The following is a 112,297-nucleotide window of genomic DNA, read 5'->3' on the forward strand; positions in this document are numbered from 1 at the left end:
ATTCTGATTCTCGTTGGTCACTAAGGAGAAAAAATATCCCCAGGAGAGTCAGTGTCCTTGAGCATTAGTTAGGTTTGCCTTCACTTCTCCTCTTAAATGGCCTGGGTGAGGCCCATGGCTCATTGAAATAGGTAACACTTGAATGCTTTCCTGCTTCCAATAGCCTTGCATAAATTAATGCCACAAACACCGAGAGCAATTCTTAACGATTATGGTTTTCCATATCACCTCCAAATGCTAAACTCTGTTCTCAAAATTTATCCACATGCTTCTGAGTATTCAAAATATATATGATTATTCTGAATATATCATTCCATTCTCTACTATTGGGTGAAATGCTTATTTAAATGTTTTAATAATAAATTAATTTTAAATTAACCAGATTCTTCCAAATCCGAACTCAGGATAAATTCCTATTTTTAAAATATTTTATGCATGAATGGAACACTCAACTCAAGTGCTACAAAATAAGGTAAGAGTATCTGAAGAAAAAGAATCAATAAAATTATAGCAGAAATTAATAAATTATAATGTAGGAGGACAGAAGCCAGCTGCTACAAAGTTAATCAAGAAATAGAGGAAATGCTAATGTATTAATAGTGAGAAATGGAAAATAACCAATACAGAAGTAATATTTTTAATAAGAAAACTATTTCATTTTATGCTAATAAACTGAATATCTACATAAAATGAGAACATATGGTGGAGATAAAAATTACTCAAAATAACGCTCAAAGAGGTAAAAAAAAAACAAAACAAAAAACAAACTTGAGAAGACCAGTAAACATTGGAAGAAAATTGAGAAAGGCATCAAAGAATTCACCACTTTCATCAACCCGATAGAAGGCACCACTCAGAAAGCTTAATTCTTTCAACCATTCAAATAAAAATGTTAGTATAAGCTTTTTCTATTGGGGGGGGGGGGGCGGATGCATGGTTCAGGAATTGAACCTGCATCTCCCACATGGAAGGCAGTCATTCTAACCACTGAACTACCTGTGCACCCTGATGAGCTTTTAAATTGTAACAGAGCATAGACTAAAATGGAAAAATCCAATTCCTTTTACAAAATAAGTATTTCACACTTACAAAAAATTAACAAAGAGCACATACACTACAATAGGTCCATCATACACACAAACACACACGTATATATATATATAGATCTATAGATCTATGTACATATGTGTCAGCTATGTATGCACACACATAAATTCCTAGCTGAGCAGGATATTTAAAATATTCAGGGATGATAATAAACAAGTAGGGAAATACAAAGTTGTTTTTGATATTAGTATGTTTAGTATACAATTCAATATATTTTTCTAAAGAGAAAATATGATCTTTTCGGTAGTGAAAAAAGCCATTTAACACAATTTAACATTAATTTCCTATAAAGTTCTTGCAAAATTTAACGCAATTTTATTATTTAAATTAATTATATATATATTTTTATTAATTAAAAAAATTAACTAACACAACATTTAGAAATCATTCCATTCTACATATACAATCAGTAATTCTTAATATCATCACATAGATGTAAAAATGTAAAAAAATTATATTTTTTAATGTAAAAATGTCTGTTCCACACCAATATCCAGCTGTGTTTAATAGTTAATCGTTAGAGCCATTCCCTCTAACAATTCAGTACCAAGGTAAATAGCCTTTACGTCTATTCTATAACATTGTTCAGGAAATGCTAGCCGATAAAATTTGTCAAGAAAACTATATATAAAGTCAGACATAATAAAAAGAGGAAACACATCATTTGCAGACAATAGGATCATCAGCCTGAAAAAACAATTGGGGCATCCAGTATCTTTATTCCCTTCCTGAAAATCCCCAATTTCCATTTAAAGAATTGCCTCTTTCCTCCTGGATGTAGCCTGTGCACTGCACTAGCAGTCTTTCCCTCCCCTGCCCTCCCTTGGTCCAGGCGCTGGGATGTAATATAAGGTAGGCCTGGCTGGACTCTGAATCTTGAGCAGCAAATCAGAGACCAAAATTTGTTAGAATCCATTCATTTCTAGAGTGACATTCTGGTCAGATTGTTTCTGCTAAGAGAGAATTCCTATAATACCTGCTTCCCAGCTCAGTCCCTGTTTATTTCCAAGACTAATTTCTCAACTTTCTAGTTAATTTTTTGAACTCTAAATTTCCTTGCAATTAATCCTCTTTTGTTCGAGTTCACCAGGGTAAGATTCTGCCAGCACAACCAAGAATCCTAACTGATGCACCAAGTGCTATACTTAAAAGTTTGTAAGGAGAAATAGGAATAGAGTATGGTGTAAAATTTTAAATAAACACACAAAAATTAATAATTTTCCTATGTAGCAATAATAATCAGTTAAAGAATACCATGGGGGAAATATTCCACTCATCCTGTCCATCAAAATATAAAATAAATGGGTAGAAGCACTCATGAAATGGTTAGGAAGAACACGAAGAAAGCTAAAATTTAACTTGGATATTTAAGAGTTGTGACTAAAGAGAGAAACAAACTAAATATTTGTCGAGAATTTTCAAATTATTTTAATATAAATGCAATGCCTATACACATTCCATTTTCTCAGAATTTTATAAAATGGCACAGAGAGAAATAAAAATATATCTTGTGCCTCCTAAAAGTATAAATTCCAGATTATTTTCCATTTTCATTGTATAGAATTAAGCCATTAGAACACTGGGAAAAAACGTAGGCATATATTAAAGAAATCCAAATGTGGGGAACAAAATTCTAAACCAGCTATCAAAGTCAGGAATCACAAAGTAAAAGACTGCAATACATTTAAAATTATGCAAACTAAAATAAGTATATAAATGAATAAATAAGCAGATGAATTAAAAGGAGAATTGATCAAACTTTGCAGCACACCTGAAGAAGTGATAACAGAAAAAAATACTATGGCTGAAGTTTCTTTTCTTCTAAAATATATGCCAAAATGATCACCCCTCTATTTTCTCATCAAAATAATTTTCTGCACTTCCTCACCCTTGTCTAATCTTCCACTCCTTCTGCTTCTCCTAAACATCTTTATATTCTCTGGAGCAGAGCTCTTCAACCTTCAGTGTGCATACACATAGCCTGGGGGTGGGTCTTAAAATACCTACTCTGGTTCAGCAGGTCTGCCGAGAGTCTGTATTCTGACGCATTCACAGGTGAGGCCGATGCTGCTACTAATCTAGACTTCATGTTTTACAAACCAGCACGTTCAGTCATCTCTTTCACTTCTTCATTGAACTCATTGAACTGTTCACTTTGTATAACTTGAGTACGTCAGGATGGGCGCAGGGGTCACCACGTCCTTCTCATTCCCCAAGGCTGCTTCCAGACAGGTCACGTTGCCTCCTCCCATCAAAAACTTCCAATCCTTCCCGGTTGCTGTCATCTCCTGGCCTCCAGAACATGCTTCTTGGTGCTCCTAAGTCACTGAAGACCCTGGGTGCTGGCTCTCAGGCTTCCATGCCACCTTAAGGCAAGCCAGCACCCTGCAGCCCCTTCCATAGCCCACGTGGCTTGCCCCAGCAGCACTCTCTTCACAAACCCTTGGCTGCTTCCTGTCCAGAGTCCTTGCTCTTCTTGCTACCTGAACCACCAACTTTCCTTATAGCTTAGAATCTGAAAGGGCTCCACCTCTCAAAAGTCGCTTTTATTCAGCTATTCTGCTCTATGAGCCTGACCACCACCTCCTATCATCCTAGCTTGACTGAACTTCTCCAGGTCAGCTTCATGGGCATGGACCCTGTGTAGAGAAGGGCACTGAGCTTGGTTTACTGCTCTTCTGTTGCTGCCCTGAAATTCTTAATTTTTGAACAAAGGGCCCTAAATTTCTATTTTGCACAACTATGTTCCATATATTATATTAGCCGGTCCTGCTTCTGTATGATATGCATGTTAAAATTATTTGTTCATTTTAAAGTAAAACAACGTACATACATTTTAAACTGAACAAAATATAAATACATAGCATGTGAAATAAAATGTACCCCCACCAATTCCATTCTCTAAAGGTAAACACCATTAATATGTTCTATATCAATCAGGACAGGGTGTGTCTGGGTTCAAGTTCATATTTTTAGTATACTTAATTCTTAAGTAATTAACACGAAACATTTTTTCTATAATTTGCTGTTTTTACATACAATATTCTAGACATCTCAACATATTTCTACCCTTATTCTACCCCTACACCATAAATTGTTTGCACTGCTTGGAAGGTGTTAGGGTCAGGTAAAGAAATAGAACAGAGCCTAAGATAATTTTGGCTCTCCATAATGGATCAGGAAGGGAAAGCAAGAAAAAAAAACTCCACCCAGCATAAAATATAATATGTTTTTATCCCCAGTATAAACACTGTTGCTATTACAGTGAGTCTACAACCTGCCAGCCTGCTCTCTGTCTAAACATATTAAAGAGACCCCAGCAAGTCAACACTGTACACAGCCCATATTCATCCCTGTGCTTCATAGAACTACAAAATGCAGAGAAAACCCATACCAGTTAATCACACCAATCCACCTGGTCCTATAATTATATGTTTGACTTATTGGGGGAGAGGTTCAGATAACGTTTCTGTTTATTTCCCAGATCTTCATAGAGAGAAACTCTACTTGAGAAGCCCTTGAGATACCACACCTGAGGAGCCTCCCCCACATCTGGCGCTAAGGATGATTAGATGCCGCACTTTGAGCTGATCTAATAAAGGGACAAGACCTTGCAGAACATGGAGAGGGAATGAGTGAGTCTTCTACGTGGGAGGAACATGAATCATTGGGGCACAGGGGGCATATTGCAACAGCCAGTCTCCTAATTGGCAACAAGTGACCCTTGCCTCCTGATATTCATTAACTTGGTCTCCTTTGAACTCATTGAATCAGAGCTAGCCTGTGTGATACAGCATGACTTCTAAGGCTAGGCTGTAAAAGAAAAGACCTTGCTATTTTGCCTTGATCTTTTGTGTTGCTTGCTTCAGAGGAAGTCGGCTGTGATGTGGTGAGGATATTCAAGCAACCTCTGGAGGGGAACATGTTGGGAGGAACTGAGGTCTCCCATCAATGGCCATGGATCCTCGAGCTCCAGTCAAGCCTTGGGATGAACCCAGCTCCAGCCAATATCTGATTGAACTTTCATAAGAAACGCCAAAGCAGTACCACTCAGGAGGACTTCTCTGGAATTCCTTATCCACAGAAAAAGTGAGAAAATAAACGTTTATGTTATTTCAAACCACTGAATTTGGGGGTTAATTTGTTGCACAGGAATAGATAACTAATAAACCATTTATTCAATGAAAGGATAGTCAGACTGTCAATTAAAAAAATGTGAAAGACTGATAGCAATTGGTGAAGATATCTATAAGAAAGTATTCTTTGCACGGTGGGACTATCAACCGATAAGAGTATTTGAGTGCATTTTGGTATTAGCTACCAAAACCAAAAATTTAAATGCGCATTCCCTATGATCCAGAAAAACAAAAAATTAGGAAGAACCCTAATGTTCATCAAGAGTAAACACTATTTACTAGTCAGGATCAGCTTGGTTATGTTGCAGTAACAAATGAATCACAAAATCTCACTGCAAACAGAGCAAGTGTTTATTTCTTGTTCATGCTAAACACTCAGGATGAGATGGCAGGGTTTTTGCTCTACAGAATCACTGGGCTTCCAGGCTGATGAACACACTTCACTCTCTTTTGATGCTGCCATCTCTATGCTTGGCTTTCGGGAAACGAAGACGTGGAGAGTTGTATGGGGGATTTTCACTTCCTCAGCCTGGTAATGACACATGCCCCATCCACTCACAGTCCACTGGGCATGGTGAGTCACATGGGCCTGCTTAACTGGGAGCTGTAGTTTTCCAAGCATCCAGGAAGTACAGGAGAACAGGATATTGATGAGTTATAATAATCTGTATCTCAACCACACAGAGAGGTAGATACATACTTACAAACATTATAGAGAGAGCTATAATATATTAGCAAATAAAAAGCCAGACACATTATATATAGGTAATCTTCTTTCATTGTAAAGAAACATCACCACATGTTTCTAGACAATATTTTTAGACATTAAATTATACTCTTTTGCTTCTCTCTGCTTTCTCCCTTTACTTTCATTCTGTTCAAGCAGATCGAAGTCTCTGTGCTTTCCATCCTGGGAAGGAGAGTGACAGGATGGTGGCAGAAGAAATCTGACTCTAAATCTCCATCTTCAATTCAGTGATATATCCTGAGCTTCATGACTCTGGACGGTTCAAATTTTACTCATTATCTTTGCCCATAAGCCTGTTCTTAGTCCTACACTCCTTATCTCAACCTAACATATCCCCATTAGTCCAGTGGCCAGGGTCAGAATATGGGTGAACCTCCCTGTCCCAACAAATGACCAGGGCCCAACTCTACCCAAACCCATCTCTGCCTCTGCACTCCATTGCCACCTTCATCTTTCACCTCCACTTACGTCACAGACTTTGTCTTTCTTTTTAAATGCAATTTTGTTGTCAACTTTATCTACAGTATTACAAATACTGTAATACACAGCTATATATTTTTTAAATGTCAGTGACTATATATACCATTGGAACGCTAATGTCTTGTTTCATGGATTCTTGAGAGTTTGAAGGCAACTGGACTTTAGCTAAAGAGAAAATGTTATTGATTACAACTGAGAATTCAATTCTATGAAAAGAAATAATGAGTATAATATTTACCTGTTTGAAGACCTTTGCCAATTTCAAAAAATGTTTTACTTAAAGTATATCACATGAGTTACCTTTTAACCTATAAAACCCCAAACAATCTCTCTTTAAAAAGCTATTTAACTCCTGTCTTAATTCATTTATTGTTCCTAACTACTTTCTGTTTTGATGTTTTCTTTATTCTGAATCAGTAATGAATGCCAGGTTTCTGGTCTCAGTCTTTGAAGAAGAATGTATGTAAACATTTCCCTGCAAATTTTTGCTTTTAAGAAAAAGATCATACCATTTAGAAGAGAATATAATTCTTCATTTTCTCTTCAAAATGGTTCCTCTACTAGTATTAGCCATATGTTGGATTAGCCCAAATGAGGAAAAACTTCTTTGCACACCTTTGATCTAGACTTGTGACTACTATTTGTCATGGATGTGTGGCTTTGTGTTTGAGAGACTTGACATTATGCCCTCCCCCAAATCCTTCAACTCATTGGATTTAGAAGTCAGACTTATTATGTGGTTGCTTCAAAGGCGGGTGCACAAACGGGGCTGTTGAGGACAGCAGAAGTCAGGTTCAAAAGGAATACTAAGGGCAAAGACATCAGGCTGCTACTGCTACAGCCCTTGATCTTGACTTTTGCCTCTAGTCTTGCTTCTCTTAATTTATTCTGAAGGGTAAACCAGACTGTGCCACCCATCTGCTTAAATCTTTTAACTGATTCCCCATAATTCTCAGGATAAAATGCCTTTCAAAATCGCTTCAGACAGGAAAGATAGACGATAAAGACTCAGATGGTATAATCTAGGAATGCCTGAAGTGTACAATGATAGTGACTAAATGTACAAATTAAAAAATGTTTTTGCATGAGGAAGAATAAAGGAATGTCAATATTGCAATATTCAATACCAATATTGAAAATAGATGGTAATTCATATTTTAAAACTTTAACTTATGTGTGAGACTAAAGCAAAAAATGTTTATTTGGTACAAAATTTTTATTTTGACTAGTACATTTCCTAATATAACTTCTGTGGACAGCTTAATTGAACACCATAAGTATACGGAACCTGGAGTAGGGCATAAGATTTTGTAGGTTTGTCAAGAGTGATGCCCTCATAAATCCCAGAGTGATTTGAACAGTGAATAAAAAAGTATTTACAAAGTCCCCTTGGGGGAATGGCGAGATAGGAGGAAAATTCAACTTTCCCAAGTGGAGAATTCCTGATATTCTCATAAGCAGTGGGGACAACTAAAGCAACAGGCTGAGCCCTCGATCTTGGGGGTTGTTCATATGAAACAATCCCGCCAAGGATAGGTCAAGCCTACCTAAAATTAGGCCTAAGAGTCACCCTGGAGAACCTCTTTTGTTGCTCAGATGTAGCCTCTCTCTCTCTCAGCTAACATGACAAGCAAACTCACTGCCCTCCCCCTCTCTACGTGTGACATGACTCCCAGGGGTGTAAACCTTCCTGGCAAGGTGGGACAGAAATCCTAGGACTCAGCATCAAGAGATGGAGAAAACCTTCTTGACCAACAGGGGGAAGCGCAAGATGAGACAAAATAAAGTGTCAATACTGAGAGATTCCAAACAGAGTCAAGAGGTTATCCTGGAGGTTATTCTTACACATTATATTGATATCACCCTTTTAGTTAAGATGTAATGGAGAAGCTGGAGGGAACTGCCTGAAAACATTAAGGTATGTTCCAGTAGCCATGTTTTTTGAAGATGATTTTATAATGATATAGCTTTCGCAATGCAATGTGTGATTGTGAAAACCTTGGGTCTGATACTCCTTATGGACAGATGAGTAAAACATATTGATTAAAAATAAATAATAGGGGGAACAAATGTTGAAATAAACTTAGTAGATTGAAATGCTGGTGATCGGTGAGGGGAGAGGGAGGGATATGGTATGTATGGATTTTTTTTTTCTTTTTATTTTTCTGGATTGATGCGAATGTTCTGAGAGGTGATCATGGTGATGAAATACAACCATGTGAAGATATTGTGAGTTATTGTTTATATACCAAGAATGGAATGATCACATGGTAAGAATGTTCGTGTTTGTATGTTGTTATGTTTAAAAAAAAATTTTTTTTTTAAAAATCACTTGAGGCCTCATACCTGCCTGAAGCACTCAAGCCTCATTCTCACAGTCTACACTTTCTCAAATAGGTGCTTGCTCTTGCCCCAAGCACCTCACATCTGCAATTCCTATTCACCTGTGCTAGATACATGCCCTTTTTTCTAATGGGTTGTTTTGATGTGCACTGATTACAGGCTTAATTAAAGCCATAACTCTGTGCAATTCAGGCCCCAGGTGAGGGTCCGTTCCAGCTACTAAGGTGGAGCTTTCCTAGATGGTGTCTTCACTCCCACTACATTCTAAGCTCCCCAGAGAATAAAGATCCTGATTATCATTTACAGCAGCATCCTACCAGCCTAGTAGATAGAGGTCCCTCAAAAATTATTTGTGAATGAATAAATTAAAGGGTGAATGACAGTGATAACAATAACTATTACTTCTAAGTATGACCAATTAAGAACTATGTAGTAAATGGCATCATATTTACACACATTGTCACATGGAGACTAAATCGCATCCCACAGACAACTCCAAATCCTGTGAGGGCTTGGCATCAGGTAATGCTCACTTAATTTTTAAAAATAAGTAATTAGTGTCAAAAGGTCTTCTCATAAAAATGTTCTGCTTAATTTGGTATCAGAAGGAACCCATTAGATGTGTTTCTATAGTGTTTGTCAAGCAGGAAAGGGGATGGGCTTGCATTAGTTTCCCCTCAGGGAAGGATTTTTCTCTAGAGTTTTCAGAAGGAGTATGGCCATGCTGGGATGTTAATTTCCGACCTCTTGCCTCCACAACTTGAGAGAACAAATTTTTGTTGTTTTAAGCCACCAACGTTGTGGTACTTTGTTATAGCAGCTCTAGGAAACCAATATAGCCACATATGAAAAAGAGCATCTTTGGTGTATAACTGGAAATTAAGATCCCTTTTATCTTGTTAGTTATAAAAGCTATAAGCATAAAGACTGCTGGGACTTTATAAACGCCTAGTCAGAGTTTTTCATGAAGATGTCATACTGTTTTTTTGTAAAATCAATTGGTCAAAAAAACTCACCCTGACAATTTTTCCTCTTGAAGTACTGTCCTAAGACATTCTTCTTCCTTTTATGGAAAGAAACCAACATTTCTTGAGCATTGAAATGACATTTTCTCAGGTTGAAAAATACAGTTCTCAGAGTTCAGGACTTCAGGAGCCCCTTGTGGCAAGGAAATAAAGGAGGTCACAGAGGGAAGGGAGCCTACAAGGCAACACAAGAAGCATCACTGACTAGAACCACACGTTACCAAATAGTGATTGAGAGTGATTTATTAAGGTCCAATTAGTATGTCTTTAATTTCAAATAATCCATATTTCCTTCAGAATAAATGCACATGACTAGAAACCCACATTCTTTTTTTCTTTCCTTTTCACTTCCTATATAGAATGCTCTAACTTTTGTATAGAGTCACCATTCTGCTAACTGGTGAGTGCTCTGTCCACATGCTTATCATGGTGCCCACTTTGTAAGTGTGCCCACTGCTCAGACACCAGCTGTGCACTCACTCACTCCCTTCCTAAACAGCCAGTCTTCTGGACACCTTCCTCTTACACCTACTTCTGACTTCCCATTCCTATGTCTTGACTGTGTTATTATTTACAAAAAAAAAAGCCCCAAATGGCTGCATTTATTGGTTTACCTGGACAATGTATTAAACAGGCACCACCTAACACAGAGGCAGTCTATGAAGTAGGATTCCTGGAGAATACACGGTACCGAGTCACATACCAGCATACTCAGCCCACCTAATACAGACTGGCCCCAAGCTATTTCATGTGAAGATCTTTTATTCACTTGGCACATTTGATTTCTTTGTATTTCATTCAACTCTGCATTACAGTTGTGATTACCAAGGGCAGGGTAACTGGAACTTGAAATTGCTAGACATATTAAGATATCCTGATAACTGGTAATAGTGGACTATTTCTAGTCCATCTTCTTATATAAAAAGAGCTACTCTTGACTAAAGTAAACACTGCATTTCTCCTGCAGAAAAAAAGATAAATTCTCTGGCTTTCCTCACAATTGCCATCCAGATATTCAAAAGCTGTGAATTCCTTTTTATAAAAGGTAAAACCATAAAACACATTTCACATTTAAAAAAAGTCCTTCATGGGAATATGTCCTAAGTAAACAATCAATTATATGGACAAAGTTTTATGTACATGAAATGTCTGCAACATTATTTATAGTAATGCAAAACGGTAAATAACCCAAATAGTCAACAATTTGGGAACAGTTAAATAAACGGAACTGCATCCATTAAATGGAATATTATCTAACCACTAAAATTGTGTTTCTGTAAAATGTTTAATGCCATAGGAAAATGTGGCAATTCTGAAGTAGAAAAAAATCTGGTTACAAAACTGCTTACAGTATGATCCCAATTACGTAAAACAAAAAGTATATAATATACATATAGGTATACACAGAGAAAAAACCTATTAATGGTAGTTACTTCTGGGCTGTGAGATTATCAATAATTATTTTTTCTTTTTTATACATTTCTACATTTTTCCTGTTTTCTACAATGAGTACGTGTTATTTTATAATTCAGAAAAACACAGGCTACTTAAAAATTCTTCTCATGTTCTTTGTAATTAGAATGCACTTGTGTATCATAAATATGTGAACACAATATTACCACACTTTAACTTCAAGGATTTTTGATAATAAGCATACATCCCCTGTTTGTTTTATACTTGATACAACACTTTAATAAAAACCTTTTATTGAGATTAGGGCATTGTTTGTTTCGTAACCTAAACAAATTCTGGCTTTTACCTGTAGGTCCTTCCATTTTCTAAAAGATTTTACAATTAGTATTATCTTTTAAAGTAGGGTATAATGCATACATACATTACATGCATGCTTTTAAAGAGAATAATTCTAATTTACAGTTTTCCTACACAAGGAAAAAAATGGAGTTATGGTGGTTAAAAAAAAAAAGGCTTTTGTCTCGTCCATCACAAACATGCTGATAGGCATAAACAAACACGTTTATTACATGAAATGTATCCTTTAAAAATAAAAAAAAGGGAAGCCTGTATGTAAATGAAGTTGTGGGTTCAATTAGTCAGAATTTCTCCTAACTGGCACCAAACCACGCAAAATCTTTTAAAGTCTAGTTAGTGTGAGCTAAACGGACACTTGCAGAGTTTGTTCGTGAGTTCCACTCCAAGGACTCCACCTTCTACTTTCAAAAAGAACAGGAATCAGGAGGAGGCTTGTCACGTAAGCTAATGTGCGGAATGCATCGAGTCCTGCGGGGTCCAGGGACAAATACTGCCATCGGTTAGTGTTTGAGTACATGAGTTAATTCTTCTCTTCTCTCTTACACCCCCCACCTTGCCCTTGCAATTTGGTAGGGGGAGGCTGTTCATCTCTCAGGGGGTCATGGCTGGCTCTGCGCCTTCGGCTCCCCTTCTAAACCACTGAGTGGTCATTGCTGTGAACTCCAGCCAAGATGGTGTGGTTGAGGGAGGACGCCGAGCGGTCTGAGCCTTCCATGGGGCCGCTGGGGTTCTCACTGCGCTGGCAACACAGGATCTGTCTGAAGGTGGCACTCATCTCCTTGTCACGGTAGGAGTAGATGATGGGGTTCATGGCAGAGTTGAATTCAGCGAGGAGAAGGAAAAACTTCTCATAGGCCAGAACGTCACACTGGGGACAACACACGTCCAGAAGCAACAAGACCAATCCAGGAGTCCAGCAGATGATAAAGGCACCTACAGTGGCAGGAGAAGGAGAGGGAGGATTTCAAAAAGAAAGAAGAAAGAAAACATATAAGTATAAAACAAGCAACTAGGAAGTGAAGGGATTTCCGTTGTTGATCTAAATATAAACATGCTGCGATTTGGAGCACTAAACCATCGTTTCAAATGAAATGCCCATTTTCTGAAATGATCAGAGTAAGTTTGATGACAACAAAACAATTTAATAAAATCTTGTTAATTCAGATTTTACCAAAATTGAATATCTATGAAATTGATGATTATTAGTTTGAACAAAGGAGAATTTGATAAGCCAATGAGTTATGAAAACTGCACTGAAGAGACATACTTCATTGTTTATAAAAACATGGTTTTTAATAGCGTAAGATTGTTTTTAGGCAAAAGATAAGTATTAATGACCAATGTTCTCTGGCATTTACTTAAAGCACAGCTTTTGAACTCAGATTTTTCTGGACTCAAATTCTTGCTTTGCCACTTAACAAACTGTGTGAGGCTGGGAAAATTACTTCTCTTACCTACCTGAAAAACAGATGATTATATTTACCTTGGTAATTTGTTTTAAGGATTAAATGAATACTAAGGAAGTAATCACAACAATAATTATTATCTGCTCAGTAGCATGGACCTGATTGGACCATTTCCAATGATAAAATGTTTTACTTTTATTCAGCAATTACTGACATACTACTTTTTAACGTGCTTTATAAATATGAACTCATTTAATCTATATAATAACTATGAGATCAAAACTATTATTCCATCATACAGATGAAGAAATTGAGATCCAGAAAGGTTAAATAACTGGCTCAAGGTCATAGTCCTGGAAAGTGGCAGACAGGAGGCAAATCCCAGAGTTTCTGCTCTTGGAGGCTGGCTTTTAGTTCTGGGCTCTAGGAAACACTGCATTGTACTTCCACTTCTTGAAACTAAAAAAATTAATTATTTTAGATGTTTTTACTAACATACCACCTATGTTCTTTCTTCCAATTACTCTGAGTTATTAAGATATCATTGTAACTGTAAGAAAAATGGAACTATAGGCTTTGCTCTCAGTTCTATTGTATGTAGTTGCTGAAATCACTCATAACTTGCCTCCCAGGAAAATGCAGGATGTGAAATGGCATTAAGACCTACCATAATGTTATCCCAGGATCTGCTGGGGATCCTTGCCTGGAAAGACATGTGCCAAAAGGACCCACGGGCACCGTCATGTTCCATTACCTCTCCCTTAATGGGCACCATATGTATAATCAGGCTACGTGATGAGCAGATGGGGAGCAGAAGAGCCCAGAAGGGCATTTGAATCTTTGGATTTCAACAAAGGCTGGCCTAGGTGGGTGCAGCTTTGGACTAAGGTCGTGGATTTGGACTAACCTCAAGGAATGAGTTTCACAAAATGTAAACAAAAGAGATTTAGTCTCTGAACAGCCCAGTTTTGAATGTGAGCTTTCTTTTTTGAACTTTTTCAGCAGGGAAATGAAAATAAAGAAAGAAGGAAAGTCTCCCCATAAAGCTTTTTGTTCTGCCACACAAATGTATTGGTTTTAAACTGCTGTTCACTTTGAAGACTGTCCAAGGTGCTTCATTTTCTAATAAATACAATACCATAGACTCTCCTTAGAGAGAGGAAAAAAAACATTTCAAATATCAGGAGATAATAGCCAAGAACCTATTTGAACCACCAGTAAAAATGTTAATAAAGCACTCATTCCAAGTCCTTGAATTTCCTTGCTTGAAAATCACTCAGAAAACTAAACATAAAGGAAAATCAAAGGAATGCCTCTTGGGTTTCAGAAATAATGCATTATTCATTGAAAAGCCAGGAAGGGAATTATTCTCATGGTGGAAAATGCTTAGATGGAAAATACATGGTTCTATTATTCCACTTGGAACTAAAAACACACAGTCCCTTCATGAATGGGAGAGAATTCTTTCAATTTTCCTTTTCCCTTTTATCAAAGACCTAATTGAGCTCAAGTTCAGAGCTTGATTAGATACCAGCAACATGTATCGCAACAGATTTATTTTAAATGAAATGATCATTTTCTCCTTTCAAGAGGCAAAAAAGAACAACCTCATTCTCACACACTCGGTCAAGCTGCTTAACTTTGTTCAAAAGTCCCAGACGTCATATACAGCTACTTGTTTCATAATTTCTTCTCATTTTAAAATTCAAAAACTCTTAAAAAGGCAAGAGCTTTCCAAAAAGAGTCATGGTCTCAGAAAGTAGCCCATGGGCCTTATTGTAGACCAAAAAAATACAAGGAGATCAGACTGGCTGATGGGAGACATTAAATGGGAAACACCAGTCCTTGACACCCAAGCTGAGTATATATAGTCAGCTCACTGAAGAACTCAGAATCCTCTCCCTCCTTCTTCACTGAAAGAAACTGTTTTCTTTACTATGGTTAGGTTTAACCACACTCTGCATTTGGGTCTTCAAGACTCAATCAAACAATTTAAGGGATTTAACTACATAGGCCTCAGAAATCAACATCTATGGAGAGTTCCCATTTTCTCTCCTTTCTTCTCTTTCACAGTGCCAACGATTAAACAGACCAAAAGACAAAAATGCACAAAAGAAGGGGGGAAATGGGGCCTGGAAAATTGCAGGGTGATTAGGCTTCAAAAAATTGTGAGTGAATACTCTGAAATCAAGTTTGCTCAAATTATGGGTTTCCCCCCCTCCATGCTTCTGAAAGCAAAAACAAGCTGCACCCAAGCCCCTTTAGTAATAAGTAGTCAAACATCATTCTAGTGGATTTGAGGTATGCATCATTGACCCTATCAGCACATAACCTACAGAGAGCCAACTGTGCACAAATGTAAAGCAGACTGACCAGAGTGAAAGCAGCCTCCATCTCCGTTAACTGTAAAATGGAGAAGTACTGGCTCCCTGCTTACTTTACGATGCCATCATGATGATCAAACTAAGACGCGATATGTAAAAGCCCTCTATAAACTGTGAATCTACCTCACCATCAGTACCCATTGTCACTGTGGGTGGCACAGATGCTTGAGGGGTTGCACAGCACAGTCATGGGGCACATGCACCCAGGGAAGACCATGAAAGTATGTTCTGGACCACAGAGATGTAGTATTGTAAAAAGCTCTAAGATGTTATCACCCTGGTTATAAGAGATTCCTAGGACTTGAAGTTGGGTGAAAGGAGCATGACAAAGAAGAAGAGAAAGATAACAGAGAAGCATGGTAGATTCAAATCATTTTGGATTTTTAGGGGGTCAACTCAATACCTACCAGGGGGTTCTTGGCCATTTTACTGGTACTCAATAGGTAGCATGTATATTTCTAGAACATTTCCAACAAAGGAAGCTCCATCGGCCAAGGTACAAAAACCATGGAATGGGATGCAATGGTATGAAAGTAAGGGAAAATACAAGTAGTTTACGATTATTTATTGTAAAACTGGAAGCAGAAGTGGCAGAAGATAATGTGCTCAAAATCATGAAGGCCTTGTATATTGGGTAAGATATTTGAGAATTTTGGTTCTCCATATTGGTTCTCAACCCCAGCTACACAAATAAAGCCTACAGAGCTTATAAAAAAAAAATAATTTTTACAAACACCCAACCACTCATGAGATCTTGATTTCAGTGGCCTCTTTTGTTCAGATTTTCATTTATGATACAAATTTCATGACAGAGTGGAGGAAGAAAATGACCTACGTAAAGATAAAAGCAAAAATATCAGTTTCTTTTATAACTCCAAAGGAGAAACAATGAAAGCCTGAAGCAGGTCAGTGGCAATGGAAAAGAGGTGGAAAAATTGGAAATGTATTGAGGAGAAAGTCTGCAAGAGAAGGATAAGAAAGACGAAAGGGTTTAGGAAGACTCCCAGATTCAATTTGGAAGAAGAAAGGATGATGGTACCTTTTAGAGGGAGGAGATACAAGAAAGGGAATTGGTTGGGTGTTGAGTGATGGAGGAGATAGAAGTGATGATCTCAGATTTATGTATATTTAGTTGGAGGTATCTGCAAGACATCAGATGGAGCATGCCCTAAAGACATTAGGACAGACTCATGGTTATTGGAGGCCTGGGAAACTGTCTCTCAGTGTGCAGAAGAACAGATAAGTTCTGCATGATTTGCCTATATTACAAGTAACATTGTGAAGGGGATATTCAAAAAATATCCACAGGTTGGAATAAATAGCAGAATTTGCTCTTCTTAAAGCAAGCTTCATTACTGCCTTATAAATCTGTCAAATCAATCTGTGGAGGTCCTGATGCCCACAAAGAGGGAAGGAGAGGTGCTGGAATGTCGCCGCAAAAGGCAGAGAGGAAGAAGGCTGTTTTTGAACAACAGGTCACAGCTGCAGAACAAGATCACATTACCACACCTTCCCTCCAATCTACACAATCCCATCAGCCGAATAATGCCAACCATCTGGTTTCACAATTAGAGCCTTTTCTTCTAGAGTGACTTTTTCCCTAACTAGTTGAACTTTGCTTATAAATGGGACATAAGAACAAATTTAAAGGGAAAAAAAAAGTTCTTGACAGAGAGGACCTCTAGAGAGAGTCCATGCTTTTCTGATAAAAAAAAAAAAAAACCCACAGAAAACATTTCCAGTCTGGCTGGCAAATTTTATGTTTTTATAAAAATCAGACATCCCACAGATCCAAAACAAGTCAAGGTAAATCAATTATACACCAGTGCTGTGTCCAAGTTAACCTCTCATTAGCCTAATTCTTCTCCTCAGGAACAGCCATACCTGTCGCACAGGCCTGTGGTGGGATCCAGTGGGGAAAATAAAGGTTTAAACTCAAAGTACTTTTTCTATTACCAATAAATCATGTTTTCCTTCAGGGCAGACATCTTGGTATCCCAGAATCCAATCCAATTTTAGTGCATTGCTATAGTTACACTGTGATATCTTTCAGGAACCCACATAGAAACAGTCAACTAGGAAATCCTCCTATATTCTGTATCTTAAGAGACAATGTTAGGTAATAGTCCACACATACAAATCTTAGTCCTCAGTCTAGTAGCTAAGGGATCACTGGAAGAGTGATGGATGTGGATGGCCCTTTGAAATTAGACTTTTTTCTAAAAGTGGAACCTAGACTGGGTTTAAGATCCATTTCTCAGAACACTGATAATTAATGCAACTGAGATCGCTCTACAATATGTTGTTTCCGTCTTGACACCCATTTTACTTCATCTAGGTTTGTGCCCAACACTTCTATTTCTTCTTAGCCATTGTAAATGCCATATACAACTAAAGTCTGGAAAATTTTATTTCATTCACTGTGTGATGGTGCTCTAGTTTTTCTCACATTTTCCTTTAGAGAAGTGCATTAACTGCACATAGATCTCTGAAAAAGAGTAGAATACTCATTATGTTCTCTTTTTAACACACTGGGTGAAAGTTTCAGCCCCATAATATAGTCCTGATCAATACATGGCCGGCTTTCCTACACACAGTGGCATGCCAGCACTGCCTTGCTTCTGGCACTTTATGGTCTCCTTAGCATTAAGCAGTGAATATCATACACAAACTTGCTCCGTGTCCTAGAGCCTGAGAGTCTAACTCTTGTCCTGCACTTTTACATTGGAAGCAAGTGGCTGAGTGACATGCCTGCTAATACCATAGCCTTCCAAAGACCATTCTGTGCTTGAGAAAAGCCTGTCAGAACCACTTCTTCACTGCTGTAATCCCAGCCAAGTGAGCAAAGCCTCTTATCTGCCTATTGCAATGGGAGAAAGAGTTGGTTGGTGTTTTGTGAGGGGAGATAGGGGAGTAAGAGTGATGAACTTTGAATCGGCCCCTCTTCCTTCACTCTTGCCCCCTCCAGTCCAGCTTCCACACAGAAGAACCATGTTTTAAGTGCATAAATCAATTCAGACTTGATAACTTTCCTGTTTAATATCTTTCAAAGGCTTCCTCATTGAAATCCACACCGAGGCTCCTGATTCCCTACCGGTCTCTCAGACCTCATCTCTCTTCACACAGTTCCTTATTTGCCAGATTCCAGCCACACTGCTTAAGCTCCTTTCTCTTGCAGGGCCTTTGCATTTATGCTTCCTTCTGCTGGGATATTCTTTCCTATAGATCTTCACTGTTGACTCACTTACCATTGAATGTCACTTACTCAAAAAGGTTGCTGTCCCCAGATATACTAACGAAAGAAGCAACCCACCACCACCACATTATCCCACTTCATCATCTTCATATCCTTTATCTAAACCCCAAATTATCTTTCTTTTTTTTCCACATGGGCAGCCACTGGGAATTGAACCCGGGTCTCTGGTATGGCAGGCGAGAACTCTGCCTGCTGAACCACCATGGCCTACCCACCCCAAATTATCTTATGTATTGGTTTATGTGTTTATTGCCTATCTTCCCTTAACTTCACGGAGTGAAGGAAGAGCACCAGGCCTTTCATTTCTGTATCTCTGGCATCTAGAACAGTGGCTAGATAGTCAATAAAATGCTACTGCTGAATTAATAAGCAAGTCACAGCTAACTGCCTAATAAGCATATCTAAAACAAGAAAAATTAATTAGGAAAGTCATTAAATTCTGTTTAGAAACTAAATATTAATACCCAGTTTGCAACATCTTTGAATGGGTGAACAGGGCATTCTAAGACTCAAGGCAAATTCTATATGCAAAAGCCTCATTACTTAGTAAGGAAAATAACATGAGAACATTTAGTACAATAATGTAGCAGAATGGATTAGTACCATGAGAGAATTTCATAAAAGCCCTGCAAAACTTTAGAAAAGAGTGAGCACAGAAAAATAGTGGAGGGAGTTATGAAATTCTTCATGGAAAAGGGAGTATTTAACAAGGGCTTAGAAAGACAGATGGAATTTTAAAAGTAAAAGACGAGGGAAGTGCAACTGCAGCAGAGGGAATGCATTACCAAATCCAGAAATCAGTATATGTTTGTGAAACATAATTCAGCCTAATTTTCCTAGAATAGTTACATGAGAAAATGGTGAGAGATAACTCAGGAAAGAAAGAGTTTAGTTACTACCTTTGGTCTAATCTTACCACATTTTTTAAGTTAAGCAGAAGTGGGTTTATTGGAAAATGTGGCAGGCATTTATTATTTACTGAATATCTATGCCCTCATCCCCTGCATCTCCCAGTGCTCTTAGAGTTAGACGGAGCCACGTGATTAGTTCTGAACAACAGGCTGCAGATGAAAATGACATGCACCAATTTGGGCTAAAGCATTTAAGATGTCATGCACAACCCTCCAACACTCTCATTCTCTACTGTGACAATCTAGGAAGCCCTGGATGCAAGGCGGTGCTGCCACAGGATGGAGCCTACAGCAGCCTCGATCCCTGAGTCACTGCTTAGAATAGAAGGGAGCAACTCTGGAGAGACTTCAGACCTGCAGTAAATTTTGCAGGACTGGGAAATAAACTCGTATTGTGTTAAGGCACAAACATTTCTGGTGAATGTTACCGCAGCATAAACTAATCAGTTATTACTAATTCTGAAGGGTGTCAGATTATCTATGGACTCTACGAAGAACCAGGTTAAGTCAGGAACCAAGGATGACATGACACAGCCAAGGTTCTGCTACAGGAATGGCCAAAATAGGATGAAGCTGTCACCAAAAACATTTCTACAAGCAGGACTATACTGCCCTAAAGACACTCACTGCTGCACTCTCGGTTCCTAAATTCTGTAGTAGCTGCCTGAATGTCCCCAGACAACTTCGGGTTACTCCCACAAGATTCAAAGTTCCGTTGGGGTCTATTTGATAGGCTATGCTTAAGATGCACATCTATGTCCCAGCTGTCAGGGGGTGGGGAGAGGGAAAATATCCTGACCCCCCTTATTTTCTTAGCATTTTTTAATATAAAGTATAGTTGTAATTCTTTATTGGCATAATCAGTGCTCATCCATAAAAAGTTTAATATTCTCAAGTTTTTTTTTTCCTAAGGATCATACTTGCATTTTACTACAGGACTCAAATCACTGAGTTGTTTCCATACATTCATATCCTGATAATCTGTAATACAGTTTACCATATTGCACTTGTAATTTATGAGAGGGTAATAAAGATCGATCTAATCAACCTAATTTTTCTTTCTAGCATTGTGTACTAGCTGATTTGCTTTCAATAGGTAATGTCTAAAAGATGGCAGGAAGCGAATACGTTCCTTGAGTTATTCAAATATTGACTGGTTATCTCATAGTCTGCTAACTACTCATGTCCTTCACCCATCTTTCCTGTTTGGTGTTCATGTTTTACTAAAATGTTAACTCCTTTTATGTTTAAGATAATCTACCATAACTGGTCTTATTAACTGCATGTATTTTTTCACGTTTTTAAAAAAACTACTTATTTTTTTTGACAGTTAAAATTTGTATTAAAAAAAATCCTTTGTGATTACTTCCAAAAGTTTTTTTCTTTATGTTTGTAAAGCCATTTTCTATCCAAGAAATATAAACATATTTATTCATATTTGCTTCTAGTTGTTAATGATTCCATGTTTTACTTTGTCTTCTTGGAGTCTTTGGAAATTCTCTTGGTGAATATTTTAAATAGCTAATTTTTTCAGCACTATTTGTCAGTGATTTCACATTTATGTGAATATGTGCAATATACACACCTATATCCATATTTTATACTCACACCAGTGTCCTTTGCACAATGCCAAGTGCTTTATGTTCAATCTTGAATGGCAAGCATTGCCCTCTTCACATAAAATAAAAATTCTAAAAGGAGATAACAGAAAGATAGAAGGAAGGATATAACCAAAGAAACAAAAGAGAAACACCTCTTGGGGAAAATGCTTGGGTTTTCAGATTGAAGAAGGTCAGAAGGTCACTTAGTGCTGAACAGAGGAAAAGGATAAACATATAAACATATTTCCTAATGAACTATCTGAAGTCTAAATATAAAGAGAAAATCCTAACAGCTTCAGGGAAGACAGGGCAGATAAACTACCTACATAGGAATAAAAATAAAAATTGAATCACACCACTCATCTCCAACACTAAGTTCTGGAATAATGGAAAAAGTTCTAAAAAAATTTGAAGGTCAAGAAGTTTTAGCCTACTATTCTTAAACCATAATACTCAGCCAAATTGCCTACAAGTGTGAGGTTTTTTTTAAACGGGTGCATAGATATGTGGTAAAAATACAAAAACATACATAAGAATGATTAGCAGCAACTGCAAAACAAGTTCTAAAAAGGGAGGCAGGAGTAAGGGATGGAGGTAGGGTTTTGGTTATATACATAATTGTTTTAAGAGATCGGAAGTAAGACAAAAATGTTAGCATCTGTTTGATTTTACTCCAGTTAGAGGTTTGTTATTTTATGTGTTTTTGTATATTTGAATATTTCATAATCAGAAGTTTGGCTTATTTTGGGGGAGTGCACGCACTGGAAATTGAACCCGCGTGCTCCACATGCCAGGGGGGGCTTCTCTACCACTGAACCACTCATGCACCCAATCCGAAGCTTTTAAATAAAACAAAACAAAACATGAAACTAAAATTTCCAATTTTTCTTTTTTTCAATAAGAAATAAGGAGAGCATGTAGAATAGTAGAAAGCATGCTTGGTCTTGTCTTGTTCGGATGGTATCACTGATACTGATTAAATACGGAATTTAAAAGAAGTTTATTCTTTTTTAACTTAGGGTTAGCCACTAGTAAAAATAGATTTCAGATGTACAACACAAACTTCTAAAGGAACAATGAAATAAAAAAAAGAAGGAAGGAAGGAAGGATGGAAATAGGGGAAAGAAAACTCTTCAATTTCAAAAGGCAGGAAAATGAAAGAAAAACAGATAAAACACAAGAACAAACAAACAAAAAAATGGTAAACAGGATATCAAGAATAAGCCCAAACATATTACTCACAGTAAATGTGAATGAACGTAATTTCCTTATTAAAAAAAAAAGAGATTCTCTGATTAAATAAAAGCAATTCTCTCTTTCCCAAAAGAAACATAAACTGTGTTATTTAATAAAGACATGCCTAAAACAAAATGGGACATCACCAATAAAACCAGCGAAGAGAATTCAAGAAGAAACATGAAATGGAAAAGGGGAATATTTTAAATTGATAGAAAACACATAGCATCTGCTACGAACCTAACATTAACCTTTAGAGGCTGATAACCATAGTAGTGAATTATCTAAGGCAATACTGTTATAAATAAAAAGGTTGATTTTTTCTTTTATTATTATTATTTTTAACTAATGGCTAACCCTAAGCTAAAAAAAAAACTTCTTTTAAAATTCAGTATTTAATCAATATCAATGATATCATCCAAACAAGACAAGACTGAGTATCTTTTCTATTCTACATGCTCTCCTCATTTCTTATTGAAGAAATAGAAAAATTGCAAAATTTTATGAGTTTAAATAACTCAGTTAACAAACTTAATTTCTATCTGTTATTTTATACCTCCTGAAAAAAAAAGGATAATAACTACTTTTCTGATTCCCTCATCTCAAGTTACTCGCCAACAGCGCTACAGCGATACTGGCTCCTTCTTGGCTTGTGAACACTTACCCCAAGCTCTTTCTTGCCCTAGCAACTTCATGCATGAATATTCTTAACCCCCTCGCATTGCCTGCTGCTCCTCATCCTTAAGCCTCGGCATCATAAAGAATCTTTGCTCATCCCATTTAGAGAATGAGCCTCCCTTAAATCCTCCATCGCAGCATCTGTGCACTTCACAACCCTCTTCTAAATTTGTAACAACTTATTCATTTTTTGGTTTGTAATTATATATTTATTGCTCTGTGCTTTAGTTTTCTAGGTGCTAAACAATACCACACAAAGGGTTGGCTTAAACAACAGGAATTTATTGGCTCACAGTTTTGAGGCTAGGAGAAGTCCAAAATTGAGGCGTCAGCAAGGCGATGCTTTCTCTCCAAAGAGAGTGGAGCTCTGGAGCTGGTGACAGGTGATCCTGTCCCACGGCAATGCATATGGCAGTATCTTCTTTCTCTTCCAGGTTCTGCTGACTTCCAGCCCCTGGTTGCTCTCCCTGTCTTCCAGGAACAGGATTAAGATCCAGCCTGATTCAGGTGGGTCACACCTCAACTGAAGCACCTTTATCAAAAGGCCCTATTTACTATGAATTCCAATATCAACAGGAATGGGTTAAGAGTAAGAATATATTTTTCTGGGGTATATAAATCCAAGCCATCACACACTGTTTCTGATGTCCCCCCACCCCCACCCTACAACTATATTGCAAACTTGATCGAGAGCACGGAATGTATCTGTTGCCCTCACTTCTAGAGACAGAAAGAACCTGGTATATGGTGGGTACTTTAATATTTACTAATTAGTGGTTATATATTATGATATAAAAAGCTGATTGTGTATTAGGATATAAATAAAATCTCATGTTCAGAAAGGAAGAAACTAAAAAGATCAGTTTTTTAGGCCAGAATCCATTACAACCTTGAAATTTACAAGAAGAAGATAACATAGAAGTATGATTGGACATATTAACACAAACTTCAAAATAACCCTGATTAAAGAAACTAGTCTTATACAAATGAATGACAATAAGAATTCTACACATTAAAACCTACAGGGTGAAGCCAAGTGAGAATGCATTCTTAACTGTATACACACACACACACACATACACACACAGCACAGCACAGCTCAAATCTTGAAGATGAATGCTTTGGTGGTGTTCGATAAAGAAAAACTGCAAAAAAAAAATGCTTTAAAATTTCTGGTGAGATGTTTAACAAAGCTTGGAGAAAGCCATAAAAAAAGCTAGAGCATTTTTGCTCTGAAGGAAAATATAAAGAAACACAAAAAGCACAAATTCTACTGTCACATGATTCGGTAAGGAAAACTAATAGAGAAAAAGAGCTGATTTGTAAAAAAAAAAGGAAAAGAAAATTATACAACAGATTCTGGGTTAATAATAATAGTTATGCCTACTATAAATGGATCTGTTAATTCTACGTGAACTACTCTACTACTAGAGCATCTTTATAAATATATATCAATTGCTCAGAATCAAGCCACATGTTATTTGGTATTTATTCCACAACTTTTGAACAGCTTTTTGTTTCCCCTTGAATCTTGAATTACTTTTCCTTTTCTTTCCCTTTTTTGTCATGGATTGAAGAAACACATGGTTTACTTCATCAGAAACATGTTATAGGTGTACTTCCAAGATTTTAATTATAAAATTTCTTCTTGGAGACATTTTATGCTGGCTTTCTGCTTTCTGGGCAGAGGAGCTTGTCAGTTTCTTTCAGTCCATTACAGTCCCCCTTACATAAAGATTTGCACATGTTGTTCTCTCTTCCTGGGGTGGTACTCACTCTACCCTTACCTCCTTACCCACCCACCCCCATCACAATCTAATTAATTTCTACTTATTCTTCAGATATCACTACTTCTGGGATGTCTTCCCCAATTCAGTCAACCCCCCCTTGCTATATAATATATACCCCTCCATGGTAGAAGTTATCAGAGTTTGTGTTTTATTGATTACTAAATTTCTCTGTCTCAGACTATTTTTGCTTGGCACTATGTCTGTATTTTTGGCAAAGTTTTTTTCCCATATAGTAGGTGTCCAAAAAATATCTGTTGAATAATTTTAAAAATGAGTGAAAGGAAGAATAATGATCTGGCTAAATAACTAGCTCATTAACCAAACTTTTTTCTCACCCTATAGAATCTGTGAAAATATTTCCTTTACCTTTGGGAGATCACAAATGTCACTAGAATATATGTACTTTGATGTACTATCTTTGTTAATTATTCCTGTTTGGCCCTTGATGAACAATTTCATATAAAATCTCATGGTCTTCTTTAGATTAGGGAAATATTCTTTTATTTTTTTGAGTGTTTTTCATGTCATTCTTTCTTCCAGGACTCCTGTTACACTGGATATTGGACATTTTAGAACCTCCATCTAAAGTTTGGGTTTTTCTTTGAAGTCTTTAATTTTTCTTTTGTTCTTCCACTCCTTGTTGTTCATTTGGTGTCCCAGCAGATTTTCCAGACTTATTTTCCAAGTCAAATATTTGGTCTTTTAGCTATGCCCATTTGCTATTTCATCGTTCTTTTTGTTTGTTTCTTAGGATGAGGAAAGGAGGGCAGGCTAAGAGTTTTTATTTTCAGGAACACTTTCTTGTTCTCTGATTGATGTTTTTATATACCATTCTGTCCTAATTTCATCAATACAATATTCTCTTGAATATGTAAGGATATTAATTAGAATTTATTTAAAACTATTTTTTAACTTCTATACTAATTCTGTTTCCATGTAAAATACTGACTACATACAAATGCACTGGGAGGCATCATGCTTCTGGGAATGCCTGCCCATTATGCATGTGGCTTATTTGAATAGGGTCCCCCCCATTCTTTGGGAAGACAGCATAATGAATGCCACCAAAGCCAGCTTTTCCCTATCCTGAAATCATCCAGTGGATGCCATTAATGAGTAGGCAAAAATGCTATTTTAGGCAATCACACGGAGAGAGGTGTGTTCCTCTGAGTGGTATGACCTATGAATAGAAAAAGATGAAGTCTAAATATTGCTCAAATAATAGTGAATAAGAAACACAGCCATCAAATTATCTTCAAATTCTGAGAAATCAAGAGATAGCTGGAAAACTAAACAAAAGATGCACTTGCACATACACACACACACACACACACAGCACACACACCACTTCTCAAGGTAGCTAATGTTCTCCCAGAGTATATGACCCTTGAACTCTCTAGGCATGTTAAGCATACAAAATAGGAAATGCTTAAGTTTACTTTCAACAAAACCAGTCCCTAACCATGTTAAGACAGGTCACTGTCTCTCCCCTCCCTCCCTAAACATGTCTTTTGATTTGCACTGAGCTGTGCCTTGGAAGGAAGTAGCTGAGGTTAAGACCAGGTTACCTGTGCATTATTACCCACCAAAAACCAAGACACAACGCTATTCCAAAGGCTTACCAAAGGATTTTCTCATAAGCCACCTCCCCCATTTCAAACAATGCGGGTTTAAACTTGCTAACAAAATACACACATACAAACACAGACATTCAGGACAGCCCTGCATTTTAACCTCTTGAAAAGAACCATGAAATGCATTTTATTTTGCATACAGTAAACTGACACAAGCAAAAAAGATGGTGCTACATCACATAGAAAATAATTCACCATTCTCAAAATGGTTAAATCTGTTTTGCTTCCTAAACCTAGTACACAGTTTTTAAAAAGCAAATTATTTCCCCTTATCTTAAAAATAGTAAATCTTGGGCGGTGCAACAGTGGCTCAGTGGCAAGAATTCTCGCCTGCCGAGCTAGAGACCCAGGTTCGAGTCCCAGCAACTGCCCATTCCTCCCCAAAAATAGCAAATTGTAAACACTGTGGAAAATTAATGTTGTCAACTCCAGACCAACACCATCTAACTTGGAAAGTTGTATTAAACTTACTGCATGATTACTTGGTAACAGTGGTCCAGCTGTTACCAAGGTGATCTGAATAATATTTATCCCTTTAAAAGAATGAATGAGATCCCACTCCCCCCCCACCACTGAGAATCTCTCCCTAGCAAAAGTTCAACATAAACAGGAAGTTTATAGTTGGCTTTATAACATATTAAATTTTTCTGCTATGAATTAATATTCACCCCAAGTGATACAAGTCTAAATGAGTGAAATCTGGCTGAAAAAAATGTTCATGGAATATAGCCGGTGACAGAATCCAGTGGATTTTGTTCTTTGCAGTTCATGAACTATTGGCATGGATCAGCAAGATATGTATTACTTAAGAGATAAACTTTAAGGACAGAGAACTGTAATGGAAATTTCATTTATAGTTAATTTCCTTACTATCAAGAGGGGGTTAGCTTAATCCAAGAGAAAACTCAGAAAAATTTAGTAAAATATTTTCGTAACCTGAAAACATTAATATATATATATATATATACACATACATACACACACACATATATCTGACAGTTGAAAAACATGGAAAGAAAAATGGCAGAAATTGTAAATGTGGTCATTGTTTTTGAAATTGGTTATGTTTCCCATAATCGCCAAATGTCCTGAACTTATATTTACGAAGCACAAATTCTTGGCACAGGAAGGAGCTATGATCTGTTCTGGTATAATACGATAGCTGTGTGCCTAAGATACCTCCCATTATCAAAAATTCTGTTATAAAAACAATTATTCCATTGGGAAATGGGCATCAGTCTATAGAGTTCCAGATTCATAATCTGGAATTTTTACCCATATGACTTTCAATTCTTTTAACTAGCTGGTAAAGGTAAAAAGTTAGACAATCAAAACTTGCAAACCAAGTCTAAACATCACAAAGCAAATTCTGACTTGCACGTAAATCCTTACCAAAAGTCAATGAGTCCTCAAACCATTCAAATAAAATGCAACATTACTTCTAAGATTTTATCCTATAGATAGTCACACCCAATACAATTATGCATTTGCAAGGAATTCTTGGCAATGCTGTTTATTTTTTAAAAATTAGAACTAATCTAGATAATTATAAATTGAGAAGGGGAATATATGGCATGTATAAAGTGTAATTCTAATTTGGACTTTAAAGGTTATTAGGATATTCTGTTTTTATTGGTCCAGAATGATCTCCTGTATATATCGTTAAGTAAGAAGAACAAGTACAGAACAATATGTATAACATGTTGCCAATTATGCTTTAACAACAACCACAACAAAACAGGAGCAGGGTGCACACGTACAAATGCCCTATAACAAGCTCCAATTTGGGCTCATAGTCAATTAACTAAAAAATATTTTTAAAATGAGATCATACAAGTAATACCTTAAACTCTTCATATGAACTTAAAAAATAAATTTTTATGCATTTGGCAATCCTTTGTTACAGAGCCAAGACTTCAAATGTGTGTCTGCTGACGGGAGTTCTGTATTATAGTTCAAGCAACAGCCACACCCAGGAAACATCACATTCTACTTCCAACTTGGCCTTTTCAAAGCAGAGTCAGAACTTCAGACTTCTGCAGAGCAATTTGAATGTAAAAACCTTGTAGATTTTTCATAGGTTTCTCTGAACTTTGACACTTGTTTTTACCAGCAATTCTAAAGCAATTTCTTTTTGCAACTTGCCTTCATTGAATATTCATCTTAGTTTTCACAGAAGCAATGTTTCCTTTTTGCATTCACTTTCACTAGATAATATAATTACATATCACATTATATATAATAATATGATATATAATATATGTTATATAATACAATATTTAACTAGCTATAATCATAATAACCTGGAATAAAGAGCTTTAGGAGCAAAAAATATCTGATTCTTGTTAACTGCAAGGAGCTTAATCACTTAGCCTTATGGCTGATATGTACTACATTACAGGATTTTTTATTTATCCAAATATGTAAGTGTCTACTATATTTCAGGTACTATGGTAGTTACCAGGGATATAGCAGTGAATCACATGGAGAATATCTCTGCCTTGGCTGAGCTTAGATTCTGGGAGAAAGTAGGAAGACAACTACCAAAATAAATAAATAAAATATCTTTTAGATGGGAGGTAGGAACTTGGAGACTAGGGGGACAGCAAGTGTACAAGCCAGGAGAGAAATTGGAAGGCTCTCATAGTAATCTAGCAAGAATAGTGATGGCTTTGAATGCAGAAAGGAGGTGATTACAGCTATATTTTGGTGATCGAGCTGATATGATCTGCTAATACACCAGATATATGGCAGAAAAAGAGGAGTCAAGGACACTTAAGCAACTGAAATAATGGGTTTAGCCACAAGGAAGTCATTGATAAGAATTTCAGTGGAGTGTTGAGGATAGAAGCTTGATTGGAGTAAGTTCAACTGAGAACAAGAAGAGAGAAAAATCAGATCCTGCAAGTATAGACAACTCTTGTTCTGCTGTGAAAGGGAGAGGCCATGGCACTAGTTATTATATTTTACAGAGTTTTGATCAACACATCAAATTAGCTAAGAGATAGTCAATTAAAAAAAGGTCTCCACTCTGCCTATGTATGAATGTCCCCAATACGTAAATACATACATGCCACATACATAAATGCTTGTCTATACAGATAATTGTTGGGAATGCCACATCAAAACTCAGTTATTGGGCGGGCCATGGTGGCTCAGCAGGCAGAGATCTCGTCTACCATGCCGAGGACCCAAGTTGGATTTCCGGTGCCTGCCCACGCAAAAAAATAAATCAGTTATTGTCAATAGCTGAGGGTCAGGATGAGAGAAAGTGTCTTTCTTGTATTATTTTTTTACTATTAGGATTTTTCAATAGTAAAATTGAAAATAGTAGTAAAATAGTAAAATTTTTCAATTGAAAAATTGATTTTTCAATCAATCATTTCAAAAGTTAATTAATTTTTAAAATTGCAACTGAGTTCAAAACTGCCTACATTAAACTAAACAAAAGGATGCTAACAGAGCTGCCAGAAATCCAAAACAGCTATATATTCCTTTTCACACCAACATAGCATTCTACTGTGATTTTGACATAATCAGTGGCGGTTCTTATAATGCTAATCCTACACCCTAAATAAGTGATTACCTTATATCCAGATCAAATTATGAAAACTCAGCCAACAGGAAGAATATCTAGGGAAATCCTTTAAATCAATCCCCTTAACTCAATCTCAGTTTTGCCTACTATTTGACCTATGTATTCGATTGACTACAACACACATAGAAAGTGATCCTTTGAAGGGGTCAGAGTACTATGTTATCTATTAGTAGATATAATTTGTAAAACTGTGGAACTGTCTAAGAATGGCTAAAAATGTAGAAAAAACAGAGCAGATCAATATGGTATAGTACAATAGTATAACAGATGAACGGAAGACCAATAATAATTGAAATGTCAGAAAGATTTAAATCTCTGGATCAAAAGGGGCCTAGTGAGTGCTGATCAGACAAAATTTTATATGCATTTCAAATTTCAGAGATAAAGAAAGATTTCCCCATTCCAAAGAGGGGGAAATTAAAAATTTATTAAATGAAACCTATCACAAAACTGATTTCAGGCAACTTTCCATTCAGAGGCTGAAATAGTCACGAGTGAATAAAAATGAGAAAAATGAATTACATATTCACAGCAAATGTCGTATTAAAAGGAGCAAAAATGGCGGAGAAGATGGCGGCTTAGTAAGACGCGCGGGTCTTAGTTCCTCCTCCAGAAAAGCAACTAAAGAAACAGAAACAATACAAAACAGCTCCCGGAGTCACGACAGAGACCAAAAAAGACAGCGTACCCCATTCTGGAACGGCTGAACGGGTAGGGAGAATCCACTGCTGTGAGATACCCGAGGGGTGCACGTTTTCCCGGCTGGGGTGGCTGGCGTCTGGGGTCCCCTCCACGCACGTGGCTCCCCGGTCTGACTGGGAACATTGGATAGCGGGGGCCCTCCCGTCACGCTTGGCGTCTCGGGCCAGCTGGGCAATTTGGACCGGCACTCCCCCAAGCCACGGCCAGCAACCCCCGCCTCCACGCGCGGTTTCCCGGGCCGACTGCCCCGCAGACAAACGACCGCCACGAGCGCCACCTACTGGGCAGGAAAAGAAAAACAGAGCCCAGAGATTCCACAGAAAAACCTTTCAACCAGCTGGGTCCCACACCCAGGGAGATCTGATCAAATGCCCAGACACCAGCAGAAAATAATGGATGACGCTCGGAAAATTGAAGATATGGCCCAATCAAAGGAACAAACCAATAGTTCAAATGAGATACAGGAGCTGAGACAACTAATGCTGAATATACGAACAGAAATGGAAAAACTCTTCAAAAACCAAATCAATAAATTGAGGGAGGACATGAAGAAGATATGGGCTGAACAAAAAGAAGAAATAGAAAATCTGAAAAAACAAATCACAGAACTTGTGGGAGTGAAGGACAAAGAAGAAAAAATGGAAAAAACAGTGGATACCTACAATGGTAGATCTAAAGAGACAGAAGCTACAATTAGTGAACTGGAGGATGGAACAACTGAATTCCAAAAAGAAACAGAAACTATAGGGAAAAGAATGGAAAAACTTGAGCAGGGGATCAGGGAACTGAATGACAATATGAAGCGCACAAATATACGTGTTGTGGGTGTCCCAGAAGGAGAAGAGAAGGGAAAAGGAGGAGAAAAACTAATGGAAGAAATTATCACTGAAAATTTCCCAACTCTTATGAAAGACCTAAATATACAGATCCAAGAAGTGCAGCGCACCCCAAAGAGAATAGACCCAAATAGGCGTTCTCCAAGACATTTACTAGTTAGAATGTCAGAGGTCAAAGAGAAAGAGAGGATCTTGAAAGCAGCAAGAGAAAAACAATCTGTCACATACAAGGGAAACCCAATAAGACTATGTGTAGATTTCTCAGCAGAAACCATGGAAGCTAGAAGACAGTGGGATGATATATTTAAATCACTAAAAGAGAAAAACTGCCAACCAAGACTCCTATATCCAGCAAAATTGTCCTTCAAAAATGAAGGAGAAATTAAAACATTTATAGACAAAAAGTCACTGAGAGAATTTGTGACCAAGAGACCAGCTCTGCAAGAAATACTAAAGGGAGCACTAGAGTCAGATACGAAAAGACAGAAGAGAGAGGTATGGAGTAAAGTGTAGAAAGAAGGAAAATCAGATATGATATATATAATACAAAAGCCAAAATGGTAGAGGAAAATATTATCCAAACAGTAATAACACTAAAAGTTAATGGACTGAATTTCCCAATCAAAAGACATAGAATGGCAGAATGGATTCAGCTTTAAGACAAGATAAACTTATGAACCATGTAATAACATGGATGGACCTAGAGAATATTATGCTGAGTGAATCCAGCCAAAAACTAAAGGACAAATACTGTATGGTCCCACTGATGTGAACGGACATTCGAGAATAAACTTGAAATATGTCATTGGTAACAGAGTTCAGCAGGAGTTAGAAACAGGGTAAGACAATGGGTAATTGAAGCTGAAGGGATACAGACTGTGCAACAGGACTAGATACAAAAACTCAAAATGGACAGCACAATAATACCTAATTGTAAAGTAATCATGTTAAAACACTGAATGAAGCTGCATCTGAGCTATAGGTTTTTGTTTTGTTTTGTTTTGATTTTACTATTATTACTTTTATTTTTTTCTCTATATTAACATTCTATATCTTTTTCGGTTATGTTGCTAGTTCTTCTAAACCAATGCAAATGTACTAAGAAATGATGATCATGCATCTATGTGATGATGTTAAGAATTAATGATTGCATGTGTAGAATGGTATGATCTCTAAATGTTGGGTTAATTTCTTTTTTTCCGTTAATTAAAAAAAAAAAAAAAAGAGAAGGGATAATTGGAGATGAAGGGATACAGACTGTACAACGGGACTGGATATAAAAACTCAGAAATGGACAGCACAATACTACCCAATTGTAATGCAATTATATTAAAACACTGAATGAAGCTGCATGTGAGGTATAGGTTTTTTGTTTTTGTTTTTTTTGTTTTTTTTCTTTCTATTATTGTTTTAATTCTTATTCTGTTGTCTTTTTATTTCTTTTTCTAAATTGATGCAAATGTACTAAGAAATGATGAATATGCAACTATGTGATGTTATTAAGAATTACTGATTGTACATGTAGATTGGAATGATTTCTAATTGTTTTGTTAATTCTTTTTTTAATTAATAAAAAAAAAAATAAAAAAAAGGAGCAAAAATTACAGTAGAAAGAATTTAAACCATAAAACTTAATGAAATAGAAAATAATAAATAAGAAACTTGATCCCAAAATAAAGTTGTTATTTAAACAAACAAATAAGAAGTAAAAATTTTCTTATAAATATGATCGAGGAAATAAATGCCCTCCAATCTGCGTGAATTCTTTCATTATCTATGATTATCACTTCTTTCTAACTTCTTTTCTATATTTATTTCCTTGATCATTTCCAATGTCCTAGGGGGGCAAGGAGGGAAAGCACTGCCCACCCCCCTTCAGAACCACTATATAGATCAGTCTATATAGATATAACTGAATCCCGCAGTCGTATCTATGCTATGATATAACCAAACAAGGGTTTAACATTAGGAAATCTATTAATACAATTCACTATATAATTAAGTTAAGCAGTGGAAAATTATGATCACTTTTAGCTCCAGTAAACCACATGATAAAATTCAACACCTACTCGACTTTTTAAAAAGAAAACACCACCACCACGATAAAATTAAAATACAACACTTAGTAATCTGATAATATGGGAAGACATTTGAGAATTTATTAGGAACCAGGAGAAATCTTAATTAACAGCCACATACTAGAAGTAATTCCATTAAACTCAAATCCACAAACTCAGCTGTTATGGACATTCTAGCCAATTCATTGAAGAAAAAAAATGCCAGAAAAGAAAAATGAGAGTTACAAATATTGGAAAGAGAATAAATTCTCTTCAGATGATCTACTTAATAGAAAAGCTAAATACCTCATAATCATCCAATGAATAGTTGGAAATAATACTTAAAACTCATTTAGGCAAGTATATGCAAATTAAAATACCAAACTCAATAGGTTTCTTACAGTGAATAAATAGCTTTCTTATAATGAAAATTCAGGTCCATTCAAGTCAATAATAACTTAGCAAAAAAAAATGTTATCCTTGTGTATTAGTTAGGGTTCTCTAGAGAAACAGGATCAACAGGGAACACTCGCAAATATAAAATTTATAAAAGTGTCTCACATAACCGTGGGAACACAGAGTCCAAAATCCACAGGGCAGGCTGTGAAGCTGACAATTCCGATGGAGGGTCTGGACAAACTCCACAGGAGAGGCTTGCAGGTTGAAGCAGGAAGAGAGCCTATCTCTTCTGAATCCTTCTTAAAAGACTTCTGGTGATTAGATAAGCATCACTCATTGCAGAAGGCACTCCCCTTGGCCAATTACAAATGGAATCAGCTATGAATGAAGCTGACGTGGTCATGATTTAATTCTATGAAATGTCCTCATTGCAACAGACAGGCCAGCACTTGCCCAACCAGACAACAGGCACTACCATTTGGCCAAGTTGACATATGAACCTGACCATAATACCTTGAATAAAGAAATATACATAACTTTTATAAAATAATTAAGATAGAGCCTAAATAAGTAGCCAACATACCATAGTCTTAGATGGGAAGACAATAATCTTCAAATGACAACTCTTTCCAAATTAATTTGTAAGTTAAGTATATTTGGGAGACCACACTAGCAAAGGGGACTTGCCTCATATGAAATACACTGTAAAGCCACAGTCATTAAATTAGTTTAGTAGTGTAAAGGAAGGCAATTAATCAGTGATCAGTAGAATATAACAGTCTAGAAATAGGTTCTTGAATATAATAAAATATAATATATAATTTAAAATGTGGGGAATAGATGAATTGTTTAATAAATTGTCTTGAGATAACTGACTTTTGGGTAAAAACAAAGTTATAAATCAAATACATTAATAAGCCCCTTCTCCCCGGCGGTTAGTGCTGAGAGTGCGGAGTGTGTGCTCCGGGCTCGGAACACACATTTATTATTAAAAAATCCAAAAAAAATCTAAAAAAATCTTTTAAAAAACCCAAAAAAAATTTACAAAAAATCCGCGTCTCCCCCGCCGGAGACTTTTATTTTTTTTCCTTCCTCTTTTATAAAATAACCCGGTGAAGCAGCCGAGACCGACCCGCCCGCCCGCGGCCCCGCAGCAGCTCCAAGAAGGAAACAGGAGACTGAGGCCTTCCCGCTGCCCGACCCGACACCGCCACCCGGGCTTCCTAGCCAGCAGCCAGCGGCAGGGGATCGACCCCGTTCTGCGTCCGTTGAGTAGTTTTCGATTCCGGTTGATTTTTGTCCCTCTGCGCTTGCCCCCGCTCCCCTCCCCCCGGCTCCGGCCCCTGGCCCCGGCCCCGGCCCCTGGCCCCAGCACTCGCTCTCCTCTCACGGAAAGGTCGCGGCCTCTGGCCCTGCGGGCAGCCGTGCCGAGATGAACCCCAGCGCCCCCAGCTACCCCATGGCCTCGCTCTACGTGGGGGACCTACACCCCGACGTGACCGAGGCGATGCTCTACGAGAAGTTCAGCCCGGCCGGGCCCATCCTCTCCATCCGGGTCTGCAGGGACATGATCACCCGCCGCTCCTTGGGCTACGCGTATGTGAACTTCCAGCAGCCGGCAGACGCGGAACGTGCTTTGGACACCATGAATTTTTATGTTATAAAGGGCAAGCCAGTACGCATCATGTGGTCTCAGCGTGATCCATCGCTTCGCAAAAGTGGAGTGGGCAACATATTCATTAAAAATTTGGACAAATCTATTGATAATAAAGCACTGTATGATACATTTTCTGCTTTTGGTAACATCCTTTCATGTAAGGTGGTTTGTGATGAAAATGGTTCCAAGGGCTATGGATTTGTACATTTTGAGACACAGGAAGCAGCTGAAAGAGCTATTGAAAAAATGAATGGGATGCTTCTAAATGATCGCAAAGTATTTGTTGGACGATTTAAGTCTCATAAAGAACGAGAAGCCGAACTTGGAGCTAGGGCTAAAGAGTTCACCAATGTTTACATCAAGAATTTTGGAGAAGACATGGATGATGAGCGCCTTAAGGATCTCTTTGGCAAGTTTGGACCTGCCTTAAGTGTGAAAGTAATGACTGATGAAAGTGGAAAATCCAAAGGTTTTGGATTTGTGAGCTTCGAAAGGCATGAAGATGCACAGAAAGCTGTGGATGAGATGAATGGAAAGGAGCTCAATGGAAAACAAATTTATGTTGGTAGAGCTCAGAAAAAGGTGGAACGACAGACAGAACTTAAGCGCAAATTTGAACAGATGAAGCAAGATCGGATCACCAGATACCAGGGTGTTAACCTTTATGTGAAAAACCTTGATGATGGTATTGATGATGAGCGTCTTCGGAAAGAGTTTTCTCCATTTGGTACAATCACTAGTGCAAAGGTTATGATGGAGGGTGGTCGCAGCAAAGGGTTTGGTTTTGTATGTTTCTCCTCCCCAGAAGAAGCCACTAAAGCAGTTACCGAAATGAATGGTAGAATTGTGGCCACCAAGCCATTGTATGTAGCTTTAGCTCAGCGCAAAGAAGAGCGCCAGGCTCACCTCACTAACCAGTATATGCAGAGAATGGCAAGTGTAAGAGCTGTGCCGAACCCTGTAATCAACCCCTACCAGCCAGCCCCTCCTTCAGGTTACTTCATGGCAGCTATCCCACAGACTCAGAACCGTGCTGCATACTATCCTCCTAGCCAAATTGCTCAACTAAGACCAAGTCCTCGCTGGACTGCTCAGGGTGCCAGACCTCATCCATTCCAGAATATGCCCGGTGCTATCCGCCCAGCCGCTCCTAGACCACCATTTAGTACTATGCGACCAGCTTCTTCACAGGTTCCACGAGTCATGTCAACACAACGTGTTGCTAATACATCAACACAGACAATGGGTCCACGTCCTGCAGCTGCTGCTGCTGCAGCTACTCCTGCTGTCCGCACTGTTCCACAGTATAAATATGCTGCAGGAGTTCGCAATCCACAACAACATCTTAATGCACAGCCACAAGTTACCATGCAGCAGCCCGCTGTTCATGTACAAGGTCAGGAACCTTTGACTGCTTCCATGTTGGCATCTGCCCCTCCTCAAGAGCAAAAGCAGATGTTGGGTGAACGGCTCTTTCCCCTTATTCAAGCCATGCACCCTACCCTTGCTGGTAAAATCACTGGCATGTTGTTGGAGATTGATAATTCGGAACTTCTTCATATGCTTGAGTCTCCAGAGTCACTCCGTTCTAAGGTTGACGAAGCTGTAGCTGTATTACAAGCCCACCAAGCTAAAGAGGCTGCCCAGAAAGCAGTTAACAGTGCCACTGGTGTTCCAACTGTTTAAAATTGATCAGGGACCACGAAAAGAAACTTGTGCTTCACCGGAGAAAAATATCTAAACATCGAAAAACTTAAATATTGTGGAAAAAAACATTGCAAAATATAAAATAAATAAAAAAAGGAAAGGAAACTTTGAACCTTATGTACCGAGCAAATGCCAGGTCTAGCAAATATGCTAGTCCTAGATTACTTATTGATTTAAAAACAACAAAAAAACCCACAAAAAAATAGTAAAATATAAAAACAAATTAATGTTTTATAGACCCTGGGATAAAGAATTTTCAGCAAAGTACAAAAATTTAAAGCATTCCTTTCTTTAATTTTGTAATTCTTTACTGTGGAATAGCTCAGAATGTCACTTCTGTTTAAGATAACAGAATTGACAACTGAGCAAGGAAACGTGATTTGGATTATAAAATTCTTGCTTTAATAAAAATTCCTTAAACAGTGAAAAAAAAAATACATTAATAAAACACATCTTCCAATTAAAATGGTAAAACATCTGGATAGACATTGGTGTTGGTTTGAAAGGATGTATGTCCCCTAGAAAAGCCATGTTTTAACCTAAATCCTATTTCGTAAAGGCAGAATAATCCCGATTCAATACTGTATGTTTGAAACTGTAATCAGATCATCTCCCTGGATGACACGATTTAATCAAGAGTGGCTGTTAAACTCGATTAGATGACGACATGTCTCCACCCATTTCGGTGGGTCTTGAGAAGTTTCTGGAGTTCTATAAAAGAGGAGACATTTTGGAGAATGAGAGAGATTCAGAGAGCAGAGCAGAATGACATAGCCATGAGAAGCAGAGTCCATCAACCAGTGATCTTTGGAGATGAAGAAGGAAAATGTCTCCCAGGGAGCTTCGTGAAACAGGAAGCCAGGAGATGAAGCTAGCAGATGATGCCATGTTCGCCATGTGCCCTTCCAGATGAGAGAGAAACCCTGACCGTGTTCACCATGTGCCTTTCCAGGTGAGAGAGAAACTCGGACTGTGTTCACCATGTGCCTTTCCAGATGAGAAAGAAACTCTGACTGTGTTCACCATGTGCTTTCTCGCTTGAGAGAGAAAACCTGAACTTCATCGGCTTCTTGAACCAAGGTATCTTTCCCAGGATGCCTTAGATTGGACATTTCCATAGACTTGTTTTAATTGGGACATTTTCTCAGCCTTGGAACTGTAAACTAGTATCTGATTAAGTTCTCCTTTTTAAAAAGCCATTCTGTTTCTGGTATATTGCATTCTGGCAGCTAGCAAACTAGAACAACATTTCTCAAAAAATATATATGGATGGCTGCTGAGTATGGATAGATGCCTATGAGAAGCATCAACATCACTAGGTAACTGGGAAATGCAAATTAAAATGATGAGATACTACTGTGTACCCACTAGAATGACTAAGATTTTAAAAACTGACCCTAGAAAGTATTGTCATGGATGTGGAAAATTTGCTAATTTCATTTTTGCTGGTGGGAAAGCAGTACGGCACAACCACCTTAGAAAACAGCGTAGTTTTCTTAAAACAAACACTCACCTACTTTATGACTCAGCCATTTCACTCCTAGCGACTTACCCAAGAGAAAGGTAAACATGTGCACACAAAGACTTATACATGAATGCTTTTAGCAGCTTTATTTGTAATAACCAATAACTGGGAACACCCCAGCTGGCCATCAGCAGGTGACTGGATAAACATACAATGAGTACTGTTCAGCAATAAAAAGGGATAGACTATGAATACATGTAGTAACATGTATGACCACAAAATAATTTTCGTAAGTGAAAAAAGGTATGGTATGTATATTGTATTTTTATAAAATCCTGGAAAATACAAAGTAAACTACAGTGACAAAAAGCAGCTCACTGGTTGTCTAGGGCACAAGCAAAGAGAGGAATTAATTATAAAGCGGTACAAGGAAACTTTTGGTGGGGATGGAAATGTTACTTATCTTGATTGCAGTAATGGCTCACAGGCATATACATAAGTCAAAACTCATCAAGTTGAATTCAAGTATGTGTAGTAGGTTATAGGTTAACTATGCATCATTAAAGTGGGGAGAGGGGGAGAGGACGGGGGAAGAGGAAAGGGGAGGGATGGGGAGGAGGAACGGAGGAAGAGAGAGACAGACAATAGACCCGACTGAGACCGGAAGAGCCAGCACCAACCGTCTTCAGTTTTTTCTTTCCTTCTGTTGGGAGGAAGCATACCTCACGGCCCGTTCAAACTCATGCAGTTAGCCTAGTAGTGCCTGGTAGGGGAGGCCCGTGGCTGTTCAGCCATGTCTATGGCTGGCTGGGTGGGTATATGATGATCCAGGGGTGAAATGCCAGCAAGCCGTGTGGGCTGCAAAACTAAAGGTTATCAGTATTAAAGCTGATAGTCCCATCTTAAAAAAAAAAAAAAAAAAAAGCTAGTAATTGGAGAGGATTTAAAATGTTCCTATGAATGATCTAGAGAGTAATAAATAAATAGGCACACTCATATGGTGTTGATAGAAGAGTCTTCTGGCAATCTTTTTAGAGGACAACTCAGTAATATCTTATCTAATTTAAAATGTCTTCTTTTATCAAGGAGTTCCACTGCTAGAAATTTATCATCAGAAACACAGGAGGAAACTGTTAAAATATGAATACAGCATGCTCATTGAGGTAATATGTGTAAGCAATCTACATGACCATCATTATTATAAATAAGTGGAGTGGTAAGCAGCCATCATACAGATTGACCTTGCTCTCCTATAGTCACCCACATGGAAAGAAAAACATAACATATTGAGCCTAAGTTATACTATGTACAATATATCTTTTATTATAAAAGTGTAGTAAGTACTTATATGCATCTACATTTCTCATTAAAAAAGAGTCTACAAGGATGCATGTGAATTTGTTAACCATAGTTATTGTGCCGGTTTGAATCTGTTGTGTACCCCAGAAAAGCCATGTCTTTTAATTCTCATTCAATATTGCTTGGTGGAATCTTTTTGATTATGCCTATGGAGATGGAACCATCCAATTGTGGGTGGTAACTTTTAATTGGATGGCTTCCATGGAGATATGAAGCAATGTGGGGTTGCTTACTGGAGCCCTTCAAGAGAGAATCATTTTGGAAAAGCTTTAGAGCAACCAGAGCCCCCAGAACCTTCAGAGCCCATGCAGCCAGGGACCTTTGGAGATGAAGAAGGAAAATGCCCCTAGGGGGAGCTTCATAAAACAAGAAGCCAGGAGAGAAAGCTAGCAGATGTCACCAAGTGCCCTTCTAGCTGAGAGAGAAACCCCAAACTTCATCGGCCTTTCTTGAGTAAAGGTAACCTCTTAAGGCATAAACTTCTTGTTGGTTCTTTAAATTGGACATCTTCACAGCCTTAGAACTGTAAACGTGCAACTTAACAAACTCTCCTTTTTAAACGCCCTTCTGTTTCTGGTATGTCGCATTCCAGTAGCTAGCAAACTAGAACAGTTACCTTGAGGGACCAGGGGTGCTAGTATAGACTTTAAATTTGATGTTAGCATTCTTGTTACAACTTTTTTTTAACATAAAAACCATAATTATCCTTAATAAACTAAGGAAATGGATGGCAGTAGTCAGAGATTATTTGCCTGGGTTCTCAGGAGGCTAGTGAGTGGGGATGAAAACTGATTGAGGTTCCTTGAGAACAAAATCTCCATTACCTGCCCAAGCTGGGTGACTTGGAGAACTTGAAGGGTATGTATTCATATTTTATAGGGGGAAACAGAGACTGAGAGACCTGAGGACAAATACTGTTTCTTTTCCTTAGTGGTTGTATGACCTTAGACAAATGAATCAATGTTGCAGAACCTCCATTCTCTAAGCTGTCAAATGAGGATACATCAACTTTCACACTCCTGCGAGGATTAAATGACACACCTCGGAGAGAATGCAAAGCACAGAGCTGCCTAACAGGCTTCCTTCCTTCCCCCACTCCCTCCATTTTCAGGGAATACCCAAGGAATAAACCCACAAGAAACAGGGATACTTGGAGTGGACTGTTTGCTAGTCCTCGCAACCCAGAGATAGCAAATGGGAGAGATGCCTTCCCTGCCAGACTTGTCACTCTAGCCAAAGAGTGAGTTTCTAATGTCAGGTCATCGTCCCAGTTTTTGAAAATTCTGAATCAATGCTCCAGCATTTCATTTTGAGCTTTCAAGTTTCAAAGTCAGCATTCTTTCTGCTTAAAGCTGAACACAAAATGAATATTTTCTTCTATTAATTTTAGACCCCACCTTATTTGAAAAAAAGGACTTGAGGTAAGCAAAGCATAAAAACTGTAAATGGTCCTTTACTTTAGTATGCTTCAGGAAGAGGGCAACAATTTCTAAAGCCTTATGGCTTACTTCACCCTGCTATGATACTCCAGTGTTCTTTTCCAGGGAAAGCGGCTGGCCTTAGCCACACTCCTAAATTCACAACACCTCGATCTATCTGAAAAAGAACAGCCTCAAGGAAAAGGATGAAATTATTCTGGCTTTGGTGGGTCTGGGAACACAGTATGGTGGATGCTTCACCGAGCATGCTCAGAGCTGTGCCAGCCCAGACAGGGGAGTGTGTGGACAGCTGGGTCCCAGCTGTCCTCTCAGGGGCAGAGGCTGGGGCCTGGCCACTTGGCAACGTGCACCCTCCCCATCAAGAAAGGCAGAACTGGACCCCCCAGTCAGTGCCTAACAGAGGCCAGATTCTCCTAGCTAGGAAACAAGATGAGACTGAGATGGTGGAGAAAAACAGATAAGGCAGGGAGGGAACTTCAGGGCCTCCTATTTCTGTTTCTTGGAGGTTACAATTGGTCAGGGGCAGGGGTGGGGGCTTGGGCAATATAAGGATAGGTGACTATTGGATGCATTCTAGCCACCTCCATAGGATTGGACCCCACTCTTCAGAAATAATTGGGCTGCTGGATAAGGACCGGCAGTGAAAGAATTCCATGCAGATCAGCTTTGGCAAAAGAAATAATTTTCCTACGAAACAGAATAAAGAGGCAAAAGAAGTTCAGAGGGGCTTTGTTTGCCTTGCAAGGGATAGGAAGGGAAACTTTGGATCACACTGGGCATTTCTTTTGTTTCTCATGCCATTTTTTTTTTTTTTTTTTTTTTTTGCATGGGCAGGCACCAGGACTTGAACCTGAGTCTCTGGAATAGCAGGTAAGAACTCTGCCACTGAGCCACCATGGCTCGCCCTCTCCGGTCACATTTACATGCTCACTTTGCAGACATTTCTGAACCAAAGGCCTATATCAGATCAGGCTTGAAGAGAGAAGAACTTTATTAGGGAAGATGTGAGCTGGGTCAGTTCATTTGCCTATCTTTAGCTCCAAGCTGTTAATAAAGCTTCTATTTCAATTTAGTTGGGACATGGAAAACAGAATTTTTAGATTTAATCCAGGTTTATGTTTCTAATGACTGAAGAACTTATAACCACTCTTTTCACCACCAAGGATGTTAATCTCTGTGAATACTTTTTGGAGTCCTTAGTATTACAGTTTCCTGTAAATCATTCTTTATCTCCAAACATCTTCTATTTATTTAGATCTTTTGTGGCTCTCTGGTTTTCAACTATGCAAAGTTTTAAGTACATCTTTATATTATGGTCGTAATGCTTAGTTTTACTTATCAGGGGCAACCTGCTCTTGGGACATTTACAAGACATCTTAGAATGGGAAATTTAGTCCCTCAGTCTCGTTACTAAATTATCATTTATTTTGTACTTAAGTATTTCAATTTTTATTCCTCACTGGGTTCCACTGTACAGCTTAAAAAGTTAACATAAATAGGTCAAATAAAAGGATCCTAAAATAAAAGGACCAGCAAGAACAGTAAAAAAGATGGAACCCAGAGTAAGGTTATGAAATTAAACACCTCTCAAGAGTGAAGTACTATGTGGATATTTCACAAGATAATAAACATATCTATATGCACATGATAGGAGATCTCTGATTATGGCAGGCAGGAATACCCTTGTCTATAGTAGTATTTGATAGATTGGTTACATTTAGTTGAACAGAGATACTGTTTAATCTACTTTGACTATGCCAAGTAGAATCATAGGGCTTTTGAGCTGGAAGAGTAAATGGCAATTGAGATGTTCCACCACTGATACTGCTCTCTGCTAGGAGAAACTGGCTTTTAAGAAGCTGAGCTTCTCCTCCCCAAAGGTATTTGAGCCGAATTGCACAACCATACGCTGTCTCATAATCATAAAATTATAGGGGACACGGTATCACCGTAGTTAAGAGGGGGGACTGTTGCACTACACAGCCTGAGGACCGAATCCTAGCTTTGCATTGACTAGTTGAAGAGATAGTGAGTTAGTTTCCTAGGGTGTTCAAGAAAATACCATGCTACGGGCTGGCTTAAACAAGGGTAATTTATAAGCTCGTGGTTTGGAGGCTAAGAGAGAGTCATCCAGGCAATGCTCTCTTTCCAAAGACTATGTCCTGGGCCTGGCTGCCAGCAATCCTCAACCCTTGGCTCCACCACACACGAAGCCTCTCCTGGTCTTTCCCTTCTCTTCAGGGTTTGTTGATTCCAGCTTCTGGCTGCTCCCTCTGTGGCTTTCTCTCTATCTGGCTGAGTTTCCTTGTGCTTATAAAGGACTCCAATAATAGAATTAAGACCCATCCAGGGCCACACCTTAACTGAAGTAACCACATCAAAAGGTCCTACTTATGATGGGTTCATACCCGCAGGAATGGCTTACCTTTAAGAACATGTTTTTCTGGGATACATGTATCTCCAAGCCACCAAAGTGAGCAAGTTAAACGGCTTTTCTGAATCTCTATTTTCTTATTTGTAACAGGAGAATCATACTGCCTAACTCACAGTATGGCTAAGGAAAGGAAGAGATAAATATAAAGAGCATAGCTCAAAATAATCACCTAATACCTCTTGCTATTAGTGTTATTTAAAATTTATAATATAACAATTTGGTTGTGACAGAAAGTTATCTTTCATGTTTCAATTGAGTTGCCTAGCCACAGTAGGTCTGAGGCACTATGTGAACTTTGAGAGAGATTATCCATTGTCCAAGGAAGTAGGTTGAAGAGACTTATACACTCTGAAAGCCCAATGCCCATGTCAAGGGTACAAAAAGGTTGAGTTTGGAATTAAATATTGTAAAGAGGTTTCTTTGAAGTGAGCATCTGGTGTACTCAAATCCCATTCTTCCTCAGAAGGGAGACGGTGGGGGACACCCTTCTGTTCACCCCAAACTTAAAAAGCATGCCATGTGCTCCCTGCAGTCATGGGGCAAAGCGGACTGAGGTTTTGCTCCTGCCTGGGAACTCTAGGACCAACAGACTGCCAGCTGCTATTACGGAAGAGTGAAGAAGAACTGCCCCTGTGCTGAAATTAGTATGCATTTCCAAATTTCTCAGGGCAATAGGTGCAGGGATGCTTCTGACAGACCAGGTGCTCATGGCAAGAGGGGAGAAAGCCAGTATGAAGCCATTTTTCATCCTGCCTAAGAGGTCTGCTTGGAAGAGTGTTGGGTCCAACAGAGAGTGTGTGGGGTATACTGCTGGAAACCCATGGCACTGAAGAGACAGGGGGAAGCTGAAAGAAGAGAAGGTGTTATCTGTATCACAGGAGTAGCAACTGAGGGAGAAGAGAATCCTCTGGAGAAACTTACATGAGTACTTACAAGGTAAGAGTCAGCTGTAAGCATCTGATGTAAACAGAGTGGGATCTGATTCTCTCAGCCAAGTACAAGAAATTCCCTGTACACCTTAGCATTCCTCGCTCCCAGAATCATTTCATGCAGGGAAAAAAAAAAAAATCCATAGTTAGCAAACTGTTGGAAGAGAAGAAATGCCAGATGGAGATAAAAGTTAGCCAGCTCTACTTGAGGGAGAAGTGAAAGAGAAAAAAGAATAAAATATTAATATGTTGAATTGAACTCTGTGAATTACCCAAGTTGACTCTATTTCCAACTTAGTGACTTCAGGAATTTGTTTATTACAGACTGATCAGAAAAGTCATGGGATCTTCTCCATTTCCTATCCTTGTGGCAAGGGAAGGACTAATTCCACTGAACAGATTTAAAGTGATAGGGAGAGAAAAATAAAATTGCTTTTATGATTATCTTAAACATTTCTGCTTTTCAATTGTACAGACATGAAATATAAACCTATTACTGTTCATATCAATTGATAATATTGAATGTTTATTATCAAATGTTTTTGATAAACATTTTCAATACCTTTGGATATTCCACATACAGAAATATATTTGAATTAAACAAAACAAGGATTTTGGCCCAAACTCATATTCTTCATATATTGATTTTATCTGCTCCATTATTTATTGCTTTTTCAACTGTTTCACATTAGGATAATCAGATTTAAATTTACATCTGCCACAATGATTTTCCAACCCATAAAACTGAGTTATACTGAGCTCATAATTCTGCCAACTGCAGCATGGCTTAAAAGTTGGGAAGTAGCCAGGAACTCATATATGAATACATAAATGTCTAATGAACTTTTTAATTAGAGAATTTTTTCCCCTGCATCCTGTTTCCCACCCTCACTGCACCTATCCCCACTGTCCCTCCCGTAGGACACATGTAATGGACCTAAGGATCAGAATTACACATAGACTGTATAGGGAGAAAAGAGAGCTTTGCATTGGCACCATGTGCTTACCTGAGAATGACTGTCATTTAGCCTTCTCTTGAAAACATTCTAGACATTTATGTTTTTTGAAATGAGACCACAGGAGAAGAAGACATAAGGTAGGAGAAAAAGGTTAACTGAAGAGTCAATTCTAAAAGATAGGGAGAAATACAGGAGATAAGTAGAAAGAGGAAGAACTGGATATTGACTGAAATCAGCCCTTTGAATTTTTTTTAACCAAGCAGATACCCACACTTCTCTTATCATGATTATTATATCTACATCACTGTTGCTGACTTCATCAGTTAATTCTGATTTATGCTGTAAGCAGCAAGAATCATGAAAACAGGCATTTCATGTCATGTGCATATCTTTAACCCTAAAAAAAATTCGATGAATGTTTTCATTACATTAGTGCGAAGGAAGAACAAGTTATTCCCTGCAATTGTAGCTATCAAATAAAGTAAGAGATTTTAGTAGGTATCAAATACCTGGTAATATTCTTAGGTGTCTCAGACAAGCAACAGGTTGTTGGTATTGTGTGTGTGTGGCAAGGGGGGTGGTATATGTTCCATGAGAACAAATAACGATTCTGAAGATGCTTGTGGCTGATGTTATGAATGAAAAGTTTTATCATATTTTGTAAAATACAGAGAAGAATATGAGTATAGCATATGCTTTTGATGCATTTTCTTCACATTGTAAAATCATTAATCAATTCACAACTTCGAAATATTTTCAAACATTTCAAAACGTCGGGTTTCTCAAATTGAAATTCTAGGAAATGCCCAAATTAAACTGTACAGTCAAAAAATGAAGACAGCCATCCTTTCGGTTAAAAGGGAAATGACTCACAATAAGAATATTCAGATGTTAATTCAATAAAAGCCAAGCAAGAAACAATACTGAGCACGCTATGTTGTGGGAGGAAATGTGTTGCGTCTCTGGGAGACACAGAGATGAAATAGGACATAGACATGGCTTGAGGATACTAGAAACTGGAGTTGGGAAGAAAGGCATTTATGTAGCTAAGAGGAAGATCTGGAGAAAGCAGCAGCAGAAGGAAGGAACGACAGAGGAGAGAAAGTAGCCATGAGAAAGTCACCTACACAGGACTTCTTAATTCTAGACTGTGCAAAGGAATCACCTTAGGGGTTTTATTGAAATTCAGATTCTGATTTAGTAGGTCTGGGATGGGCTTAAGAGTCTGCATTTCTAACAGGCTTCCAGACGACGCTACCTAATGCTACGCAGCCATGTACACCAGTTTGAGTAGCAAGTGCCTAGAAGATCAGCACTACCCAACTGAGCTTTCTGCAGTGATGGAGCCATTCTATCTTGGTGCTATGCAATGTAGGACAGCACTAGCCACATGCGGCTGGTGGGCACATTAAGCATGACTAGTGAGACTGAGGAATTGAATTTTAAATTTATTTAATTTTAACTACCTTAAATTTGAATAGGCACCTTTGTCTAACTAAGGGTTACCCCAATGGCTAGCGCACATCTAGACTATTTAGAGCAAAAAACTTGATGGGCCGTGGATTTTCTGCATGCTTTGAGTATACACATTTTTCAGCCTCAGCACTACTGACATTTTGTTGGATAGATCTTTGTTTGGGGTGACTTCTTCCACTGGAGGATATGCAGCAGCATCCCTGAATTCTGCCTGCTGGATTAACCGCTAGTCGTTAAAATAAATGCCTCCATGTATTTCGAAAACTGTTGGTTGAGAACTACTGATCTAGATAATGCTTTTAACCAGAAAGGTATACAAAGTGAACAGCGACAACCTTAAAAATAACTTGGGTATCTATATTAGTTTTCTTTGCTGTCATAACAAAATTACCACGTATCTGGTGGCTTAAAACAAAACAAATGTATAATCTAATAGGTCTAAAGGTGAGAAGCTCAAACATGGGTCTTGTTGGGCTAAAATCAAGGTGACAAAAGGTTTGTGTTTCTTTCTGGGGGTTCCTTTCTGGGGCACAGGGCCCCCTCCCACCATCTTCCAAGCCAGCACTGTTCTCTCTCTCTGACCATCCTTCTGTAATCACATTTCCTCCTACTCCAATTTTAAGGATCCATGTGATTACACCATTGGACCCACCCAGAAAATCCAATATAATCTTACCATTTCAAGGACCTAATTTTATCACACCTGCTAAGTCCCTTTTGTCACACAGGTGACACATTCATGAGTTCTAGGGATTTGGACATTGGCATCTTTTGGGGAGGAGGGTGGCTATTTTTCTGCCTATCATAGTATTAAAGTGAAAATTCAAAGCAGCAAATAATTTCCCACCTCAAATAGTTTAAGATAATTTTCCCCAAAGTCCCAGAAAAGTGTGACTTTAATTCTGTGTTGCAAGTACTTTCGTATCTGGGAACACTTTAAAACATTTTATTTGCCTAAGAAGATTCACTTTTCTACTTTTAATGTTAGAGAATGTAGCAATTCTCACTCACTGACTGCCCCATCACTCCCCAACTCTATTGAGGTCACTAGTACAAAATCACATTTTCAACATCCAACAAATGAGAATAATCATTCATTTCTGAATCTTTGGGTGTTTCCTGGAACTTAAGAACTCCATTTTCTAAATGCATAGTTACAATTTACTACTTCTTTAAATTCCCTTTATCTCTCCTGCTATTTCCTTTAGAGTGAGAAGGGTATTTGTTTATCTGGGTCCTAATTCAAAAGCATTATCAGCAAATTTCCTGTATTTTTTAGATTTTTGCTCATATGTGCCAAGGACTAGGGTACCTTAAATACAGAACAATTAGTGACAAAGTTAATTGAATATGATAGAAAAAAATTAAATAAATCTTCTCTTCAATCTGTTCCTATAAATTGCTGTGCCGAGTAAAAGACCGCATCTGCTCAATTGTTTTGGAAAGAGATGGTAGACGATGAGTAAATAAAGCTGGATGGCATTCACACTTGAGGTTTCTTTTCCTTTTCAAGTGTGATGTACATGATTTGACTAACTATACTTAAAAGATCATTTCCCCAGCCATGGGATGTTAAGATTAGAGAAGCTGACAAGAGGCAATTTTGGAGGAAGAAAGGAGAAGTGGCGGCCCAAGGACAGAATATTTGATGGCTCATTTTCCTACCACAAAAAGTGGCAAACAGAAACTGAAGCTTTAATTTAGTCCTTCTTCCACACTCCCAGAGATACAAGGACCTCCACTGATAGAAGCTTGATTACCGAGTTGAGGGGAAGGAGAGGGAAGAAAAAGAGAAGGTAAATATCATTTTGATTTAATTTACAGGGAAAAACGGGGGGCAGAAAATGTAAAGAAACACAGTAACTTCTAATACAAAGCTGCTGATTGAATTCATTTTTTCTATCACAGGTAGTCTTATGATTATTTTTCCCCTTTGGAAGTCCCCAAATACAACTTGCAGGCTGGACAAGATAGTGTAGACCAATTCCTCCCTGTCCCTCCCTGCTAAGGACGACTATATAGCCCAGAAATAACAAGGGAGGCACCCAAGGGAACTGTGGAAGGGAGACACAGGAAGGCGAACTGGTCAGGGGCACCAGGCACATTACAGCCGCTTACCTAACCAAACAGCATCACCCCGGCCCAGGGTTTCTGGATCCTCAACCCAACAACAATGCCAGGTAAGCCCGGTAACGCCAGCAAGGGAGACAGTCCAGCAGCCCTGTTGACAATAAGTGCCCAGGGGAAGAACTTCCCCCCTCACTAGGACCGGATCCCCTTCCCGCACTGAGAGGTCCAGGTGACAGCAGCACCAGCAAAGGGAATCCTGCCAAACCAGAGGCCCACCTGGAGAGAACTCTCTTTCCCTGATAAGGGGGTGGGGGGCAGTGGGGAGGGTAGCATTGACACAGGGGATCCCACCACAGATGCCAATCTCAAGGAAACCTTTTGTCCCCACTGGCCGAAGAACCCTACCCCCAACCAGAAGCACCTGGCAGCCCACTCAGGGGGAACTCCTTCTTCCCCTTTACAGCACCAGCAGGGGCCAGTGGGTACCCCAGTAGCATCAGAGAAACCATGCGGACCAAAACAGCACACACAAAGTCCCTGAAAGTTTACTTGTCATTGGAACGACACCCCACAAAATCAGGTCAGGACCTGAATGCTAAACCTAAATGGGATGATGTCCTGTAAAAATAAAATGTTTAAATAGGGCCTAGGGAATGCTAACATAATAGACAGTATGTCCAGGGTACAATAAAAATCATCCATTATACCGAGAACCAGGAAAATCACAACGTGAATGAGAAAAGACACCAACACTTTGATGAGTCAGCCACTGACATGATCTGATAAGGATTTTAAAGCAGCCATTATAAAAATGCTTCACGAAACAATTGAAAATTCTCTTGAAACAAATGAAAATATAGAAAATCTAAGCAAAGAAATAGAAGCTATATAAGAGATGCAAATGGAAATTATAAAACTAAAAAAATAATGAAAATTTAATTGCTGCTAGGTGGGTTTAATAGAGTGGAGGTGACAGAGGATGAATCAGTAACTTGACGACAGATTAATAAAATTTAGCCAATCTGAGTAGCAGAGAAAAAATGGACAAAAAAAAAAAAGAGAATGAACACACTTGTTCAATAAAACAATGAGACAATAAAAAGCTTCAACAGTCATATCATCAGAGTCTTAGAAGGAGAGGAGAAAGAAAGTGGGGTCGAAAGAGTGTTAGAAGACATAATGACTGAAAACACCCCAAATTTGGAAAAGATATAAACCTACAGATTCAAGAAGCTGAATGAACCCCAAAAAGGACAAACCCAAAGAAATGCATGCCAAGACATATCATAATTAAAGTTCAGAAAAATGAAGCCAAAAAAAAAGTCTGAAAAGCAGTTAAAAAGAAACAACAAGTCACCCACAAAGCGCAATTCAAATAACAGCAACTTTCTCATCTGACACCATGGAGGCCAAGAGGAAATGGCATCATGTTTTCCAAATGCTGAAAGAAATGAATTGTCAACCACAAATTCTATAACTAGCAAAGCTGTTTTTCAGGAATGAAGGGAAAATAAAAACATTCTCAGATGAATGAAAACTAAAACTTGTTGCTAGAAGACCTATGCTTAAAGAATGAAAACAGCATGTTTCTCAAACAGAAAGGAAATGATAAAAGAAGGAATCTTGGAGCACCAGAAAAGAAGGATGACAAAAGGAGCAGAAACACAGGTATGGGCAACAGATTATCCTCCTGAGTTTTATAACACATATTAGATGATTGAAACACAAATTATACCACCACCTGATACTTATGACAATGACCTTCAAAAGTGTGGAATGTAAAAGGACCTAAGTGCAAGTATGGTTCCACACTTCACTCAAAGTGGTAAAATGATATCAGCAGATGGTAGAGTCACATACATACACTACAATATCAAGAGCAGCCAATAAGAAAACTATACAAAAATATGCATTCAAAACCACTATCAAAAGAATTAAGATGCAATCCTAAAAGCCCCTGAATATCTGTTTGGGATTCTGCATATCAGATGGCTAAATTTATATAAAAGTATAAAGTCATTGAGGAAAATGTCTTGGAATGGATCTAGACTACAGCAAGATCTGACTCTAACTAGGAATGCAGATTGCCAGAACTTTCTGGGCTTCAGTTTCACATCTTTAAAATAGGAATTGTTGGAAAGATAGGTCTGTAAAATAATTAAGGCCATTTCCAGAGCTGAAATTTGACTATTCAATAAGTTGTTATGGCTTTCCACTCTTCTCATATATCTTGTGTTATTACTTATGATTCAGATATCTGCAAAAGTGCTCTACAAACTATGAAATAGTCCACAAATCAAAGAGCATATTTGTATGACACAGTCAAAGCTCTCAATCATTCCAAAGAAGAGAGGAGAAGAAGTGGGGGAACTCAAATGTAACATAGGGCCATTAGAGTGCAGAGGAATTTTTCATTTCTTTCCCACCACTAGTAGTAGGGATTGGATGTAAGAAATGCAGAGTCAATTATCTATTGCTATTCATTTACCATTCCCATCAGATCAACTTACATCAATCTCTGAAACTAAAGAAACTGTATGAAAATTGTATGCTACCAATCATGGTATACTAACACAAAATGCCTCTTCAGCTCACCATACTACCCTATTCCAGGTCTGCAGAAGTGGTCCAAAAAATAATTTATCTTTGGGAACTGCTAGATCATCTATGGAGGGTTTGGCTCATTAGATGAAGGAATGCATTTAAATTTAATAATGTGCATTAACTGTATCATTATCGAGTATATACTCCATAATTTTACAGTAAGGTAAAAAGCCTCCCATTTTCTTATCAGTGATATGTAGGGATTAAAAAGACTGGTTCCCACCAAAGGAAGAGAAAATTAAATAATAATAGTAATAATATGTGAATAAATAAGGTTGAATAATAAAATGTATATATAAGAGATAAATAATTATCAATAATATATAAACTATATATAAAGATAAAAATAATACTACTAATAAAAATATATATACAGAAAAATCTATTTTAAAAAAATAAGGGAAAAAGAAAAAATAACAGGAAAAAATGGAAACCTAAGCAGATGAGGAGTTAGCCTGCCAGCGCTTGCCCCTTCTCACCAGCAGGTGATGACCCTGAGGCACCTTCTCCCCTCAGGCTCCCCCCTCCCTGACTGCAGCATCCAGTCCGCACCTACCGCTTCCCACCAGTAGGTGGCACTCCTGAGGCACCTCCTCCTCCTTCAGGCTCACCCCTGAACAGCAGTGGCTGGAAAACAGCGTGCACAGCAGGGGGCTGCTCCCGGCTGCCGTGACAGGGGAGCCAAGAAGCACCCGTGGGATCAGCTGACCTACAACGCCTGGCACTCGGTGGGCCTGCCAGACACTGCGCCCACCAGGCTGCCTATTCCTGGCACCCAGGCAGGTAATTGTTCCCAGCGCCCGGGGGCGTGGCTTTCGTGGTGGATGTATTGTATATATTAATGGCCAACTCAAGGATAAAGGGAGTTTCTAAAAATTATGATATGAAGAAATCCTTCTTTGATGCAAAATGGATTCAGCTTAATTTTGTAATTTCAAAAAACTAAAATTAAGAACAGAACTTCTATTACTGTCTACACAGCTTCTGGGATTACAATTTAGCTACTTAATCATAAAAGCTAATGTGTTTGAAAATGTTAAAAATGTATTGATCACATCAAACTCAGAGAATGATCTGATGCTCCAAGTAGCTAAAACATCTTGAAAAAGAAAACAAAGTTTTCTTACCAATACAATTTACTACAAAGCTACAATAACCAAAACAGTGTGATACTGGTATAAGGCAGAAAAATAGACTGATGGATTAGAGTTGAGAGTTCAGAAATAAACCCTCACATCTATTTTCAATAAGGGAGGCCAAGTCCACTCAAAAGGGAAAGAATAATCTTTTCAAAAAATGGTACTGGGGCAGAGAGAGTTCAAATAGAGTCGAGAGGCTACTCTGCAGGTTGCTCTTACACAAGCTTCAGGTAGACCTTGCTACCTATCATAACCTGCCAACCCCCAACCAGGACCACTCCAGCCAATTCTAAAGAACACCTAGGGCAATTTATAAGATTCCACAAGGTTTCCATGCACTGGAGCAAATTTCCAGAAACCTACAAGCTCCAGATGGGTCCCTGGTTCAGATAAGTCCTGAAACACAGCCCAGCCTCTCCAGAACATCAGATAGTTCCATCTCCTTACCCCATGTTAGTGATAGACCTTTCAATATCAAAAGTTTAGAATTGCCATAGCCCAAACAACCCCAATGAGAGGGATGGAAAAATCAAAGGTGATGGTGGAATTATACATAGAAGACAGGATTTAACAAATGAATATGATGCTGAATCTTTAAATTTATATCTCTTTTAGTCTCCAGTATTTTAAAGCAGCTAGAAGTAAAAACCTAAAATTGTGGAATTGTAATCCATGTCAAAGCCTGAAATATGTTCTACAACTAATTGTGGTGCTGTGCTTGGAAATTTATAGCTTTTTTGTATGTATGTTATTGTTCACAAAAAAAAGAAGGGAAAAAAGTCGATTGTGATGATTAAAAAGTATTTAAGTCCTCTAGCCTCGTGTATTCTGGAGCAGCTAGAAGGAAAAATATGAGAGGAGCGTATGGTAGCCCATGACAAATTCTAGGATCTGTCCTGTAACCACTTTTTGAAGAGTGCTTTGAAAACTATTGTTTTTTTATCTCTTTGCTTTGTATATATGTTATACTATACAATAAAAAAAGTTTTAAAAAAAGGTACTGGGATAATTGGATATCTACATTCAAAAAAATGAAATTGTACCTCTACCTCACACTATATACAAAAATTAATTCAAAATGGATCACCAATACAAATTTAAGAGCTAAAACACTAAAACTCTAGAAGAAAAAATAGGGAAAAATCTTATATTGGTCAATAAATTCTCAGATATAAATAACACCAAAAGCATGAGCAATAAAAGAATTAGGTAAATTGGACTTCATCAAAATTAAAAATTTGTATATTGAAGGATATTATCAAGAAAGTGAAAAGACAACTTTCAGAATGGGAAAAAATATTTGGAAATCACAGATATGTCAAGGGTTTAATATTCAGAATGTATAAAGAACTAAAACACAACAACAAAAAAGACAAACAACCCAATTAAAAAATGGGCCAAGGACTTGAACAAACATTTTTCCAAAGAAGACATACAAATGGTCAATAAACATGGAAGTACAAATCAAAACCACAAGGAGATACCACTTCACACTCACTAGGATAGCTATTATTTTTTAAAAATGAGAATTAATGTGTTGGCAAAAATGAGGAATAATAGAAACCCTCACACATAGTTGGAGGGACTAGTTGGTTTCACCACGGTGGAAAACAGTTCAGTGGTTCATCAGATAGCATATTACCTGGCAACTCTATTTCTAGGTATTGAGTGAATGAAAGCAGGGACTCAGACTAATGTTGGTATACCAATGTTTACAGCAGGATTATTCACAATGGCCAAAAGATGGAAGCAACCTATGACCACCAAAAGATAAATGGGTAAATAAAATGTGGTATATACCAAAAGGGGATATTATTCAGCCAAGAAAAAGAAGGAAGTTCTGAAACATGCTACAACATGTCTCGATGAATTATAAGGACATTATGGTGAGTAAAATAAGCCAGATACAAAAGAACAAATATTGTATGATTTTGCTTACATGAAATATCTAGAATAATAAAATTCACAGAGATAGAAAGTAGATTACAGGTTACCAGGGGGTGGGGGGGGGGGAATGGAGCGTTAATGTTTAATGGGTAAAAAGTATTGCCTGAGGTAATAAAAAGTTTTGATAAATGATGATAGCAATGGTGGCGCAGTATTGTAAATGTGATTGATATAACTGAAGTCTACATAAGTAGGTGGTTAAAGTGGAAAAACTTGCTCTGCATATATGTTATCACAAAAAAAACACACATAGGTAAGGAAAATGCACTGATCACATCACTTGAACACTGGAGAGGAAAGAATAACATCATATCGAAGAGATTACATCTTATTTAATAATTTCATGGTGTACCTGTTTGAATCTCTGGTAGCCCCCAGAAAAGCCATGTCCTTTAATCCTCATTTAATATTATTGGCTTGGTGGTAACTTTTTATTAGATGATTTCCATGGAGATGTGTCTCTACCCATTGAAGGTGGGGTTGCTTACTGGAATCCTTTTAAAGAAGAAACATTTTGGAGGGAGTCCCTTTTTAGAGCCACAGGAAAGCCACAGAAAGCCACAGCAGAGCCACAAGGCCGAGAGCCCACGCCACCTGTGTTAGTTAGATTCAGTTGTCAACTTGGCCAGGTGAGCATACCTCGTTTTGTTGCTGTAGACATAAGCCAATGGTACGTGAACCTCATCTGTTGCTAATTACATCTGCAGTCAGCTAGGAGGCCTGTCTGCTGTTTTGGAGTAAGTTTGCTATTCTTTCTCTAGTTCTTCCAGGTGAACAGTTAATTCCTATATTTTTACTTTCTTCTTTATTATAGGCCTTTAAGGCAATAAAGTTCCCTCTCAGCACCACCTTTGCTTCATATCATAAATTTTGATATGTTGAGTTTTCATTTTTATTTGCCTTGAGATGTTTACTTATTTCCCTTGTACTTTCTTCCTTGACCCACTGATTAAGAGTTTGTTGTTTAGCCTCCATATATTTGTGAATTTTCTTGTCCTCTGACTGTTACTGATTTCCAACTTCATTCCATTATGAGCTGAGAAAGTGTCTTGTATGATTTTAATCTTTTTAAATTTATTGAGACTTGCTTTGTGACCCAGCATATGGTTTATCCTAGAGAATGATCCATGAGACTTGAGGAAAATGTGTATCCTGCTGTTGTGGGGTGTAATGTTCTACAAATGCCTATTAAGTCTAGTTCATTTACAGTATTATTCAAAATCTGTTTCCTTATTGATCTTCTGTCTAGGTATTTTATCCATTGATGAGCACATGGAATTTAAGTCTCCAACTATTAAGGCAGATGTGTCTATTTCTCTTTTCAGTGTTTGCCTTATGTATTTTGAAGAACACTGGTTTGGTGCATAAATATTTATGATTGTTATATCTTCTTGTCGAATTGTTCCTTTTATTACTACGTATGTTCTTCTTTGCCTTTTTAAATTGTTTTACATTTGAAGTCTAATCTGTCAGTATAGCTACCCTATTTTCTGATTGTTTGCATGAAATGCATTTTTCCAACATTTCACTTTCAACCTGGTTTTTCCTTAGTCTAAAAGGAGTCTCCTGTAGGCAGCATATAATGGGTCCTGTTTTTCAGTCCATTCTGCCAATCTATGTCTTTTGATTGGGGAGTTTAAATCCATTAACATTTAATGTTATTACTGTAAAGGTAATACTATCTTCTACAATTTTGTCTTCTGGATTTTATATGCCATATCTATTATTTTTCTTTTTACCTTTACTGATACTCTTTATTTCTACACTCCTCTCCAGACCCCTCTCTTCTGTCCTTTCCTATCTCCCTGTAGTGATCCCTTTAGTATTTCTTGTAAAGCCAGTCTCTTAGTCACAATTATCTCAGTAATGATCTGAAAATATTTTAATCTCCCCTTCATTTTTGAAGGAAAGTTTTGCTGGGTATAGAATTCTTCATTGGCAGTTTTTCTCTTTCAGAACCTTAAATTTATCATACCACTGCCTTCTCACTCCCATTATTTCTACTGAGAAATCCACACAGTCTTAATCAAGCTTCCCTTGTATATGATGGGTTGCTTTTCTCTTGCTGCTTTCAAATCCTCTTTGACATTTGACAATCTGATAAGTAATTGTTCTTGAAGTAGGTCTGTTCAGATCTATTCTCTTTGGGGTAGGCTGCACTTCTTGGATCTGTAATCTTATGTCTTTCATAAGAGATGTGAAATTTTCAGTGATTATTTCCTCTATTAGTCTTTCTGCTCCTTTTACCTTCTCTTCTTCTGGGACACCTATAACTTGGATATTCATGCACTTCATATTGTTATTCAATTCCCTGAGACCCTGCTCATATTTTTCCATTTTTTTCTCTATGTTTTCTTTTGATGTGTCAGATTTTGGATGCTCTATCCTCTAGTTCACAGATCCTTTCTTCTACCTCTTCAAACCTACTTTTGTAGGTCTCCATTGTTTTTTCATCTCTTCTATAGTGCCTTTCGAATGAAAGTTCTGCAGAAGTTCTGCAATTTGCTTTTTTCAAACTTGCAATTTCTTCTTTATGTTCACCCAATGTTTTCATTATACCCTCCCTCAGCTCATTGATTTGATTTTTGATGAGACTTTCCATGTCTGTTCAGACATCTTGAATTAGTTGTTTCAATTCCTGTATCTCACTTGAAGTGTTGGTTTGTTCCTTTAACTGGGCTATCTATTCGATTTTCCTAGTATGACTCTTTATTTTTTGCTGGCATCTAGGCACTTGATTACCTTAATCAGTTTATTCTGGAGGTTGTTTTTACCTAGAATTTTCTCATTGGATGACTTGGTTCTCTATCTGTTCTTTGCAATTCAGTTTGACTTATTCTATATCTCTAGCATAGGTTCTGTTTAACTGACCAGAATTTTTCAGTTCTTTCTGTTTCTTGCCCTGCCTATACAGAGCCCTTTTTTTTTGTGATGGTCTCTTCATATATGATCAACCCCAGTCAGATTTTCACAGTCCTGACAGTCTCCTGTCTCAGGAGGAGAGAGTAGCCAGTATCAAGTTTCCCTGAGGGTGAGACCCAGCAGGTTCTCAGACTTTTCTATGATCCCTCTAGATTCTGTGCTTTTTCTATCCTGCCCAGCATGTGGAACTTGTCTGCCTGCAGCTTCCCACCAGCTTCAAGTGATGTGGTACCTTCAATTTCAGCAGACTTTCCCTGCCAGTGTTGTGAGACCAACAATGTCATGCATCCCTTCCAGCCTTGTTGAGACCAAGGCTGAGGCAGTGGGTGAGCTTTGTTTGATTTTGTTTTTCTGCCCCTGGGGCCTAAAGTCCCTGAAGGAGGGCCTCCACTTGAACTGGGCTCCACCCCCCTTTTCTTGGAGAAGATATGCCCTTTAGGGAATCAACCCCTTTCTCCTGACTAATTAGTTGTCTCTCTGACATGACTTAATTACAACCTTGTCTGGGGCAGTGCTGGAGCCCCAGAGTGTTTGCAGTTCTATCTAATGAGCTGTTAAGAAGTTGAAAAAAAAGAGCCTTTTCAAAGCAGGACCCTGCTCCCTGGGTTTGCCAAACAAGAGCTGGAGTTTCCAGTATTTTGTGCTGTTCCACTCAAAAGGCTGTTTTTTCCCATTAGCCTCCCCACCCTGAGGTGAAAACTCCTGGTTCCTTTAGTGCTTACTCCAGGTGTATCTGTGCTTGAGGCCTGATTTCAGTAGTCAAAATTAGTTAATTAATTCTGCAACTGGTACTTGGCTTAGCTAACTTCTTGCTACCAAAGTCTGTTTCTTACCCCTTCAGGGAACCAGCCTGCTGTGCCCATGGCGGGGGTTGGGGGGCACTGGCATCTGCAGCTTGGGAGACTTACAGTTCTGTGTGGGGTCTCAGCCATTCCACCTGTTCTAGACTGGTATATGCTGTGTGTCTAATTACTGAAGTTCCCCCAGCGGTAGTTCTGTGTAGTTCCTGGCTATTTGCTAGCTGCTCTGGAGTTTGAATTAAATTCCACACCTACCTATGCCACCATCTTGCCCCACCACCTCCTTATTAACTCTTAAGAACACCTAGGACTCAAACTGAGACTCTATAGTTTCATGCACAAAGTTTGCTTTTCTGGAAGCTATAATTTCCAGAGGTTTCCTAGGCCAGATAAATCCAGATAGGGATATATCCCCCTATCCTTTAGTATGGACACTCCTTCTCAACATGAAAAAATCAGAATGGGCATTGCATAAACATCCCTACAGATTGGGAGAGAGATCAAAGGAGAAGGAGGAGTCATAACAGAAAACAGGGTTTAACAAACAAGTATGACTGTAGAATGACTATACTGATATTTCTTCTAGCACCCAGTGTTTCGCAGTAGCTAGAAGGAAAAATCTGAAATAGGGGAATGGTAACTCATATCAGACTCTGAAATCTGTTCTGTAACTACTTCTTGAAGTGTACCTTAAAATTATTGCTTTATCTTTATTTTCTTTGTATATATGTTATATTTCACAATTTAAAAAATTACCAAAAAATCAGGGTCCATAAAGAATTTGCAGGAAATGTTTTGATCCTTCTATAATCTCTCCTTTCAGTCACAGATCGGACTTATCAGATAATGAATTTCAAATAAATTGTCTCTGTGGAATGGGACTACTGGGGACTTTATTCTTTCTTTGATTCTACATTTCCCAGTTTATCTATGCTGATCATATATCACCTTTATAACAGAAGAAAATGAACATTATTAATAATAATTTAGAGATTAAAATAATGAAAAAGCAAGAACTACAAGGAGCAGGATGGTTTGCTACTGAAAAATATTTGAGATTTCTGATTTCTATATCAGTTGAATTGTCCTAAAATTTTTATTGAAAAACAAAATAAAAAATACTTATCCTAAGCAAAATACACATGCACACAATCAGAGCTCTTCTGATTTCAGGGCAAGCTAAAATTTTAGGAATCATAAGAAAATTATACTACAGAGGATAAAGGGCTCTTCTCCAAACCAAATAAATTTGTTCTCCCTTCAATTGCTCCTTGTTTACTTGTTCTTGCGAAGTAACTAATCAGTATGTTTTTCATTTTCTCTTTCTTTAAGCACATTTTAAGAACATTTTCCATTTAAACTAGGAATCAAATTATTAATTTTAAAGATTTCTTATTTAATAAGCTATTTTAAAATATTTTATGACAGTATTTTAAATAATTTTACAATTTATTAACAACTAATACAATGCTAAATTCTTTTTTTTTATTCATTTATTGAGACAAGTGGATGTATGAAAAAGTGAAGATGCTAAATTCTTATTAGATGGTTGATGTCACATTAAAATTTAAATACATTATGTTAAAAATGTGATTTAATTATTAATCAAAATAGAAAATTCTTAAAGTAATGCCTTTTCACATAAAACCTTTGAAAGAAGGCTAAAAGGAAATATAAAGAATATTAACCTAAGAGAATAAACATATTTTAGTAAATGCATTGAATAGAACATTCTAGTCTCTAAGAGAGAGATTTCATTAGGTATTAGTGTTGACGATACACTGTGAAGAAATGTCTTTTCCTCTGTGGACCAGAAACTCCCTGCCATGAGTGCAACTTGCTAGAAGACTTGTAAATACAGAGGGACAAATAGCTTCTGTAGTCCATGGGATTTTAGGGATTTCAGGGGCTGAGAAGAACCAGGCTGAAGGAAAGGGCAGGTGTGCCCAGTGTCGTCTCAGGAGAATCGATGAGCTTCACACATGGGACTAAAGCAGAGAGCAGCTGCTCAGTGTGACTTTTAGTTTCCATTTCAGAAGGGACAAAAGAACTACAGACCAGAACACCAGGGTACAGTCCTGACAACTATCTGAACCTTCCCCACAGTCCTATTACCTTCTGTTTCTCAACTGAGATTGGAACTAAACACTTTCCAAACATTCGAAGTCTGGGTGTTTAAGGGACATTGACAAAGCAGAAAGGCTGGGGAGCCAGGTTCTCAGGCTAAAGCAAATCTTACAGATAGGAAAACCTAAGATAGAGGCAGAGGCCCTCTCAATGAAAAGCAATCTGGATCACTGAGAACCGTGGAGGGGAGAAAAGGAAAGGAGAAGAGCCATGCAGAAACAAAGTCATTAAATCACAGGTTTTGAATACTTAGCAATAGAAAATGGAAAGAAAAACACAACTTATTTCCAAACACACCCGCTTTCAGGCCACCCACAGGGCTGAGCCTCTCCACCATGACCTTCTCCCTGATAAAGGTGACCTGCAGATCTCAGAACTGGACTTTGGGGACTTAAAGAGCTGCCAGGAATCTCCACTCCTCACAGGCAATTCTGACTTCTTTATAGAAGCAACTGTCTGATCCCAGGCCCAGAGATAGAATACAAAACTTTGAAAAAGAGGAAACTCTGGTCTTTTCATGACAGAAAAAAGAGAATTACTAAGGGTCAAAGCCTTTTTTGCTGACTTCAGAGTTCTCATTTAATTATTTTTACTTCTAAAAGCAAAGAAGAAAGGGGATTAAATAAGTTTTAAAGGTTTCCTGACATTCGTCATTCAGAGTACTGAAATTTTAATAATGGAGCTAGTGTTTGGGGTATTTAGGCTTTCATTGATTACAGAAACTGACATAGTCTAAATTTGAACCAACTATTAAAATATAGCCATATGTCTCTTATTAAAGACAATGTCTCAATATCACAGTTTTTTCATTACTCAGAAACCATCCAAGAAGAAGGACTACAGATTCTACATGTGACCAGGACACTTTCCCTCCTTCCCCATCCTTCAAGTAGAAGACCTCCTTTCAGTTTATGGGGTACAAATCTTGTCTCTTTTAGGAATGTCCCAAGGAGTAAAAGGGGCTGACCTCGACTGGACTGAGAAACTGGACAAACCTGGGGAGATCAGACTTTCGGCCTTGGGAAGGCCTGGCAAAGGAATAAGGCAAGGAGACTAATGGGCTCTGAGCAAGGACTCTGCAGCAGACATTTTACATTTATTCTTCACCATGGCTTATGAAGTGGGACCGCTTGTCCTATTTTATGAATTAGGAACCTGAAGTTGAATTCGAATGACTTGCTATGGGTTGAATTGCGCCTCCCAAAAAGACAGATTGAAGTCTGTTCTAGCTTGCTAGCTGCTGGAATGTAACACACCAGAGACGGACTGGCTTTTAATAAAAGGGGATTTATTTCATTAGTTCTTCAGAGGAAAGGCAGCTAACTTTCAACTGAGGTTCTTTCTTACATGAGAAGGCAAAGGGCGGTCTCTGCTGGCCTTCTCTCCAGGTTTCTGAGTTCCAACAACTTTCCCCAGAGTGCTTTCTTTCTGCATCTCCAAAGGCCTGGGCTGAGCTGCAAGTGTTGAGATGAGGTGTGCTGAGCTGCTTGGGCTGTGCTACATTGAGTCTCTCATTCAAGCACCAGCCAATTAAATCAAACATCATTCATTGCAGCAGGCACACCTCCTAGCCGACTGCAGATGTAATCAGCAACAGATGAGGTTCACGTACCATTGGTTATGGCCACAGCAACAGAACTAGGTGCCTTCACCTGGCCAAGTTGACAACTGAATCTAACTACCACAAAAGTCCAAACTCCAAGAACCTCAGAAGGTGGCCTTATTTGGAAATTGCAGATATAATTAGTTAAATTAAGAGGAGATCGTACTGGAGTAAGATAGGGCCCTAATTCAGTATGTTCAGTTTCCTTCCACAAAGAGAAAAAGCAAAAAAGAGATGAAACAGACAAGAGAGGAGATGACTAGGTGACAACAGAGGCACAGACTCAAGTGTTACAGCTGTAACCAAGGATTGCTGACAAACTGTCATAAGCTAGAAGAGGCAAGGAAGGATTCTTCCCTACACATGTCAGAGGGAACATGGCCCTGCAGATACCTTGATCTCATACTTCTAGCTGCCAGAACTCTGAGATAATAAATTTCTGTTGTTTAAGCCACCCAATTTGTGATACCTTTCTTATGGCCACACCAGGAAACTGAGATGCTTGTCAAGCTGGCATTCAAACTGAAGTCTGTGTTCAAATCCAGACCTTCTGTTGTATTCCCAGACCTAGAAAAGTATCTGGCATACAATGGGGGCTTGATAGATACAGATGGAACTAAAATGTTGAGCTGTTTATGGAACTAAAGTGTCGAACTCTCTGACTTCAAAGGCATTTTTCCATTAGACTATCTATACGGAAGACTTTTAGAGTAGCTTTTAGATTAAGTACAGGTTTCTAAAGGTAGAATTTATTACTATTACAAGTCAGTAACAGAGCCAAATCAAGGAGGTCTGTTCACCTACGAGAAATGAAACTCCGCACCAACTCATCATTATACACACACACATAAATACACACACAGACACTTAATTCTCAAAGTTTTGCAAAAGTTCTGATGAAAGGTATTATATTAAATAGATTCAGCATCATTTAAATAAGTATATCCATTTTTAACTTTAGATAGTACAAATATATGTGATAACTAAACCAGTAGATACAATTCAGTCTGTGAAATAAAAATGGTGACATGGATGATGCATATCTGAATTTACAGTAAATGGTTCTAGGTTTCTACCAAGTAGTTAGCCCTCAGAATTTGATTTCTCACCCATCTCGGGCATTCTAGGTAATAAGGAAGACCATGGGAAAGGATAAGGAGACTGTGGAACCCTGTGAGTTAATAGGAAAACAGCATGAGCTTTTGACTGGGCAATATTAGACTCAATCACGATCTCTGCTTACTACATTGAGCAAGCAGTTACTATCTCTGAGCATCAGATTCCTCATTTATAACGTCAGGATCATAATTCCCTATATACCAGGTGTTTTGGTTTGTTAAAGTTGCTGGGATACAATATACCAGAAATGTATTGGATTTTTTAAAGAATCCAATTTGAAATTGAATCCCATTTGGAATTTATTAAGTTACAAGTTTTCAGTTCTAAGGCCAAAAAAAAAATGTCCAAACTAAGACATCCAGGGAAAGATACCTTCACTCAAGAAAGGACTGATGATGGTTGGGGTTTCTCTATCAGCTGGGAAGGTATAGCATTATCTGTCACCTTTCTCTCCTGGTTTCAAAAGGCTTTCCCGAGGGCATTTTCCTTCACATCTCCAAAGGTCTCTTGTCTGTGTCAGCTCTGAAGCTTTTTCCAAAATGGTCCCCTCTTAAAGGACTCCAGTAAGAGACCCACCTTGAATAGGTGGAGACATATCTCCATGGAAACCACCTAATCAAAAGGTCTCACCCACAACCGGGTGGGTCACATCAACATGGAAACAATTTAAAAAGATCCCTCCCAACAATATTTAGTCAGGATTAAAGAACATGGCTTTTCTGGGGTACACAATAATTTCAAACTGACATACCAGGGTTATGGCAAAGAGATAAGAATGATGAAGTCAGTAAATGAGTTGCTTTCTTCTCTCTGGCCTTCAATGGGCAAAGCGCATAGAATGTCCTGTGGGATTTTAGGAATGAAATCATTCTAAATGCAGTGGTCAGAAAAGGCTTCATGGGGTGGGAGAGCAAAGTGGAAGATATTTGAGTAGTACTGAGAGGGATGCAACTTCAAAATGTCACTGAAGAATATTTAACAGGAACTGGAATATTTAACAGAGAAAGTGGCATGTGCAAAGTAGGGCACTTAAATAGTATACTTCTTATTAAAAGGTAAAAATGCTGAGAGAAGGACATTAAGAAAATGTGAACAAATGCACAGAAACAAGAAAGCACATGATACATATGCCCAAGGAATAGTGAGCCCATTTTTGGAGGGAACAAAGTAAGTGAAGGGGAATTGTGAGAAGAAAGACTGAAGGACAGACTGCCATATGATGGTGGAGGTGAGAGTATTAGGGGAAGAGGTTTCAGCCTTTGCAGTGGCATGCCACTTAAATTATTGATTAGGAAAATCAACATGACTATTTTATAGGATGTAGAGTCCTGAAAGTAGAGAGAATGGCTAGGAAACTCAACTGAGTACTGTTCTAGTTTGCTAGCTGCCGGAATGCAACACACCAGAGACGGATTGGCTTTTAATAAAAGGGGATTTATTTTGTTGGTTCTTCAGAGGAAAGGCAGCTAACTTTCCACTGAGGTTCTTTCTTACGTGGAAGGCACAGGATGGTCTCTGCTGGTCTTCTCTCCAGGCCCCTGGGTTCCAACAGCTTTCCCCGGGGTGATTTCTTTCTCCATCTCCAAGGGCCCGGGCTGAGCTGCAAGTGCTGAGATGAGGAATGCCAAGCTGCTAGACTGTGCTACATTGCGTTCTCTCATTTAAGCACAAGCCAATTAAGTTAAACGTCACTCATTGCAGCAGACACGCCTCCTAGCCGACTGCGGATGTAATTAGCAACAGATGAGATTCACCTACCATTGGCTCATGTCCACAGCAACAGAACTAGGTGCTTTCACCTGGCCAAGTTGACAACTGAATCTAAATACCACAAGTACCTTCTCTATTCCTCCAGAGACAGGCTTGTGGTGTTTAGATTGTATTAGAGATGTGCAAGCGTGACAGGTATCACTGCCCTTTATCTTTGGCAGGTGGTAAGGAATAAAAAGGAATAGTTTCTCATTGCTCTTTTCCCTCGGTTCCCGTCCACAAAGGATGCCATCATCTCAAAAAGAGCCTCTTCCCCAGACAAAACAAGCTCTTGCTTGATTCTAATTATGCTTCCCTTTGTCATCTTACGTACCTGTCTCCTTAACTTTGAAAACTGTCTTTTCATTGAAGAAACAAACAATTTAATGACTGTTTCTACCAAACTTCTAGAATAATCCTGGTTGTAAGGATAGCTCATGTTTTGCTTCTTTCTCAGACTAACAATTTTCTTATCAAGGCAGGCAGAATGTTGATATTTCCATGGAAGATAGCTTAATAAAATATGATAGAAGACTTCTCTTTATTTCCTCCCTACTTCATGAGAGAATAAACTTCCACCATCAAAAACTTCACTGACTACAAATATTCTATACTAGAAACAAAAAATAACAGGGTCCTAATGTCAAGAAATATCATCTGAAACTCATTGTAGATCAGTACTTGGAAAAAAAGAACTAAACTACAATATACATGGTGAATTGTATAATTCATTCTTCTAGATAAGCGAAAATAAAGATTTTCAAAGGTTGTTGAAAGAGGATATAGTGGAATATTTAGTATTGTGGCATGTGTTCATTTTCAATACTCTAACAACTTCATAATTGGAAAATGAACACCTTCCTTTCAAAATAGAATCTAAGGGATGGAAAATGAAATTTTAAAATGTTCTTTACTGTTGGAGAGCAGGGCAATATGTTTAAAAAAGACTAAGAAACACTAGGTAAAACTTGATTCTACACTGAGTCAACCAATATATTAGGAAGGCAAGTAACCGAACTGTACCTTTGAAACACCATAGAAATTATTTTATTGCACTGCACTTTGTACTTTGGCAGCTGGTCACCAGCCTTTACTGGGGAACATTATAAGAAACAACTTTATGGGACCTCGTCCTGCATATGCTGTAAGGAATGTTGTGAGTTGTCCAGCATATCCTACCATGGCCGATGTACCCATCACAGGTAAAGATCCACAGAAGAAATGTCTCCTTGGGCTCAGTACTTAACAAGAGTTGTTTCTTGTGATTTTACTTGATGTTAGCCAAATCATGAGCCTAATTATGTTTGCATCTGCATTAACTGCTGGAAAGTATGTTCTTACCTGACTCCATGTTATTTTCTTACATTTACTTTCCCTTTCCCTCTTTTTTCTTGCTTATTTTAAATCTGACTTTGTCCTTCTGAACTGTATACATCTTTTTAAGTTGCCTTAAATCCTTTCATTTCACAAGGTGAAGCTGAAATAAACACAGGTACATACTCTGCATATATCTGTAAGACTGTTTATGTATTACTGCTATTGAACTTATAAACCGCCCCACATGAGCCTCACTCTCTAAGCCCAACTCTGAAAGTGAAATCATTGCCCTCCCCCCTTCATGGGACATGATATCCAGGGGTGAAAGTCTCCCTGGTGACGTGGGAGATGACTCTCAGGGATGAACCAGCCCTGGTACCATGGGATCAACAATTCCATCTTGATCTAAAGGGGGATAAGAAATGTAACAAAGTATCAGTGGCAGACAGAGTCCAAACAGAGTCAAGAGGCTACTCTGGAGGTTGCCCTTACACAAGCTTCAATTAGACCTTACTACCTATCATAACCTGCCAAACCACAACCAGTACCATTTCAGCCAATCCTAAAGAACACCTAGGGCAATATATAAGATTCCACAGGGGTTCCATGTACTAGAATAACTTTCCAGAAACCTACAACCTCCAGATGGGTGCCTGGTCCAGATAAGTCATGAAACATAGAGGGCCCAGCCTCTCCAGAACATCAAATAGTTCCATCTTCCTACCTCAGATTAGTGACGGACGCTTTCAATATGAAAAATTTAGCATGGTCATAGCCCAAACACCTCTAAAGAGAGGGATGGAAAGATCAAAGATGATGGTGGAGCTGTATAGACAAGATGGGGTTTAACAGATGAGTATGAATGCTGAATCATTAAATTGATACCTCTTTTAGTCTCCAGTATCTTAGAGCAGCTAGAAGTAAAACCCTAAAATTGAGGAACTGTGACCCATGTCAAACTCTGAAATATGTTCTACAACTGATTGTGGTGCTGTGCTTTGAAATTTATTGCTTTTTTTTTTGTATATATGTTATTTTTCACAAAAAAAAAGAAGGAAAAAATTGATTGTGATGATAAAAAATATTTAAGCCTTCTAGCTTCCTATATCCTGGAGCAGCTAGAAGGAAAAATCTGAGAGGATTGCTTGCCCATGACAAACTCTGGGATCTGTCCTGTAATTGCTTGTTGACAAGTGCTTTGAAAATGACTGCTTTTTTCTTTCTTTGCTTTGCATATGTGTTATACTATACAATAAAAAAGTTAAAAAAAAAAAAAAAGAAGGAAAAGAAAAACCCACCCAACATGAATAGAACCAGCATGTCTCTTACAGACCAAAAAGAAGAAAACAAATTTTCATTCGTATTTGGACAGTGTCATCCATAGGCCATTCTGCAGACATGCAGATTACAATCTGACCCCCAACAACACTGTTGCAAGATCACAATTATACCACAATGACGTATTTCCTTGCTGCTGGATTTAACCCATCTATGAGGTGGGTGCAGACAAAGGGAACCGTCAAGTTAGAGATGTGACATTTCAAAAACAAACAAATGGAGTGGATGAAGGAAGGGCAAATGAAGGAAACAGAATCAGTCAAGAAACAGGAGAATCAGAAAAGTGTCTCAGCAGGCAAACGAAGAGAAAATTTCAAAGGTAAAGTGATAATTGCCATACTCTTTAAAGGAAGACAAATATTTTGCATGCAAATTTTTTTTTAGAAAATGAATGTAGATTTAAATATATAGAACGTCATCCTTTAGTCCTCAATCTGATAACATTAATTTCTTCAAAATGACATTTTTAAAAGCTAATTTTTCTTCCAATGATACTCAGAGTAAAACTCATGGTACATCTATTGCAGATACACGCTAGGGTGGCCACCAATAAGTCACATCCTTGTTAAATCACTTTCCCTTGAGTGTGGACAGAACCCATAGCTTGCTTCCAACAAACAGAACATGGTAAAGGTTAGGAGATTAAATTGACTTTCAGTAAATCAAAAGAGAAATCATCCTGGGTAAGCCTGACCTAATCAAGTAAGCTCTTTAAAGAACAATCTAAAGACCAGAAACTGGAAGCAGCAGAGACTCTCTCCTTCTCCATTGCTGACTTTGAAGAAGCAAGTGAACTTTATAGCCTCAGGAAATTAAGTCTGACAGTAACTTGAGGGCTCTTGGAAGCAGATTCTTCCCCAGGCAAGCCTCTAGACGTGGGTATAGCCTGGCACTCTTTCAGCCTTGTGAGACCCTGGGCAGAGAACCCAGCTAAGGTGGGTGTGGACTTTTGCCTATAGAAACTGTGAGATAATAAACACGTGTATAAAATACTAAGTTGGTGGTAATTTGTTACGCACCATGGAACACTAAATACAACTCTGAAAGTGTCTGTCCATTTGCATGGGTATTTTAACTAAACTGAAAAAAGTTTTTATATTTTAGTATTTTATAGTTTAACTAAATTGAAAAAAAAAATGCAGTGGAAAATTCAGACCCATTTGCTAACTTCCCACATTAGACTTAACCAAGCCTTTCCCATAATAAACCAGGAAACTTTTATCCTGGCCTAGTCTATGGCTTCTAGAATTTTCTAGTCAGGCAACATTAGATTGTTACAGTGACTCAGCATACTCATGTCAGTGTCTTCAAGCCCAAAGCAACGCAACTATTTGTTCTTCCCTAACCTGCTATTTAGGCAAGAAAACCACCAAATGAGCATGGAAACAGCAAATGTCCCAGACCTAAAAGGAGGAACAAAAGCTTCATTTCCATTTTAACACTGACGTTAAAACACAGTCTAAAGCCAGGCTATTCAGTTTACCCTTGGTTCCTTAATAGCCTGTTCTTTCTGCTCTGTGTAAAATTATACCCTGATGATGTATTTCCCTGCCACTGTGCCCAGAAAATGGTTAGGCAGCAAGAGCTCTAGCCTGGGTGAAAGGGTTAGGCATGTGAATATCTGGGAAAAGGAGAACAGGGTGAGGGAAAGTTGCCTTTCTTTTCTCTGAAGCATTTTTCTGTCAATCGGAAGTCAAAATGAAAAATTCTTGTATTATACTTTTTTGAGCAAAGAATATAATTTTTAAAAACTTTTAATTTTGAAATACTTTCATACCTACAGGAGAGTTAGAAAAAGAATACAAACTCAATACAAAGAACTCCAACACACCCCACTCCTCTCCCCCCACCAGATACCCAGATCCAACAACTTTAACATTTTACTGCATTTGCCAAATGCATCTACCTATCAATATCTGTCTACCTATTAGTCCATTTTCTGAACAGTTTAGTGTAGATTATATACATCATGCTCCTTTAGTACTTAATATTGCCATATATATCTCCTAATGAACAAGGAATTCACTTATATAACCACCTGTGCTGGTTTGAAAGGATGTATGTCCCCTAGAAAAGCCATGTTTTAATCAAAATCTCATTTCATAAAGGTAGAATAATCCCTGTTCAATACTGTATGTTTGAAACTGTAATCAGATCTTCTCCCTGGATGATGTGATTTAGTTAAGAGTGATTGTTAAGCTGGATTAGGTGATGACACGTCTCCACCCATTTGTGTGGGTCTTGATTAGTTTCTGGAGTCCTGTGAAACATTTTGGAGAATGAAGGAGATTCGGAGAGAGCAGAGAATGCTGCAGCACCATGAAGCAGAGAGTCCATGAGCCAGTGACCTTTGGAGATGAAAAAGGAAAACGCCTCCCGGGGAGCTTCATGAAACAGGAAGCCAGGAGATGAAGCTAGCAGATGACGCCGTGTTCACCATGTGCCCTTCCAGCTGAGAGAGAAGCCCTGACTGTGTTCACCATGTGCCTTCTCACTTGAGAGAGAAACCCTGAACTTCATTGACCTTCTTGAACCAAGGTATCTTTCCCTGGATGCCTCTGATGGGACATTTCTATAGATTTGCTTTAATTGGGACATTTTCTCGGCCTTAGAACTATAAACTAGCAATTTATTAAATTCTCCTTTTTAAAACCCATTCAGTTTCTGGTATATTGCATTCCAGCAGCTAGCAAACTAGAACACATAGCAATACCACCATCTGATGAATGAAAACACCAAGTTATGTTTTATATATTTTATGATAATATCTACCAAGTACTTATATACCTGGCATCTTATATGATATTCTTACTTAATCTTTTGAGACTATATAATTTTTTTTTTTTTACTTGTGTATCTCATTTTACAGACAAGAAAACTGATGCTTGGAACAACTGAAGGTGTGTCCAAATTGACTCAGGTGAATGTGATAAACCCAGGATTAGGCTCTAGGCAGTTGGGACTTCAGAGGTAAGTGAACTGCTAACGACTGCACCGTCCTCTTTAGCTGTTAGGCCTCCTAGTTCCTAAAGAAATAAATGTATGTCAGACCCTTAACATGTAAGAAATTACTTCCAGGTATTACATATATTTAAACGTGACCAAAAGCATTTCTATTTTTGTTTATCCTTCATTTCTAATTCCCTAAAATTTTCCATGTCTTTTGCAAGTTTGCTAATGTTTATCCTCATGAATAAAAATAGTGTAAATGGTTACAACATGGCACTATTAGGGAAAAAAAAAAAAGAGGGGAGGCATCCAATACTGGCATGAATGTGACAAAATATGTTCATTCCCTTGTGGTAAGAGTATAAATTGGCACAGACTTTCTGGAGGACATAACCGAATAAGTAATCAAGATCATAAAGTTTGAGTCAAGAGAGTAAGGATTCTTATTATGTAATATTTATTGCAATGTCATTTAAAATAACAAGAGAAAAAGGAACTTGAAATGCCCAGTAATTATATAATATTCCACCATGTAAACGTACTGAACTTTGTCTAGTAAAACTATGTTTTCAAAAATTACTTAATGGCATGACAGAATGCTCAAGATGTTTTTTAAAATCATGCAATCAAATTTAGTGTACTAGACTAAGATTGGAAAGAAACAGAATACTTCTCTGGATGGTAGAATTCTAGGTGACTTTAATTTTCCTTTTCTTCCTAATTAATAGGTTTTATTTTGGTAATCAAGAAAAAGTAATAAATATTATTAAAACAAGATTCAGTACTTTAAGGGGTAAATGCACCTAGTTTCACCCAATTTAATATCTCATTTACAGGAAGTTTTCCCTGCTATACTACTGACAGAATTCTCTCCCTTCTCTAAATTCCCATATAGCTTTATCTGTACTTCATATCTGGTATTTATTCCAATTCTTGCCTATTATAACAATTACCTATGTACATGTAGCATCTTTCTTAGTAGATGGCAAGTCGATTATAGGCTTTTAGGAAGGCAGGGCCACAGTTTCTTCCCAAATGTATCTGTGGTAAGGTTTTACTCCCATTCTACTTATATTCCAGGCATCCTTGTAGATGAGTAGGGATTATATGTTTTGGTGTTTGTTATAACAACACACAACAGGTAATATATGTCACTTGAACTGAATTGATTTGTTCATAGTTGCAGTGTTCTTTATGGCCCCAAGGGAACAGAACTATATCCAAGTTGATGCTGGTCCAGTAAGTAGTGCTTTCCTAGATTTTTGGCTTGATATATAATAGGGTCCATCTCTCTGAAGATAGACTGGTCTCTTGGAAGATAATAGATAATACAGCTCCCTGTCATCTAGGATGTTTAAGCACAGGCTGAAAAACCACATATCATTGGACAGACAATCCAAACTCAGCTTTGAAAGAGGTATAAGCACCGTAATCCCACACTGAGTTTCTAGGATTCTAGATGAATTGGTTGAATGAATGTTTAGGGATGAATGAACGAGATAATAGGTTAGAATCCTCAGACAGGACCTTTGCTTCCTTTTCTATGGGTAAACAATGGGAAACTGACTGCAGTCATAGAATAAACCTGTAAAAGAGGCTAGTTGGCTCTAAGGTAAGACCACCCCGGGGAAACAGTTCCCACTACTAATTGCAGCAGGCCACAGATGGCACTTTCATATATGCAGCGCACCAGAAAAGACACGAAAATTCCATGTTCACCCTAACATATGCCAGGCAGCATGATAAGTAAGCACTTTAACATATCACATTTAATTCTCACAACTTTACCTACAAAATAGAGAGAGTGGTAAGTGCTGCCTTCCCCAATTATAGATGAGGAAGAAGAAGCTCAAACAGTTCAACCAAATTGCCCAAGGTCACATCATTAAAACATCAGAAGTGAGATTTTTTTAACCCACATACATATGTGTTCAAATCCCAAATCTTCAGGCAGCCTACAAACAATTAAATGATTGATTTACCATTATTCTACAAAGGGCTCCACGCAGATTTATATAAAGATAAACAAGCAAGCAAACACTGCTGCTACATCTCCTCTCTCAGGGGGATAAAAGGTTGATCCTTAGAATAATATAAAATCATAAGCCTGCCTTGTGATATATAGATACTCCATAATTTCTCAAGGTACCTTTACAATGGATCAGTTAGGTCAGTTCCATTTTCAGCAGTTAAGTTAAAGATGATAAGATTTTCAAGGGTAAGATAACTAATGTGGATATTTCAAATATTTTGAGAGAAGAAATGCCTATTTTATGTAAAAGTATCCATTTTCTTTGATAGTAAGCTCTTTAATTGCCAAGACTTTCTATCTTGGTCATATTATATCTCTCCCTAACTCCCTCTTCATTTAACTTTCCCTTCTCATCCCCTCCACTGCAAAGCAAGTTTGCAAACACATGTACAGAGAGCAATCACAGGTCCTCACTCACTGCATAAGTGTTACCAGTAATGGGTCAGTTTCAGGGAAAAAGTGAAGAATAGAGTTTACAAATGAACAAAGAAAGGTGTAATGCAGTATAATTTAAATCAAAGCTATAGACTCCTGCTGGATTCTAACTCAAAGATTCTACTCCTGGCAGTCTGAGCTGGGGCCCAGGCATCTGCCTGTTTAGAAAGCATCCCAGGTGCTTCAGCTGCTGATGGTCCGCGGACCACACTTAGAAAAACACTGACATAGTGAAGCCTTCATGTTACAGATGAGGAAACTGTCATCAGGATGAGTGGGTTGCCCAAAGTTGCACCTACCAGTAGGTAGCAAATCTGGAGTAAGAAGATAGTTAATGCCTTTGCAACCTTGCTACACTGCATTTCTTACTTAGCCTTCCAAACTTTTATTTTTTAGTTTTGGGTCACTGCTTTATGAGCAACGGCTGAAGAAACACTCGTCACTTACATTTATAAGGCACTTTGCTTCAAAAGAACTTGCACAATCATTATCACAGATGACCTGCACAAAATTTCAGAAATTCAGAAAGAGTAATGTTCTTGTTCAAAATCATACTCAATTTGGGGCAAAGTCCTAATTACTAGTAAGCAACCAAATGTCAACCTTTTTTTCCCCCAGAAAACCTTAAAACAATAAGTATTGACCCAGGAAAAGTTAAAATTGGGAGGAAAAGGGTTAATTAAAAATAAAATTGACAATAGCCAAAACTGTGCAGAGTAAAATTTATTACATACTAAAACTTAAAAAGTATTTTTTTAAGTTTAATAATAAAATTTAGCTGTAACATAAGAGCAAGTAAAAATAAATGTGAGAATGTATGAAATCAGAAGGAAGGATGGAGGTTAAAGACTGAGACAGTATAACTTAGGAATGCCTAGAGCGGTCAATCATGGTGATCAAATGTACAAGCAAAAAAAGCGTTTTTGCATGAGGGAGAACAAGCGAATGTCAACATGCAAGATGTTGAAAATGGACTGTATGCAGGAAAAAGTACAATCAATGCAAGCTATGGTCTATAGTCAACAGTAACATCATAATATGCTTCCACAGAATGTAACAAAGGCATTATGCCAAAACTAAATGTCAACAGTGGGGGGCAAGGGAGAGGGATATGGATTCTTTGTGGAAGCAAAGCAAATGTCTTCAGTAGATTATGGTGGTAAAGGCATGTCTATACACTTAGGTTGGATTGTATGATGTGCGAATAAAACTTTAAAACTGAACAGAAAGAAACAAGTGCTAGAGAAAATGCAGAGAAAGAGACGTACCTATTCACTGTTGGTAGGGAAATGAGAGATGCAACCCCTTGGAGGGCCATGTGGTGGCTCCACAGGAGGCTAGGGGTGGGGTTGCCATATGATCTTGAAAACCCCTTGCTCAGCATATACCTGGAGGAACTGGGTGTGGGGTATGAAGTGACATTTGCACGTTGTTTTTATGGCAACAGGATCCACAATGGGTGGAGATGGCCTAAGGGTACAAGACTGAGGAATGTAAGGGGGAACTGTGGTGAATACATACACTGGACTACTGAGTGACCACAAGAAGGAATGAAGTTGTGAGACATACAACTAGGTGAATGACCCTTAAGGACTGTATGTTGAATGAAATGTCAAAAGCAAAAAGACAAATATTATCATTCCCCACTCATATGGACTCACTATAATATGAAAACTCAGTGAATTGAAGCTGAGAGCATGGATTTTTAGACTGGGGCCTATTACAAAGGGTCCTAGATTGTAAGCTCTTACAGTAGTCACATAATTTCAGGAGCTGTAACTGTTACTTCTAAATTCGGAGATACTGAGCTGTTTGTATATAACCTGGTCATTCCCAGAAATTTCAGGTATTTATGTGACATCTGAGACTCAGAGTTAGAGCTCTGAAGCTATGAAAGTCAGCACTACCCCATAAAGGAACTGTTTAAAAAGTTGAAAAAGGGATCAGATTTCAATTAGAGATATGAAGGAAGCTTATACGGATAGGACCTGGGGTAGAACAGAATACAGGGTAAAGGATGATATTGTCCATATTTACAAACTTCAACTTCTGTGTGAGACCAAAGGGAAAGACGTTTATTTGGTGCAAAGTTTATATTTTAGGTAGTGCATTTCCTAATTTAACATGTATGGTCAGTTTAGTTGAACACCACAAGTACATGGACTCTTGAATAGGGAGTGAGCTCTTCTTGGTTTATCCAGATTAATGTGATACCCCAATAAATCCCACAGTAATTTGGGCAGTGAATAAAGAAGTATTTGCAAAGTTCCTTTGGGGACTGAGGAGAAAGGAGGAAATATTCAACTTCTCCATTTTGAGAAATTCTGATATTTTCACAAGCAGTGAAGACAACAAAATTAATAGACTGAGCCCTTGATCTTGGGGTTCACCCCAATGAAACTAATTCTTACAAAGGATAGGCTAAGCCTACTTAAAACTTGGCCTAAGAGTCACCCTTCCCCCTCCCAAGAACCTCTTTTGTTGCTCAGATGTGGCATCTCTCTCTCTCTCTCTCTCTAAGCCAAAGTGGCAAGTGAACTCCCCCCTACATGGGACATGACTCCCAGGAGTGTAAATCTTCCTGGCAACGTGGGACAGAACTCCCAGGATTTGCCGGGACCCTGCATCATGGTATTGAGAAAGCCTTCTTGTCCAAAAGGGGGAAGAAAGAAAGGAGACAAAGTTTCAGTCGCTGAAAGATTTCAAACAGAGTCAAGAGGTTATTCTGGAGGTTATTTTTATGTATTATATAGATATCCCTTTCTAGTTTATGGTGTATTGGAGTGGCTGGAGGGAAGTACCTGAAACTGTTTAGCTGTGTTCCAGTAGCCTTGATTCTGGGAAACAACTGTATAACCACATAGCTTATACAATGTGACTGCATGATTGTGAAAATCTTGCGTCTGATGCTCCTGTTATCCAGGATATGGGCAGATGAGTAAAAAAAAAATGTGGATAAAAATAAATAAATAATAGAGGGGATAAGGGGTAAAATAAATAGGGTAGATTTTAAATACTAGTGGTCAGGTCAACAAGAGAGAGGGGTAAGGGGTATGGGATATGAGTTTTTCTTTTTATTTCTTTTTCTGGAGAGATGAAAATGTTCTAAAACTGATCATGGTGATGGACACACAACTGTGTGATGATATTGTGAGCCACTGATTGTACATCATGTATGGACTGTATGTATGTGAATACTTGTCAATAAAAATATTTTTAAAAAAAGTAAACGTGAGAGGGAAATGAAAACTCACAATGGCGTGTGCTGTTACAATTTGATATGTCCCAAAACCTAATCAATAAATTAAATCTTCATTGTACAATTTGTACAAAAATATTTGAATCTCATGAAAATTTCAGTTAATTTAAGTATGAAAAATGTAGTAAACTAGAAATGTTTAAACTGTGCTATATATTAAATTATTGACGGGATTAAAGTGGACTAATAACATACAGTTGAGAAAATACATTCTCAACAAAAATTTAATGTTCCTATAATTATGGTTTAAATATCTATATTCATATTGAGAGTAAAAAAATGTCCTTGAAGTATAATCAAAAGAATGGGTCAAAAATTCCATCACCTCAATGAGCTACCTAGTAATAAAGCTACATGCAGTATCATTAAATTATAAATCAGTAATTGCTGAGGGACAACACACTGAATATATAATGTATCTTAATGTAACAGCAATACATAATTTACTATGTAAAACATTAGACAGATCCACACATACAAATAAATTTTTCTGTCCCTATTTCTAATTTTATTATTTTGTTAATTTATGCATGCTTTAATGACAGATTTCTTGCCTTAGAAGTGATAAAATTAATTAAGATTGAACTAAATTAATGTCAGGAGATCCCCTTATATAATTATATCAATCTCATAATGTCACCATATCAATGTAATTTTGCATGCTACAGTTAGGTTTACTATTCAAATCTTGCTTGTACAGCACTCTCTTCCATTTCTAAATAACTTGTTCTCATGTATTGGTAGTGTAAATACTGCTGAACACATGCACAATGCCTTGGAAAAAGTGCTTTTTAATTAAAATAACTTCATGTTTTTCCCAAGACATGAAAACTTGCCAAATTAAATAAAGTCAGTGCTCTAATCTCTACAACTTTTGTTTATTTGACGATCTGATCATTATATATGAACTTTCAGGGATGTCTACATACAGCCTCTTTTGTTTTGGTTCAGAAACTGACTTGAGTCCAGCTCCTCGATTTATAGCTTGGCTTTTCCTTTCAGACTGGGTCAACATACAAAGGAGCATTCCTGTACCATGCGCTCAGCAAAGTTAGCAAAGCAACACGAATCCCTTAAGTACAAAAGTGGGGAATCACTTGCAGGCTGCAGCAAAAGCTTCTCAACTTTTCAGTCCCTCAGACTCCTATCCAGGCCCTTTAATACTGGGTTCCTCCGCAGCTATCTTCTCTCTCCCAAGAGAAAGGAAAATAACTCCAGCAAATGAATTCATGCCTGCCACATAAAGAGAAGCTTTTTGAAGTGCAGAAATACCCATTTTAGAATGAACTCATGGAAAACCCTGCTTAAAATGCAGTGTTCTTTGTGTCAACAAAATTCTACTTGGGTAGGATAAATAGGTGAAGCCATGAATTTCCAGTCTCCCAATGCCAGATTAAATCCCAGTTCTTCAAAAAGACCCTGTTATTGCTGTGTCACCCTATTAGAACTTCATATTTGCTTTGGATCATTACAATAAATCTTCTATTGGAGGAGGAGACAGGCCCAGGTTTAAGGAAAGCTGTGACCACACTCAGTCTAAACACTATCATCTTCACTAATTCCATGAATCAAAAGCTCCTTAGAGGCACAGGCTCTAGTTTAGACGTCAAAGAAAAAAATATCAAGGGTATAAACACAGAAAAATAAATCCCTGATTTATGTGGGAAAACAAATTTCATTGAAACGCTTTTTTCAAAGGGCATGACAAAGAATATGTAAAAGTTGAAAATAATTCTGTTTCGAACTGGAGATGTACAACATTGCCTGTTTATAAGCATTCATAATTTCTGCGAAACAAATGTAAGATTCTGGAATAACACCAGATATGTCCCTTTATCTATTTCCAGACAACTCAAATTAAAAATCTGAAATATTAAAAGACGAAATCCCTTGTGTATTTAAACTGATCGCGAGGATAACTGGGAAACTTCTAAAACCAGGAGAAAAATCTATGTAACAGAGGATTGATTGTTCCCCAATCAACAAACACAGAAACAGGGAGAGAGAGAGACAGAAAGAGTGTGAGAGAGAGAAAAGGTCCAGGAGTGTGAGTCTCCCTGGCTAAGTGGGAGATGACTCCCAGGGATGAGCCTGGCCCTGACACCGTGGGATCAACAATGCCATCCTGACAAAAAGGGAGAAAAGAAATGTTACAAAAAAGGTATCAGTGGCTAAGAGAGTTCGAGAGTCGAGAGACTATTCTGGAGGCTACTGTTGTGCAAGTTTCAGCTAGATATCACTAATTGACATCGGTTTGCCAAACACCAAGCAACATTATTCCTGTTAACCCTAAAGCACACCCAGGGATCTATTTGAGATCCTACAAAAGTTGCATACATTATGCTTACTTTTCCGAAACCTAAAACCTTCAGATGGTTCCTAAGCCAGGTAACTCCTGAAACAGAGAGGTGCCAGTATCACCAAGAATATCAACCAGTTTCATCCCCCTATCCCACGCTCCTTTTCAACATGAAAAATGTTAGAATGTGCATAACTCAAATATCCCTAAAGATTGGATGAAGGATCAAAGCAGAAGGAGGAGTTATAACATACAAGTTAGTATCTAACAAATGGTATGACTACTGAATCATTATATCGATATTTCTTTTAAGTCTCTAGTATATTGGAGCAGCTAGAAGGAAAAACCTGAAATTGTGGAACTGTAACCCATACCAAACTTTGAAATCTGTTCTATAAATACTTGCTAAAATGTACTTTGAGGCTGATGAAGTTCAGGGTTTCTTTCTCAAGTGGAAGGGCACATGGCGAACACAGTCAGGGTTTCTCTCTCATCTGGAAGGGCACATGGCGAACACGGCATCATCTGCTAGCTTCTTCTCCTGGCTTCCTGTTTCATGAAACTCCCCAGGAGGTATTTTCCTTCTTCATCTCCAAAGGTCGCTGGCTGGTGAACTCTGCTTCTAGTGGCTATGTCGTTCTGCTCTGCTCTCTCTGCATCTCCCATTCTCCAAAACGTTTCCTCTTTTATAGGACTCCAATAAACTAATCAAGACCCACCCAAATGGGTGGAGACATGTCATTGTCACCTAATCCAGTTTAACAACCACTCTTGACTAAATCACATCATCCAGGGAGATGATCTGATTACAGTTTCAAACACACAGTATTGAATCGGGATTATTCTACCTTTATGAAATGGTTTTTTTTATTAAAACATGGCTTTTTTTAAGGGGCATACATCCTTTCAAACCAGCACAATTGCATACACTTATTTTCTAAAGGTTATTTCCATTCATGAGATAAATCCAATTTGGGCATGCATTAGGTGGAATGTTTGAATCTCTCTTATAAATTATATTGGTCTGTAATTTTCCTTTCTTGTACTATTTTTGCATGGGGTGGTGTATTAAAATTGTGCTAACCACACACATACACAAAAATGTACTTTGAAATTTATTTTTTGTGTATATATTTCACAATAAAAAAAGAATAAGGGCGGGCCGCGGTGGCTCAGCGGGCAAAGTGCTTGCCTGCTATGCCGGAGGACCTCGGTTCGATTCCCGGCCCCAGCCCATGTAACAAAAACGGAGAAACAGAATACAAGAAAAATGTTTAAAAGATGTTTCCCTTTCTTCCTTCCTTCCTTCCTTCTATCCTTCCTTCCTTCTCTCTGTCTTTCCTTTAAAAAAAAAAAAAAAAAAAAAAAAAAGAATAAGGCAGAGAAAAGAAAAAAGGATCTAAATATTAAAAAAAAAAAAGTATATGTGTGTTTGTGTTAGGGTTACTAGATAAAATACAGGATGCCAAGTTAAATTTGAATTTCAGATAAACGATGAATAATGTTTCCAAGTTAAGTACATCCCAGGCAATTATTTTTATTTGCTAAATCAGACAACCTGTATGTATGTGTGTAGATGTATTTGTATCTATACTCATTCTTATTTGGTACATCAGTTCAGGAAACCTGAAATGCCACAATGCTTAGAGTTCCAAAGAAATTCTGAAGACCTAATGGTACATTTCTAGAACTAACAGCTGCTTTTGAATTCTACTGACTTATCAATAAAAAATCAACTACAGACATTCTGAAATCTTCCTATCTACAAGCCCATCAGACTGTAAAATGCCACAGAACACCATATTACCATGCTTCATAGGTAGGTGTCATGGTCAGTTTCATCTGTCCACTTGGCCAAGTTGTGGTACCTGTTTGTCTGATTAGGCAAGTGCTGGCCTGTCTGTTCCAATGAGGACATTTCATAGAATTAGATCATGATCACGTCAGCTGCATCCACAGCTGATTCCATTTGTAATCAGCCAAAGGGTAGTGTCTTCTGCAATGAGCGATACTTAATCTGATCACGGGAAGCCTTTTAAGGAGAATTCAGAAGAGACAGGCTCTCTTCCTGCTTCGGCTGGCAAGCCTCTCTGTGGAGTTCGTCCAGACCCTCCATCAGAATCATCGGCTTCACAGCCTGCCCTGCAGATTTTGGACCATTTTTACCATTCTATATTGTATTTATTTATTTAAATTATCTCTCATTATCTACTACTGTGAGAACACCTGAAAGCAGAGCCCATATCTTAATGGATCTTTGCATTTCTACTCCATAGAAGATGGGCTAGTAGGTACTTGATACATGTTTGTTGACAAAGCAAAATATCATTAACAAGCTCACACTGGATGTTAGCTAGGAAAAAATGTTTTTCACTAGTATATTGTGGAACTGCCATATCATAACTACCTTATAACAAGTTTCCCTTTGAATGGAAGTCATTAAATCACATTCAATTTCAGACTACACAGGTACATTTCTATTTTTATTAGGCAACCTGTAAACTTTCAACCCACAGTAAGAGGTGTTTCAGTTTCTCATTCAAAAAATATCTGGTGTTTATTAACTGCCAGGACCTGGGCTAGGTGCTGGGTTGTAAGATAAAGTTCTGCCATCATGGGACATCCATCTAGGTTCTCTAAAGAGATTCATGAGGTAGTAATGGGTGGGAGAGGAGTTAAATAATCTTTTCTTCCTAGGGAATGGAGTGAAGTCCAGACTAAATGATTCGTAGGTAGTCCCACTAATGTTGGGACCAGCAGAAGAAAAGCAGTAATAGCTCATGACCCCATCCATTTGGCCTTTTCTTCCATGTATAGCACACATGGTCTTTCACTGCTGATCAAAAGGAAACAGAATGGTGCCCTAAATGATGACTGGAATGGAAGAGCCTTATGCATTGCCAACCCATCTGAAAGTACTGCCGACGTGGTCTAATAGATATGGACGAAGTGACCTGTTCTAGTCCAAAACTCAGTATCAGAGTCAATACCATCTAACCATCTCTGGAAAACTTCCATGTCAAACCCATCACCTCTGTGACTCTAATAGGACTTTCCACATACAGGGTTGAGACCCCACAAATAAAGTACAGGCAACTCTACAGTAAAGACCTATCATTAGAGAAGCAAAGACCACTCAGAATAAAATTAACCCCTTATTATTAGAGCCAACCACTATGTAAACATAATAAAACATTTACACTATGCCATAGAAATGAAGAGCCACTTCAATCGCCAAATCCACTACTGTAAGTATAAGTGTGTGTGTGTGTGTGTGTGTGTGTGTGTGTGTGTGTGTCTATCAAAAAGAGAGAGAGATGAATGCATATTTGGAAAGGGGCTTATAGTAATGATAATATTTGTTGCCATTTAGTGTTTTCTAAAAAGCCAGATATTGTGCTAAATTCTTTACATGAAGCAGCTCATCTACTCCATGCAACCACACGATAAGAAAGGTCTTACTATACTTATTTTATTAATTTTGAAACTGAGGCTCAGCAAGGTTAAGTAATTGTTCTCAGAGTGTGAAGCTAGTAAGTAAGGAGCCAGAATCTGAACTACAACTCAGGTGTATCTTACTCCAAATCTGAGCTCTCAATTCCCAGTGGTCATCATGATTCATTCAAGGGATCTTTGTAACATTCATCACCTTTAATGATAAGGACAGATGACTCCGGAACATTTATACTTGAACTGACAGGAGTCTCACTGAGACAAGATCTGAATCATTCTCATCTAAACTAAAATAAGAAAGCTTCATGTTCTGACTGCTCTGTCCATATTTCAAAAGGAACTCTGTCAGGTTAACGTGGTATTTTTATTTTTTGTTTCTTTTTAAAAGTTTCTTCTGAGTAAAAATATTTGAATGGAGATGAGCAACAAAAGCACATAAAGAGCTGGTGTTTCAAAGTTGTTTTTCCTTTGACTGGGCCCAGGACTTGGTGTCTGAGAAGCACTGTGAAGCTTCTGTAGGTTGCCTGCTCCTGACCACTGGCGCAGAAGGCCAGGCCAACTTAGTGGCTAGTCAAACAATCAAGGCTCTCATGAATATTCTCTCAGGTTCTACCCCACAGAGGCCTTCTTAGGGACAGGACTGGTACTTGAGGAGACTTGGGTAGTTTTGGTACCTCTTTGGAGCAACAGGAGGTACACCGGTCACCTTATGTCCACTCACTCTCCCTAGCAAATGGACCAGCTGGGAAGCCTTCCCTTCCTGCCACACAGCTCTCCATAGGCAAGTAAATCCAGAAAATGTGTATCTTTGAGAATACCCTCTATAAATGTGCCAGTCTCTTTAATGAGGAAGTTTTAGTTGCCTGGACTGCTCAAGCAAATACCATGCAATGGGTTGGTTTAAACAATGGGAGTTTATTAGCTCATGGTTTTGAGGCTAAGAGAAAGTCCAAATCAAGGCATCATCAAGGTGATGCTTTCTTCCCAGACTGTGGTTTTCTGGGACTGGCTGCTGGCGATCGTTAGTCCTGGGCTTCTCTGACACATGGCAATGCATGTGGTAGCCTCTCCTGGCCTCTCTGTTCTCTTCCTGTTTCCAGTGAACTTCCGCTTATTAAGGACTCTAATAATAGGATTAAAACCCATCCCAATTGGGTGGGCCACAGTGGCTCAGTAGGCAGAGTTCTCACCTGCCATGCCAGAGACCCAGGTTCGATTCCCAGTGCCTACCTGGGCCAAAAAAAAAAAAAAAAAAAAAAAACAGAAAACCATCCTGATTGAGGTGGGCCACACCTTAACAGAAGAAACCTCATTAAAAGGTCCTACCTACAATGGGTTCACACCTGCAGGAATGGTTTAAAGTAAAGAACATGTTTTTCTAGGGGATATATACCTCTAAGCACCACAGGGGATACTAAATTAAAAGCTAATTATTTAAGAAGCTGATGTATCTTTCATAGCAGGAAAAATCAGAGTCCCTTGCTTTTTGCTCCAATTACATTTCTATGTTTACCACATAAAATTCTGCGTGGCTGATCCACAGTAGTTACTATCCTTATGATTTTATTTATAGAATAACAAACAGAACTCTAAATAATTTTGGAAATCAAATTGCCCAACTTCATTCTACAGATGAAGGCATAACAAAGCTAATAAACAGAGAAAGTGGCTTTTCCAGAACCCCCAAGTTAGTGAATGGCAAAGTCAAGAGTAGATCACAGAGACCTCGTAACTTTCTGCCTCAAATGAATTTAAGTGAGAACACACACATACACACACACACACATACACACACATGCACAGGGTAAGGGACAATTTATTTTTAAAAAAGCAAGCTGAATGAAAAAAGAGTAATGCAATGAATGTTATCAAGAAATCTAACAGGATGCCAATATGTGTAGAAGCTAAATAATGTGCAAGCAATTCAGTTTCAGATGCTTTTGCAAAGCTTCATTACAGAGATTACCAGTTGGTTATAGTGAGGACAAATTCAAGAGGACTCTTTCTGTAGGAGCCAGTTACCTCTGTAGCCACAATGTTTATGCCTAATCCTAGCCAGCCACATAAATACATGTTGATGGTCACAAGGAAGAAAATGACAGACAGTGTGGATGGAGCAGAATGAGGTGAAGGCATACGCAGTGAAAAGAACACCTTACTGAAGTCAGGAAAATTGGGTCCTGGTTTGGACCACCAGCTAACTCAGACCTAAATTTTTCACTTGGGGGCTGCAGTCCTTTCATTTATAAGATGAGGGGTGGGGGCAGTATTCATTTTATGACCCATTCAGCTCTAACATTCTAAATCTGGACAGACCTATACTTCCAAAATAAAAAAAAAGTCCTTCTTTACCATTGTAAACAAAAAAGCAAGTCCAGAGTTGAGCTCTGCATTTGCAAAGCCAAAAAACCTAGAAAAATTACAAATAAGGGCCACAAACAAAAGAAAGCAAAGCCTAGATGTAGGGTAAACATATGTCCTTGGTTAATGACTACTGTCCCAGCATCCTGAAGAGTGCCCATTTTTACCACCAAGAGTGTCTGAGTTGGACTGATAAATTATATGATTACCCTACCTATAAGGAATTGGTGTTCTCCCCACCACCTACAGGCAGAAGCCCAAACTCTGATGTGTGTTATGAAAGCTTTTGACCCTTTTGCCACAGCTCTATATGATATACCTACTATGTGGTAATCTCACTACCTACTTCAAGTTCCACAAAGATGATTACCATTTCTCACGCTATTGTTACCTTCTCCATGCCCACTCCCACCCCATGTGATAGCAAGATCCTCCGCATCCTTCAAAACTCAACTCAACACTGCCTCCCCTTAAAAGTCCGCCCTCCTCTCCATTTGGGGATTTTTCTGCCCACATGGATCCAACTGTTTTGCAGCTCTTTCTTTTAGTTTTCTCTCATGAATATAATTCCTGTAAAGAATGGATTTTACCTTATTCATTTTTGTTATTCCTTAGCACTCACCAATGTGTTCAATGAATTAAACTGAAAATAGAAATACATAAAGAGTGTTGAGAGGATATTGAACCATAATATTTTATCAGAGTAAACAAGAAACAAAAATGGGCTTAATTAAGCCTGCATGGTCAGAGAGAATGAGGAACTTGACTGGATCTCAATGCACTATTACTATTACTACCAGCCAGGAAGCTACGTTTCTTGGGTGGTAAGTGGAAAACATGTGTCCTGTGGACATGATCTACAACAATCTACAGCCCAAGTCCAGTTCTGCCACTTACTAAGAAGTATCTTGGATAGGTGCTAACCCTTTCTTAACTCAGTTCCCTCAATAGAAATTGGAGAAAATACATTTTTAGCTTTGGTTTAAGGTTGGAAATAGGGCAGGTTGAAACATGGGTGGGTCATCGGACATGAAGAGTAGTGAAAGACAGTACATAGGAAATAAGGGGCAATTTAACCTCAACGGTGATCATTTCCAGCTGGAACTGGAACAGTGTCTCCCTCTTCTTCGTCTAAGAGGAAAGCCCCATGTCACCTGAGTTTATATTGCTTTATGCCCCTCATTCTTTCCCAGGGCTCAGATGCAAAACAAACTTCACACTTTCTCTCACCAAAGCTTAACATTTATTTTCCCTTTCCAAACCCTGGTCTTCCTCTTTTCTTATTATCCTCAACACGAGTGTCATCACAAAGCCTAGCGCAGGAAAGGAATGGACTTAAAACCTAAGAAAGACTGTAGTCAAATAAGGAAGCACTTCTTGACTGCCACTCAGATTCAGTGGAGGAACAGGCTCAAAAGGAATTCTTGGTAAAATGTCAAGTAAAGAGAATTCCAGCCTCAGAAGGGAGTGCATGACTTCATGCCGGGACAACGAGCCCTCAATTCAACTACACCTTGGATAAAATACTCCCTTAGTCAGAGGCAGTCAGTGACTGATGCTCTGAACACAAACAGTGGGGAAGGGCAGATGAAATGAGAATTCAGAGCATCACTGTCATCAGCAGCAGCAGAAGGAGGAAAGGAATGTCCCCCCAAATCTCTCTTCTGTGTACAGAAACAAAGCTTACCCAGCTCTAGGCAATATCAATGGAAACTAGTGGGGTCACAATGGTTCAATTTACCAGCACAGAGCTCTTTATATTTTATAACAAAAGGCAGCAGGAGCTAATGGTGGTTTCTATTAGGGAAAAACAGCATAGCATGGTGGTAAGATGCATGGGTTCTGAAAGCATAGGGCCCAAGTTTGAATTCCAGCTCCTGTACTTACTAGCTATGTGATCTGGAGGAAGCTGCCTAATTTTTGTCTATCTCAGGCTTTGCCTCTGTAAAATAACAACAAATAGATAACGGTACCTATACTTCATAGGTTGTGGTTTACAAATATTCATTTCCAGGGTGCTGTGAGTATTGCTGAGCCCGTAATCAATACTACACAGTGTTTGGCAAATAAAAATAAATAGTAAGATCCAATACTTCCTCAAGGGCTGCTTATATACAACCTCAAGCTTAAATACTGTTACTGGTATTGACATGATAAATCTCAAAGATATCTTCATTTTTAAGTTGAGTCCTAGAAATTTCAGTTTGTTGACCAACAAATCCTTCTCTTGATCACGAGTGCTGAAGAGGTCTAACGCCCAAAGGCTATTTTGAAGCCTAACACTGAAGATGTTATATGCAGTTAATCAAACCATAATTACCCCCAGAATAAATAAAACAATATATATTGAGCATCCACTGTAACCAGTCACTTTACAAGTGGCTGTATTTCTACTGGAAGGCATGGAGTGGTGTAGTAATGTACCCAGCTTTGGCTGGTTGGCAGACGGCTGGATAATGCAGAATTTACCTTAGTGAATTCACCTGGACTCTGGCCCTCAACCTCGATGGCTCAGAAATTTGGTTTTGTCATCACATTTATTCATTCAACAATTATTTATTGAGCCTGTACTTTGTACCAGATAATGTGACAAGCAAAGGAAGGAAAAAGGCAACAAATAATTATAGTCCCTACTTGCCCTTACAAAGCTGACAATCTGTCAAGAAGACAGATATTAAAAACCAAAGGCCTACAAACTAAAGTTAAAAAGAAAAACAGAACAGACTGACAATAGGCAAATTTACAATGAGAAGAGTAACGGCCAAGTAGACCAGAATACTTGCTCCTGCAAGACCAACACATCCCCTCTATGGAATCAGACCATGATGGACACTTAGGATTCAAGCAGGTAAGTATGTTGTATGAATGTCATCAAGCCTCACCTTCCCGCAGCATCAAACTGGCTGGCCTTGACAACCGGGGCACCCTGCTTCCAACATCCTGGCCACATCCTGCAAATCTCCAACTGTTTAGGATTATGAATTCCCTACTCTAATCTTCCCATCCCTGACCATATTCCATGTTCTCACTACTTCTCTCAAAAAGGCTATGACCCATTTATTTAATTTCTGCCTCCTGTATTCCTATCTTGCCTCACCAAATTTCTTCACCATTCACCTAATAGAGTTTTCTATGTCCTATAACTTCCTCCATCACACATCTATAGAAAGCATGTTATTTGTTCCAGAGATGGCTAATCACATTTAATCTTTGTGGAATCCACCAGTTTAAATCTCAGAGGGCAACATCATTTTGGCTGATTTCAAGCTTGGGATTGGTGTTGGAGGTGGGGGGCATTTGAGGGAGAAACACACTCAAATTATTGTCCCACAAACCCTCAAAATCATTAGCTCATTTAATCTGCAGAACAACCAGTGAGTCACAAAAGTTAATTTTACATGATTCAGTAAGCATATTGCACACCAGACTTATTACAAAGATCAGAAATTAAAATAAGAACTTGGCAGATTCACAGCCCAAGTTCAGTAGTTACGAACTGGTGGTTTCATAAACTTTAAGCAGCACTTGATAAAGTAATAGAAAAAGCATGCCCATATCAAAAGTGTCAGTAAACATTCAGATCATCAGAAAACAAACATTTAAGTAAACAGAAGTAAAACACATCATGTTATTTAATTACATACAAGAATAGTATTCATGGTAAGCTAAGATGTGCTCTACACATATCATGGGCAATGTGTTCAATTCACTAAGTCCTTGTGACACAGTAATGCTCAAGGTTTTTGGTGATAATTAAACACATAAGGAAACAATTTTTGCACTACTACTAAGCTTCCTTAGATGTAAAGACAATCTCACATCTGATGGTGGGGCTTCAGTGAGCATATTATCTGAGTGTGCCAGTTAGTAAAGGCAGGACTTCAGTTGGGTCAGTACTTTCAGGGTCTAGTTCTTATTCCTATAAGTTTAAAAATGGGGTCACACTCAGTTCAATAGGCTGAGCCCTCAATCTTGAGGCTTGGCCCTATGAAATTTATTCCTGCAAAGGAGAGGTTAAGCCTATTGATAATTATGCCTAAGAGTCAACCCTGGAGAGCCTCTTTTGTTGCCCAGACGTGGCCTCTCTTGCTAATTAATCCAACTTGGCAGGTGAACTCACTGCCCTCCCCATTATGTGGGACAGAACTCTTGGGGATGAGCCAGGACCTGGCATCATGGGAATGAGGAAGCCTTCTTGACCAGAAACGGCAAGAGAGAAATGACACAAAATTAAGTTTCAGTGGCTGAGAGATTTCAAACAAAGTCAACAGAGTATTCTGGAGGTTATTCTTACATATTATATAGATATCCTTTTTTATTTTAAGTGTATTGGAGTGGTGAGTGGGAAGTACCTGAAACTGTTGAACTGTGTCCCAGCAGTCTTGATTCTTGAAAAAGACTATTTAACTACAAAGTTTTTACAATGTAAAACTGTTGTGTGGTTGTGAGAACCTTGTGTCTGATGCGCCTTTTATCCAGGGTATGGACAGATGAGTGATAAAAATGGATAAAAAATCACTAAATAATAGGGGGAGATATAGGGCAAAAATTGGATAAATTGAAATACTGTGGGTCAATGAGAGGGAGTGGTAAAGGGTATGAGATGGGTGAGTTCTTTTTTTCATTATTTCTTTTTCTGGAGTAAAGCAAATGTTCTAAAAATGATCATGATGAAGAATATGCAACTATGTGATGACATTGTGAATCAATGATTGTATAATATGGTTGAACTGTATGTGTATGGATATTTTTCCATAAAAATAGATTTTTTAAATTGGGTCACGCTGAGTATATTCATAAATGATCTCCATGATGCATTTGCCCTAACCAAAAATGAGTTAAGATCAAAGCATCAATCAGGATGTTAACTGATTTAGTGATAATTAGGGCTCTATCTCTTTCCAGTAAAGACAATTAATGTAGCTCCTAGCGTTTCAGAGAAGTGACACAATTCCAGGCTATAGCATTTAACACTGCTTTACAATTTGGAGCCAAGAGAATTAGAGGAACTTTTTGCTAAATTTCCATGGAGAAAGATGAAATGATAAAAGATTAAAAGAAGATTTAGAAAGGATTAAAAACAGATGACCAAATATTAACTTGAATACAGATAGTCTATGGAGATTACAGAATTCAATAGGATAATTTTTAAAGAGATTCTCAAGGGATGAACTTTTAAAATAGGCACTCACTTTAAGCTCCAAAAGAAAGGTCCTGTGTATAATCTATTCATGGTTACATTTCCATGGCCAGTTTAGGGCCTGGTACTTATTAGATGCTCACTATTTTTTAAGGTATACCAATTAATAAATAAATATATTCCTCCTGACCACTGTCTTTAAGTTTTTATTCAGGAAAAATAATACCTATTTAAAAGCAAAAGTTATCTGAGTCTACATAAAGAATAAAATCTTGCTCTTCACCACAATATATGAATTAGCTTCCTTTTCTACAAAAACATGATGAATGACCCATTCATTTTCAGTCAGACATTTGTCACAAAATTCTATTAATTCTACTCTATAGTAAATCTATATAATACCAAAAATGTATTAAGAAATACAGAATGTAAAAAATAACTTATTTAGAAGTAAGCCTATTTAAATAACTATACACGAAACTATATTCATATCATACAAAAGCACTTTGTATCTGAAAATCTGTAGTACAGGGACTACAAGGCAAAAGTCCAACAATTTAGGTTGTAGGGACCCCTTTTAGAAGCTAAATGAATTTGATCAGCGAGTCTTGTATTTTCAATACCTATATATCCAAATTCTTCAATATCTTTTACTTCACCATCATTTATACTGCACCAGTGAGATACATATTTCCCTAAAGCCAATTCTATAACTGTAGAAAGACTTATATGCTGATATCTCCAAAGATACTGGATATAAAGGTACCTCATCAACTTGTAATCCCTGCATACATAGTTACTGAATATTTATACAATTGATAAGCACTATCATAACCTAATGCAGATTATTTTTAGACACTGGGAATCTGTAAAATAAGTCATAGTCAAAATAATACTCACCAAGCACAATGACCACAGTCTTCAGAAGACTCATCATGGTATCCCGATTCCGCCGAGGTCCAGAACTGTGCCTAGACATTCTCATAGTCCTTTGGCGAACATAGCCAAAGATATGAGCATACAGAACCACCATGACCACAAAGGTCACCAAGTTGAAAATGGCCCAGAAGACTAAGTAAGAGTCGCTGTAGAGGGGTGCCATGTTGGAACAATGTTCAATATCACAGATACAGTTCCAGCCCACACTGGGTATAGCACCCATGACAATGGCCATGGTCCAAATGACAACAATGACCACGACCACCCGCCGGTTGCTCATCCGTGTGTGCAGCTGCATGCGGAAAACTGTAATGTGCCTCTCAATTGCGATCGCCAGTAGGTTGGCCACTGATGCTGTCAGGCTGGTGTCAATGAGGCCCTGACGAAGGAGCCACGTGCTGACGGTCAGTCTCCGAGTATTGGGTCCTGTGTTGAACATTAGGTAGAAGTAGGCCAACCCAGCAAAGAAGTCTGCAGCAGCCAGATTAGCCATTAGGTAATAAATAGGAAAGTGGAAGCGGCGGTTGACATAGATGGCTACCATGACCAATAGGTTGGCCAGCATGATGAAGATGCACACAGTGATCCCAAGTCCCATCACCAGCTTGCTGACTGTATTCCACTCTGTAGCAAGATACTTTCCACTCCGGTTGTAAAAGAAGGCGATAGACTCATTGTAGAAGCACTGTGGTTCATTCATGGCTGCAAACTAAAAGAGAAAGGAGGAAAGAGGATGAAACAACAACAACAAAAAAACCAAAACAAACAAAAATAATACCTCCAGATCCAAATTCGAAGACATACAGATAGCAAAAGACTTCTATAGTGAATATGGCAGAAAAATAAAAGCAAAGAATTTTAAAACCTTATCCTGCAAACCATTCTGTGATTATATGAAACACCAAGATTCCTCACAGTATTTGTTATCCCCTAGAGATTAAAGAAGATGGAGTTAAATAAATGACAAGGTCTGTGCTCAGTGGTTACATTTCATTGAAGTCTCCTAGAAAAGCCGCATGGGCCAAAAATCTTGCTTAAAATACATGTAATGGACACAAATTGTACAGAACATTGCAATTGGAATATTTACCCTAGTGAAGTCTATTTTGACCTGCTATTTAGGAAATATGGCTACACAGTTGGTTTATAGATAGGGTATTATTGCCCTATTATCCTACATTTCGATGCTCATATAGGATGTTTGATCTGTGACAGACGTTTTGTAATGCAGGTTCCCACAAGAACCATTAGTTCCAACATTTCAAAGAGGTGACCATGCATCAAAGGTCCTTTGCCGGAAGACAGCATGTGCTGCTCGACATTCCTGTGGTCAGCATTGTCTTTTCCCAAGACTCCTCATCCTCAGAATAGCTTTTATCAACCGATGTATGATATTTGAGGATTTTTCATTTTAGAGAACAAAAGTAACCTCCTAGACGCAGATGGAACTTGGACACTTCTCTAGAGGAAATAAAATATACTTAGGTTAGAGGAAGTATATCTTTTAAAAGGTGGAGTAATAAACACTGCTTTATGAGATGCACCCTTATTTTTTTCCATATCATTGCTCAGAATACATTTGAATCCAAAAAGGATTGAGGCAGTGTATTAAAGAACAATATAGGTATTCAATAAAACTACCAAAACAAAATTAGAAAATAAAAAGTAGCATAAAGAAGAAACTAGAAAATTATGTATGAAAGCAAATAAATCATCACTCTTCCTGAAGTCTCATTTCTCTGAGACTCTTAGAATATATTTCTTGAGAGCAGAATTGATATTCTACTTTTTTTTCTCTTGTACTGCTTTGAACAACTGACTTAGCAAACATGATCAATTTAACTGATTTTTTAAATCAAATATTCTACTTACTGAATACCCATTGGGATGTACATAAATGTTGCCAAACACTGAAAATTCCAAAACTGGGCAAACATTTCTTAAATGATTAATCATCTGACTGATCCAGACACTGAGTTTCCTTTCTCATTTAACCTTTCACAGCTTTTAGATCCTATTTCTATTATTACACTTACCACGTTGTATAATCACTTATATCTTTAACTGTCTGTTTCTTAAAATGATAATCCAGGAGAAGAGTGAAAACCTTGTCTTAAATATCTTGTTTTCTCATGTAACATCCACAGTGCCTCATTTATTGAAGATCAGAGAACTGAGCTTACAGTCTTCCTTTCCAGCTCAAATCTTGTCATCGCTCTGGGTAATTCATCTAATTCTCTTGTTTCTTAGTTTCTTGACCTCATCTCAAAGGGCCTTCTCTTCCATTGCAACTTAGCTTTCTCCTCCCATGGTCACAAATGGACACTGTCACCACCCAGAACTCTCTCTTCTCAGAAATAATTAATTTACATAGACTAATTACTAACCTCAAATTCCCATTCTTCTGTTTTCTCATTTTACCCAGTTTAAACCAGTTCTTTGAAGTTATCTATTTCCTGGATTCTTCTGTACTTTTCCTCAGTTTATTATCTTCCCCATCTTTTCCTTCTTATCCAGCCAACATTCCATCGTATACCATTTTAACCTCTTTAATACCAACACAGGAGCATAATTTCTTTTCAAAGACACCAGAATTCATAATTTTTCTGGTTTATGAAGAGTTTTACAGTGTATCTTCCAAATATGATGTAACATCCCCAGCAGGGTTTGGGGCAGGACTCCATAATCACACACATTAATTTCTGAAGCAAAACATATAACATAGCACAATTTGATAAAAACTATGGATAGCTTCAAATCAATTCATTCGTGGCAGATTTTGCCGACAAAATGAGTTATGAAAAACCCTCAATTTTCAGATACTCCCGAGTTTTGGAATTTCAGATGAGGGGGCAGAGACCCTTATTCTTCAATCTCTTTGTCCCACTCTACTTCCACAACAATTTCTTAGAACAACATTGATCTTGGTTGACACTTTCACACACAGGCCTCTGAAAAATGTTGGAGAAAATCAACATATCTGCAGATTAGCTCTGGTATGAATTCTTGGATTTTAACCTCAACTGGGATTTCAATGCTATATGTTTCTGACTTTCTGCCTAATTATTTCTCTATATATTCTCCATTATGACTATTTTAAACTTACCTATTGTTCTCAAATTCTTGAGCCCCATCTTCCCTTTTACCAGCAACAGTTGTCAGAAATAGAAACCAGAAACCGCCAGATTGTAACGCTCTCATTTTTCTCCTACCAAAAAAGACAAAACCACCATGCAAGAATCCATCCTTTCTCCTCTTTTGTTACAGTGGAAGACGTATGTCCTTTGCCATCTAAATGCTCTGATTCCTATCCCTTTCTCTTAGTTCAAGGACCAAGTTCTATACAAGGCTTCCTTTCCCCTCCCTCACTCTCCTTTATCTCTGATCTCCTCTACTTTTCCATCAACATTCAAGCAAGTTCAAGTCTCTGCAATCTCAAAGAAATAAGTCCCCCATGATTTCATATCTTCTTCTAGCTTTAATGACTTAAATTGATTTAAGTGTGGTTTTTATACATTAAGTCCACATTAGTCAAACTTTTGACATCCAGAAAACTTACCAAAGACACTTCACTCTCCTTGTGGCTTTTCCAGTGTAAACTTTTCAGTTCTCTCTTTACAGACCTTCCCAGAGCATTAGCCATATGACAGAAGCTCTTTTTGGAAATTTCTCTTTCCTTGGCTCTCCCCCATTCCTTATCCTTCCTCTCTTCCCCTCCTCCTCCTCCTCCTCTTCTTTTCCTCCCTCCTTTTCTCTCTTAATGACAGTGAAGACAGAGAGCTTCATTTGTTGTAACTCAAGACTGAAACAGGTTCTTTTTCCGAATGAACTAGTTCAAGCATACAGAAAAGTGTGGGGAGTATTACAATACGATAATGTATTTTTAAAAAGAATATATCCAAAGGAGAATGCATTTAAATACAAAAGTACATATACATTTCAAAGTTTATGCCGTAACCCAGAGAAGCAAACAGCCAATCCTTTGTTACTCAAGCCTGCATTGCTACATCCCCAGTGTACAGTATGATGTGTCAAAGGTACATGAGTTTTGGAGTCAGATCTAGATTTGAATTCTTCCTCCACTACTGATGGGCTATATGATACCAGGGGATTTTGTTTAATTTCTTTGTACGTCTGGTCAGGTGGTCCTGTAACTCAATGGCTGCCTAGCATATGACAGGCTCATAAGAAACGATAAATTTCATTTTCCTCCTCATCCTAAAAACTGATAGTGGCGTGCGCGGAGACCGACGGGGAGCTAGCGGCCGCCTCAGTCCCCTTCCCCTCCCCTGGCCGTGCTCTCTGCGAAGCCGGACCGGAACTATGTGATCCCGGAAGTTCCGGTGCCATTGCTGTGTGGGAGAAACAGTAATGGCGGAGGCTGCAGCTCCCGGAACAACAGCCACAACATCAGGAGCGGGAGCGGTAGCGGCAGCGGCGGCGGTGGCAGCGGCCTCCCCCATCCCTATCCCCACAGTCACCTCCCCGTCCCTGGGGGCGGGAGGAGGGGGAGGCGGCAGCGACGGTAGTAGCGGCGGCTGGACTAAACAGGTCACCTGCAGGTATTTTATGCATGGGGTTTGTAAGGAAGGAGATAACTGTCGCTACTCACATGACCTCTCTGACAGTCCATATGGTGTAGTTTGCAAGTATTTTCAGCGAGGGTACTGTATTTACGGAGACCACTGCAGATATGAACATAGCAAGCCATTGAAACAAGAAGAAGCAACTGCTGCAGATCTAACTGCAAAGTCATCCCTTGCTGCTTCCTCAAGTCTGTCACCGGTAGTCGGACCTCTTGTTGAAATGAGTGGGGGTGAAGCTGAGTCAAGAAATTCAAACTTTGTAACCATAGGAGCAGGAACAGAAGACTGGGTGAATGCCATTGAGTTTGTTCCTGGGCAACCCTACTGTGGCCGTACTGCCCCTTCCTGCACTGAAGCACCCCCGCAGGGCTCAGTGACCAAGGAAGAATCAGAGAAAGAGCAAACCGCTGTGGAAACAAAGAAGCAGCTTTGCCCCTATGCTGCAGTGGGAGAGTGCCGGTATGGGGAGAACTGTGTGTATCTCCATGGAGATTCATGTGATATGTGTGGGCTGCAGGTCCTACATCCAATGGATGCTGCCCAGAGATCCCAACATATAAAATCTTGCATTGAGGCCCATGAGAAGGACATGGAGCTCTCATTTGCTGTCCAGCGCAGTAAAGACATGGTTTGTGGAATCTGCATGGAGGTTGTCTATGAGAAAGCCAACCCCAATGAGCGCCGCTTTGGAATTCTCTCCAACTGCAACCACACCTACTGTCTCAAGTGTATTCGCAAGTGGAGGAGCACTAAGCAATTTGAGAGCAAGATCATAAAGTCCTGCCCAGAATGCCGGATCACATCTAACTTTGTCATTCCAAGTGAGTACTGGGTGGAGGAGAAAGAAGAGAAGCAGAAACTCATTCAGAAATACAAGGAGGCAATGAGCAACAAGGCGTGCAGGTATTTTGATGAAGGACGTGGGAGCTGTCCATTTGGAGGGAACTGTTTTTACAAGCATGCGTACCCTGATGGCCGTAGAGAGGAGCCACAGAGACAGAAAGTGGGAACATCAAGCAGATACCGGGCCCAACGAAGGAACCACTTCTGGGAGCTCATTGAGGAAAGAGAGAACAGCAATCCCTTTAACGATGAAGAAGAGGTTGTCACCTTTGAGCTGGGCGAGATGTTGCTTATGCTTTGGGCTGCAGGTGGGGACAACGATCTGACAGACTCTGAAGATGAATGGGACTTGTTTCATGATGAGCTGGAAGATTTTTATGACTTGGATCTATAGCAACTTTCAGTGGATTATGAACTGGTCTGCTGAGCCTCAGACAGTAGTTATTACCTGTGGTGGTGTGGCAGTGCCTGTGTTTCTCTCCTAGGCAGGCCTATCAATTCCAGGTGCTGTTGTAATAATTTTTACCCAGGGTCTGTCTTCTCAATCCCTCACCTTTCCCCAAGGAGTGTGTTGTTTTCTCTGTTTAAAAAGTTACAAAAAATAAATCTTAAAGTTAAAAAAAAAACAAAAAACTGATAGTGATAATTTTCCTTTTCTGAGTGTTTGCTTTTTTCCAGGTACCCAGTTAAGCCCTTTTCATGCTATACTCACCACCAACTCTTTTTCCACCTTGTGGGAACGAGTCTTAGAGAGTTAATTAAATAGCTTGTCCACTTTAGTAATAGAGTCAGGATTTGAACCCAATTCTATTTTATACTAAAGACCAACCTATTTAAGCACTATGCTATACTGCCTCCCTCTCTACACTCCAAGACACTTTTTGTTCATTCAGGTTTTTCACAGTAATATTACTTACCCTATACCTATGGCATTCTAGATTTATGCACAAACACCAGGAAGATTTAGAGGTTGAAAGTTTGGGTGACATCAGATCAGTCTGTGAAAAAAATTAACTGGCCTGGCCAGAAATGATGATAGGCAAGATTATTAGAAGTTCAATATCAGCAGTGGAAATATCCTGTTCTCACATCCAAATTTTCATACAAGTTTTAACCTTGATTGATAATTCCAACTATATCATTTCTTCTATACTTATTTTCTGTCATTCTACTGTAAGAAAAAGCTTTCCATTCTCCTTCTCTCCTCCCTCTTTTCTTTTCCTTCCTCCTTCTCTCCCTCCCTCTCTTTTTTTTTTTCAAACTAACACTCCCACTCCCTCCTTCTCCCCACCCCTTGGTAGCATGTAGTCTTTCTATCTCTGTCATTTATTATGAGTGATATCATACAATATTTATCCTTATGTACCTTGTTTATTTTGCTGAGCATAATGTTTTCATGGTTCTTCCCTGTTGTAGCATGTCTCATATCTTCATTCTTTCTTATGGCCAAATAATATCCCATTGTGTGTGTGTGTGTACTACATTTTGTTTATCCATTCACTTGTTAATGGACACTAGGGTTGTTTCCACCTTTTGGCTGTTGTGAATAATGCTGCTATGAACAGTGATGTACAATTATCTGTTTGAGATCCTGTTTTCACATTCTTTGGGGAGTTTGGAATTGCCAGGCTTTACAGTAAATGATATTTAAACTTTTTGAGGAAGTGCCATATTGCTTTCCACAGTGGTTAGACCATTTTATATTCATGATTTCTTAAGGGAACCTTTAATTAATTTTATTTCCTAACCTAGAACTTAATCTCAGACAGACAAGCTACCTTCTTTTTCCCCAGTGCAGATGGATAGGTTACTTTGATTATTTTTCTCAGGTCTACTCTTTAGCTGATATGGAAGTCTTCTAGATGCCTAGCTTTATGAGCAGTCATAAAATTTAAAGCCACTTTGCACACGAACACCGATGATTCACCTCCAGGGCAGCCACATGTTTTTAAGATATTCTTGTTTTTAAAATTCTAGTGACAGACCATGCCACTTTTTTTGTTTCTACTTTCAGAATTTAAGAAAGGGTGGTCAGTCTTCCTTATTAGTAGAAACTCAAGTCTTAATTAGTAAGGTTTAAGCCAAAGGCTTTAGTTGAATTCTATGTTGTCTCTCTTTTAATCTTTTTTAGGGGGGACATATGTGAAAGGTCTGATGTTTTGAGATTTACAGACTAAAAGAGATCTTGGAGGTTATCTATACTTTTATTTACAAATGAGGAAATTGAGACTCAGAGCAGTTATGGAATTTATGTAAGACTAAATTACTGGTGAGCATCAGAATCAGGAAGAGAACCCGGTCAGCCAAGGTTGCACATTGTAACCTGCTCCGTCGTTATACTTTAAGAGAAGTGGGAAACCAAGGCAGCTTGATTTATCTCATTTCTGGTCCTTTTCCCAGCATATGTTTAAAAAAATCTCTTTTTGATTATGTCAGGAGAGCACACATTTCCATTCTTACCTCAATACTTACTAAACCACCTGGGTTTACTGAGCTTGAACCAAGCGTTCCCTTTTTCACTTGGTCAATGAATATTTAACTGCCTCTCAGTGAATTAAGAAATGCATCTGATGAACCACTAAAAACTCCAGAGCAGGCCCTTAGGCGTGTCATTTTGGTGCCTCTCTAAGCCCTAGGGCAGTGCTGTGCTGGTAACTGGCATTCCATACTTGCTTGTGAATGCACGAAGGAGTAAATGAAGTGCATGGCTGAGATGAATGCATAGGTGCCTCCTTAGAGTTCAGACTTGGTAGATGTGTCATGGCTTCTTTTGAGCTCACAAGAGAGGGTGATTTCCAGAATCTGGAACATCAGCTCTGTAGGACACACAAATAAAACCTACACCCGCCCATCACCCCAATATAAAGAAATTGTGGGTATGAAAAGGATATGGAGGGTGCACGGGTGGTTCAGTGGTAGAATGCTCGCCTTTTATGCAGGGGACCTGGGTTCGATTCCCAAACCATGCACCCCCTAAAAAAACCAAAGGGCATGGATTTGGATGTCCCCTTTCAGCATTGAGGGCAATTTATTTTTGGAACAATGCTATCTTGTCTATGTTTTTGTTTCATGGGCAGGGTAAAATTCTGCATATTCTCTTATTACAGAGAATTTTCTAGAATAATACAGAGAATTTTGTTTTTACAATTTTCTTAAAATAATGTATTTTAACACTATAGAGTTTTGTCTTATAGCTTTCTCTAAATTTCTTGCAGTACATACGAATTACTTTTCTGAACAAAAGGGAATCACTGATAGACTTACTTATCAATAAAAATTTCAAAAAACTGTCACTCTAAATATCTTTCCCCATATTAAAATTTTTTTCTTCAGTAATGTAACAAGTATTCGTTTTACTTTAAAGTATTAATTATTCAATTTGTTGGTTTTTGAATCAGCATTTTTAAACTAACATTTGAAACTTATTAACATTATAATTTAGTGGGGTTTTTTTCTACTTTTTCTTGAATAAGGGAAAATTAACATACATTTATAATCTTTCACTCCTCTATTTTAAGTTCTTATTGATACAATAAGTGATTTTAATCCCAGATTATGATGTAATTATTTTTATAATAGGTGATCACTGGCACAGGTCAGAACTAAGCCTCCAAAATCTCCCCATGCTACATGGTAGAAGTTCATCTAAGCGCAAACATTTTGAAGTCAACTGTTGGACATTCTGACTTTAAAATTAGGGAGCAATCTGATTCTCCAACAACCATACCTTACTCCTCCTTCCAGCAAAAATGAATTCTTGCTGTTAGGGTGTCTGAATCTTTAAAAGTTGCTTTGTTACCAAAATAGCTTTTTCAGGAATTAATCTGCCCCATGGTCCTCTGATAATTTTTTTGTCTGATGCTAAGGAAAAGGTCTCACTTCACTTTCACTTCTCTCTCGGCTTGAGTCTGCCTTGGACTCATTTATGAAATTGGATAAGTTTACCTTAAGGGGAGTTATTGAGTGATGCTATATACACTTCCCAAATGACAGTACAGTCACAAACCAAATGAAGGTTGATTTTTTAAAATGACCTCAAGGTAATTTTTCTGAATTTTCTTTTTCTCAAAAAAAAAAAAGAACTCCTGTGGGCACTCTGGACACCAGCAGGGTGGTGTCCCATCTCAGGGTTTATTCACAGATATGTTGCAAAGAAAAAAAAAGTACAAAGAGAAATAGCTAAAAGATCTAGGAGTGTGAAAAGGAAAACAGGCAAATGCAACATAACGGTCAGAGAAAGCCACAGCCTCTTTGAACAATAAAGGAGTAGCATAATTTATCACGAGAGAAATAAACCAACTAGAAATGAAGTATTAGAAAGAAAAAGAAATACATGTGAATGGATCATTATACTAGGTACCTCTGTACAATTTTGTCTTGTAAGGAGAAACCTCAAAATGTACCCTCAGACTTGTAAATAAGATATCCTCTCAAACTTTATTTGAGTTTTATAAACACAAAAGTGATAACAGATGAATTTAAATTGCAATATGAGAACAAATTTAACTTCTTATAGAAACATGGTTCAAGATGGAATAAGTAAGAAATCTGTGTTTATCTCTGCATGCATTTATTCCTGGCAACACATTGTGAGTTTTCTGGGGAGTGTTTATCTCAGCTGGCTTTCCTTTGATGGGTCTTCAAGCATATCATTTAAGCAGAGCATACACACAGAGTAAAAGGTAACCACTTTCTCCCTGTAAAGAACTCCTAGAATAATCATGGGGGAAAGGGAACATATGTCAGGTACCTATTAAAGGTACTGTAGCCCTTTCCAACATGAAAAAGTTAGAATGGGTACAGCCCAAATACCCCTAAAGATTGGAAGAAAGATCAAAGGAGAAGGTAGAGTTAATAGAGAAGACAGGATTTAACAAATGAAAATGATTGCTGAATTATTATTGATATTTCTTTCAGTCTCCAGTACCTTAGAGCAGCCAGAAGGAAAAACCTAAAATTGTGGAACAGTAACCCATACCAACCTCTGAAATCTGTTCTATAATTGTTGTGTGTGCTTTGAAATGTATTGCTTTTTTGTTAATATGTTATTTTTCATAATAAAAAAAAGAATCTACCCAAATTCATATCACCAATCAAAGTTACAAGGAATCATCTGGAGGGATCAAAATATCTTTTTGACTTGGTTTAAGACCAAAATACTTAGGAAATGAGAGAGAGAATGAAACACCTTGTAAAACACTGATTGGAGTTACAGGTGTGAGAGCTGAACAGCTTTGAATTTTTGAGAAACCTGTTCTAGTCTCTGATACCAGTCATGGGTATGAGAGAAGCCAAACCACTCATTCAGGTATTGAGCTATTGACTCCATTATAAATGAAGATAAAACTTTAAATCCTAAAGATTACTCTATCCACAGTCAACTGATCGACCACAATTAAGGTAATGCTAAACAGAGTTCCAGAGACAGAAAGTAGTTATAAAGATGGCAAGTTAAGTTTTTTTGGTTCCCTCCTTCCTGTTGTTTCCTTCCCCCACTATCCCAAGGCCGTGAACAATTAGCTTAATCTAATGATGAATGTGTTCCTGTCTGCGAATATATCTTTCAAAAGTCCTTTTGATAAGGAGCTCTTTATCAGTGTCTAGATGAGCAGAGTATAATTCAACTACAAATATGGTCTTCTTCCTGCTAGGTCAGTTTGGCCTCCCATTCACTAAATGGGAGTTCTTACTAAAGCCAAAAGAACTAGGTGTTTTCTCAGTATGACAAAACAAAATCCACCTTACAGCCTAGGCAGGAGTAAGGCAGGGAATGCAAACTCGTTCCACTTCCAAGCACAAGCGTATCTATCACTAACTAAACAGCAAGTCCAGCAGGAGTGACAATGAAAGCTTTCTCTCCCTATTATTGTTTGAAATAATCTCAGGTCATTTGTTCATATGCATAAGTTCATATCTAGTATTAGGCAGCCTTGATCAGAAGAATGTTCTTTGTTATCAAATGAATGGTGAAACAAACAAAACTAACAGCTTTTTTTAAAAAAAAAATTTAACTGTTTTTGCTTAAGCAAAGGATTTTCAGGCCTTTCACACATGCATGTGGGTTTATCTTTATATAGGCCCCTGAAATCACTCTAAAAGAATGCAAGTAGATGTGCCAGACAATACCAGGCTGAGCTAGTTGAGCGAACTGTTTATGATGCTTTGTTTAAGGAGATGCTATATTTAAATTACTTTACCTTCTCTGAACCTGGGAGACAAGACATCGCTATGGGCTTGAGGGCAAGGGCGAGTCAGCCTTGCACTGGAATTTTGCTGTAGAAGTTACATGTGAATAACTGTCAGAAAGCCCACCATCATCTACCAGGGGACCTTGGGAACCCAGTAACCCCACGTTCTGCCTTTCTCTATGACCTAGGACCTCAGTTTATAGCTGATTCCTTCTAAGCTGTCAAGGCCCCATCTATCAAAGCCACTGCCAGTGCCAACATACGATGAGAATGTTGGAGCTTAACTTCCCTAGTTGGGATCAGTTGCTCAACAAATTTGTCAGTCAGGGCTTGAATCCAGGTCTAGAAGATTCCAAAGCATGTTAGCCACCAAGGTATACAGGCTTCAATACCAATTTCAAATCTTTAATATGGTTTCAAGGCTGCAAAATCTTCTCCAAACTGATAACCTAACCCATCAACCCTCCCAGACCCCAACCAGAAGTAGGCTGATAGCAACCAGCTCTTGGGAATGGAAGAGCAATGATTTCTAGCATTTGCCAATTTCTGTGGTATGAACGCTCCCACTGTGGATGATTTCAAGCTGCTAGCACAAAGCCAATCAGCTTGCAAAATTCTTGAAAATTTAACAACTGGCTCTGTGAGCTCATGGGGCTGGCTCCAGCAGACCACGGCTTACAGTCCCACACCCCACTCCTCAGCAACTATGCTCAACCAAATTCTGCTAAATGCTGTGCTCAATCTCACCTTCAGACATTGACATGAGCTACTCCCTCTCCCTTATCAGGATAACTTCTACTCATTCCTTAGCTCCTAGCCCAGGGATCCTCTTTCAGGAAACCTTCCCTGATCCTCCCGGTCTTGTCTGGGTTCTCCTCTTTATACCCAGAACACCCATACATCCTCAACCATAGCATTCATGACACAGCATTGAAACTCTTAGATTCCTTATCTGTGTACTTCCCCTTACATTTCTGCTATCTTGTTTATTCTTCTATTTGCAGGCCTGTCACAACGCTCATTGAGCAATAATAATTAACAGGCATTTTTGATTATATGGCTCAGACACTATTCCAAATTCACACATATCATTTCATTTCAACCTAAAGACAACCCCGTAAGGTTGGCCTTGTTATGAGGATGCTCATTTTACAGAGGAGGAAATGGAGGCATTGAGAGGGGTGCATCCCTTCTCCCAGGTCTCGGTTAGTAAATGGTAGAGGCAACCTTTGCACCCAGGCAATGTGACTCAAGAGCCCATGTTCCCTCCCCTCCCCCCCATCTTCCCCTTCCCCCCTCCTTCCCCCTCCCCCACAATAGCATTGCCACACAGAAGATGCTCAGGTAAGCGTCAGCAAACGCAGACCAAAGAGATTCACTGTACAACGCAGAACTGCTACAAATCTTGAGAACATTTAGAAATCTGAGGAATAAATTTAGAAATTCTATATTCAGACTAGAAAAGAAGTTTCTATACAAAGAAAAGAAAATTCAGTTGCTATCAGACATTTTCTCAACTACAAAATTCAAGAGTTTTAGGGGAAAAAAAATCTATGAATCAAGAATTTTATTTAAAATGATTGGGGAATAAATAGAGGAAAGCAACAGAAATGCAAGAATGCAGAAAGTATCACCCCTATAATCCTCGCTAAAAAATAAAGAAAAGCCAGTCAAGAGATGAACTAAAGTAAATACATCATGAGGTGGCAAGCTGATGTATAAAAGGTGAGCATAACGATATATAAGATATACATTAAAAAAGTATAAGAGGGCGGGCCGCGGTGGCTCAGCGGGCAAAGTGCTTGCCTGCTATGCCGGAGGACCTCGGTTCGATTCCCGGCCCCAGCCCATGTAACAAAAACGGAGAAACAGAATACAATAAAACAAGAAAATGTTTAAAAATGTTTCCCTTTCTTCCTTCCTTCCTTCCTTCTATCCTTCCTTCCTTCTCTCTGTCTTTCCTTTAAAAAAAAAAAAAAAAAAAAAAAAGTATAAGAATACTGGGCAGTTGCGATGGTGGCTCAGTGGCAGAATTCTCACCTGCCATGCCAGAGACCGGGTTTAATTCCTGGCGCCTGCCCATGCAAAAAAAAAAAAGTATGAGTACTATAAAATTAATTGGCAGCCATTGAAATTCTGCAATAATTTATGAAAACAGAAGACATTTTAATAACAATGAACTGAGTTTAAAATCCCTAATTATTCCAGGAAAAAACCCATACAAAATAAAGAGTAATGGAAGGAGGGGGGGAAATGAGAACTCAGATGAAATTTTATGCCTGTTTATGAATTTAAAAAATAAATAAAAAGATGAAGCATATTTTATAATAACAAAGGTAACTTATTTAATGTACTGTAAATTCCCAGCAAAAAAACCCACAAAACTTTAAAAAAGAAAATACAGGATTTAAATTAAAGAGAAGACTTAAGGAAAAGCAGTAAAGAATTTTCTTTTACAGAATACAATGCATTAAAAGACCAAATCAAGCACTTATAACAAGAAAGTGGAACAAATTCGCCTATTAAGAAGACACCATTCCTTTTTCTTTTCCCCAAGAAATACGGTGCTGCGTTGTGCTACCTACATAAGACCTGACACAGGCTAGAATAGTCCATTTAGGCCAAAGGCATCTGTAAACCCTGCAAGGGAGCACGTTGGCCTTGCAGGGGAGTCCAAAGGTTAAATCAAATTCTAAGCTGCAGCCTGCTAGTAACACAAGCTCTGTAGGAAACTGTTTAACTGCAAGGTAAGTGCACTAGGTGCAAGGATTTTTTTGCCCTGATTCTCAGAAAAGGCAGAGAAAAGCAAAGAGAGGAAGAAAGGAGCGGTCTCCTCAGGGGGGAATTGGAAGTGTCCACTGGTAAGCTGGGGACCTCGATACCTAACTTTAAGCTCAGCAGCACAGTGACAAGCCACATATATAAACCCACCCCTAGTTTCATCCAAGTGCTCCTATTCTCAGGATGCCCGTGGTGTGTGCTCTCCCTGTGTACTTAACTTTCAGTAACCTTCTCTATATGCTACTATCTGCTTTGCTCGTCTTTAAATTCCTATAACGACTAGAGAATGGACCTGGTTCAGGAGCTTGGCCCCGGCATCAGCCAGTGTTGGCTGAAGTCTGGTAACACACTTTTGGTGACTCCACCAGGACAGGTGATTATCTTTGTGACGTCAAGTGAGAAGACATCCTGAGATATGCCATTTGACACTGATGCTTGCTGCATCTCCTGACCTTGCCTCCCAAATGTCCCCCTACCTGCCACTTTGTTCTTAATTCTTGCAGATGGGCTTGAATGTTGCTTGGTGCTTGGGTCACTCCAAACTGCCCCTGTTCTCCCTAACTCTAGGACAAGCGTCCTAACCTCCCATCAGAGTCACCCTTTTAACTTGTCATCTTCCTCCTCTCCCCATCCTCCCTACTCCTGGCTCACAGCATCTCTTCCTCTAACTCATTGTTCATGTTCAGTCTCTTCCCTCCCTAATTTCCGTTGGGTTTGTTACACCCCTTACACCTTCTTTGAAGTTGGCCTCTCAGCCACACTAGACAAACTCTTCTGTCCACCCTAAACCTCATCCATTTCCTAATCCTTAGGAGAGAATGGGCCTGTGGTTAAGTAAGACCTCCTATACAGCTGAAGGACTGAGTTTCACAGAATGTCTTAGGCCTCTTGTGTGGTCAGGCTATAGGGGGAAGGGTTTTTTGAGCCTCGTCCCACCACCCGCCTTGAAAAAAATCTCTGTATTTTCTGTCCTTCCCTCCTGTCTATTCTAATGGACTTCTACTTGCCCATCATTTTTTCCTAGTCTTGTTTTGGTCACCTCCTTTCCTGTCTTGCATCTCCTGTTGGATATGTCAGAGAACTCTAAATCTAAAGACCCCTGTAGAGTAGCTAAACCCATAGGCTTGCCCCTACATACCTAAAAGATTCTATATCCACCCTTGGCCCTACCCAGTTGTTTGTCTTCTCCTAGGTCTTAAAGACTGTTTGAAAATCCTCCTCCATTACCTTCTCTTTTGCTACTGGCCTTTCCCAGGGTATTTTCCCCTTTGGGGAACTAGATACCTTTTAAGAACATTTCTTCCCAACCAGCAATACAGGCAAGACCTAGAAGAACTCCCACTCTTAAAGTCTTTTTTGCCTCCGGCAAATTCTCTCCACTCTTGTCAGTTAACTATCTCTAGTGTATCATAAGAATAACTATCAGTCCAGTGGGAATGAGAAAAGCATAACTAATTGTCAAAACAGTGTAGAATCCTTTTAATAGTTCTTCTCAGTGTCACATTAACTACCAAAATTCTACTTCCTAGGCCCCATGCTGGCAAAACCTGAGGGTTTTCAGGTAAGGCTTCACTATATAGTGCACACCAAGTGCACAAATGAATCTCCCTTTCTACAGCTCTCTGATAAATGTAACTGAGATAAGAAAGTTCCCAAGTCCTCTAACCCCTGGGATAGAGGGAGGAGAGGAGGCCCATGTGGGCTATGAAGGAGAGCCCCCCCCATGAAGGGATGAGTACCCGAGTGTGCCGATTTAAAAGGATTACACAACCTAGAAAAGCCATGTTTTAATCCTGATCCAATCTTGTGGAGGCAACCATTTCTTTTAGTCCCTACTCAGTACTGTAGATTGTAAACTTGATTTGATTATCACCATGGCGCTGTGACACACCCAATCGTGGGTATTAAATGTTTGATTAGAGGGAGATGTGAATCCACCCATTCCACATGGGTCTTGATTGGTTTACTAGAATGCTTTCAAAGAGGAAACGTTTTGGAGAGAGTCCAGAGAGCCATGAGAACCACAAGAGCCCATGCAGTCAGAGACCTTTGCAGATGAAGAAGGGATACGCACACCCACCCCCTACCCCCGGTGGAGCTTAATGAGGCGAGAAGCTGGGAGAGAAAACTAGAATACAGAGCCCCACTGTGTGTGTCAGGGCTCAGGAGGTTGGAGGTTCGGGCCACCCATCTCCTGAACAGGGCTCCGTTCGTGGCTGAGTCTGAGCAGGGATTTTCTCCTGGGGACACTTGGGAAAAGGGGTATTGCATAGGGTCCCTGGCACTGATGTTGAAACGCAGGACGCTGGGCATCAGTGGGTGAGTTTCCCTATCACTCTCTCTTTCTAGACCACGGGGAATATGTCATTGGAGCAACCTACCAACCAGTGAACTAAAAAAAAGAAGCTTATCTGCTACTATAAAGTTATTTCATCTCAGGATAAACTAGAGCATGGAGGTCAGTAGCTCCAAAATGGCACTCGAAGTTTTAACACCACACTTCAGCTAGACTTTTTCTGCAGAGAAAGGGGAAATAATCCGAAATTACTTATGTGTGAACTTTTTATAGCTCTATATTAGAACATGCCAGGAGGAGGGCCTGTAAACTGTGTCATCTTAAGGGGATAGCAAATCCTCAATGTAAGGGACAATATGCTACAAAATACTTAAAACCAATTTAGATTCTAATTCTAAAGAAGGACAAATCATGCTTAAAAACCTACTTTATAGGCCAGTCCACCCCAGGTGTTAGGAGAAAATTGCAGGAAATCCCTCAAACACCTGTTAACAATCTTACAAATACTGCCTTTTCTGTCTTTAATAACACGGATGGGGCAGCAGAGGAGAAGAGCCAGGAGAGACCAGACTAAAGCAAGGTTCATAGCTGAAATGGGAATGGTAGGTGGCACCTCAGGGTCACCCAGGGCAGAAGCCACCCAAACACTGACATTCATGTGGAGAAGCAGAACACAGGAGATGAGCATATTCTCAGGAAAAAATACCCAAGGAGCCCTGCCCTAAATGCAGGAAGGCTGGCCAATGGCTCTGAGAGTGCACCGAGCCCCGAAGGAGGAGCAAGGCCTCTCTGTGTACCGTGCTGATCGCCCCCAACCAGGACTTGGGGGGCCCAGGGCCAATGGGTCCCTAGACCTCACTGAAGGACATCAATCTCAGCAAGGCCCGGCGTCTCTAGAGGTGGTGCTTAAGACTCTTAATTAATACAGAAGCCACATATTCTGTCTTGACCTCTCACTCCAGTCCTTTCTCCTCTAAGACCTGTTCCTTAGTGGGAATAGATAGGAAGAAAGCTACATATTTTACACTCAAGCTCCCAAGTTTCTATTTCCTTGCAAGTGGTAGGGGCCGGAGGACGCTATCCCAACCCAGCTCACTTACACAGTTTTGCCTCAAAAGTGTGGAGAATGCCCTCATCTCTTCAGAAATGCACTAGCACAGAACCGAGCCTCCCAACATTTAAAATCTAGCTTCCTCCTTCAGTATGGAGATAATCTGTTAATCTGCAGTCTTACTAAAAAGGTTTCATACCTACTGTGCCATTTATTAATTCTTGTTAAAAATTATATATTTCTGTTTCAAAAATGCATTGACTAAAAATATTGTAAGACTTTTAGCATTATTCTAACAAGTTTGATTTTGATGGTAATTGTTTGCTGCAAGATGTTTGCTTGAAGACAGTTTTCAAAAGTATTTTAGTAACTTAAGTATGAAAGACATAATGGACGTGTTTTTATCAAAAGGAGAAAAAAAGAAAGTAATTTTTTCCTAAATGACTGGTTGTATAAAATAAGAGTGAAGAAACTACACAACAAAAACCTGGGTAAATAAGTTGCAGGAAGCTCATGGAAAAGGAAATGTATTTCTTATGGTCAAAATTAAGTAAGATTTGCAATCAAGGTCAGTGAAATATCTAGCTGAATTCACCTGTCCAGAGTCAAACTCCCTTGTTGAGCCTCGTAATTAAGGAGAAGCTATGAGTGCCAAATGCCTGTTCACAAAGCAAAGATATGTGTGAACTGGGATTTAAGCTTGCAAAATAGATGGCTGCTTTAGTCCTTAATTTTACCTTCTTACTTAAGCTTCATTCTCCAGCAGGAACTCTAAGCCTAAGCCCATGGATCAATAACACGTAGGTTAAAATTACATCAATATCATTAAGTTAAATTTCTTAGCCTTGACAAACAGGGTCAAGGAATTGCAACTCAGCACCTGGATACTAGTAGCACCCTGCGCATGTGAGCAGTAGGATATGTGTTTCCTTCTCAGAAATATATCCACCCTTATTCCAATCTGGCTGCTGGAGAACAGATCCCAACCAGGCCTCACTGAAACAAGTGAAGCTTACCGGTGGTCATATTAGAGGTGACCCTCCTCATAGGAGCCTTACTGTCCTGACAGGAAGAGTCATCTACAATACCGCAATAGCTCACAATGTCACCTCTCCTGTAGCTGACCTAGCACAAGTATCACATCAGGATTTACAGCTCCTTCAAAGTCCCTAGATCCTCTGGGCCAAAATGGTGTTGAACCATCACACTACCTTAGACTATTTTTGGCAAAATGAAGTGGAGTGTGTGTATTACCTAATGCCTCCTGTTGCTTCTATAGTAACACCACCAGCCAAGTTGAGACTAGCATGGAAACCATTCTTGATCATGCCATGTGGCTCAGAAGTCGAGCCAAAGGCCTCCAACCAACAGCTGATGTCTGAGACGTAGTAAAAGAAGAAATCCCTAGTTTTATTTGGTTTCTCCCATTCCTAGAATGCCTAGTAGCAACTTTCCTATTACTTATTTGGGGTTCCTGTATTTTTAATCTCTTTGTCAAATTTGTTTCCAAAAGGCTGCTAGCTTTTCAAATTAAATTGCTAGTGACCCATGAATACATCGCACTCCCAGACTAGGACCCACCCCTTTCAACCTCTACTAGAACAGAGAAGAAATTTTGTACCCAGGCAGGCAGGGTCTATAACCCATAAATCATCTGGAAAAAGCTCCAGAAGATGGACCTTTGTCCCTCAGCTTTCCCTTAAGAATAAAGAGTGTAAAATTCTTTCAGGGGGTTGTTGAGACAGACTAGAATAGGTCAGTCTAGGCCAGAAGCATCTGTTGGCTCTGCAAGGGAGGAAAAAGGTTAAGTCAAATTCTAAGCTGCAGTCTGCTAGTAAGACAAGCTCTGCAGGAAACTGCTTAACTGCCAGCGTGCTAGGGGTAAGGATTTTTTACCCTGATTCTCAGAAAAGGTAGAAAAAACAAAGAGAGGAAGAAAGGAGGGGTCTCCTCAGGGGGGAATTGGAAATGTCCACTGGTAAGTTGGGGACCTCGACACCTAGCTTTAAGCTCACCAGCACAGTGACAAGCCACATATATAAACCTACCCCTAGTTTCATCCATGTGCTCCTATTCTCAGGACACCGTGGTGTGAGCTCTCACCACGTACTTAACTTTCAATAAACTTCTCTGTATGCTACTATCTGCTTTGCTCGTCTTTAAATTCATTTAACGACTAGAGGAGGGACAGGTGTCAGCCAGTGTTGACTGAGCTCCAGTAACAGACCCACCTGAAAACCTGGGGCCGGGAAAGACTAACACATAAACTAGTGATAGGCTATAAAAGCAAAATGAAATAAAAGGCAAGGAAAGGAAAGGAAAATTTAATATCATTCAAAGTAAATTTCAAAGCAAAAATACTGAATGAAATAGAAGGAGTCTCCTTCATTAATGAAGGATATTAGCCACAACAAAGAGACTCTATATCTACATACTAAATAACAGAGTATTAAAATGTATACACAGCAAAAACAGTTATAAATTGTGACAAATTAATGGGAGGTAAGACCTTCATTATTTTTTAATGCATGTAAAAAATAAATAACAACAAGGATCTGAATACCAATCAATTATTTTCAAAAACATATCAGCTGTGTGAATGTATAAAACAGGCATAAAAATTGACCAAATATTGCACATTATTAAAAATATTAATAAACTCCAAAAATTGAAATTGGTATAAGACTAACTCCAGTCTCACTATGATAAAATATAACTTACCATACCGCAAAAAAATTTTACTCAAAATTACAAATACAAGCAAAAGTATTTGCTTAAAAAAGCATTAAGGGTGGGCCATGGTGGCTCAGCAGGCAAGAATGCTCACCTGCCATGCCAGAGGACCTGGGTTCGATTCCCAGTGCCTGCCCATGTAAAAAAAATAATAATAAAATAAATAAAAAATAAGAAAGCATTAAGATATACCACTAAACAATTCTTAGATCTTCTTTCTAAAGAAGAAAGCAAGGATATTTCAGAATATTTAGAAAAAAATGATAACATATGTCAAAACTTAAAGGTTGCAGCTAAAGCTATAACCAGAAGGGAAAACAATTTGTTTAATTATTAAGCAAGAAAGTGAGAATAAATAAATAACTGGGAAAATTTTGTTTCATAACTAGTAAATTCATTAAAGTAATGATATGAAAGTCACACAGAGAAAAATAATTGCAAAAATTACACATTGAAACTGCATTTGATAAAACTGAAAATACGAGTTTGATTTTCTGTTTGTAGAAAACAAGAATAGAAGATTGCTAAATTGAATGGCCAAACCGCAGCCTGCATCTTAATTGACCCACGAACAGCCTTTGACACAGATACCATGACCTTCTTGAAACACGTTTCATCCTGCTTCCAGGATACCACATTCCTGGTTGTCTCCTCTCGTTTCGGGCTACTCTTTCTCAATCTCCTCTGGTTCCACC

The 112,297-nt window shown here is 38.5% G+C and overlaps 1 protein-coding gene and 2 pseudogenes across 1 annotated transcript; 2 read left to right on the forward strand and 1 right to left on the reverse strand.

Moving 5' to 3' along the window:
• Nucleotides 1–11,789: 11,789 nt before the first annotated feature.
• On the reverse strand, nt 11,790–95,414 carry LPAR1 (lysophosphatidic acid receptor 1). The gene is made up of 3 exons (XM_077141712.1): nt 94,684–95,414; nt 91,086–91,833; nt 11,790–12,542 (listed from the first exon to the last, which is right to left on the reverse strand). The coding sequence occupies exons 1-3, from the start codon at nt 94,765–94,767 to the stop codon at nt 12,241–12,243; spliced, it is 1,134 nt and encodes a 377-aa protein (XP_076997827.1). The 5' UTR covers nt 94,768–95,414; the 3' UTR covers nt 11,790–12,240.
• LOC143667448 (polyadenylate-binding protein 1 pseudogene) lies at nt 35,347–37,909 on the forward strand (annotated as a pseudogene).
• Nucleotides 95,415–95,456: 42 nt separating the features above from the next.
• On the forward strand, nt 95,457–97,076 carry LOC143667455 (E3 ubiquitin-protein ligase makorin-1 pseudogene; annotated as a pseudogene).
• Nucleotides 97,077–112,297: the final 15,221 nt, after the last annotated feature.

This window comes from Tamandua tetradactyla, chromosome 2 (assembly GCF_023851605.1).
Source record: "Tamandua tetradactyla isolate mTamTet1 chromosome 2, mTamTet1.pri, whole genome shotgun sequence".
Classification (NCBI taxonomy): domain Eukaryota; kingdom Metazoa; phylum Chordata; class Mammalia; order Pilosa; family Myrmecophagidae; genus Tamandua; species Tamandua tetradactyla.

Excerpts from the sequence above, each read along its gene's own strand:
- LPAR1 (XM_077141712.1), bottom strand. The coding sequence starts at position 94,767 with ATGGCTAATGCTCTGGGAAGGTCTGTAAAGAGAGAACTGAAAAGTTTA. Across the intron at positions 91,834-94,683 it reads AGGAGAGTGAAGTGTCTTTG|TTTGCAGCCATGAATGAACC; the intron begins GTAAGTTTTCTG and ends TTTCTCTTTTAG. Across the intron at positions 12,543-91,085 it reads GACTGTGGTCATTGTGCTTG|GTGCCTTTATCATCTGCTGG; the intron begins GTGAGTATTATT and ends CTGCCACTGTAG.